This window comes from Uloborus diversus, chromosome 1, assembly GCF_026930045.1.
Source record: "Uloborus diversus isolate 005 chromosome 1, Udiv.v.3.1, whole genome shotgun sequence".
In the NCBI taxonomy this organism is placed as follows: domain Eukaryota; kingdom Metazoa; phylum Arthropoda; class Arachnida; order Araneae; family Uloboridae; genus Uloborus; species Uloborus diversus.
Window position 1 is genome coordinate 26,424,090 of NC_072731.1, and position 116,479 is coordinate 26,540,568.

Consider the following 116,479-nt stretch of genomic DNA (forward strand, 5'->3'; position numbering starts at 1 on the left):
TTTTGGTTTCTAAGCTATTTTTTCAAAAAGTATTTTGGGGCCAGCACCTGAAACCTGAACTTTCTCGGTACATCATCAAAAATAGACAAAATGCGTTTTTAGTTTCCTAATTTTCAAAAATTGCTCGGCAATAAAAATTTTGAAACATTTTCAAGGCAGATTCCTAAATGCGCCCCATCACCCAATGTCCCTATACCCCGAAAATTGAGTTTTTAAAACTTCATTTTAATAAAATTTCTGGGGAGTTCGGAGTTTGTTCAAAAATTTCAGATGGCCCCTCCCAAAACAATCGGCTGGATCCGCCACTGCTAACTTGAGATTTCTGTGTATAGGGGGTGGGGGCGCCAGGAAACTTTTGCCCCAGGCGCCGTCAGCTCTTCGGACGGCCCTGTACATTAAGAAAGGCTAGAGCTATTTTTTTTTTTGTTTTTCGGTAACATATATATTTTTTAATGAAGTTTCTGCTTAGGTGGGGCGAGATTGCCGGACTTATTCTATGCAACGACTTCAGATTGGCAACCGTTGAAAACTTTTATCTGTATAATGTTAGATTTGAGTTGGAATATTTTCGTAAAACTATTACATAAGTAATCCAACTCAACTCAGAGCCAATTATCCTTCCCTGTTACCCCTTAACCCCTTCATACCTGGTGTCCGGTATACCGGACATGAGCTTTAAACAGTTGCTAATCGTTTAATAATTGATTAAATTATTATTTATTTATTTAAATTTTTGCAGTTGACTCTTTACATTCTGAATATTTTTATCTGTGAAAGAATTTTTCGTTTTGGGATTAATACCAACATATAAGGATTGAGAGGAATGAAAACTTAGACTCGAGAAGTGACAAGAAAATAATAATGACACATTAGATTTAAGACAAAGTTTTATTTTTCGTTTGCAAATTTTGTTGACAACGTTCTGAGATGAACTTTTGCTCCTTATACCCTTTGTACTTTTTTTTTGATGAGTTTTGTGCTTGAAATATAAATTCTGCGTGTTGATTGGAAAATTTCTTTGTTCCTAATTTTTGCACAAAAGTCTCTCCTTTGTTCAAGCGTTTTGTTTTATTTTTACATTACCAACAAGCTCCTTATTCATTTTCTGGTTTTGGTAGTCTTTGAACAACTCCTCTGTTGCCATCCAGGAGAATATAATCTCCTGAAATAAACATAAAAATGTCATCATGAACAAAACAGAAAAAATAATAATTCAAATAAATTTGTTAAAAAAGAAAAGAATTAATTAATTTCTGAAAATGTTCTTTTCAATACTTAATTTCAGGAAATGAAGAAAAATAGGGTACCCCAACCACATCAAAAAGGCAACTTTAACCCTAGCGGGTAACATAGGCCCAACAACGAAAAGAGATTGTCGTATTAGACACAGGGGAGTGATCATAACTTATTAATTTCAAGGTCCTTAGAGGGGGCAGCACAATACTGGTAGTACTGGTTGACTTTCCGTTTGCAGGATTGATGTTACCGTCAAAAGCAAAAGTTCCCCAGTTGACAGTAACATATTACAAATTTAAGTGAGAGTTGTATGCAGTAGTATTTAGTTAAGAAAGTCTTTGTGCGGATAATTACTATTGTCTCACAAAAGCTACGAAATTAAATAAAAAAAAGTCATCATCTTAGGAACAGTTGCAGATTCTTTATCTTTACTAAAGCTGAATGTCTGGATCTCTGATTCGATATCTGAATGTCTGTGATGCGCATAGCGCTAAGATGGTTCTGCCGATTTTCATGAAATTTGGCACAGAATTAATTTGTAGCAGGGAGGTGTGCACCTCAAAGCAATTTGATGAGAATTCGATGTTATTCTTTTTCTGTTCCAATTTTAAGAACATTTTACCGAGCAAAGTACCATAACGTGGTCGAGCAAAATACCATAACGTGGACGAGCAAAGTACCATAACGTGGACGAGCAAATTACTATGACGTGGGCGAGCAAATTAACATAGCGAATTGGCGAGATATTCATCATCCACTATTTGAAAATATACAAGCTAACCAAATGACCTTTTTATTTTTCTACTACGGGCAAAGCCGTGCTGGTACCGCTAGTAGAAAATAAAGGTTTTATTAAAGCATAGGAACAGCCTATGATAAAGAAATGAAATATTGATGTCTAGAGTTAGAAAAGTTGAAACCAAAATCGCATACATAAATGCAAAATTTTGGACAGAAACGATATATAGATAAATCACACAAAGTGTACATCAGGCATGTTTTTAAAAATTTAGAGCGGGTTTCCAAAAGGAAAGTGTATTGCAGATGAGTGTTTTTGTACAAATTTAACAAACACTTAGTATGTGGAAACTATATAAGGGAAAATATTACTATGATATCACAGATTTGGCAAAATACATTGCACATGCGTGTTTTGGAATACAAAAAACATATTTATCAAAGAAAAAAAATTGAAATCTGCGGTAGTAACTCCATTCAAATTACGAATATCTGGAAGATCAAAACAGTTCGCATTGATAAAGGAGTTCTTGAAATCTTAAAACGTGTGAATGCTTTATATTTTTCCAACTTAACGCTATTGTGTCAAATTTAATTCCTGTGTTACTTTTTACCTTAATTAAAATCAAATATTTTTTTTAAAAAAAGGGGCCCATGTAAACATTTTTTTTTTCATTTCAGTATTTTTCAAAAATATTATCAATTTTTCAACTCAAAAGTGTTTTCATGATTGAATAAACTTTTCTTTGTGTTATGGAGTTTTTGGGGATTTTTTAAAAAATTGTTTCTATACTTTATGGTATTTTTAAAAAACGTCTTCAGTTGTTCACATGTGCCCCTATAGGGGGGGGGGAGCACATGCGAACAGACCTGGCGTAACATATGAACACGAGTACAGAATGCAGGAGAAGCATTATATTTTAAAGGAAAATTCTTAAATCTGAAACATATAACTAAATAACCTATACTGCTTCAGTTTCAATTGTACAGTAATTGTTCTACTAAGAAAATATTTTTTTCGAATCTATAACTGCTCACTGTGAAATTATAAAGCCTCGTAGCCTGTTCTGTTCACTGACTGAATAGACTAGAAAAAAACTTATACCACTACATAATACAAAGAATTTTTATTATGTAAGGATTATTCTATACATATTTTGTTTTTAAGTTTCATACATCGTTTGATAATGTATTTTAAAATGGGTTTTGAACTTCAGTTTTTAATTACATGAAAATATTTCGTGTCATTTTATTGCCTCTAAATATTATGTAACACTAAATTCTTAATCAACTATTTAGTAACCAAAAAATGTTTTAAATAAAAATAATAAACAAAAATAAGTAAATTATAAATAATATTAATAACAATTAGCGATAAATTTACAAACTAATTATAGGAAAATAATAATGATAAATATTTACACACTAGAAAGTCTCCCGTCAAGGTATGACGGGTGAAAATTGCTTCTACATTTGAACGAAGATATTGCCTGTTTGGTGATATTTTGATAATTGAAATTTTCCTAACTCCAGTGGATGAACCCTAAACTCCAGTAGGTAACGTTTATTGTTGACCATTTTTGCGTTTCTTCATTCCCCTGAAATGACAGTCTTACCAGTAAAACAGTTAAGTTACCGAGTTCAGCCTTGTCACGATAAAGCCTTTCCCTGCATGCTAAACCAAAACATACTATCATGCCGTGGCGTGAGTTTCATTTTGGAAACACGCGGGTTACTCGATCATTGGCTATTATATATAAGAGGATTTTTCTTTAACACTTACAATGTCCTACACTAATAACAATATTACAGAGAACGGCAATGAGAACTGTTCACTTTTGCCCTTTGATGTTGTGTTCACAAGTGCCCCATCGTCTACTTTAGAGCTAATTCATAAAAATAAGGATTTTTTAATTTAATAAAAAAATTTAAACATTGTTATAAATTCACTTGAATGTTCATACAATGTTTCGTAATACTTAGGCTTAGCATAGCAGCCGCGAAGAAGACAGTAATAAAAATTTTTCAACACCTGCTAAAACAAAGAAGTTGCCACCACCGAAACATAAAATAGCTCATTGCTCTATACTAAATGTTTGTCCAAGAAGTACAACTGGTACTGTTCTCATTTAAGAAATTTTCTAGATATTTTGCTTAATGTTATCTTAGTAAAACATACCATGTTCACAGGTACCCCGTGTTCACATGAGCCACCTTTTCCCCTATAGCTAAAACTTTGACAGAGTCGAGGTCGCCCGGTTTCTTACATATGTAACTGTTACTATTGTGCCTAGCTGTTACGTATCTTGACGTGTAATTACTGCACTTGTTTAAATTGACTTACTTCGAAAAGTACACATCAGCAACTAATAAGTTTCAATAAGATGGTGAGTTTGACCCTTTCTAGTAATCCTTGCTTCAAAAAATGCAATTAAAAGTGAAAAGCTCCAAATAAAATAGAAAATGAGAAAATATCTATTCTTCAGTAACCAAAACCATTTCAAAGACAGTTCTGAATATAAGTCTCCGAATAGATTCTCTATAAAACCCAATGAAATTAAATTATTTTTATATCTCCAACTCCTAGCGTGTTCAGAATTTTTTTTCTTACCTCGAACTTCTAGCGTATTAGCAACTTATTAGCTGATGTTTCTCTCATTACCTGTTTGAAATTGACGAGTTGCCCCTTGTACTCCTACAACACATGGTAAACCATATTCTCTGCTTATAACAGCTCCTGCAACAACAACAAAAATATTGACTATACTATATTCAAAATAAAGAGGTTCATTTTATTTATTATTTTACACTTACATTAAGAAACCTTATTTATCCTTAACTAGAAACATACCGTGTGATATGAGGCCTCCCAGCTCCGTTACTACTCCTGTTATTATCGGGAAATACGGACTCCAGCCAATATCTGTACCGTAGGTAATGAGAATTTCACCAGGCTGAAGATTAAAGAGAACAGCAATAAATAATATGAGACTTGCTATAGATAGAACCACCATCAACCCTATATATATGTAACACATCGGCTAAATGACCAAAACTTGATGGTATGGATTTAATGTTTATTGCTTTTCTAAAATGCAAACATTTCTTCGTGTTTCCCTTTTGATACGACTTTTTTTTAGAATAGAATTTCGTTTAGAGAAGGTGCAGGTATTTTAGAATGATAGGGTGAAGTGGAATCCGTAGCTTCTCTTCCATTAAGCGCTGCTGCTCAGTGGAGAATATATTCACGGCTTCTTAATTTATCCACGGTTTCCTATCATTTTAGTTTCGTTCAGTTGCTTGGTTCTTCAATGTTTACTGTGGAAGGATCTGTTATTTTTACGTTCAGAAAATGTCAGTATGTAAGCGTTTTCAAGATTGGGGTCGTTACCAAAATTTTAAAAATATTTTTTTCTGAAAGAGCATGCTTAAAAATATAGGATCTGACCATTTTTTAAATAATTTGTTCAAGTTTAATATTTTCAAAAAAAAAAAAAAAACTTAAATCGATGCGCTTTCATTGTTTCCGTTTCTGTCGTGTGACATCTCGTCAGTGTTGACATTCACGGAGAAAAATATTTAATTCGCATCTTTACTCACGTGTATTGGCAACGATGTGGTTGCGTAGAGCGCAATTTTAATTCGCTTCATGATTATCATAACGTGGAAACGTGGTAGAAAGATGCTCCAAATTGCATCATTTGTGACGTCATCAAGACCATGCCTTGTTTTCAAAATCGGACATTTTAAAAAATTAATTAAAAAATAACTGTTGGGAAAATAAAAGTATTTTCTGGATCCATGTTATTTTTTTTACTCATTCTATCAATTTCAGTGACTAAAAGTAGTACTTTTGACTGAAGGAAACAACCCCATTGCAACAGTCCTTTGTAAAAGCAGACTAGTCATAATCTTTACAGAAAAAGAAAATAGAAGGTTTCTAAGGAACTGGACTTTAGCTGTGAGAATTATTCGAGAGATTATGAAAGAAGAGTCATTTAATTTTGATGTATAGTGTAGCTCAAAAGAAAAAAAAAAAAAGGAAGGTATTCAAGAAACTAGACTTAAGGGGTCAGGATTGTTCGAGAATTGATGTAGGGAGTATCATTTGATTTTGATGTACAGTGTGATCCACGAAAAACTATCGCTTAAATTGATTTAGAAGCAGGGATTTGTCTTTACTTCAGTCAGGTTTAACGAGGATAGTTTTTTGTAACCCACCTTGCATCATCAAAATTTAATTTCATACGTTTATTGTACCGACGGATGATACAATATGTCTGTACTGTGATTGGTAACTTTCGGAGAGCAGAATGAAAGAAACTTGCGTTAAAATTACATCTTGTACTAAGTGGGCTGACTTTTATTATGCAAAAGCAGATAAAGAAGATTATGTTGGTGTTTTATGAAAATAACACTTTTTTTCGTATTTCTTAATTTTACTATATAATTTAGAAACGCTGTGTATTGTTGTGGCTACATCCCTACTGGTAATAATTCGTTTGCATGCCTCATGAAAACTTGGTTCATTGTAAATCGGCTATTCCATATCATCCTCCAAACGATTTTTTTTTTCAAATTTTTTAATAGGATTAAACATTATTTTTTTTTATCAAACAGAAATATTCACAACCGGTATAAAAAATTTCAACCGTACTGAGTTTCTAGAATCAATTATGTGTTCAGAATAATTCCCAAGTAATAAATGGTACTCCATAATGACCTGCATTTTTCTTAATGTTTTAGTGTTTTTAGTTATCGTTAAACCTCTGAGGTACTTACAACTTTAAGCATAACACTTTTTTTACAAAGCAATTTTTTGCAGCTTTTATTCTTCTGATTTTACTTTGTCTTACATTTTAAAGAGCTGTTCTTTACAAAATCTAAAATAAGTTTTAAAATACTTACAATTTCTTATTTAGAGCTTTTAGTGCTTGTGATTTTGTTATTCATAATTGTAGTCATTGTACTTCTACAGAGTGATTCAAAATTCACGTAACTCATAATATTTTATTTAAGAAAACTATTAGTTTTAAAATGCAAATTATCTAACTCGTTGGCAATAGGGAATAGTTTTATTCAACTTTTCCATGCACACAGACACTTTCAGCAGTTCTTAGTTTGTAACGTGGTCAAGATGGATTTTTCAAAGGATTGGGATTTTTTGCCGAATGCAAAACCTTTTTAATATTAATGTGTGTTCTTTTTGATCAAATTCTTGTATTCTGGCTACCAACATAGTCTGTGAGATAAAATAACCAGCCTTCGTCTGTAAGAAACACAGAATTAACGTTTTCCATTCCATTTCCGTCACTGAATGTCCTCAGCCATCGACGATAACTAAATAGCCCAATTTGGGCAGGAGCTTTCAATTTTTGAATAATACGAACACTATAAACGTGATACTATAATTTTTTAGAGCTCTGTGAGAAGTTCCATGTAACAAATACAGATGTAACACCAGTTTTCTGAGACCTTTTGAATACAAGTTCAACATTTTGCTTTTTTACAATGCCTATTTTGTGCTGGCCCTGTAAAGATGGGGGTCAACTTCTCCGGTCTCATTATTTCCAGTTTCCGGAAAACTAGATATTTATCGAAAATTTCTTGTCCTGTGTTGTGCAAAAATAAAGACTCAACAACGGTTTCAAACGAATGAACTGAAAAAATGTTGTCAGCATTAAAATTATTGTTAAGAAGAAAAATTCTAAAACACGACAAAGTAAAAGTCACTAAACGTGCGCAGCGCATGGAACATGAAAATTAAAATGGCGTGTCATACTGAAAAGTACCGTGTTGCCAGCAAACAAAATAATCTGTGTTTAAAATTTGTAGAATATTTTAGATAAAATATTTTATATAAAGGGTTGGAAGAATAATTACCTTTACATACGTAGCTTCTTCCAATGTGACAGCAACTCGTGCAAAACCTTTGGTAACACCTTGGCTCACAGGAATACCTGTAAAAGATTATTCGCTTGAGACTCAGTTACAGTTGCACATAAAAGTAATCAAATTGGTTTTATTTTTTCTCATGCAAAATAGTACTTCGCATCCAGTGCTTCTTGAAGAAATGTTAAGGGTGGCACAATACAGTATCTTTAAATCTCGTTCCATTTACGAGAATCAGCTCACTTTTTAAGGGGAAATAGTGGAAATAAATATTATTTTGAGAAGCTCGAAAATACCATTTAGGAACAAAACAATTTCTGTTGCTGAAAGCAATCTAAGACACATCGAATGCGAGAATGCGTTAATTCGGAACTCCAGCGCTCGAATACGCTACCTTGCGGTGATTTACAAAACTGCCGATGGAACTAAAACATTGCCACGTTGCGTTCCACGTGTGTCTGTTGACGTAAACACAGGCAGTTTGTTCTGAGTATTTATTAACGCAATCGATGTGTCTTAGTTTGCTTTCAGCTACAGAAATTAATTCGTCCCTTAGTAGTATTCTCGAGCTTCTCAAAATAATGTTAGTTTTCCTTATTTCTTTCAAAAAAGTATTAAATGGTGGAAGCGTAAACAAGAAAACTCTGGATTAACAAAATTGGATAACGTTATACCAGGTAAAATTTTTTATTGTTTTGTATGAATTTGTAAGAATATGAGTTTTTTTTTTAAATCTTAAATCAATTTAACTAATCATATTTTACAGCAGCATTTAGTTGGAATGGACAGTATGCAAAATATTTTCTTGAATTTATTATCGTAGAACAAAATGAAAAATGTTTAACCGAGAAAGAATTTACTTTATTCCTTTTATTCTCAGCTGAAAGGTTTCGCCAAATTTGTTTAGGGTTATAGTTTTAGTATTGTGCGAGCAAAGTAGCCTTGGCGAGATTTCGCGTTTTTAGTTAAACCATTTTTAATTTTTATCATGAGTGGAATAAAATGACAGTAAGATTACAGAATTCGATAAGTAAAAAGAAATAATGGTCAATCAACTGAAAAGAAAACTACCACCATATATAAACTGTGAGTACACATTTTATTTATTTTGTTCTGAGTGAATTTGAATAAATATCAGCTTTTCAATTCGATGAAAAAAAAAAACGAACTTAACAACATTGACTGGACACTTTTCCTTAACCTAATTCCACATAAATGATTTAAATAACCTTTGTTACTACAGTATCCTACTGAAATAGACAGTATGCAAATAAATTTTCTTGAAAATATTTATCGCAGAATAGCTTGAAAAATCCAGAAAGAACGTTAAGAATTTGAACAATAAAAAATAAAAGTTCGCCAAAAATCTGTTTATAGGGTTATGGTTTTAAAATTGTGTGAAAGAATAATGTATCTTGACAAGATTTCGCATATCAGGTAAATCATTTCCATGACGAATGAATTAAATGCATGATTTCTTAGGATATCCAATCATATAGTCATAGAAATAAATTATCTAGTGTTAAACGTTACTCTTAACAGTCTGCCACGTATGTGCACTATGTGACAAAAATGTCAACAAATGCCGGAAATGTCACGAAACTGAACTTAATATGTACTAATGTATAGAAAAAACGGTACAAAATGAAAATGCCGTTCGAAGCGAACCAAAAATTTATGAATTCCGAATTCAACATCGTGAAAATGGCTGCTTCAGAACAACTTACTGTGTGCTCTGCATTAATTGTTTACTTTCGCAATACTTTTTGGTTTCTAATCTCTTTCTATATGGGTCAGAATAACCAAAAGACTTTCAAAAATCTTTTCAAATGAATAAAGCGAAAAAATCATACATACGAACAAAAATCACAACACTTTTAGCATTTTCTTCGTTACCACATGCGTTTGTTTTAGTTTTTAAGTCGGCCATTAGACAGTGACTGCAGTGCCCCCTATAGTTCGTTGGAGTTGCGAATAAATACTAATAACAAACTGCCTATGTTTACCTCAACAGACACACGTGGAACGCAATGTTTTACTTTTTCTTTAATTTTGTAAATCACCGCAAGGTAGCTTATTCGAGCGCTGGAGTTGCAAATTCCAAAATATCGAGGAAAATAAAAGCAGACGACTTTTTTTTTAACAGGCAAAATATTTCAACCTTTTTCAATTCGCAACTCCAATAAACTATAAGGGGCGCTATAGCCACTGTCTAATGGCGGATGCAAAAGGTAAAACAAACAAATGCCTTAACTTATAACTTGCTTTGACGCTTAGTGAATGACATTAATTTTTCATCGTATTTGTGGAAAGCTTTCTTTTCTGTTCTTCTGAAATTACATTACATCTTAAACTGTCTAACGCCTGTAATTTACATCAAAGAAAACACGTGGAAGCGTATTCGAGCGCTGGAGTTGCGAATATCAAAAAAAAAAAAAAAATTGTAGCAAAAAAAAAAAAAAAATGTTTTTAGAAATGTTTAAAATAAAATACAAAGAAAAAAAGTAATTAAACAATCAAAGCGAGCAAAAGACGTACCCATGGTACAAAAGTTAATTTCCATTTCGAAAATAATTTCCATCTTATATAATTAAAAACTAATATCTATGTATGTACCTATGTATGTACCTATGTATCTATGTAGTCGTCTATGTCCAAGTTTCTTCTCCCGAACGACAGTGAACTAACTGACCATCGAACCAGGTATCGATGGATTCGTAATCTTCCCGTCTTATGTTTGGCTATTTAACATAATCCTCCGATAATAATTAGCGGAGATATCAATTAAAAACTATTAATTATGACACTTAGATTTCTACACAAAACTCCTATTGTTCGAAGGCTTTCCTCCATTCAAATTATTATTCAGTGCTTCACCTCAACTTTCCGCAACAATGCTTTATTAAAATTTATAGCGTGAAGAAAATCATTGAGACGAAAGATCTGTTGTTGTCTCGAATATGAGCAAATAAAATTCTAGATTTTGTTTTTAAGGCTTCTCCTGTAATCGGGGGATTTAAAATGTTTCCTTTTTGGTTATTTTTCCGAAATCTGCCACAAAATTTTACCGATTTTTTTTTTTTTTTTTTTTTTTTTTTTCAAGCCTGATTGTTGAACCCGCGTCACTTGACATAACTTTTATTCTCAAGGTGGACCGTGCAAAGCCGGACGACGTGACCAGTTTATTTTTAATTTTTGATTTTTTTCTCGAGCTCAATCATTTAGAACCGTTTGGCTTGCTGAAGGTAAGCCTTTGACTTTGGTTTTCTTTAAACGATTTCTAAAGCTCTCGTAATGCTCGTAGAAACTTCGAACAAACTTCTTACGCAGAAAATTCCTAGTTTTCGAATGATCTAAAACTTAAAAATGTGAATTACATGCCTCCCCCCCCCCCCATATTATCAAATTTATGTGAAAAATGGGTTTAAAATTGAAATAGAAAAAGAACATAATCGAATTTTTGAAAAATCGCTTCGTGGTGCACACCCCTATTACCCATCCTTACAAAAACTAATTTTGTGCCAAATTTCATGAAAATCTGCCAAACAGTCTAGGCACTGTGCGCGTACACAGATCCAGGCATCCCTACATCCCGACCAATTTTCAGCTTCATTATTATTAAAGAAGATAAAGATGAATTTTTCGGCGAAACGTGGCATACGCAGAGTTTATTATTTTTCTTGGTGTGTTCTTCTTTGCACTTAACATTTTGTTTTAACTATAAAAACCTTAAATTTGAATTTTATGCAGTAAGCGAGGGTTATTCTTCTGTTTTCGCCACGTTTTTACAGATAACGGCCACCTCTCATAGAGCAGCATTCCAGTTAGTAATACAGCTTGTTATCACCCATAAACTAATTTTTAGAGACAGAGAATGAGTCTCAAAGTTTTAACACTGTACCTTCAAAATGATTTCACAATTTATATAAAAATATTATGTTATTCGATACGCGGATTATTCTTATACTTTTCATACGTATTTGACAATTGGATCATTCCTATACCACATAACATTTGCATACCTTTCATAGTCAGATCAGCCGCAGAACTCAAGGCGTGCTCAAAACCAGATTCATCATTGATCTAAAAAATAAAATCACCATGTTCATCACAGTTAAGTCAAACCATACACACTCGACGAATGGGTGCGATCGACTATTTTTATTCATTTATTTATTAATTTTTTGAAACTCATATCCATAAAAGTCGCATATGAAAGATGTTCAAAACCACTTTATTTTTTCTCTAATCTGGACCTTTGATTTTTTAGAAGTCATCAAAAGTCGTTTTCTTAGTCAAAAATATGACTTTTGGACCTTCGCATTTTGGCCAAAATCTATTTGAATTACATTTATGGCAGCTAATTTTACACTTTGATGTTGAAGTACATAAGATGATAGTCTTACATACTGAGTTACGTGGTTGTAACTTAATAATTAAAATAATGGCAACAGATTCAAGGTCAAATGTAAAAAATTTTCTCATTTCCAAATGGGATAACTCGTTTAGGGGACGAAAACACAAAAGGAAATATGGCAAAAACTAATCACTGGAATCACGCTAATAAGAAAATGTAACAATAGTTATGTGTTTGTATACCCTTTAACGATTACAGCCCGTCAAAAATCAGAAAAATGACAAAAATAACATCTTTAAACCCCTGTAAACCGAAAGGGGATGGAATTAAAAATAAAACTTCTTAGACAATTGAATATTCCATTCAAGTGCTATGCATGTTATGTATATTATTTTGTGTATTTGTTTTGTAAAAACGATATAGATCTTTGAAATTGAGTAATTTTGCTTTGATTCACACACTAGAACAGAAATAAAAAGTGTGAAAAGTTCGTTGCACCTTCTTAAATTATATATTGTGTTCTATATAATAAATTATACTGAAAAATCATATTGTAAGTATAAAAATAATTATTTTTACTTGATGACTTAGAAATATGGGGACATGAATGAGTAGTTCATACTTGTTTGAAAAGTCAAGTAACTAATTTATAAACTATACTGATAATAGACAGACAAAAATGTTCAATACATACAAACATACTCTGTAGATTAACTTATTTAACTTACCTTAAACATATGCAAAAGCATCTTCTACATAACTGAAAAAAAATGTGCGTTTTTCATATCTTGCTTGAATGTAGTTTTGAGAAAATGAACCCACCTAGTAGCACTAAAGTTCTAATGGTGATGCAGTATATGGCGTATTTTGGAATGCTTTACCGAGGCATATTCATAATTTGATACTTTGAAACTGTACCAGGACCAAGACAATGAATGACAGGGGTTCCAAATTTAGCGATCAACAAAAGTTATCTAGTAACATTTTTGACAATAATGGGCATTATTTTTTTCATAATCTTTTTTGTAACACACTTTTCTTCTTACTTATTGCTAGTGAACAGTAATTTTACTGTAAGAATATTTAAACAAGGTGGCATAAAGCAGTGATTAGCTCTTGTATTAGGAATTTTATTTGCTGAGTCAAACCTTACTAGCAGCATTTTTTTCAGCTAGTTTAATATACTGAATGCTCACATGGATACATGCAATGTTTAACAGCAAAACTGCAGAAGGTATATTTTTCTGTAGAAGTTACAATATGCCTTCTAGTAGTTCTTTGCAAGCTAGTCTTAGTATCAATTCTTTTTACGGTTCCTCTGTTCACATTGTCCATTACCATGTGATATTGCATAGAAATGCCATTCAGCTCTCAAGTTGACATCCGTTTCGCGATTACATACATTAACAAAGTTATTTCTATTTTTGCAGTGTACTTCAGTAAAGTATTTCAGTACGCCACATACTGTGTCACCACGAGAATAGTACTACTGTGTGAGTTCATTTTCTCAAAACTACACTCAAGCAAGAAATGAAAAGCGCACTTTTTTTTCAGTTATGCAAATGTTTTCGTATATGTTTAAGGTAAGTTACATAGGTTAATGTACAGAGAGTATGTTTGTATGTATTGAAAAAGTTTTTGTGTATATTATATGTATAGGCTATAAATTAACTACTTGAGCTGTCAATCAAGTATGAACTACTCATTCATTTTCCAATATTTCTAAGTTATCAAATTAAAAGAATTATTTTTACACTTACAATATGTTTTTCCAGAATAATTTATTATATAAAGCACAATATTTGTAATTTAAGAAGGTGCAATGAACTTTTCACACTTTATTTCTGTTTTAGTGTGTGAATCAACAAGCAAAATTACTCAATTTCAAAGACCTGTATCTTTTTTACAAACCAAATACACAAAACATTATACTTAACATGCATAGTACTTGAATGGAATATTCAATTGGCTAAAAATTATTTTTAATTTCATCCCCTTTTGGTTTACAAGGGTCTAAAAATGTCGTTTCTGTCATTTTTTCTGATTTTTGAGGAGCTGTAATCGTTAAAGGGTAAATAAACACATAACAATTGTTACATTTTCTCATTGGCGTGATTCCAGTGATTAGTTTTTGCTGCCATATTGCATTTTGTGTTTTCGTCCCCTCAGCGAGTTATCCCCCTTTGAAATGAGTAAAAATTTTACATTTGACCTTGAACTTGAACTTGTTGCCATTATTTTAATTATTAAGTTACGTAACTCAGCATGCACTACGTAACTCAGCATGTAAGACTATAATCTTATGCACTTCAACATCAAATTGTAAAATTAACTGTAATTCAAATAGATTTTGACCAAAATGCAAAGGTCTAAAAGTCCCGTTTTTAACTACGAAAACGACTTTTCATGACCTCTAAAAAATCAAAGGTTCAGATTAGAGAAAAAATAAAAGTGGTTTTAAACATCTTTTAAATGCAGCTTTTATGGATATGAGTTTAAAAAAAAATTTAAAATGATCGAGCACACCCATTCGTTGAGTCTGTATGGAATAACCCAATTATAAGACGTTCTAAACTGTTATAAATTTCATAGGTATTTGTTATTGGACATGTTTTGACGAATTTGTATCTGAAGCACGATTTCAAGCTGCAGTGGTGGTAAAAAAATTGCATCACCCGCGAAATCCAAATATTTTTAGCATTTATAAGTAATTATGAAATATTTAACGGTTCTTGCATCATATAACACGAATTGGCATCGGTATACGACGCAAGCTATTGCGTAAGATTGCATCATCCTTCTAACTGTATAAAAAAACCAGTTGAACGTTCGACGCATTCATGTACGATCTGGACGTATGAGTTGCAGTATGTCGAAATACGTTCAACTGACACCACAAAGGAAGAGTGTCATCGTTCCATTGGACAAAGAAGGATTGTCGTCACGTTCCATAGCAAAAAGAATAAACTGTTCGCAATCGACTGTTGTTCGACTACTGAATAAGCTAAAGAGCACCGGAAGCACATTAAGAAAGAGTGGCAGTGGTCGTCCACGAATGTCCAATGCAGCGCAGGACAGGTTTTTGATACGACTCAGTCTTCGGAACAGACAATCATCTTCCACAGACCTTAGAACAGCATGGGAAAACGAATCGAGTGTTCACGCATCCACGTCTACTCTACGAAAACGACTGTGTGGTGCGGGTTTGGTGGTACGTTGACCACGAAAAAAGCCATTGTTGACCAAAAAAAATGAGAAAACAGCGTCTAGACTGGGCAAAAGCTCACCAAGGCAGGACTGTCGATCAATGCAAATCTGTTGTGTTTTCGGATGAGTTCAAATTAAATCTCCATGGGCCCGACGGACAGCACACAGACGCCGCAAAGGAGAGGAATATCATCCCGACAGCATTCAACACACAGTCAAGCATCCCGTATCCCAGATGATTTGGGGATGTATTTCTGATCAAGGAGTTGGCGGGCTTCACTTTGTGCAAGGAACAGTAAACGCTCAGGTGTATATTGGCATTTTGGAGGAGAAATCGCTTCCTACTATCCGGGATCACTTTACTTCAGTTCCAAACGTCATTTTCCAGGATGATTCTGCTCCGTGCCATAGGGCAAAACTGGTAAATAACAATTTAAAAACCTTTATCCTGCCATTAGACTTAAATTGACATGGGGTTAAGTATTTTTTTTTTTAATCTAAACTCACACGCAGGTTCAGAAATGGAAAAATGAGCATGGGGTCAGCAGTTTGCCTTGGCCCGGAAACAGCCCCGATCTAAATCCGATCGAAAATTGTTGGAATAGAATGGGTGTAAAAGTGATGAAACATAAGCCATCATCACTTGCAAAACTCCGGGAATCAATAATTTGTGTCTGGCACCATGAACTCAGTAAATAATACATTCAATCACTCATCCAATCAATGCCCCGTAGATGTCAAGCTGTCATTAAAGCTAGAGGCGGACCAACAAAATATAAGGTTATATTTTATGATGTTTAAACATTTCCTTGTTACTTTTTTTCATTTTTGAACCCAAAGAGTGTTACAACTAAAACCTCTACTTACTTTTTCGTCGTCCACTTGGCAACGTGGATGCACTTCACTTTGTACTTGTTACAGTTTTGGCCATGTATTTTCATAAATAAAGTAAACAATTATCGGATTCCTGCTGTTAAATGTTTATTTCATAAGTTTTGCAGAATTTCACATACATTCATCGTAAATCGGTCGACCAAAACTTCTCACATATCGCATCGTTGTAAAAATGCGAGGGTGATGCAATTTTTTTTACCAGCACTGTAAAACAGATTGTTGTTTGTCCCAGAAAAAGTCTTTAGTTTTACATTTTTCTAAAAGAAATCAAAAAAGAAAAATTTTTCTTATTTCAAACATGGAGTTAATCACACACATTTGATAGACTCACAGCATAATAGCAGTACCAAAACTTTTGTTTGCTATTATACCAGAAGAGGAGGGGGGGGGAGAGGGTCTTTCATTGAGGCAGTCTCAATCAAAATAAATCATCTGCGCTTCAGTCTAGCACCTTGCTGAAACTGGTACCTTGATAAAGAAACTACACTAAGCAAGCCTCTTTCTTTATTATGAGTCTAATGCTGAAATCGATCAGCCGAGGGTGTGTACGAATAGAATAACGACAGCGTCTTTTCACCCCCATTCTGCCCTTAGAAGCAGCCCAAAGGAAACAAGAAGCGGTATAAAAAGCAAAATCACAAAAATGCAAAGGACTTGATATCCCGACAAGAAAGGAAGGAAATGTGATTGTTTTAATCTAATTCCTCATAATTACAATTCACGCCTGGACACACTATAGCCCCTTCAGTTTCTTTACGTATGCGGCAATTTTTAGTCTTTCTAGTACTAATCTGCACTTGTTTCTTGTCAAGTGTGGTTCAGCCATATGTTCTAAGTACCATGAGGCCGATGTCTCTATATCAGAGCACATAAAACATTTCGAAATATTCAAAAAAAATTCTAAATATGAGAAAATATGGAAAAGGAAAGAAAATTAAAAATCAGTTGTTGTTGTTATCATTATTTGACGCTTCTTTTATTAAATGCACCTGTTTTTTTTTTCTTGTTTTTTTTTTAACTAACTTCGGAATGTTTGGCTTAGACTTTGTAACACTGTCATTAATCGTGCTTTTCAATATGTAAGTAACAAAAAAAAAAAAAAAAAACTGGCTAAATGGAACAATTTCGCGAGTCGGATGTGACCCGCGAGCATTGGTTGGGCACTAGTTTTGTATATTATCTGATCATTCAGTGTTAACCAGAAAATAACCTTCTTTTGAAGTTAAAAGCTTAAGCAAAAAAAAAAAATTTTTTTTCAATAAAAATTGCATACATACTTAGTCTAAGTAAAACTTTCTTTCAGATGAATGCTAAGCAGAAATAATATGGTATTCCATTCTACTCAAAGGCGCTCTATGTTCCCTACATATCCCATTTTACATTATATCAGAATAAAGAGCACTTACTGGTCTAGGAAGGCCTCTCATAATTTCTGGGAAAATATACCGGTCCAATGCCGGAAACAGTTTTCTGCGGTGAATGGCTCTAAAGACAAAAATTTTCATGAAAAGTATTATAAAAATTACGATTTGAATTATAGTTTTTGCATAAGTTATGCAAAAAATAAGTTCTAGTTCATTTGAAATTCTAATTTTTTTAGCGAAGAATGAAAAACTATCGCTTTTTATTCCATCTTTCAAACGATGATTCAAAAAATTTCAGCAGCGAAAAAGCGTTTTTTCAAAGATAGATAATAGAATAGATGTATACAATTATAATTAACGAAATATAGGGTTGACCGGGGCACATTTACGCGGATTTTTTAATGAATTTTCTAATTTTTATGTTTTAATTTAGGAAATTTTAGACATGGCGATTTTATGAAGCAATTAATGGAGTCAAAATTGGTATATTCAGTTGTTGCTCAGTTTGTGTTTTTAACCGTAAAAAAATTATTTTTGAGTTCAATTCGGTTGCGTAAACTTGCCCGTTTATGCATATTATTCATAAACGGCACGTTTATGCATATTTATTTTGACACTTAACGTGGTTCTGTTAGTGTTTTGAACACAACATCTTACCATCGTTAAAATAAAGCTAATTTATTGGGAGTGAATAGTGTATAAAATAAAAGTTGAATGCACATGAAGACAAGCACTACTTGATTGTAATCTATAAGATATGAATTTGTAACTCAATAAAAAAAAATGGTGATTTTCAAAACTAAATAGCCTGAAAATACTAAAAAGGTTTGAGATAGCTCGGAGCAAAAGAAGCGTCATTGCGCGTTTAGAAGTAAGACACCGTAAGAACGTACGTAAAGGTGCTCCGACCTCAACGCGTAAACTTGCCCCGTCGCCAAGTTTGAATTTATTTTTAACGTAAAAAAAATAATATTTCAATTAATGCAAGTACAATTCTCAAAAATGGATAAAAATCTGTTAATTTTTATATATTTGTTCTTTCTTAGCTAAGTATTATTTATTCACAATAAGCTTCAAAACGTTCAACACAAAACTTACTCAACTTGGTAGATATTTCTGCATACATGCTAGACCGAAGCTCGACTGATGCTCAGAAACGTGTGAGAATATGTGCAGCATCAATCTGTTATAACTGTTGGCTCTCCATTTATAATTCGTTTTGAAAAAAGGGCACTGCGCAAACGTGTCCCGGTCTACCTTAATGATTCGTTTCTTAACGTTAATTTGGTATTGAAGATGATAACAATAGGCAACAAAGGCTTTAAGTTGATAGATTCGTTAAAGTTGTATCTATCGCATTGCTGATGACTGACACTTCATAGCTATCAGCTTACAAAAAATATTTTACTTTTCTGCAGTAACTTTTTAGATGGACTGATAAGTGTTATCGTAAGGTACGTAGAAAAAAAAATATTTTTTCAGAAAAACTATTCATCTTTCAAACTGTGTTTCGATTAATTTCAGCTACGATAAAACGTGTTTTCAAAGACAATAACACCATGGATGTTCACCAAAGACAGATTAATTTCGTATCACTCATTTCTCAAAGGCTTTAGACAGAGTCGTGAAAGTTGTAACTATCGCGTTGCCGGTGACTGACACTTAACTTTACAGCTTAAAAAAAAAAAAACTGTTTTACTATTATCACAAAACTTAATAGATAGATTGATAGATGTTATCGTAAGACACGTAGAAAAAAATACAGTCAAACTGAATTAGATTTTTTTTAAAAAAGGCGTATATTAAAATATAAAAAATCTCAAATTGACGAGTAAATACAATTACATAAATATATAACTAAGAATGGTTAATCAGTTGGTGGTTTAGAGATTCTGAAAAGAATTTAATCGAGTAGAGCTTGAAACGAACTCAATCATAATCGCAGTGAAGTTAATTTTTTTACTTCTTGTTAAAAGATAATATTCAGAGATATTATATTTTAGCATGCAGTAAGAAAATTTTAACGGCAGTTTTGGAATTAGAACTAGATTGCTTAAAATGAACTGAATTTTTAATTGTTTTTTTTAAATCCTGAACTCTGTTTTATTTTGCCATCTAAACTTCATACTGTAAAATTATTCAGTTTTTTTAATTATATACATATATACATTTTATACATACTTGCATACATACATTTCATTCGAAATCTATAAGAATTTTCCACATTAGTTAAATGAGAGACAAACTATTTACTTTGAAATGAGCTTGGGAGATCTGGTTTCTAGCAACTCCTGAATTTCAGGAAGGGTGAAGAAGAAGATGAGTTCTGCATCTGGAATACGACCTTCGGAAACCATCAGTTTGCTTAAGGTTAGGAATCCTTTCCTCCAGATATTCATGGATTTGATGAGCAATGACTAGATGACAAAGACAATAAGAATACACAATTTCAAAAAAAAAAAAAAATGCACAAAAAAAATAATTTTTACCAAAAAGAACGAAATATCCGTTTCAACGAAATAAATTTTCAGCCCTGATTTAATTCCTATTACATTATTTGAATTCCATTGCAACAAAATTCGTTACAACGAACAAAATTTGAGGTCCCTGGAAGTTTGTTGTGACGTGATTTTACTGTTTTTTTTTTTAAATTCTTTGTATTTTAATGACTATGATGCAATCTTCCATGCACTTTCCAAAGGCCGAGAACCAAATGTTTGTGAGAGATACATGAACACAATTGAGGACCTCGACGTAAGAAGGGGTCAGCACCATTTTTTGCTGATTTTGTGTTTCACATTGAAATACAGTGAAATTCCGTTACAATGAACTTCAAGGAACCACAAATTTTGTCCGTTGTAACGAAAATTTCGTTGTAATGGAATTCAACCAATGTAATGTAAATTTAATTGGGACTGAAACTTTATTTCCTTGTATGGGGTTCGTGTAATGGGATTTCACTATAAATGAAGTGAAATATTATTTTTCAACGTGTACAAGCACGAGGCACATCCAAATAATACTCCACCAGATATTAAAGGAAGGAAATTTAATAATCTGCGTTTCCAAAAAAGAACAAAACAGCTCCTCAAAAACACAATGTATGTATTTTTAAACTAAAGTGTTTTTAATCACAAGATTCGCATTGCTTTCTCGTAACAAAATATAAAATGGTAGGTGAATCTCTCTTCTGCTTTGGTTCAAGAGATAGAAAAAATCCTTTCAAGGAAAGCCTACCTAGGACAGGAATTTTAAACGGGTTTTACTGAAAACTTAAGCATTTCCACTTACATGGCTTTGCTTCTCACTGTTTCAAATGATACGTGAATCTCTCCTATGTTTTGGTTCAAGAGATAGTACTAGTAACTCTGGTAGGTGCTACTATACGGAATGATTTGAAAAAAAAAAAAAACCTTTTAAGGAAAGCCTACCTAGGACAGGAACTTTTAAACGGGTTTTACTGAAAACTTAAGCATTTCCACTTACATCCCTTTGCTTCTCACTGCCTCATTTCTATTGTTATTAAAAATTCAAATTGCATTTGGACTATGATGTGTATTTCGAGCAAGAACGGGATCACTCAATGAGCAACAATTAGATTACACATAGATAACATTATATTTTGTTATAAATGTCATTGAAACTGTCTGCACAGAGGGAAATTCTGACATAATGTTAGAGAAATGAAAAGTTAAAATATTGATTTTTTTTTTTATTTAGGGGGCTCCGCCCCTTACTCATTGCCGTTCACCAACCCCTGAAGATTGCTTCGCGAAGATTTGAACCCATTAGGATGAAGCAGATTAAACACGTGTTACGATTAGAACGAAATGAAATTCTTACTCCCTCACCCGTTAGAAAATATAATTTCAGTAAAGAGCTCATTATAGTTAGAAAAATGTAAGGACGAGGTATTTTATAATAAAACTTGCTTTAAAACATTACTTTTTATTTTTGGCAGTAAATTTGTACCTTTAAAAAATCTGGTAAATATTCTCTTTTATTTTTCGTGGGGTAAAGTAAAAAAATAAAATATTTTTTAATGAAATATTCTGTGCTTGATTATTAAAAATATGTTTGACGAAATGAATGAGTATAGGAAAGAAATAATGAATAAATGAACAGATAATGAAACAATAAACGAATAAATGACTAAATTAATTATATGAGGAAAAAAATGAATGAATACAATGGTGAATGAATAAGAAAAATGATTGAATAAGTAAATCAAATGAACTATTTAACTTTGCCGGGGATGCACTTTACTAGTTGTACAAAACATTTAAAATTTAAAAAAGGTCAATATTAAGTAAATAAGTACCGTACCGAACAAAAAAAAATAATCATTTTGCAGTAGCAAAAATAATTTTTGACATACAACCAAAGATTACAATGTAAGTATCACTTATTGCTTGCATTATCGCATGCTTTGATCTGTAGAGGTAATTTTTTCTGATTGGAATAGACTAAGTGTGTTACTGAACACTTAAAATATTACCAAATAGGGGGCACTGCAAACATAATAAATATTTCACCATTTCACTATGCCCCATATTTACCTACTAAAATGTACTTACTTTACATTGTTCTCTTTCTCCCACAGCTCTACGACAATTTGGTAACAAGAAACGTATAAGCCATCTGTAAGAAGCGACAGTTTTACCAATAGGTAAGTAATTCTTAAAATTTTGAAAACTGCAAATGGTTTTTCTCAAATGTAAAAATATCTTTTGATTATTTTACCTTGTTTTGAAATCCAGAGGAGTTTTTAGTTCTGAAAATATTTTTCCATAATCTTGATCGGATTTTCCTACAGCTTTATCACAAGTTCCAGCGAGATTCTGTTTGTAAGAAAATATTTTACATACAGGGTGTTCCAAAAATGATTGATACATTTGAAAAATCAATAAAACTATACAGGGATCGATAGAAATATACCGTTTGTTGCGTTATGCTTGGGAGAACAATAAATTTCCACACGGACAAATTTTCAAAATTAGTTACGATGTTATTCAACAGATGGCGCTATAGGTAGTTTGAAAGGTATTTAAGAAAACAGTCTGTAAGATCGCAAAAATGACCGATATATTTGAAAAATCAATAAAGACTAAACGGGCAGCGACAGAAATACACTGTTTATTTGCAATATGCTTGAAAAAACAGTAAATTTTCAGACAGACACACCTGAAGCCTCCTCTAAATACATGCAGCGCCATCTGTTGAGGAACATTGTAACTAATTTTGAAAGTCTGTGTCTGAATCTTTACTGTTGTTCCAAGCATAATACAACAAACGGTATATTTCTATCACTGTCCGTTTAGCTTTTATTGATTTTTCAAATGTTTCAGTCATTTTTCGAACACCCTGTATTATGCATATGGAAATTCAATCATATAAAAAATAAACAAGAAATCGTTCACTCATTGATTCCACACTAAGTGTTTTGCTTCTTCTAAATGTTTTAACTTACCACAGAAGAAGACTGTAATAACGCTTTTGCGTTACACAGGTTTTTGCGTTATATAGGTCATTTCACAAGTTTTGAAACTAATATTCAGAATATATCTATATGTGTTTGCACTTTAGAATAAGTTTTAACTACAGTGAGAATTAAAGCACTAATTATACAATACAATATATGCTTTGTCATTCACAAATAAATATGTTTTACAATCAAAAGAAAGTGAATTATCCTGCACTTCTGCTAGCTTCATGGTTTGCATAACAGATGTATCTTCAAGAGCTAGCTGATGTTTTTTTTTTCTTTTCTTTCTGTGGATACTGATTTTCATTTAAAAGCTTTGAATTAAAATGAAAAGATAAAAAATGGTTTCATAATTTAATTTGCTTAACAAATTTTATTTTTGCAAAGCAAAACAGAGGGGTTTTTTTAAACTGCAAAATTTATTGTTTACTTCTGAAAAGTTGTGCGGTTTATAGAGAATCGCGTTGTATAGGTTGGAGTTATGACGGTATTCTACTATATTATGATTATAATATATCTCGAATAAAATACCTCTACGTAATACATCGATGGTTCTCTAACATTTTAAAATTCTCCCCCTTTTAAGTTTTGGGAGGGAATTTTCCTTTTTTTTCTTTTACCTACAGAAGGAGTCATTTATTAATTATATTTCTATCATTTGAATTTTATTCTTGATTGTTAAGACTTAGGATCTTTCTGTTAATTATGAGGGTTTTCCATTTGATCTTTAGCTCAAGTTACTCAGACAGCATATTTTTTTCATTCTTTTCTATCATTAGTTCTTTCTTCCTTTCCCTTTTTGTTGTTGTTTTCACGAAAACAAAATTATTTTTAAACTCTAAAAAGCATTACGTTTAAAAAAGTTCATTTCTAACATATCGCAAGAGAGTATGCCTCCGTACATTTTCTCCATAGTTCTGAGAGCAAAGTGTTTTAAGAATATTTAGAATGACTTTCATAATGAAACAAAGACAGCATCTAAACATCATGATGCACATAATGTGTGCAGTGTTAAAATTACTATGTTCAAGAAATTGATGGCACTTTGAAAAATCTCTTAGAAAGGAATACGGTTATCCTATCGTAATAGTCACTCAAAAATATGGCAATGTTAGCTGGAATATCGTTGGTATAAAACGGTGTTATTTGAATCATTTTACCATACCTGTAAGAGCTTGACCAGAGCTTTTGTATCCATCTCCCATGGCACGGAATGCACGTCAAACTGAAAAATGGCAAAAAAAAAAAGTCAACAGTTCAATAGAATTGTGAATACTCCAGCAGATATTGCAATTCTACTCACCTCTTTTACACATCTGTGACCGTGAATTTTCAGAAATTCCCGAAACTTTACCCCAGCACTTGTTTGAGTAGTCTCCAGCCATTTGGTAGCATCCTGCAGTAACAAGTTTTTAAATGGTGTAAATTGTTAGAAACGAATAGACTTTGAAAAAAATGAAGCAGTAAGTTGATTGTCATTAGAAAATTAACTTATAAAATTTCGATACTATAAACGCTACTCTACTCGAACAAAAGAATGATAAACATAAAATTATGATTAATTGCAGAATCATAACAATAAAAATCAACGCTTTTGCAATTGCCTCTTACAGTCAGCCCACGGATTGAATGGAATTAGCAAATATCCAGTTAAGACGAGTCTACCTGAAGGAGGGGAAAAAGTGCAAGTTTGACGCTTGTGTTCTACTCATTTGAATGCGACTCTGCTTTATTTAGTGGCTAACATGTATCTACAATAGCTGGCAATCCTACAAACTAATAAATGCGTATAAATGCGTCTATTTCCGCTTGTAAACAGGATATTTGCCTTTCCATCTAATTGGTGATCATACTGCACAAGCTACTGAGATTTGCAATCAAAATCATCGCTTCCAGGGGTGAATTTCTTGCAAAATTTCATTTACTGATTAGCGTTCACATGAGTTGCTGACTAAAGAGTCAAGAAAAAAAGCTGCTCATCAGGCATAAATGTACCCAGACAGATACATGGCCGAGTTATATTCAAATATGCAAGTATAACATGTGAAGATCGTATGACTGATACTCAGTAAGCTGAATATTAGCCACAATAATTAAAAACCATTAAGCTTAGGAGCAAGATTTTCAAACTCGGGGATATAATTTGCCTACACCTGTGGCTGTTTGTAACATATCCCTTGTTACAAACAGCCACATTTTGTGTTGTTGTTTCGCGTAGTGGCCGTCTGTGATCTACAATATGTGTGTAAACATCAGCACATGAAGTTATTCATAACCCTCTCATAATTTCTGAATTAAATAGAACAGAAACACGACCGCCTATGAAAAGCAGATGTACCTGATTACAGCCATTCACATCATTTCTGGATACAGTAACCGCCGCTTATTAAAATCAAATTCGTTCTTAGGATATTTGATTTTATAAAGCGGCTGATTTTATAAACCGGCATACCTACATTTTAAAAAATGAAAGGTTTTGAAGTTAAAATACTATAAAAAACGAAATGAATTAAGTCATTTATTTTTGTTTTATAGTATTTCAAAATACAGTTGTCATTTTAAGTAAACATCAGGGTTTTTTTTATTTTATTTTTTTTATACAAGGGTCTTAAAATATTGGCGTATCGCAGTTTGGTTAACAGAATTGGAGAGTACAGTTTCAATACCGTTTGAGAGTATACTAAATGTTTTGTAACGTTCAACATTATATTTTCTTCCTTGTTCTAAAGTGCATCGATATCATCAAGCGATTTTCTGACATCCACTAAAGAAACAAATTTGGCGCTGAGATTTCCTCTTCTTCTAAAACTAATTCCTTCACTTCTTGGTGCTTCTTTATCAATCTTTTACGTATGACATCCAAAATTTTGATTTTATAAAACGGCGATAGTGATTTTATTAAAAGATGGTTTTAACATGTTTTGGTATTGAAATGATTCTGTTCTTCCAGATTTGATTTTAAAAAGCGGCTGATTTTATAGTCCAGTGATTTTATTAGTGGTGGGTACTACTTCCAAGTAGTGGTCTACACTTAGGACGTTTACAAAAGGTATTAGTGGGGCTTTGAGACTTGTCCAGTTCATTGAAGCTTGATAATGTTTGCTCCTTTTTATAAAGTTCGTTGAAAAGGGCGCATTGATTTCATTTGAAATACTTTGTGAAACTACCACAAAAGTAACCATAATCAACTCAGTGCCAATCACTCTTTCCTATTATCCCAAAAGGAGGTAAACATTGTCAGAACCAGGGCTCTACTTGTCAAAGTCACACTGTACTAATGCTGATAAACCATCTTTGGTTGATCACAGACGGTAGAAACAAAGCCTCAATTGGAATATGGGTGTTTGGGTTCAGTTTGATACTAAAATTAACAGCTATTATACTCAACATGAAGGAATACGCATTACTTTTATCGTGTAGGAAAACTGACAAGATTTTAAAATGCTACAGGGAAAAAGCCCCTCCTTGAAAATCCGTTTGAGACATGATCCTATATTAAAAAAGCAGAGAAACAAATGGTTTTGCAGTGTAGTGACCACAAATACGTAGAAAACGTGCTTCAGGAGCTTAACTAATTTTTTCTAGAAAGGTAACATAGTTTTTACTAATAATTTTTAATTATTTAAAAAATGGAGAGATAAAAAAAAAACACGAAGAAACAAATTTTAAAATAGTACCGTCAGAGTATAATGTTCCCTTAATGCTTCCTCCCTTGAAAATTTGAAAAGTCAACGCGTCGTTATTGTCCGTTTTTCAGGCGAAGGCACTTCGCTACGCCTCCTCGAACGTCGAGTTCCATTTTACACGGAGGTGATCGGTAAGCAATCCATGCGCTTCTAAAGGAGACAAAACCAGACATCCTTAACTTGGGCATGCATTTTAATGCGCAAAAAAGTCTTAGTGTCTTTTACATTGCTTGCTTCACTTGTTTGTTGTCATTTTAGTTATTCTTACATTTTAAAAACTACTGCTTTTGCAAAAAATGGTATGATCCGAATATACCTTCTGCCGAAAACAGTGAAATAGAATCATCGGATACCACACAACGAGGGAGGAGTCAAGGGCCTTCTCGTAGAAAAAAAAAATACACTTCTAAAATGAAATAGAATACATTTCCTTATCTTACCTCAATAGTCATAGACCTGAAATCTTCAACTTTCATCTCTTGCACTATGGCATACGCTAGATTCTGTAAAAACAACAAAAATTTAATAATAAACAGAAACGGGAGAAAAATTATTTTCAATTTATTTCTTTTTGATATTGTCCAATTTTCAAATTACGCTTCCTATATTTCTCACCATACATGAATCGTTTATTTCAAAAACCCGTCAATGACATTATTTTCAAAAAGGACATTATTATATCTTATGAATGTCCAACTTTAGGCGCACCGCCTGATGCAAAAACATGTCAAGGATTAAGTCTTTTGGGGGCTTTAATAGGTTTTATTTTGTCTTGAAATCTGTTTATTGCAGAAACCCGTCAAATAAAATCACATGGCGGCTTTCTGCAGCAAATTTTGCGTTCGTCATGTTTCTTGTTTTGTTTTTATAACGATGAAACTTCTGGGAGAGGAATTCGAAAGAAAAATAGGATTCCCTTTTAAAGTATCCACTTTCTAAAGAGTTTTATTACAACAGCACTGACCAAGGAAAAGTGGTTGTTAAGCAATTTATTGGCGGTTCAACCTCCTCAACATTCACACTCAAAAAATATTCTTCAGTTCCGGAGGAAAAAAAAAGAAAGAAAGAAAGAAAGAAAAATCAATGACCTGAAGAAGTTGGCGAAATATACTACAGGCTATGAATATTTATTTATTTTTTTGATGAAATCCTCCAGTGGCCTACGACCCAAGCCGCCTGCAACATCAACGAAGTGTATGAAGATGAATAGAATAAAAACTCTTAACTTGAGGCTTGGCCTATATGCATAGATGATATGTTTTATGTCGTCTCGTTTGTCTCTCACTACTTCTTTATTTTGCGTATCTTATTTAACTAATATTTCAACCTTTTCTTTAATGTTTAACAAATTTAGACATAAAGTTAATGTGCTTTTTTATTTACAACCTACAACAGCTTTTCAAAATCAATATTCACATCCCCTGCTACAAACAAATTTTATGCCAAATTTCATGAAAATCGGCCGAACGGTCTAGGCGCTATGCGCGTCACAGAGGTCCAGACAGAAAGACATTCAGCTTTATTATCAGTAAAGATCACAATTTTACTAAACTGAATGAGTGCGAAAAAAGTGTTAACTAATTCCTGGTGTAATTGTTTTTCAAAGGTGTATTTAAAATTCCGGGGCTCATTTTTTAAAAATGACCTATTTGTGAAAAATTCAACTTCTAAAAATAATTATAAACATAAATTTACCAGGACAAATGAAAATACTTCCTTTGAAGATATTCAAGAGCTTGAGTTGCGTCGTATGGGAAAAGTAAAACAGAATTTGTTTTCTTTTTCATTTAAAAGAGAAGAAATAATTTTTGGCACAGCAGAGCTAGACAAAATTGCGTCCTTAGAAAATATCATATATTTTTAAAATAGCTCCACAACAAATGTGTTCTCCTCCAAATTCAAATGTAATTTTAGATCAAATCTTTGCAAGTTTTTACTATTATTATATATACTTGGAGAATTGTTTAAACGGTGAAAAGATATCATAGATGGAAGTTTTCGTTTATTAAAATATCGTTATAGAGATGTTGTGATTTCTTTTGCCAGAACTTTGAAGTTAATTAACTTTTCAAAGGAAGGTTTTGAGAGATTTTTTTAAAACCTATGTCAGAAGCCAGGATGAACTATCATTGATTATTTTTGCAAAAGTTTCTCAGTGAAATTAAAGATGAGCAAAATGTGGAATTCGATTTTTAAAATCGGTGTAGCCATTGCTCAAATTTTTTACATCCTTAGCTGGATTAATTATACGTGATTTCTAGGAATAAAGGACGGTGTAAAAGAAATTATTACCTGCATTGCTGCCGGTACGTCTGCACTAAGCACATTTGAAGAAGACGATAAGAGGCGGGCAAAATCACTGTAAACATCAGTGTCAAAGTCTGTCAAGAAAAGTTCAGAAAGAAGGTTCGAAAATTATTATTTATTAATAATTTAGCAGTTATTATTTATTATATTTTGCACCAAATGCAGAATTGGTTAAATCGAACATAGTAAGAGTCAGTTGGGGGGGGGGGATGGATTGAACTATACGAAAAACATAACTACCCATATTATGTCTACACATATTGTAAATTTCAAGTATGAATATTTTGTCTCGGTTTCATTATACACTTCATGTTACAAAAATAATGTCACAAATTATATATTATTGACTAAATAAATTTTACTCACTTTCTTTATTTTTGGCAAGAGTGAAGAATAAAAGGATATTCCACAGCATAGAACCTTCACTGCAAAACATATGTTGTACTATTGACTGAAAAAGATAAGAACGCAAGTTTTAAAGATTAAAACGTAAAAAATGTCAACCCTCTGAGGCGTACGGTTTTGATTTATGTGAGATACGTACATACATACATAATGTCACTCACGGTTATTCTCGGGGATGATCAAAATGGATATTTTGACTTCCCATGCATTCTTAAGTACATATGCATGTGCGGACCGGGACCAAAAACCAATTCAACATTTATTCAGGAGTGAGTACAAAGTGACAAGAAGTACACTGTTAAAAGCAGGGGTTCCAGACGAGTGAAAATATTCCCTCTAAGGTGAAAGCATAGTGCCTGAAGGTGCATCACAGGCTAGAAAATAGAGCAGAGGAGCCAGAACATCATGCAATCGCAGAAAGACTCATTGCGCATGCGCTTTTTGCCTTAGACATACATTCAACCACCTCAATATGGCGGACAAATGATGATTGCGTTTGTGTGTCTTTCACATTGAATGAAGTACACTATTGGATTAAAACCCAACTTTTCTAGGATTAATTATCCGAAATTACAAGTAAGTACAGCTTTTGATCACTTTGTAGCTTTTAGGGCTTTCAAACATAGTTAAGTGTTTAAAAGTGCATTTATTGCTTTTCACAGTAACCGTTAGTCTTCTAGTTCTCGTTTACTGTTACTATCGTGAAATTTCCATCATTCAAAACGCTACTAAAAATATCTGTCATTATTTTCTTGAATACTCGATAAGCAGCTTTTATTAGTCACCAAAAGAACCTTAATAAAAATGTTTCTTGTGTTTCGTAGATTATAACATAAAGATAGCGAAAAAAAAAATCTCTCTCAGTCTAGCTCTTTTTTTCTTTTTTTTGCTTTTTCATTCAAGTGTTAGAATCATTTCCTGTTAGCAGTCCTCGAAAGCGTTAGAACTTTCTTTTGGTTTTTTATTTAACTGTTGAAAAACTTTATGTGCAGTTTCTTTTGTTACTCTTGATTAACGTTTATGAAACGATTTTGTTTTTCCGTAATTGTAATATCCCTGAATATTTTTGGCTCATCATTTAAAAAATCCATAAGTACAGCTATGCTTCATTTTCGGAATACGTCAAGTTTTAGTAAATGTATAATTTCTCACATGTTTTAAATAATTACTCGTTTTTAAATTATAACGTATTTGTGACAGATCTTTGATACAAGTGAAGGGGTAGATATTTATTGTTTTATTAATTTTTAACATTACTTTTTGTTTAAAAAAAAAAAAAACATCAGAACCCTGAATTTTTTCACATGTTTTTTAACGACCCCAGAGTTATTATTCATATTATTTATTTTATGATTCTTTAAGAAAACGATAAAGATTTCACCGGTCCGCAAAGTTTTTCATTTGCTTTTACCGCGCCCGTGGGTCAAAAGAAGTTGAGAAACACTGAGTTAGAGCACGATCAGATGAATTAACGCTATGAGCACTTCTTAACTATGTTGAAAACTCTGAAATATGATCAAATGCTGTAATTACATGTTTTAATCATTTCCAATACCGAGTTCAATGTGAAAAATGTCCAAAACGTAGAATATCATAAATCAAAACAAAACTAAAAAAAAAAAAAAAAAGGTACACAACTGTATTTAAAAACGCACACAATACGGGGGAGGGGGGAGGAGGATCTATAGTAAGGGTGCCATTTCTCTCTCCGAAGGATCCTTTTTTTCACTCCGGCTGTCTAGTTTTTAAAAGGTGCCTGTTTTTCACCCTATTTAGAGGTGCGATTTCGGCTCCGTATTGGGTGCCGCTGGTGAACAAGCGTTTCTCCCCTGAAAGGTGCCGAATGCATCCTGTAGTTTTAACAGTGTAACTTGGACACACGTGATACATTATAATTTTAATACTGATGGAAATATTACGACCAAAGATCGAAATTAATACGAATATATTATTTCGTCTAATATATTTCAAATTTTCAAAGTGGCTACCTTTAGTCTTAATGCAGAGCTTTAAACGTGTCACAAAATCTTTGGCTATGGGGCACAAATTACTTACTGATATTTGAAGACTAAAATTGGAAAACGCATTAAGTGCCAAAAAAATATACATGGTCCGATCCAAAAGTAATGATCCTCCGTTTAAAAAGACAGATTTATTGAGCTGATCGGTACAACTAACTAACAGATTTAAACATAGGCACCTCCTGCAACAATGTACTGCTGCAGGCGGCTTTTCCATGACTCAAAGGCATTCCGGAAGTCCTGTTCCGGGATATCTGCAAGGGCTACCTTTTACATGGGCTTGGATGTCCTCGATGGAGTCGAAGCGTTTCCTTTCCAGGGCTGCTTTTAATAGTGGAAACAAGAAGAAGTCAGGAGGCCACAAACCCGGACTGTAGAAAGGCTAGGGTAACTCGGGACGTTGACTCGGACCTTCTGCAGTCAGAACTCTCGGCACAAGTTTCACGCAGAGTTTCCGCATGTGCAACTTCTCCGTAACAATGCGTTTCACCGTTGTTTCCGATTAGTCCAGGGCGTTTGCTACTTGGTAGAGATTCAAACACCAATCCCTGTTCAAAAATTCACACACTCGTTGCAAATTCACGTCAGTACGAGCCGAGGACTGGCGCCCAGACTGGGGTTCGTCAGTCACCACTTCCCAGGCTTACGAAAGGCCTCGTGCACTTTTCTACTTGCGAATGGGACAGACACTCAGTCTCTAACGCCTGTTGAAGCAATGCAAACGTTTGGGGAGGAAACTAGAAGCAAAATCTGAACTCTTTGCTTTGCCCTGACGAACTTTTCATACCGCCGTGTCACGCACGACCGTATAGGGGTTACTGTTAAAGCTGATGGTACCGCTCCGAAAGATGGGAAGCAACTGTCCTGCGTTGCGCTGTAAAGCCAACCCCCCTTCCACTACCATCGCTGTCAAGCGGAGCGAGCTGAAAGGTGTGAATGCGTTAGTATGACGTGAGACTCATAACTTTTGGATCGGACCATGTATATATATTTTTTTTTCGTCAAAATTTAGTAAATGCCAAGCATTTCGCTGCCGCAAACGATTTATGTGCCTATCCCCCCAAAAGTAGTTAAAATAACGTTGTTTGTGTCCGCCAGTGAAGTAAGAGTAGCATCCGTGCGGTGGAGCGCGCAGTAAGTGCCATTGAAGGGTTATTGAAGGTTACTTATCTTGGTTGGTCCAAGTCCATAATGCATAAAAGTGGAAAACGCAGTAAGTGCCACAATCCGCCTTGAATCTTATTTTTGATGCCCTGTAAATTTTATGTTTGGCAGTATTTTGTCCCATGCTAAAGGGTTTCTTTAGGAATGCCAAAGTTTCTTGAGGTTAAGCACGCATCTTCAATACCTTCTTGCATTGTCGACCCCGTAATGGTTTGGTAATATGTAATGGTTTGAAGCGGGATATGTGCTAGGGGGGAAACATCACTTGTTTTATTGATCAAGGAATAAAGATCAATCAAGAAAAGCATTGGCAAACTTATTTTGGACAATGCTGTCTTACTTGGTCGTGAAAGTTCTTCATAAACAAAAGATGGACCTTACAATAGGACTCCGTACTTGTACGCCGAGCTAAAGGCACTCAAGATTGGTGCAAGACACATTATCTGGACTTCATTGGAGCTCAAGAATGGCCACCGTATTCCACAGATTTGAACACAATGGAATATTCTGTTTGATCCATCGTGGAGACAAGGGTGTGTGCTAAAACTCATAAAACTTTAGCATCCCTAAAGAAATCCTTATGCAAGGGATGGGGAAAAAATATCCGTAAAAGAGTTGCGGCTCATAGCCGAAATTTTTTTGCCACGTTAGCTCAATGGGGCTAAAGGTAACCCCATTGAAAATTTAAATATATTAGACAAAATAATGCATTCAATTAATTTTGAATTTTGGTCCTAATAGTTTTATTAACATTAAAATTATAATATATCATTTGTGTTCGAGTTATTTCTTGTCACCCTGTAAAGGTGAATTTAGACCGAAATTTAAATGAAATGTTTTTTGTAATTACAATACTTTCTTTAATATGTAAAAGGAACTAAAAAAGAGTTAACTTGAAAACAAAAAAATTCTAAAATTTACCTCATCATATTCAGAGCAATTCTTCAGTATAGCTGAGAATGCTTCCTGCGAGGATTTATATTTTCTATCAGAAGAATCGAAACGGTGCAGATGCTTTTCCAGTGCTTTATGCCCAGATCTTCCGTAGAAAAGCGACTAAAAAAGGAACAAGGGAAGAACTATTCAATTGATTAAAAATTACAAATTTCTTCTCGATATAAGGTATTTCCCATGACAGATTTTGAACGAAAAAACTCAACTACATTTTCAAAATTACAGCAGTAAATCATGACTAGTGTTAATTAGCAGTAGAATTAGTGAACACCTAAGTGTTTATAAATTAAACTCTGCATTTTTAAAACTCAGAATCTGTAGGGTAACGGCACCAGTAAAACCATGCTTAAACCAGTTAAGCACATGCTTAAGACATCACTCTCAGGTTAACTCCATTTTCTGAGCCTTTTAATGTATTTAGATTTTTTTTAACGATTTTTTTCTCATGCTACTGCATCTCATCTAACGTTCGGCTGCTTCTGGATCCTCTGAATCAGTTAATTCTATTTTTATTTACTAAATTTTGAAAAAAGAATTCAACCCCCAGTAACAGATACTGACAACTCACTCTGATGATACCCAGTAACAGTAGAATGAGGAATAATGGACAGAATTCCGCTTTTATCTTCAAAATGTGCAAAAGTTCTTCATTTTTAGATCTAAAACAATATTAAATTCAAATGAACATGAAACACCGGGCAGACCTCGTGGTGGCTGTTCATAACCTTCCACTTCTGCCTTGTAAATACCAACTGGGTTAAAAATTCACTTTGATAACACTAGAAAACATCAGTTTTAATCACGTAAAATTCTTATTATTTAAATCCAAATTTACAACTGTATGTTACTGAACCCTTGTCTGTTACTGGTGCCGTTAACCTATGTATATGTATACCTACAATGTATATGTATCCCTATGTATTTATATAAAATATATTTGCAAATGTAAATAAAATATACAATTATTTTTGTTGTAAAATGGCTGCTGCCATTGGGTGTTCACTGTACAGGTTGAGTTCAATGCAAAGTACATAAACATTTAACGATGCCAATTGGCTAACTTATATGAAAGCAAAGTATCACAGAGATTAGTTGAAGTATTGGCTTTTATTTTTAGCAATTAAGTGTTGTACTAAATGTTGGAAATGCGGTCGTTTTTCAAGAATACGAAAGCGTGTTCATAAAAATATGATTTATATGAGTAGTCCAGGGTTAAAGTAAACGCACCAATAGTGGCTAGTGCTTCAATAGTGGCCACTTCAAGGTTACTTATGTACTTTGAAGAAAGGAATTAACAATGATAATGTGATTAATATGTTGGTACTTAATGTAACTATCATATTGAACCAATTTTGTTCATCAGTTATTTGAATTTAAAGTAAGTAATATAAATTCTTCGGATGGGAGAATGTTAGTAGGCCACTACTGAAAATTTCAGATTTTGGAGTGACCATTAATGGACCAAATCTCTGAACTTGCAGTACTGCCCTTTAAAGACCTTGTAAAACCGGTAAAAATTACCTTTAAGTAAAGGGACATCTACACCTTGGAGTAAGACAAAGCCTCCAACGACTTGCTCGTCTTAACCCCGGCCTCAATATGAGCAGCTGGAGGGCAAGAGACAAAACGGTCGTCGAAGACAACTATGTCGCGTGGATCTTCGAGGTGGACTCTGCCTCAGCCGAGTTCATTAAGAAGTCCAACCCGGAATTGTTTGTTGGGGGTTTTGTCAAGGGTCTGTGTAAGATCCTGCACGATCCCAACACACAAAATTCTCCTGGTGTAGAAACTGCCTCATCCAAAGACTCCGATGTTTCATTGGAGCTCAAGGATAATGTGAAGGCTGTTGAAACTCCTGCTGGGAGCAATGTCCCAGATCCTGCAATGATGGAAGGAGTGGAAAGTTCGGTGGTTGGGACACCATCTGGATCCGCTCCTACTGTAAGTATTGAGAGCAAAGATAATGGTTCTAACTCTCCTAAATCCACTACCAGTTTAATTTCGAAAGTTATGGAAAATCTTGACGTTTCAGATGCAGATTCCGACGTTACGCTAACGGATGAGACCCTCTTACAGGACTCTCATCCTAACAAAAAAGCTGCCCCTTAGCGGGTCCCCGCTCTCTGCAATGCCTGGCATCATTACTGCGCAGCTTAACCTTCATCATTGCCAGTCTGCTACTGCTCTTCTTAGTAAAGACTTGGCTGAAGGAAGGATTGACATTGCCTAGTACTGGAACCCTGGGTTAACCATGGGAAAATCCTTGGTCTGGGTAGCTGTGGTAATCTCTTCTATGATCTGACTTGTAGTAGACCGAGAGCCTGCGTAGTAGTTAACAAGCGCCTGAATGCTCTCTGCCTACCGAAGTTCCTTGACGGTGATAACGTCGTCATCCGAGTATTTAATGAAGATGGTTGCTTCGGCATGTTTCATGTCGGCTTATCTAACCTATGAGGGTGAGATTCCTTTAGCGACCTCAGCCAGGAATTTTTTTAAATTCTGTGTGCATGCTAGGCTGTAGTTCATTATTGGCTGCAACGCTAACGCTCACCACATTGTGTGGGGAAGCAGTGATTGCAACAAGAGAGGTGATGAACTTTTGGAGTACCTGTTAGGTAACAAGGTAACAACCTAAATGTCCTCAACAGAGGTAATAAACCTGCCTTTATTACCCGAAACACATGTGAAGTCATTGATCTAACGATATGTAATGACAGGACACTGAACTGCGTAAGTGATTGACAGGTGTCAGACCGGATTACCCTATCTGAACATAGACTAATCCTTATGACTTTTTATGGTCCTGCACTAAGCGTACTGCAGGAGGAATGGAATCCCAAACGAACATCTTGGGAATCCTATCGGGAAGATCTGAGGGTCTCCCTATCAGGTAAAAATTTTAAACTTACTTCGTTGATAGACTTGGAACTAGCTGTTGATTCACTTCAACAATCTATACTCCAATCTTATCAACATAATTGCAATGCAATCTCCACTAGTTTACCAAGACGAGTTTCTTGGTGGTGTAAAAATCTTAGTGGATTAAGAAAGATTTGCAGAAGACTTTTTAATAAGGCCAAGAAAACGGGCGATTGGTCTTCGTACCATGAAGCCCGCAATAATTACAATAAGGCAATAAGAACCAATAAACAGGATAACTGGAGACAGTTCTGTAGCCATTTGGACAGCGTTTCTCGTGTTGCTAAACTCACGAAAATACTCTCTAGAGACAAATTTTGTCAACTGGGTTCCATTGAAAAGGAAGATGGTTCCTTTACTGAAGACAGAGAAAGCACTTTAACATAAATGTTTAGGGTGCACTTTCCTGGCTCCATAATTAAAGATGACGAAAGTCATCCTGATATTCCGCTACACTCCTTACGTGGTAGTAAGGAAAGGTGGAAACTAGCTGGTGAAATTGTGACCCCTGGTAAGATTGTGAGTGGGCCAATAATTCATTCAAGCCATTTAAATCTGCTGGACCAGATGATATTATACCTGCTCTCCTGCAGAAAGGTGTGGATATTATCACACCACATCTTTGTAGGATCTACAGGTCCTGTCTTGTTTTTTTGCTATGTGCCTTATGCTTGGAGAACTTGCAAGGTAATTTTCATACCCAAGCCAGGTAAGCCAAACTACAATGAGGCGAAAGCATTTAGACCCATCAGTCTTACCTCTTTTCTCCTAAAAACTCTGGAGAAACTAATTGATAGGCACATTAGGGATAGTGTTTTGCAAACCAATCCGCTTTCTAAGTGCCAGCATGCTTATCAGCCTGGAAGGTTCACTGAGACTGCACTCTATGAGCTGACAACAGCTCTGGATAGTGCAGTAAATGGACAAGATATAGCTCTCGCTTCTTTCCTTGACATAGAGGGAGCTTTTGGTAAAGTGCCCACTGAGACTATTAATAACTCTCACGCACACAAGGGTATTGATCGCATGATATGTACCTGGGTTAATAGTCTGCTAACAGCCCGTATGGCAAAAGCTTGCATGCTGGGCAACACTATGATGGTGGATAACTGCCGTGGCGACTCACAAGGGGGTGTTCTCTCCCCTCTGCTTTGGTGGGGACACAAGGGCAAACTATTTATGCGTAAAAACACGTTTTACTATTCTCTCTCGAGTGCTACTGATTTGTATTCCTTTTAATTATTACACTATCGTATATGGTTTCCTGATGAGTAGCATTTCCTGAAGTTTGGCTCATATTTCTTCATGCATTGCACACACTATTTGGCGAATTAACTGAAATTTATCTTCATCTAAATAATAGCGAATAACCGAGCAACGCTTCTGACGTCATCAACAACGAAACTCGTGCCATGCCATGATAATTTAATAATAATTTTTAGCAATGTTTGACATGCAGGGAAGTGCTTTATTTTGACAAGTTTGAACTGGATCCGGTACCTTAACTGTTTTACTGGTAAGACTGTCATTTTAGGAGAGTGAAGAAACGAAACAGTGGTTAACTATTAACGCTATCTACTGGAGTTTAAATTTAATCCACTGAAGTTAGGGTTAAAATTTTAACTAGCAAAGACTGGTCATCAAACAGGCAATTGCATCGTTAAAATGTAGAACGGTAGAAGCACTTTTCACCCTTAATACCTTAACGGGCGACTTTCTAGTAATTAAAATAATGTTCTCACTTTAAGCATCAGCAGGTGAGCTCTGATCGGTTTCCTCTTTTTTTCTTGAGCCCTCTCCTTGGCTATGAGAAATATCTCCTCGTCATCAATAATCCGCCCGAAGACTCCAATCATCGTTGCTTTGGCGGCCATTGTATCGTGGCCGTCCATTCGAGAAATTAGCTGAAAAGGAATTAAAAGAAAATAAATATAATGATTTATAGAAAATAAAATGAAATCGTCCACTAAATAATATGTCTTCATTGTTTTTTTTTTTTTAAGTTTTTTTTTCCAATAATGTAATCAAAAGTCTTACGTCCACGACAGACATCATCAAGTGGTTGTTGAAAGCAGCCATCCCGCTGGTGTAGTAGTAGCTGCGAAGAAATTCATTACTAACTTGTTTAACTTTTGCATCCCTCTGAAAGAAAAAATAAAGAACTGGTTCATTGAGAAGAGAAATTCTGAGTTATTTCAAAACTCTTCGAAGTATTCAGCTTTTTTGGATACTAAAATAAATGGAATAATCCCATGACAATCCAATAAAGGGAGTACTTTTATAGTCTCGGAAGTTTTTGAACTCCGCATAAGGTGAAATTATTTTTTGTTTTTCCAAAAATATTTCTGCCGCAAGGTACAGATTGAGGAACATAACTTTTTTGTGACTTAAATCCGACAATGTCTTTTGCAACTCAACACAGTTATTGTAGAAAACGTATTTAGTTAATGTGACTCTCCTTCGTAATTAGGAAGAAATCAATTTGAAGATTAAACAAATTATTTTTCTAAATTTGTGAATTACCTTTCATTGATATTGTCAGTTCGGTATTATCTACACACTCAACTAACTTCGTTTCCAACGTGTTTGAACTGCCGCACCAGTCACTTGTCTTATGTAAATTATGAGCGAGACATACTACTATTGGTGTCTCTCCAGTTTAGTCAACCCGAAATACTTTCCTCCCCTGTTTTTCAGTTTCGATCATACCTTTTGATATATTAAAGGGATGGGGGGGGGGGGATTTGAAATGATTTCCAATCCGGACTTTCATTGATACTGCCCGTTCCGTATTATCTACACACTCAACTTCGTTTCCAACGTGTGAACTGCCGCACCAGTCACTTGTCTTATGTAAATTATGAGCGAGACATACTGCTGTTGGTGTCCCTCCAGTTTCGCCGACCCGAAATATTTTTCTTCCCTGTTTTTCAGTTTTCAATCATACCTTTTGATATATTAAAGAGATGGAAGGGGGGATTTGACCCCCCCCCCCTCCAATTGATGGCGAAACTGGGGATAAAACTTATTATTGATTACGTTACAAGAAGTTAGAGCAAACAATTATTGGAAATCATACAAAAATTATTGCCCTCATTATTACACATTTTTTGAAAAACGACCTACTTCATTAAAGAAATTAAGAAAATTGTTGAAATATTAAAGAGTTTCGCCACCTGCTCGCTGATGCTCACCAATCCCGAAGATTGCTTCGCAATCTTATTCGATTCGCAAAGATTTAAATGGTCTATTATAGAGAATCACATTAAAAAAAAACGCGTTACGAGTTCCATTTCGAGCAAGACGAATATCCCTCTTTTCCTCCCTTAGAAGATGGAATTTAAGTAAAGGTCTCATTATTGGAACACAATACCGCTAGTGGTCTCTAGTAATAAATTTTGCTCTTTAGCTGCAGGCTTGGATTAAGGAGAACCTAGGGCTTTTTTGCTAAATTTGAAACCCTTATATCTGTTGTTCTAACTACTTGAGAAAATTGGAACAAGCTTTGTTTGGTATCGAAAAAAATATCTTTCGAACTACATCAAATGTTCTGGGATGTTGAATATCTTTCACCCCTTTAATAGGCAATTTATGTGAAACTTTCGCTGAAACAATTACAAAAAAATTTGTTCACTTTGTTTCTTAAATAAAAAAAACCCCAGGTGAAAATCCCCGAGGCTCGAAGTACTTTTGTACAAAATGTCAAGCTGTAGGTGCTATGGGGTCTCCTTAAGGCAGATCGGCCACAGACATCCTTTCAGAATTTCTTTGATGCTACTTTATTTTAATGTATAGAGAAACGTGGTAAAATTTTGAGGCGTAGACGAAATGTTGATCTCACTGTGCGGTTGTAATCCGTTGAGAAATGAGAGATAGATACTTACTCTAAAGTGAGGACCGAAGACTTTCATGGTTAGATCTAAACCCAGAGGAGATTCTGCACCAGGCATGACTTCCCTGAAAAGAGAAATTTCTTAAATTAAATATTAAGAGCTAGATGTATAGGCTATTATACCTGTTTTTTCGAGCTTGCAGATAGTGGTTCAGGCAAGATATTTTTCGGATTACGTGTTGCCCTTAGAAGAAGATTTGAATTGGAACTTCGAAACATACCGAGTGATGATAGAAATTTTTGAATTCCCATAAATTAATAAGCTGACGTATACACTTTGAGACAATGCATAGGGCATTGGGAAGATAAATTCGTAAAGAAGTAGGGGAGACCGGGGTTGATTTGTACACGGGGTAAGTTGTTACATTCGAATTTAAAAGTAACCGCCAGGAGAAACTGACTTTCCTTGCAGTAGATGATAGCACTCACCCATCTGCATTCCCTGACAATCACTGGAGTACTTGCAGACAGTAGCATGGAGAGTGCTCAAGAAAAACGGTTTTTAGAGTCTGGAAGTAATTTTTCTTTCCGCTGTTATTTTTCTATCAAGCCGTTGCTGATAACGAATTTATTTCTACACCACGTGAAAGCCTACTTTTTTAGGTAAGTGCTAACATATTTAAAAGTTTTGTACAAAGATATAATTCCAGTAATATGTGCCAATAACTAAAGTGGCGACGTATGGGGCAAGTTGTAACAATTTTGATGGGGTTAGTTGTTACAAGTAACAACTTGCCCCATGCAAGTTTTAATTTAATTTTATGTTTTCTTTTTAAATGTGATATGGCGGGGGACTATAAAAACAAGGCGGACAGGGGCAAAACACCTAAGGAAACATACCTGGATGTGGCTAAAGAAGTAATTGCAAGTAGTTCATTACGAAAGGCAACCGATGAATTTCATGACACTAGAGGGATTCTGCAGTAAGATGAAAAATGCTAGTGGTGGTGAATAGTATTTCTGATCTGTGTTATTGCATTATTTAATTCATATGAAGTATTGTAGTTGGATGACGATAGTAATAATAGTAATAATTCTGATCTCTTTCATTCTATGATTAATTTATTGTTAATATGTACGGTTTAATACATGATAATAATAATTACAACAATGATAATAATAATAAATAATGTATTATTCGAATGTAGGTCTTTCTCCAACGCTGCAGGCAGTGCAGAAGTGAAGACGGTTCGTAAGCGGAAATCATAAGTCAGCGTCACTTTAACAGATACACCAGTAAAACATGTTTTGCAAGCCGAAGCTGGGAAACAAAAATCTGTAAAATGGAAACTGTCTAACAGAGAAGAAATCAACAGACACAAAGCCAAAAAGAAAATGCAAAAAGGTGAGTCCAAACAGTCCATCCTTCGGATGAAGATGATGAAGACTGGTTCTGCATAGAGTGCTCTAATCCGTACTCAGAATCTAAAAAACCAACTAAACGGCTTCAATGTCGTAATTGTGACAAATGGGCACATGACCGATGTGCTAAGTTTGATAAATTATATGCTTGTGAAAATTGTAATTCTTGGACAATGATAATAGTGATGATAGTTTATTAGAACAAGTCATTAATGAAGTAAATTTGTAAAGACAAAAAGTTTTTGATTTTTCACGTGGCTAAGAATTTTTAAAATTTAACAGAATAAACCAGAAAATGTGTAAAATTCATTTCATTACTAAAATATATCTCATGTAACAACTAACCCCATATACTGTAACAACATGCCCCGTGGTAGGGTAAGTTGTTACGATCTACATCTATTAAAAAAACTTGAAATATTTTGGATTAGTGGCTTCTAATCATTTTTTAAAAAATATGTTATGAATGTTCAACAGTCTAGATGCATTTTAAAGTTTTACGCGTGTAAGTAATTGAAATAGTTTAGCGTAAAAAAATATTGAAAAAATTGTAACAACTAACCCCGGTCTCCCCTATTCATACTATACGGCTGGAGTTTAGGAGCATAATAAGTATGTGTTCCAATTTGTGGCTTAAGAAGCTAGAGTTGTCAATATAAAATTAATGGCCTAGAGGTAGAAAGAAAAAAAAATGCCTTGAAAGGTTAATGACGTTTTAAAATTGTCTGCGAAAATGAATCTTGCTCCAAAACACTACAAATGCAAAATAAGAGAGTTGGCAAAAATGCAAACATTGCACAAGAATGAGTGCTTTCTTTAAAATGAACGATTAACTTTCCGACAACTGTGCAAAGTAATTCCTTCTGAAGAAAGAAACTGGGAAATACTTCCCTCTGACCCTTAAAGCCTCCATTTTAGTAGTTCGCATTGGACTATTGTACGTGAGTATGTGTAACAGTGAGATATAAATAACTAAACGGGAAGAAGAAAGTAAAAAATAAATCATTTTGTATTTCTACTGTTTTAAAGAATAACACTTACCCAGTGTTGCACACGGTAAAATAGTCGTTTTCACATCGAAGGGGTGCATCGAACTCGTGCTTTATTTCATAATCGCTTTCACCGGCGCCGCTGGTTACTGGACGAGACTAAATAGAAAAATTCCTTCATCAAAATAGACAGAAATAGAAATATACGAATAAAAGTGTCAATGCAAACTCAGAGAAGTTTTGCCTTAATTAGAATCTGCGCTACGTTTTACAAATGAGCTATTTTCAAATTGCCACTACTTTCAAACCTCAGACAGCTCAAAAAAGTGTCACATAATAATCGTCACAGGTGTTTAGCTAAATTTTAGTTGCCCTAACTAATGGTACATTGTGTTTATAAAGTCTTGCACACAAAGAAATTTTATTCAAAAAAAAAAACTATTTCAAGATTTATACAATTTTTTTTTCTTTCATCAATTTCCTTGTCTCATCATATTTTTTCCCTCATTGGCACAATTGACTAAATTCATGTAGATGGCACTAACATTAAAAACTGAAAGTGGAGTAATTAAAAGAAAAAACTCCCAGGGTATTCTGAAGTGGTTTGGAGGGTCAAACCACTTCACCCCTCACACTTCCCCAAAGCTTTGATTTTATCACATATTGTCAATTCTATTCTCTAATTAGGTTCTAGTTAATCTATTCTTCTAATTAGTTCACGTTTAAATTTTGTAGCTGTCTTTAAAATATTTTGCTCATAAAATCTTACAGGGCGTGATTGCTAAACTGAGCAATGTTTCAGAGACGATGTAAAGAACAAGTAAGAAAATCTGTCTTGTCTGAGCAGGAAAAAAAAATGACTTTTGAACTGAAAGAATTGTTAGTGCTCTTCAAATATACAGCAATCACATCAGTATTATGTTGAAAAAAGTTTCACCAATTGTAAAAAATAATCTTTCTGACAGTTGTCTATTTTTATGCTTGAAAACATCAAAAAGCTTTTAATACTCTAATGTAATTTTTGCCTTTTGTACGTAGTTACCAAAAAGAGGCTTTGAAGTAAAATTTATGAGAGTAAAAAAAGATCACGTTCTTGTATCTCTCCTACTCCGTTCAGTTTTTTTTTTTTTTGTTATTTTGAATTTTAAAATTTGTCTCGAACTTTAACGAAAACGTTTTGTGTCGGGTATTCTTTTGCCGCGCTGTAGCGATAGTGCAGATACTAGTTCTACATTATACATTACAGTAAAACAATTCACATTCAATACTAGTTCTACATTATACATTACAGTAAAACAATACACATTCAAACTTTTTTTTTTCTCTGAACACTAAAAAGGTAAAAACTTCGTAAATAACATAAAAAGGTGGAACCCCCCCCCCCCCCCCCCCCCGATACAAGTCGCTCACACATCCATCACCAAAGTTAAAAGTGAGGATCTCACTGTCCTTTTTACATTGACTTCCAGTGGAAACCTACTCGCTTCACTTGATTTCGCAATCCACAGGTTTGCTCATTTGCTTTCGCCACATATTGCATCAATGCTTCTTAATATAGTTTAGTACAACTGAAACTTTAAGATAGAACTAGTTTTGGATTGATATTTTTTGTTCAATCATTGGATTTTTTTTTTTTTTTAATTTTAAAGGTTTTTTTTTCCTATTTTCTCGGACACGTCTTTGTATTTTTAAAGTCAGCTTTAGGGAATTCAGGGAACATCAGTTTTTTTTTAATCAAAATCTAGCGCAGTATCTGTAAATTTCTCAACTCTTTTTTTTTTTCGTTTTTGCCATTTTTGGTACTTTAGGTTTATTGTAAAATCTTGCCAGTTTAGTTTCCGCAGAAAGTAAAGCACGAAAAAAAAAAGGGACTGGGAGTCAAATTCCAACAATCCTTATCATTGGTATGGAGTTCAAAAGGTGTTTCACCAAACATTTCAGAAGCCCATTTTTGCAGATACTGCGCTTTACCTTCTCACGGCAAAATAGGTATTGTGCATCGCATTTGGCGGGCTATGATTCAATAATCCAATTTATATTGCCAATTTCTTCTTACCATTATTTTTCTAATATCAAAGTAGGCTCTGTATCATTACAAAACAATGCTTTTGTATAAAATTTAACTGATTATACCGTGTGACATGATTTTTCTAACATGAATACTATCACGTGAATTGAGTGCACTTTTTTAATTGCAACCAAAATTGACAAACGATATGGGTGTCTAACACGTCACGTTTCTTAGTTATAGCCTATAACATTTTCATGCACCCTCGCTAATAATGTGATAAAAATAAGTTAATTCCATATACATTTAAATAATTAGAAAGATAAAACAGCATATTAGTATATACTGGGAAAATATCATTTGACCCAGTTATTGTATAATAGAATATTTTATTTCAAATGGAACTTCTGTAAGTTTCTGAAGTGGCAAACAATTATTTTCTTAATTTACCTCTTATTCCGCAAGAAACTGATTCTTCCACTCTTACATATGAAACTCGGTTTGAGGAAAAGTTTTGTCAAACCTATGAATAGAAATGGCAAAGGACTTTTGTATTTGAAAAGTATTTTTCCCGAATTCAGAGATGCTAAATTAAAAGAAGGCATAGTTGTCGGCCGACAAATAAGAACGCTTATGAAGAACAATGACCTTGATGAAAATCTCACCCAAAAAGAATTAGCTTGGTTGTCTCTAAAGGAGGTAGCTCTCTAGATTTTTAGTCAGTAAAAACAAAACAAAATATTCCAAATTTTTAATGAAAAACTTGTTGCAAAAATTTGAAACGATGGGCTGCAAAATGTCATTAAAGATGGGTACATTTCTTGCATCCTCACTTCGATTTTTTCCCTCCTAATCTTGCAATGGTGAGTGATGAGCAAGGTGAATCATCAAGATATTAAACGGAAAGAAGAACGTTACCAAGGAAAATGGAATACAAAAATGCTGGGAGATTACTGTTGGTTTCTAACTTAAGAGGAAAAGTTAATATTTCATCATTTTCTTTCATAACATGTGCCTTATTTTTCTACTCATTGATAAAACCTGCATTATTTCTCCTCACAATGTATGTATAAGTGTATATTATTCCTGTTTGCACTAAGATTCAAAATATAAGTAGATAAATATGTTTAGATTAGATTCAAAAATTTCAGTTTTTAGCCCTTTGTGGAAATTAAATTTGTCATAACTTTAAAATGGTACGTGTTACAATAATTTAGTTTTTTATATTTATGTTTAGCAGACCCAACTTGACGTAAATCGGCTATTTTTCTCAATGTTATAGAAAAAATGTAAAATTTTGTCACACAGTGATATTAAGATGAACAAATAACTAACCTGTAGAACATAAATAGTGTTGTTACTAATTCCCCACTCTATATCTCTTGGTGATTTGCAGTGGGTTTCAATCTGAAAGAAAAGAAAGCAGATTATTAGGGGAGTGTGGGGATTGACTTGACCATCAGGTTGACTGAAATTGAATCATTAGGGGAGTGTGAGGACTGACTTGACCATCAGGAACTTTTGTCGGATGTCTTTTCATCCATAAACTCATTTTTTTGCATTGAAAAAAGGCGTTCCCTGTAACGCCGAAACACATGTCTGCTGTAATTAGCAAATTTGTGCTTTTTCTAACGTTGTTTGTCTTACTTTACTGTTCAGCACAAAGATATTTATTTATCTCATCAGGAACTTGTTCCCCTATCGAATCTCGACACTGCTAAAGCGTACAATTTTAATACTGACAATATTACTGTGATGTCGTTTAAGGTTTACATCCCTTAGTGTCACGTGGCCCGTTTTGCACATGACTCTGAGGTTATGTGTAATTGTCAGTTTTCAGCGGAATGATTATTTTTTCGCATTTTTGATTAAAATGACAACTTGCTTTTTTCAAGAAGCTAAGCAGATGTAAAAAGTGCGAAAGTACTAATGTGTAATTTTTTTTTTGGTGTAATTTTGAAATATGTTTGGAAGGTATACTTGGAGATACTTGATCCTTTCCAACCAAGAAGACTTGATCCGGGATCAAGTGGTTTATTATACTTGGTTTTAAACATAAATAGATGTTATTTATTTTACATAGAAATTCCATCACGCTATAAAAGATAGTCTACAGCTAAAGTAAATCCCTTATTAATACCGAAAACTTAAAACGGACGTGAAAGAACTGTTACGTTACCACATTATCAACATTATCAAGAAATACCCACACCAACTTTGAAATCTGCTATTAAGCCTATTGATCCTTTACTTATCCAAATCGTTGCTTAAATTTGAAAATTGATGTTTTTCATTTATATTTTTCTTTCTTTCTTTTCTAGAGCACCACTAATTTCAGCTTAACTTTTGGTTGGTGTTAATTTTGATGTATTCATTTTTTCAGTTGATGTTCAAAGCACTAATTTTGCTCGTCACTTATAGTGTATCTGTTAAATTTTTAATGTCACTTGAATGTTCATTTCTTAATTTTCACGGAACACTTGATCAAAACCGAGAAAAATTTATTATAAGTTTCTGTAGCAATGTAAATTATTTCCCATTACAGAGTAAATTTATTTTGGTAAATATTAAGAGTAATTTTAATCACTATTATTTCTGTTTTGTTTCGTCTTTACTTTTTTCTAAATCTAATGCATAGGCGAAATATTTTAAATTGCAGTAAAAACCACTTCACTCGCTAAATAGAGTTTTAAAGCATCTGTAAATCTAATTTAATAATTTGACGAAAAGTTTTAAATTCCAAAGATACTTAAATATTTCTTTTTTTTTTTTTTTGAAAAGGCGTGTATGCATTTTATACAAAAAAAAATGATCATTTCACATTAAAGGGGGGAGAGGGCGTCAATTTTTTTTTATTCAACGGACTTCCATTAAATTTTTTGCACGGGCAAAAAAATCCGCATAAACGTGCCCCGGTCTACCCTACTTCTATCTTCCCATCTGGCAACTGGTGCCCATTAGTTTTTGACGCGAATTCCTCTAAGGGAAGTGGAGCAATTGAATGTTTCTTTCGATATGCATGCCTGCTAAATCTCAGAAATTAACTGGCTTTATGAAACAAGATTTGGTCCATAAGTCGACCCCGAAAAGGTTCAGATGCTGATTCAGTTTTGGTGCCAATAACTCAAAAAGGGGCTGATCAAAGAAATGTTTTTTTCTCAATTCTTGTGACTGCTATATCTCAAGCGGTAATGAAAGGAATCAGACAAAAATTTATCGACTAGTAGACTTTAAAGGATACAAAAGTGGATTCTATTTTCGCGCCAATAAGTCAAAAGGGGGTGGTGCTATCGAGCGTTTTTTCTTATTCATTGCGAAAACAAAAACTCAGGAAGTAATGCTACGTTTAAGATAAAATTTGGAATAAATTAGTGTAAAACTGAAATCACAGAAGGTTAACCGTAAAAAAATGCGCCAATTCGGAATTTTCTTACGGTCTAACACTTTAAAATTAAAAAAAAAATTGCCTTTGTTGTGCCACTTATCAGCAAATAAAGCTTAATTTTAAATCCAAGTTATCTGTTTCACATTCTCTTGGTATGCCCTACTTTTGACTTGAAATATTTTTCTATACCTTGATAGAAATTTTTCCAAGTTTCTCAGCCATTTCGTTTGACACGCAGCATTCTCCTCTTTCATGATCTGGAACATCTTCTGTCCTCACTCCTCCATCACCTAAAATTTAGATTGAAAAGAATTTATTTTTATGTTTAAAGAAAAGATGGATAATTCTGCAATAGGTAGGCTGTGAAATGTTCCGTACAAAACACTAAATCTCGAAATATTTGTACTTTTTTCACTGTAAAAGTACAAATGAGAGTTTAAAATAAGAGAAAACTTACTCGTAGTTGTCTGTTTTTCAACAGCAGAAAGGTAATTATTTCGCAATATAGCGTTACATGCGGGATAATTCACATATAATTACTGTGGACTGACTTAGATACGCTTAGTTTTATACAATGCAAATTGCCATGCGACTTTTTGTGTTGTTTTGTGTCTTCAGTTTTAGCCTACTTTCCCGTAAAAGTTTTTAAAAAAAGAGAAAAAAAGCATGAAAGAAGACTTAATGCATCTTTAAAATATTGCTTGAAACACCAAAAAAAAATTCAAATAAGGATTTTTAAAACATTGAAAAATTAAAAATTGAAAAGTGGGTTTTTGAAATGTGGAAAATGTGTTGGTAAGTCTGTCGGTCTGTCTGTCCCCCTAATAACTTTTGAGTGAACATACCGATTAAACAAACTTCGGATTTATATTCTTCATATAAAGTTGATATCAAAATTGTCGAATTTGAGCCATTATTTCTCAAACTACTTTAACTTTTAACAATAATGCCAAACTCAAGATGGCTGAAATACGGCAAAAATTACCGTTTTTCAAGTGTCCATATCTTAGCGAATAATGGACAAAATATCTCACAAACTGATAAATATAAAGGTTTCATCAAATTTAGTTTGATTTTCTTTTCTTTTCTTTTTTTTTATTCGGTTACTACGGAGAAACAAATATTTCCAACATTGGTTATTTCATAGGGAATAACTCAATTCTTTACGAGCATTTCTTTCATTTAACAGTAATTCTGTTGCGGCTCCCAACCCTAGGTTCGCTAAATCGAAGCAAAATACCTACCTTCCATAACAATTCTGTGTTGTTTTGCTCCCAGAGTAACAGACTTCAAACTAACTTGATCGTTGTCTTCCCGCTGAAGAAAGACTGTGTCTGGTTCTTCTGATCCTGAGACTACGCTCTGTAGAAGAAAAAGACATATCTTCACTATATCTTCGATAGACCCGGAAACTTCAGAACCATTTCTAGTAAGAGTCATAAAAAAAAAGGCAGTCGCGTGACTGGTCGACAGAAGCTATGCTTTTACTAACGGTTATTGTAAACTCTTCGGAAGTTTATATGTTAAATAAGTTTATAATGTACTTAAGTTAATAATGTTAAAAAGCCATTGAAATAACCTATCTAATTAAGTTTCCGTTAATACAGTTAGATTTATCAAACTTATTAAAATATCCAACACAATCATACAATATACCTGAACAAAACAGACATACGTTATAAAATAACAACTTATTGATAAGAATTTGTATAAATGAATGAAGAAGAAACTTTTTTTAAAAATATGATTAAAGCTTTAAAAAAATTTTGAGTTTAACTCAAATTCAATTTTTTTGAAACGGTAAGTCCTATTGAGTTGAAACTGGTTTCATTTGATCCAGCGCACTAAAATCATATTGAATGCGGTTTTTTCTTTCTTTTTTTTTTCAGTTTACTCCGGCCGCTACAACGTCCCACTACGAACACTGCTTCAAATATCTTTATTTATGTACAGCTAAAAAAACGAAAGAAAGAAAATACTGCTGTGACGCAGAGAGATGACGGATGAACTGAAAGCGAAAACAAAACATTTTATTTTGTAGTTTATTATTACGATTGGCGAGATTGTGAGAGGAGAAAAAAACTTAACTTCTTGCGTGTTCTCGCTGATCCTACCTACTGCAAAATAAAGTGCACTGTTTCCGCTTCCAGTTCATCTGTCATCTCTCCGGTGCACAGCTTTAGTCAGCAAGGTAAGTTCAGTGGGCGATCAATGCTAATTCTCTCTTCTTCAGATTGCAATACTTGTGAAATTACTCACAAAAAAAAATCTTACGGATGCATCATATATCGTGAAAAATGTTTAAAGCTTCAAAAATATATCAAAAATGTTTTAAAATAGAGATTGTCTGCAATTACATTCTAGAATATCATTTCCTAATATCATTGGTTCATATGTTTATTTTTCAAAGTATAATTCGTCTGGAAAGAAAAGGTTTATAAGTTATGTAGCAACAGCATTACATGTCGTTCTGAGTCATCGATTCTTTCATTAAAGTTTTGGTACATTATACCACCCTACTTTTGAAGTATTTTTACATAGACATTAACGAGCTGATGTGTGCATCACATGACTTCCGTTTACGCTAATTTAATGATAATAGTGCCTTAGAGTAAGCAAAGAAACTTTAAATATTTTTACCCCAAGTTAGTTGCGAACTGAAGCAAAAAAAACGTTTTACATAGATGAATTTTCCCAATATTGGACATTTTAATGTGATTCAATGGTTAACTCTCTAAATATCGCCAATGATGGACAAAATAAAACCAGATTCAAAAAGAAAAAAAAAAACGCCAAATTTGTCACCAAGTTTGAGAAAACATTTGGCGACCAAATACTTGGAGATATATCGCCAAATGTTTGCCAAGTTATAACACCACTTGAGTTTGCATTGAAATTAACATTATTCCCCCTCCAAAAAAAAGTGTAAAAGTGCCCCTTTAGAGCATCCGAATGCAACCAAAAGGGGAGGTGCACAACAAGACCCCACTAGGAATCTACTTTCTAGGACATACCGTTTTCGAGTTATGCGAGATACATACGCACATACACACATACGCATGTACACTGTAAAAAAAATCCGTAAAATTTACGGAAAAAAACTGTCAGCCAGGACGCCAGTTTTCTTCCGTTTATTTTACAGAAATCTTCCGTATTTTTATTATTTATTCAAGCTGATTTATTATTTTATGAAGATTAAAAAATGAAACTATACTTTCATAAATACATTTCAATATTTACTATACTACTACGAAATACATGTATACAAAGGTAAATTTCCGAATATGCGTCTGTAACAGATGACAAAAAACCATAATAATAAAATATTGATTAGGATGCAATGAAATGGAAGTTGCAAACGATTTAAGACTAACTCGCTTTAAATAAATATAAGATCAAAAATTCGAGCACGAGAACCAAAATCCAAACACGCGGGCGAAATTTCGAAGATTCGAAGAAGAACAAAGTACGCGGTGAGGCGATGATAACAACGCTTATAACCGGTTACAGATTCAAAAAAACAGAGAAATCCTGTATTTTATTACGAAGAGTTTTTTTCTGTAAAAAATACGGATAACTTCTTCAAAATTTACAGTTTTTTTTTACAGTGTACGTACATACGGACGTCAAAATGGATATTTCGGGTGTCTATACGTTCTTAGGCATAAATCCACATGTGGTCGGCTTGAAAATAAAACTCAATATTCATTCGGGGTGAGCAAAATTAAGGCCGATTTTTGGGTGAAATCTTTTTCGCGAATACAATACTTCCTTTACTTTGTAAAAGGAAGCAATAATTGGTGTAAAAAGAACTATCTTGTGGTTTTTGGGTGTTGTGTATGCGTATGTCAAAATAATTGGTACAACTGGTGTACAGTTGAAAAATAGTCTTACATTCTCATAAAACAGCCACTAAGCTGGGCTGCGGAGCGGAATCGGAGTCAGACAGATTTTAGGGTAAAGGCTGCCAACTGCTCCGCATTTTGCAGAGATGCTCCGCAAAAGTAGCGAAACTGCGCAGCTCCGTAAAGAAGTTATTTCAGTCCGCATTTCCCCCTTCGGTCTTTATTCTGGCCAAGCTTACCAAAGATTTCAATAAAATTAAATTTATTTTGGTTGTATTTTGCTAGTTTATAAGGCATGTAAATATGATAATTAAACCATTATACTCAAAGCATGACATAGTGTTTAAAGTTATAAGGTTAAAGTCTTATTAACTTAAAAATAATTATTCTTAAAACAGTTTTAGATAAGAGATTCTTTTTTTTAGTTTGATTTTTATACAAAATACCGAGCTGTTCCGCAAAATTTCAAAATGCTCCTCAAAATCACCATACATGCTCCTCATATTGTTTCTCCTAGGTTGGCAGGTAAAGGAGTCGGAAGTCGAAGGTTTAAATTTTCAAGAGTCGCAGTCGGTCATTTTCTCATGAAGTCCAGAGCTCTGCCGGAGCTTGAGGAGTAGGATTCAAACAGATTTTGAGGTAAAAGAGACCAAGTCGAAGGCTCTAAAATTGTCGAAGTTGGTGGATGGAGTCAGCGATGGAGTCAGCCATTTTTCCTCCGACTCTGCAACCCTGCCACTAAGAAATAAAACGGGGCAGGGAGTACGGTGGATCTAAATCCGAAAATAATCGAGGTGGATCTAAATCCAAAAATAATCGAGTTCGATCACATGAAATAAAGAAAATGCCCTTTTCTTTTGACTACAGTTCTGCTTAAATGTTTATAAGGAGTTTAAAAAATGGAACCCAGATATAATGGGTATCCAAAAAAAAATTAACGCATTTCACACGAAAAGGAGGAGGAAATTTGAAGAACCATACCTCTCCTAAGCCATAATTGGCCGTTATTGTGATGACAGACGGGTTGCTCGTGACAGGATCACATGTAAAAAGGACACCGGCTACTTCGCAAGCTACCATCTCCTGTACAACTACTGCCATTGGAGAATTCAGCACTTGGCCGTAGCGCCTATAAGCAGAGAATATTGATTCTGAGAAAACTTAATAAATCACTTCACACAGCAATTGCTCTATGAACTGGTGAAGCTCAGTTTTAGTATTACCAGTTTTAGATTTAACGCGGTAAGGCTACATTTTATTTCGTTTTTGTGTTTCTGGAAGTTGCTTGCTTTACGTAAGTTAAACGCAAACCATACGTATGCTCGTTACATTGGAATTTTTAGAGCGGGACTATGAATGGATCAGTTGTTACAGCAAGTAATATGGGAAAATTTTTACAATTTTTGCTAAAGTTTTTCTTTCAAATTTATAACTCAAGTTATATGGGAGATATAGATTTGTATAACAGCTCATTTCAAAGTGAATTGCATGCTCTTTTATTTGATTTAAAATCTTTGAGATAAATGTCCTTTAAAAATGTTGGTAAAAAATATTATTTTTAATGTATTTTAAGGAAAACATTCAAACATTTTCAGTGTTGGACCGTGAAGAGATCGGCATTTGCAGCAATGACTAAAATACGTTGCGAAAATTGCAAAAACATTTCAAATTATACAGGGTACGATTAAAAAGTAACCGAAATGTACTGGAACAACAATTTTATTGAACTTTTTGACAAATGCACTTAATATTGTTCGAAATATATCCCTTGGGCTTCGATGCACCGGCGACATTGGTCCTTCCACTGTTCAAAGCATTTATTAAATGCGTCTTCCGGGATGGCATTTCGATTGTTGGTTACACTTTTTGAATCTCCGCTATCGACGGAACACACCTTCCCTTCAGGTTCCTATTGATGAGCGGTAACAAAAAGAAGTCCGGGGGAAATATGTCTGGGCTGTAGGGGATTTGGGGGAAGCACTGCAATACCATGCTTGGTCTAAACCTTAGGAGCAAGTTTCGCACACACCTTGCGCAAGCTCAATGCTTCCGTCAGAATTTTTTGAACGCTGTAGTAAGTTAGATTTAACTCTTCACTCATCTCCCGGATGCTTGCCTGACGGTCGATGTTCAAGAATTCACGAGCCCCGCCCACGTTTTTGTCAGTTTTTGAAGTCGAAGGCCCCCCTTCCTGCAGTTGAATATATACTTTCAAAATGTATGCAGGCGCTGGTACTCTTAAAAATGCGCGTCACATCTCTTGTAGTTGCTTGAAGGTCCTTCATCTTCAAATAATTCAGTCTTTAACTTGTTGGTTTTGAAAAAAATCACTTTTGTGAATGTGTGAGTGTTTCTTTTGTATTAAGGTTAGCTTTTTTTTTTTAATCGTAGCTATTATTTATAGCTAATTGTAACTGTTTGTCGAGCGACAATTTTTTATTTATTTATTTATTTATTTATTTTATTTATTTATTTATTTTTTCAGTATTAACTTCATCTTCGGTGAGGTGATTTCCTCTTGGTCAGAATAGATTTGTGTTTGCTTTTTATTGACCTTTTGATATAAAATTTACAATGAATTTGATCTTGTTAATTTCTTTTTTTTTTTTTTTTTTTTTTCGTTTTCTTTTCGAACTTTTTACAATTAAGTAAATATTTGAAAATATATTCCAACTGATTATGCCTTTTTTTCTTTTCAAATGTTTTAAGATATTATAAATATTATCTCGCTTAGTGTAAAACTGAATAGCAAGACAGAACAGCACACTAATGCCGATGACAACACGTTACTGTTTCTTATTCTAACAAGAAAAAGGTTATCTCTAAATTCAGTACAGTCGAGACAAATATTGTTTTGAATATCATAAAGAATAGTTGCAAAGATTGTTGGAATAAACTTCTCACAGCGCAACGCTTAAATTCCAATACTTTTATACATTTAAAATTAATTTGACTAAGAGGGCAAGTCTAAAAGACGGAGATTTAAAAAACGTGGTTCACATCAACTCACGTAAGTACGATTCATCACACCATCTAGTGATGAAAATATCTTTATACAATCTTTCTGCTACTTATTCATCGATGTTCTATAAATTCATGCTTTTGAAGCCAAATTTTTACTTCAATAGATTGGTTTTGGTACTGTGCCTCATCGAAATTTTATTTTATTTTATTTTATTTATTTATTATTATTTTATTTTGAAATAAAGGTAGATATTCAATTATTCAAATTGATAACTTTATAATTGCAAACTATTTATTATTTTTAGCTAATACCGAAAATACCGGAATTCTACCCAGCAAATAACGGTATTACGAAATTGCAAAATGACTCCAAACACCGATATTCGGTATTCCGGTATACCGGTACTGCAATCACTAGGTATAACTAATGTCCAAAGCATTTTTAGAACAAAATGCAATTATAAATTAGTAATAATAATAATAACTATAACAATAACAAGAATGAGAAAAAATAATGACGATGGTGATCTTTGCATAATTTTATTAGTTGATAACTTTTTTGCGTTGAAAAGCTCATTGTTTAAAAAAAATCTTGTGTTTCAAAAGATTTTTTTTCAACTACATTTTTAATACTTAAACCGAAACTTCAGTTGCAACATTATCTATAAAGTCAAGAACTTCAAGATAAATTTGATGGAAGTTAATGTATTACCTTTTGTATTCTACTGCAATGTGACCAAACTGTGAAGCCCAACACTTTTTAATCGCTTCAAAAATCTGAAAAAAAAGTTTAAAAATACAAAAAAATAAATTAATAAAAATAAATGTTAATTTATTTTTTGAAGCTTTAACAAAATGGAAGTAGAAAGCTGACACTTGTACTGTAGTGTTCGTAAGAAAGTAAACAGAAGAAAGCAGTCTAGGAAGGAGGGGGATAACGAAAACTGACAGCTAGACAAAATTACTATGACACCAGTCCTTAAAGTTTTTCTGCCTGGTGACTCCAGCTTTAAATATTTTAACCAGTTCAAAATATATTTCAAGACTAATTATGCCTTAAATAAAACTGAAAATTATTATTCTTACATCTTCTTCGCCTCGAACACCTAAGAAGGTATCCATCTGTCCTGCAGCTGACATCTGTTCAGTGTCTTCTCCTATAATAATCATTGATATCAATAAATGAAGTTTGCTATTAATTATTCCTTTGGTCATGAGAAAATAGATCTTTATTTTTTAATTCACCTATTTACTGTGTAGGGGAAGGTAGGGTAAAATGAAATAGCGGGGCAAAGTGAAAAGGTGAAATATTTACTCTGCGTTTAGTGCCACCTATCTGGTGATATTTTAACAATGTAGTCGCACATGTAGTCTATTCCAGTCAGGAAGAAAAACGAAGATTAAAGCATATGATGATTGGGATGATTTAAAAAAACTTTTTTTCAGCTAGAGTCCAGGACAAAGGTGAAATATTTACTCTGCGTTTAGTGCCACCTATCTGGTAACATTTTAACAATGTAGTCGCACATGTAGTCTATTCCAGTCAGGAAGAAAAACGAAGATTAAAGCATATGATGATTGGGATGATTTCAAAAAACTTTTTTTCAACTAGAGTCCAGGACACCCTTTATTTTAATTTACTTTATTTTTTTTTATTTATTTTTTTTTTACACTTACTAATAGTATTATGTGTAAAAGTTTTAGCTTCTTACTCAAATTTTAAGAGGGTGCTCAATGACTCGTTATTTTAACATTAACCGTAGCACAGAAAATGTCACAAATTTAGAAACATTTAATTTCCCCAACTGTTTTTTTTTTTCGTAAATAATTATTTTTTTTTGCAATGTATATGCATATTGCTCCTGCATATTATAACATGTAGCATTGTTTTTTCAGTTCAATGAATTTTTTAACCTCCCCTCCTCATACTTATGATGTTTGAGGGGCCGACGCATCCGCCATTTTGGAGCAAGCGTATGACAGGGAAAGCTGACGCAAAAAAGGGAACGAGAGAGTCAGAGAGCGAAGGTGAACATTGGCGAATTTTTGGAAACAGTTGGCGTTGTTTCCAGGTTACCAGTCATTTCGCGGGCTGTTAATTATCCATTTCTTTTTTCTTTCTGCATCAGCTGGATATCTGAAAAGCTGAAATCCTTTTGTGGAGCTGTTTGCACAATTAACAGCCGAACAACCACCCATTTGACTCAATATAACGCATGCTAAAGAAATGTAAACATCAGCAGTAATGCTATCGCTACGAAGCACTGGATCAAGTTTGCTCCAAAATGGCGGATGCGTCGGGAATATAGGGACCTTAAGTTGAAGTAGGAAGCTAAAATTCTTCCAGTACATTACTATCCACAACTATAATATTGAGAGAAATAAATAAATAAGAATATATGCCCTCAAAAATATTGAGAGATGTCCTGTTATCTCGGAGAAACTTTTTTTTACATGTATTTTTGAACCACCCTAATGATAATACAGGCAATTTTCAAACATTGATACTCTTATTGTAATATTTTGCTGTAAATCAAAAATTATTTTTGTTGCTCTAAAGTGACGAAATACTTGTTATTAACATTTTAAATATTAATTGAGACCTCCAAATATTCAATGTAGCAAAAATTTAGTTAATATTGAGCTTATTTGTATTTTAAATAAATTGTACTAGTTATAGTACTTGCGGGGCAAAGTGGGTGGGGCAAAATGAAATAGCTTACTTCGTTTACTCACTCAATCATTTACTAAAATAATTTCGTATTCATTTATTAATTAATTCATTTACATTCCTTCATTTATTAATTCACTTATTGATTCTTTCATTCACTTATTTTCTTATTCATTCACTCTTTTTTTCATTTATTTATTTTTCCTTTTATATTAATTAATTAACTAATTGAATTATTCGTTTATTGTTCCATTGTTTTTCGATTTATTCATTCAAAATTTTATTCGCGGATTCATTTGATAAAAAATACTTTTTGTAAATCAAATAGAAAATATTTCATCAGAAAACTTTCATTTTTCACTTTGCACCATAAAAAAAGTGAACATCCCCCCCCCCTTTTTTTAAAGCTCAAAATTATTGCCAAAACTTTTAAAATAATGTTTTATTATAAAATATAATGTTGTTTCATTTTGTACTGCAATTTTCAGAACAAATTTCCAATTTGGTCATTTTGAAAAAACTCAGTCATCTGAGCCATTTCACTTTACCCCACATTACCCTACTATACTGATACTAATAAATACTGCAAATTTATGTGAGAAATTTTAATAGTAAGCAAGAATGCACAGTTGAAAATATATTGAATGCTTTGCAATCAATATATTTTCAACTATATTTTCAAAATCCAAAAAAAGATGCATTTTAAATGAAAATATGGAACAATGTACGAGGCGTGTTTTTTAAGTAAGGTCCGTTTTGTTTTAGACAGCAGTAGTTTGCGCACATACCGCAACGATCGCCTGCATCGTTTATCGGCATGCCTCGGGAACAACTGCGCTCCTTTTCAGCTCTGTAGCTAACCTGTACGGTTCCATTACTTTCAAAATGTTTAAGACTATCAACTCGCCCGCCGCATGTGAGGTTCGCTCAGTAATACGCTTTTTGTCAGAGCAAGGAATAACTTGTCTGCTGCAGAAATTCATGAAGTCAAAGATGGGAGTGACAACCTCTATGATGAAGAGCTCTCCGGTCGCCCTTCTTTGATCGCACACGATTTGATGGCTTCAGTGGAAGCGAAATCTTCACAAATCTGTCGTTGAGTTTCTGCTGCAGACAGGATCTTTGCTGACAAAAAGCGTATCACTGAGCGAACCTCACATGCGGCAGGCGAGTTGACAGTCTTAAACATTATGAAAGCAATAGAACCGTACAGGTTAGCTACAGAGCTGAAAACAGTTGTTCCCGAGGCATGCCAATACACATTGCGCGTGTTCGTTGCGGTATGCGCGCGAACTACTGCAGTCTAAAACAAAACGGACCTTACTTAAAAAACACGCCTCGTATCACAATTACAAGGAAAAATTGTATAGTGTAACCTAAAACCACGCATAAAAGCATGTTTCATAGTTTTGGAGACCTTCTATTTAATGTTGTGTTTAGACAGCTGGAAAACGAAACAAGCAAACGGAAATAGATGGATAAGTATTTAATAAAAGTGGATTCTAATCCATTCAGTAAGTAAAATAAACATCGCTTGCGTAAATGAATCTTCCACTGAAACATAATTGCGTGGAGAATTTACTTGTCGCGTGAGAATAATACTAAAGGATGTCAGGTTATGCAAAGAGAAGAGTGAATTCAAGAAAAACAACTTGAGGAATCACAAATTTAAGATTTGAGCTCATCTGTACAGAAAAATGAGCTTATTGCCCCTTCCTGTAAGCTTTTTGAGATCATAGTTATATAGATTTTTTTTTTTTTCAATGTCGAAACTTTTGTATTATGAATATCAGCGATTCAAACTACTATATCATTAAATTACAGATAACTTAAAATGCAGGGTGTTGCAAAAAAAAAGAAAGGAAGAAAGAAAGAAAAAGTATACACATTTTACACCGTTATGGAAAAGTTATTTTCCAGCTTGAAAGATTCAGTTTGTGATATAAGTGAGACTGCTAACACAATTTGAAGAACCATTGGTGATAAGCGAATAGAACCCAGAAAAGAAAATGAGTTTCCACCAAGTTCTCAAAACATCTCGGTCATTTGGGTTTTATTCTTGGGACACGTAAGACCTTTTTTGGACATGTAGTAACTATTATTTCGTTTTGACACTACACTCCTAATAGCACTGAATAACGTCTAAACATAAGGTGAAAAGAGCACGTAATTTTAACTAAGTCTTTTCCATAAAGTCGTTTGAGACTGCACGTGAAGTATAAATGTTCCAGTGCATTGTTAAAAATTCAGGAAGATTTTCTGGTAATTGTTACTGTAAAATGGCGGGCTAACGCATTGCCGATTTTTACGGTAATTTTTACCGGAGAAATAAGCGATCCCAGCGCCAATTGGTTGCTGCGGTCTACCAAGGAAACCGTAAAATTTTACAGTAACATTTGATTTTTACGGTAATAGTTACTGGCAACATGGATGCCAGTAACAATTACCGTAAATTTTCCGGAAATTTTTTAACAGTGTGGTGGTGAGAGGATTGAGCTTCTGTGAATCTGGGTACAGTCGCATAATCTGGATTTGCTTTGGGTTGATATTAAAGGCACGTTATTCCGAAATTTCAATGGATACTCGGCTGAAAAATGGAATACGTCATGACTCTTACTTAACTCACTTATTCAATTATTTGATGCTGAAGGCTAACCAGCTTCTGTAACAACCATTTGAAACATTCAGTTAGATCAGAAAAACGTTTCAACTCAGATTCTGTTTTTCTTTTAGAAAACTTATCTTGCAAATTATAAACTCAATTTTTATAATGGTTTAGGGAAATTTTCTTTTCTTTTCTGCGTTACCCTAAATACCTAAATCGGGCGAAAAGCATTTGTAACAAATGTATTAATACCAGTGGCAGATGACCGAACGGCAAACTTCAGATCCTGTATCTCATGTCCAAACAATTTACTGAGATTCTTTCTGATATCCTCGCGCACAACTTGAGGAAGAGGCGTCGCCACAATAACTGAACGAACTCTGAAACGAACAAAAAGACAGTCAATTACTGGATTTTAAAAAAAAAGTGAGAAATTGTATTATAGATAAATTTAAGAACCTATTTTGTTCTTTCCTTTTACGTAAAGCCAAAAACTGTACTTGCGATTTTTTTATGTAGTTCAAATTGTTATTAAGAATAAAACTTTTATATTTTTGGCTTAAAATTAAAACGATAGAAACGTCTACTTATTTGGTTGTCAGGAACAAAATATTTAAAAACAATTTACAAAGAGAGGTTTGTCTGAAATTGTCGGGTAATGTGGAATAGATGTCCGAAAATCTTTGAAAAACTGGAATAAATAGTTTCTTCTGCTGTTTTAAAACTTATTATTCTTTCTTTTTGGCATTTTCTTTCAGTTAATCTTCTAAGCTAATATTCTAACTAGCTATTCTTTTAACTTAGTGTTGGCTTCTGAACTGAAAGGCCGCAGGACGAGAAGTATTATGAAGAGGGCACTCCTCTTCAAAAGAGCATAACATTGTACATACATAAAATACACCGCCAGCTCAGTCATTCCTTCCGAGGATTGCAGTTTCGTGCTTATTAGCACTCGTCAGCCCGGGATAGGAAGTGACTGAGCTAGGGGTGGAAAACCTCTTAAGGGAGCCAAGATAGCCAAACAAACTGGTAGCTAATATAAAATTAGCACAGACCAGACGAGTGACCGAAACAATGGTTCAGTTCGACTAGAAGCACGAAACTGCAGTCCTTGGATGGAATGACTGAGTTGACGGTGCATTTTATATATTTCTGCCTTAGCCCTGGCTATAGGGTGGTAACTTACTGAAAGTACAATGCTTTGCTTTCAATTCTCGAGCTTAAACAAACCATTGTTTCGGTCACTTGTCTGGTCTCTGCTAATTTTATAGTAACTACCAGTTTGTTTGACTATCTTGACTCCCTTAAGAGGTTTTCCACCTCCAGCTCAGTCACTTCCAATTCCGAGCTGACGAGTGCTAATAAGCACGAAACTGCATTCCTCGGATGGAATGACTGAGCTGGCGGTGTATTTTATGTATTTCTGCCTTAGCCCTGGCTATAGGGCGGTAACTTACGGAACGTACATTGTACAGTTTAGGCTCCACTGTGATCTCGAGTTTTGTGAAGGGTGCATATTTGCAATTTTAAATTTTGTAGACGATGCGCGGTTTTTAGCTGAAAAAATACTTTTAATAGATCACAGGTCGGAATCAAAGTAGAGCAAAATATACGCCAATTTCTTCATCATCAAGATTTTTTTCAAAACAAATTAACATAGTTTCATCAGAAATGGGTTTTGTGTAGATTATAAAATTGTTTTTCTAGGAAAAGAAACGCCATTGAGGCGATAATTTGTATACTGCGCATTAGGAGATGAACAGAAGTGAATTACTTTAAACGTTTGTTTAAAAAAGGTAATCGGGGTTGCATAGCAAATAAGCCAAGCATTATAACTTTTTTAACGACACTTGTATCAATCAAAGGAAAGTATGAACCCTATTCATTAACGAAAAGCTTAAAAAAAGATTTAAATAAAAATTAGAGATAGTCATTATTATTTAGTAATTGTACAATTAAGTGATTCGCACTCACTTTTCGCATGCTGTCTTTACGTCCCCATCCGAGTTTCCACTAAATAAGCAAAAAAATGAAAGAATGTATAATAATGTCAAGAAATGACAATCATAAAATTTTAAGTATCTAGGTACTTTTTTTACACAACTTAAAACTAAAACTTTAAACAAAGTAGTTTCTCGCTTAGCAACTGTTCACATACTGAATCATTTTTCTTTTATCATATTAAATTTAAACAAAATCTGTATCTGCCAATTTAGAAAAAAAGTCTCTCTTCCACCAGAAATCAAATTGGTTATTCATTAATCTTGCGAATGAATAAATATTGAGTAGAGACTCCCTTAAGATGCCTTTTCAGTTAATATTTATAAAGAATGCGGATAGAAGTTCTTCAAAGAATATTACCATTCTAAACTATGATGCCTTCGGAAATGATGTTCTGTCCCGGACACAAATTTATGCTTTCAAAGACGGCCGGGAGGACGCCGAAGATAGACAACACGTAGCGTTTTCTTTAAGCGTCAAAAACTGACGAAAAACTCGACAGGGCTCGTGAATTCATAAACAGGGACAATAGGGAAGTTTTCGATTTTTCAATTTTATTTTTATATGATAGAACAGCAGGTATGAACATCATCGGTGAAAAAAGTTTTGAGATACGATAGTTATTTTTTTTTTTTTTTAAATTTTTAAAGTTCACAAGAATGACGTCAAGTGGCTCAGGAACTGACGTCATCCGCTCTTCCGCCGCGCCGCGCTTCAGCGACAAGGAGAAGCCGACGAAAGTGCCGCTGGCTTCATTTGAGACGTACTTGGCATTAAATCTCTCATACTCTCGGAAATATTCAAACACCGTCATTGATGTTACTTGAGGAAGATTATTAGACTATTCTTTAACGAATCCGACCTCCATATGTGTTTGAAAAGGATTATTACATTTCTTAAAAATAAAAATATCGGCGCTCTAAAAATTTCCGTAGAGACCACGGGGGCTCTTCCGCAGAAGGCTGCCTCCTAGAGCCCTGTGACGTAAGCTCATGACGTTTCAGAAACGCGCACTTTTGCGCGTGGGTTTTTAAAAATTCATTAAAAATCAATCATGGTGTTTTAAAATTCGGCGATGGTGAATTTTTGAGTTTTGAGGGTCAATTAACAATATCCAATTGTCAAAATAGGAATATTTAATAGGTTGCACCTTCCTTATTGTGACGGAAGAATTGATCATGCGCAAGGTGTGGGCGAAACCGATTCCAAGGGTTCCTATAAGAACCACCGAGCGAAATCAGCCGCTTACACAGCGTTGTCTGCACCACCTATCTGGCCACGCATAGCATCACAGTGCTCCCCCCACCCCCACAGCCAAGACATGTCTTCTCCGGACATCTTTTTGCTCCCGCTCATCAAAAAGAACCTGAAGTTAAGCTTAAGGCATTTCCTGTCAATAGCGAACATCAAAAAAGTGTAAACAACAAACTAAATGCCCTGTCTGAAGACGTGTTTAAAAAATGCTTTGAGCAGGGAAAGTATCGCTACCGCCGTTGTATCGAAGCCCAAGGGATGTATTTCGAAGAATATTAAGTGCTTTTGTATAAAAGTTCAATAAATTTGTTGTTCCAGCAAAAGTTCGGTTACTTATCAATCGCACCCTGTGTTACATTCTTTTATAATTAATGGAAATTCATTCTTCTAAATAATGAAATAAACTTCAAGATGCAATATACCGACAGCGTCATTATGACATCCAAAGAATGTGGTTTTGTCCGTTTTATGGACGAAACTTCAGTCTCTGGATGTATCCGAAATCGATGGTATCCGAAACAGCCCGGAATAGTCAATAACCGAGCTGGAGGTCATTAACTATTCCAAACTGATGAGTCTATAGCAAAGACGAAGCTGCAGTCTCTGAATGTCATAAGAGTGCTGGCGGTACATTACATGTTGTTCTGCTATAACGCCTGGTTTAAGGGCGATGCACTGTGGGGCAAACACACCGCTTCTAATCTACTTGGGCAACATGCAGTTTCCCCCCTTTACGGGGTCCGTGAACGCCACAACTATCTCCATGGAACAGTTCAATCCAATTACGACTCTAGGCACCATATTAAGCTATAAGATCTAGTCCCATGGCGTCATCTCCTGCTTAATTTACCACACCGAAGCAGCTGACCAGGTACATATCTGACCTGGTCCCCATGGAACAGTTCAATCCAATTACGACTCTAGGCGCCCTATTAAGCTATAAGATCTAGTCCCATGGCGGCATCTCCTGCTTAATTTACCACACCTAAGCAGCTGACCAGGTACATATCTGATCAAACAATCCGTCCAAAGCTCATTCCCTAACAAAGTATTTAAACGTGGCATTTGGATGACTTGCATTGTAAACCATCTAACTCCATGTTAAGTAACTTTTCAGGAAGCAATTAAAATATGTTATGTTTATAGCATGTTGGTGTAGTTAGCGTGTTTCAATGCAACTATTTTCTCTATTTGTATGCAGAATTTGGCTATACCACTCTTTTATATTATTGCAGGGGTTCCACCAATAGACCATGCGATTCAGTCAAAAGTTTTTTTGCCTAAACTTCTTTCTAGGAAGTACATACATATTTCTTGACACAATTTTAGCACCATCGTCATAGAAAGAAAATTCAACAAGTGGAATGGCCACCCCAGCACCCCTCAGTGTACCTTTTCCATCATCTCTCTACAAGGAAATGTTCTCATTAACTACACACAGATGTCTCCAAAACTAAGTCTGACTTAGGATTGGGTTTTGTAGAGCTAACAACTTAGTTTGCATTGACGGATGGTCAGCAAGACTCAAGCTTTCAAATTCTGTACTTCAGGCATTTCATATTTAGATTTAATTTTTCAAATCTCTCTTCTTCCACCGTTATCTTGTTCTCCATCAGTCTCACCTTCACAGATATTTCTGGATTTGGGTACATTGGAACTCTTCTGCCATTTAAATCTAGTAAAAAGTAAAGCAACGAGGAAATACGACTTTGAGCTGATACGAGGTCATCCAAGACCCTTGGAAACGGCGTGACAGATTTCTTAGTCAACCAATGCAGCAATCAATCTTTCTGCGGCAATATATCTGAAAATACTGCTCCCAAAATCAACTACAAAACAAAATTGCTGTAATCTCTGAAAGATAACTGGTATATACGATGGCGAATTGAAACAACAGACACAAAAAAGCATTCAGTCTTTCTTCTTTAAAGGCTGCGATTGAAAGCAGGTCTGTCACTCCCAATAACTGGGCCATGGGTTTTTTCCGGCTTGCTTCACTTGTTTCAAGGTAACTGTACTTCCCAACTATGTCTGTTGTTTCAGAGGAAATGCAGGTAATAATCACTGTTACTCTTTCCCTTTGATGTGTCAATGCCAATTAAACTGAACAATAGCCTCCTCCGAGCTCTTTCGCGCCCGTTCAGCAGAAAAGCTATTTCTGATTTAGTTAAGAGCTGGCTACACCAAACCACCATTTCTAGATAATTCTTCTATTTAAGCCTTGGATAAATCTTGGAAGAAATAGACACATGTTGTTGCACAAATGGAACGCACATGTTTTTTTTTTTCTTCCTTTAAAAAAAAAATCATTTGGTGCTTGGGTGCGTTTAAAGTATGCCTACTTATTTCCATTTCTACTAGTTGATGTTACAATCAGTAGTTTTGGATCTTTAATTTGAATGTTTTTGAATTCTGGTATACATCAGTAAATGCATTTTCATTGCTTTACTTCCAATACAGTCAAACCCGCTTATTGGAATATCGGTTAAAAGAATATGCCGCTTAATGTAATAAATTTTCAATGTACCAAGTCGTTGTAATGTGCTTTTGCGTGTCCCGGATAATAGAATACCCCACTTATTAGAATAATTTAATTTTTCTTGGAAAATTTGCTATTTCACTAAGTGGAATCGATTGTATTAATATCAAACAGAATCTCAACCTCCACTCCCTCCCCACAGCTAGCCACTGGTATCCTTCGTCGGATTAAGCAAGTAATGCCAGGCACGGAGGGTGTCAAGAGCTAAAACAAGAACAAATAAATAAAACCGTAGAAAATAATACCTTATTTCCAAGAAATTTGGACAAAATATTTTAGTTTCTTTGGAAACTAACAGAAAAGATAGTGCTACTTACTAAAGAATATCCTCTAGCAATTTGATCTCTTTCTTTATCTGGAGAGTCAAAAAAGCGAAATAGGCTGACGTAGTCACAGTTATCCCTTTTGGAACGACAAACTACAAAAAATCAACACTAAGTTAATTACGCACCTGAATCATCTTAGTAATACTCTAATGAACAAAGATTTCAAAATCGTTTTAAATAAAAGTTTTTTGAACTTAAAGAAACTAATTTCAAAATTTACTTCAAACGAATTCCCATTATAGTATTGTCATGCTTATGCAGTTTATGATTTGACAAAAATGTACTTTTTCTGTTTTGTACATATTATAAATGTTTTTGTACTTCCAAATTATACAACTTGTGCATATTTTAGAAATTTTAGAGTTCTGAATATTAAAGTTAATGCTTGATATTAAAGCCCTTGGCTCCAATCTCATTTAACACAGAAATTAATCGAGATCGTTTGTACTATAGTTTTAATTTTAAAAATTTATTTAATAACTGCCGAACTTTTATTCTCATTTTTAGCGAAAAAATAAATTAGCCGTAGTAACACAGATATGAAAAAGCCTTAAAAATTCTTAATACTTTTCTTGCGTGATTCCAGAAATATAATGCATAATATCCACTCATTTTAACAAATTATGTACACAAAAAGGAGCATGCATTTTTTATTAGGAGCATGCATTTGAAACACTGTACAAATAAAATGCATTCTTTGGGGGGGGGGGATTTGAAACATTTGAAATATTTTGAGAGTTTTACATTTACTGCCATCAAAGTAAAATAAAATTCTTACTGATTTTTCTATGTTGCTTAGATGCGTTAACTTTCCTAAAGATCCCCCTTTGCCTCCTGTTACCTCTGTAAGTTGAGATATTTCTTCAGTAAAATTTACAGTGAAAGGGATTTCTATAGGAAGAAACATATAAAGCAAAATTACAATCATTCGTTGCATTTTCCCAAAATGCTTATTACATCCAATTTTGGAATTAATAAAATCTTTAAAAAATATTTATATACTAATGAATCCACTTTAAGAACTGCTTGTTTTCCAAATTACTTTCTGGATTATTGAATTAAAAATGCTGATTGTATCAAATATTATTGAGTATCGTAAATCTAAAACAGATATTTGGTGAAACGTTTGTAGCACAAGTTCACATAGCTTAATTAATTTGGAATTTTCATAGAAACTTCTTTATTATTTATCACTCCTTTTTTTGCTCTCTAAGTTAGAAAATGCTATCCTAATCATATCTCTTGAACTAAATCTTCAAAGGTTTATAAAATGGCACTTACTTTCTGGAAGTTTTAATATCGGAGCCTCCTTCTGCTTTCGTTTTGGTTCTTCCAGTACTTCCCTGAAATAAATATTTTATGTTCAAGTATTTGCAAGCTACGGTACAAAAACGCGACTCTGTACCACTAAAACACAGGGTGGAATGTTGGGATTTCCACCCCCTCCGAACCTATGGTGTTGGTAGTTATCGTGTATCATGATAGCCCCCTCTAACACTACACCAGGTGTAGGTGTGGGGTACCGCTGAAACACAAAGACAGAATTAGGGCACTCACAAGATTGCGTCGCCATCGTTTGGACTAGGGTTGCATTCAATAGGATTGGACAACAACCTAATGGAACCAGGTCGTCTTCAGCGACGAATCCAGGTTCAATATGGACAGCGCCGACAATCGTGCACTTATATAGAAGCATTGAGAAATATATAGGGAGATTTGAAGAGAAGAAATATACAGGGTTTACATTGAGAAATATACAGGGTGTCCCAAAACGACCGCATAAACTCTGCACAGTTAGATTCCCCGTTGGGAGTACATAAAATTTGCCCGAAGAAGCATTCCTGTACGATGCATATTTTTTTTTCGAGAAAATACGAAAAACAAAGTCTGACGTCACTGCCGGTGCAAGAAAAAACACTTTAAACAACAAATACGTGTAATGATGCATTAAATTTGCAAATACTGTGTTGATATGTCCAATAAAGTGTTTTTGTTGCACCGGATGTGACGTCATACTTTGTTTTTCGTATTTTCTCGAAAAAAAAATATGCATCGTACAGGAATGCTTCTTCGGGCAAATTTTATGTACTCCCAACGGGGAATCTAACTGTGCAGAGTTTATGCGGTCGTTTTGGGACACCCTATATGCTCTAAGTGCAGAAGCCTTGATTGATGACACTATTTTGACGTTTAACATTTGAACTGCTGTATATTTTTATTTTATTTATTTATTTATTTATTTTTTCGAAAATAATGAAATAGAATATGTCAAAAATTCTAATTGCTTCCTCCCCCTCCCCTAATTTTCTGTCAAATTTTTATTTAAAATATGAAGCGTAAAAATACGTTTGACTAAATTTTTGAGGTGTAGTTTCGATTTTCAATCAGTGAATATTTTTGTAAGTGTTTTAAAAATGCATCTGAACACTACTTACCCAGAGAGGAGAAACCCGCTCCCTTTGTAATTCCGATGAGTGAATTCCACATATCTAAGTTCCATGTAACCTTTCCAGCCTTTTTTGCTTTTAAACTCTATTGGTTCTCCACTTATTTGACCATCCAAGCAGTAATCTTTACCTAAAATTTAAGGTAAAATGAAACAATATTGAAAAATAATAACAATCACCAAGTTTTAACCACAAAGTTTTAAAGGAACGCTCACAATTATGGCAGAATTGTCATACAGCTTATATTTAGCTATTTAGAGATTTGTCTTTTTTTTTTTCTTAATGATAATTTATCACCGAACGTATTTAACTCTTGAACCCTTGCGGACATGGCATTAAAATTGTCTGCTTGAAAGAAAAATTCAAAATACAATGTAAATAAAATTTAACTACAATGTAACCTGAAAAAAATTAATACTTTTCATAGTTTAACTTACATAATTGTTTTAAGAACATAACACTCTAAAGAGTTTGTTTATTTTTTACTTAATTTTCGCTATTCAACTATTTACTTCAATAAGTTATGAAACAAAATCAGAAAAACAGTATATTTTTCTGTTTTACCCCCGGTTTCGCTGAAATTTAAAATTTCCTCCCTACGTAATCCAAAGGTAAGATTGAAACTAAACAAGCTGTTGTGTGCATCACATGACTTCCTTTTACTCGAATTAAATGTCATTTTCCCATTTTTGGCAATTTTAATGTGATTCAATAGTTTACCCTCTAAATATCACCAATAGTGGTCAAAGGCCAAATCGAAACCAGATCTAAAAAAAAAAAAAAAAAATTGGCAAAGTTGGCGACAAAACTCGGCGACCAAAAGACTGGCGATATATCGCCAAGTGTCCGCCAAATTATAACACCACTTGAGTTTACATCAAAATTGACAATGATTTCCCCCCAAAAAGGGGCAAAAGATCCCTTAGAAACATCCGAATGCAACCAAAAGGGAAGGTGCACAACTAGACCCCACTAGGAGTCTACGTACCAAATTTTAACTTTCTAGAACATACCGTTTTTGAGTTATGCGAGATACATACACACATACGCACATACGCACATACATACGTACATACAGACGTCACGAGAAAACTCGTTGTAATTAACTTGGGGATCGCCGAAATGGATATGTCGGGTGTCTGTACGTTCCTAGGCATATATCCACGTGTGGTCGAGTCGAAAAAAAAACTCAACATTCATTAGGGGGTGAGCAAAATAGAATTTAAGGCCGATTTTTGAGTGAAATTTTTTTCGTGAATACTATACTTCCTTTTTTGTAAAAGGAAGTAAAAAGAGGAGGGCAGGAAATTTCGTATCGACGAAACTAAGGGGACACCATTTTTCTTTCAGCCTAGGATGACTCCGTTTTTTGCTTTCTTCTATATCTAATATTTAGAAAAAAGTATTGGATTCGTGCAAATTTTCGAATTTCGAATTTTGACCAGATTCCCGTTTTGAGGTGTGCTGAGTCCATTTCGACCATTTTTGGAAAATGTCTGTCTGTGTGTGTGTCAGGTATGTGTGTGACCAGTGCATTGTGGTCGCTCTACACCAAAAACTACAGCATGAAATCGAACGAAATTTGGTACATATATGTGCCCCTATGTGGATTTGTGCCCATTGGTTTTTGGCGCGAATTCCTTTAAGGGGTTGGAGCAATGGGACGTTTCTTGAGTTATGCGTGCCTGCTATTTCCCACGAAGTAACTGGCGGAATAAAATAAAATTTGATCCATATGTTGCCCGTAACAGGTACAGGTGCTGATTCAATTTTGGTATCTATAGTTCAAATGGGGGTTGAGCTATAGAACGTTTTTTGTCGTCAGTTGTGACTGCTGTACCTCAAGAAATAATGAACGAAATCAAACAAAAATTTATCGACAAGTAGCCCTTAGAAGATGATTCTATTTTGGTTTCAACAGCTGAAAAGAGGGTGGCGCAGTCGAACGTTTTTTTTTTTTTTTTTTCTCACTGTGAGTGCCATATCTCAAAAAGTAATGCTACATTCTGAATGAAATTTGGAATAAATGTGAATCCATATGTAAATAGGCGTTGGTTCAGTTTTGGCGCCAATTGCTCCATGGCGGAGGGGAGGCTGATTTTTTTTAATTATTATTATTTTTATTTATTTATTTATTATTATTATTTTTTTTTTTGTGAAAAAAAAGTTTTATAATTGCAACAGTAAGAAAGATTTCGTATTTCGCTTGATTTTAACTGTTTTAAAATGACCAGAAAATCGCGATGATTTAACTTTTTAACTGTTGCCATCTTGTGTTTGTTAACAAATAAATGTTTGCAATTATTTTAAGCAAGGCTTTTAAAATAATTTTCATACTTTGCTCTGCTTTTGAGATAAATCAAGCATATCGCAACTCCAGCGCTCAAATACGCTACCTTGCGGTAATTCACATAACTGCCGAAAAAACTAAAACATTGCGTTCCACGTATGTCAGTTGAGTAAACATAGGCAGTTTGTTATGAGTATTTATTAACGCATTCGATGTTTTTTTTTATTGTTTTGTGTGAATTTGTAAGAATATGTTTTTTTTTTTATATCTTAAGCTGAAAAGAAGGATTGTATGCAGTATTATCGTAGAACGGAATGAAAAATGTTTAACGCTGAGAATTTTCTTTGCCAAAATAGTGCGATTATATTTAAGGATTATAGTTTTAGTATTGTGCGAGCAAAGAACACTTGCTTGGCGAGATTTTGCATGTCAATTGTAAACCATTTTTATTTTTTATTATGTGTGGATTAAAATGGTAGAAAAATAACAGAATTTGATAAGTTTAAAGAAATAATTTAAGATCAATTAAAAAGAAAACTACCGCCATGTATCCGTGAGAATTCTATTGATGATGCATGACAGAATTAAATCATAATTCAGAAATTAAAACATACGAAACCGAATGTAAAACAATTAGCGCTAGCCAAACAAGACAAAGATCTTTCAACTTCCTCTTTTGAAAACACTGATAAACAAAGGTTTATTTACATGAAATATTTATAGTGTTCTTATGGCTGCAATAAAAATGTAGTTTCATCAAGAATTGATAAATTTCGAATTCGACATCGTGGAAATGGCTGCTTACAACTACGAACTACGAAATTTGTATTAATTTCTATTGTTTAGTAATGCTTCTTGAATTCTAATTTCTTTTTACATGGGCCAGAATATCCATAAGACTTTGAAAATTGATTTAAAAAGAATAAAACTTAAAAGTCATGCATACAAACAAAAATTACATTTTCTACGCTACGGCGTGCGTTTGTTTTAGTTTTTTCATCCGCCATTAGACGGTAGTAGGAGATAAAGGCCGGTTCTGCGCCAGCCGGTGGCTCTCCGGCTCATAGCCGCCGTCCATTGCGCCTCCACCGCCTCCCACTCTCCCACCACCGTCCCCCATGACTGCGCCTCTGACCTTGGGTTGCGCCTGTGACCTCCGCCTGGCGATCCCTCCCCACCGCCGTCCCTCCCCAACATTGCGCCGTCCCTCCGCCGTCCATTGCGCCTGCGCCTGGAACTTGAAGAAGATACCGGAGGGTTTTCGCGCGCCCGCGTTTTTGCATCGTGAAAGGTTAAAAGGGTTTAGTTTCGGTTTCGGAATAAGTTTTTTGGACTTTGTCGTTTTTACTTTTAGGAATGGCAACACTTGTTGTCAGGACAACCAAAGTTTTCGGGTGGTAACACTTGTTGCTATGGTAACCAATGTTTTTACTTTTCGATTTTTACTTTTAAGAACGTTCGTGGCGCTATCTATCGGGACTTTGAATATTTTTTTACGGACTTAGAATATTTCCATGAATTTAATTATTTTTTTTTTTAAGATTGTCGGGAATCGAACACCCCAAACTTTGAGTTAGCAAAAACGTATGCTAACCACTATGCTATATTTCCCATTACTCTTTCAGTCTTAATGTGAATCTGTAATATGACAACGAATATTACAATTAAATTAATTTTAAAACCATCAATTAATTTACTCTTAACTTTGATTCTTTGCATGAACTTGCAATCTCTCAATCTGTTAATTATGCCACTCTTAGCATTAATTAACACTAATCATTAACAAATTTTCACATACACAAACTCGTACGTATCAATACACTTACATTAAAGAGAAATATTAAAGACTTATAAATTCTCATATGAGATAAGAACGCTCTTTCTTAACTTAGTTGGTCACATGATCGATAAAAGACCCTCACCTATTTGTGATTTGTCATGAAATAATATCGATAGATATGTTGCTAACTGTGTAATAGTTTTTATTTTTCTTAAATTCAAAGTTAAAACCAATTTGTTAATTGTAGGATTATATTAAGTGCTAAAAATGTGATATTTTCGCTTATAATTTCGGCTGATGAGTAAAGTTTTATTACAAGTTCCCTCACACGAATGAATAATAACATGCTAGATGGATATTTGAAAGCTTGAGTGGATGATTTGTATCTTAAACATTATTATTATTATTTGTAATGCGTGTGCGTTAATTAATACTTAGAGTGCAAAGAGTAAATGGTTAAGTGCTATTGGTTATTAATACTAAGAGTAAAGTGTTATTGAGTTTTAAATTTAATTAAATCATTGCGTTTGAAGATTCAGTTAAAAAAAATTTTATTTTGTAAGTTTGAAAATTTTTGAAAAAAAAAAAAAAAAGTTTTGCAAAAAAAAAAAAAAGATTGAAAAGAAAAAAAAAATAATATGTTACAAAAATATTATTATTATTTTTTTTGTTTTGAAAAAAATATTTTTGCGGAAAAATTTATTTTTGTAAGATTAAAAATTTATTTTTATATGATTGAAAACAAAAAAAAATTGATTTTTTTTTAATTAGTGGAAAAATATTACAAGTTTGAGAAATTATTTCTTAAAAACATTTTATATGATTGAAGAAAAAAAAATATTTGATTTCATTTTTTAAGTAGAAAAATATTACAAGTTTGAAAACATACTGTTTTGAATCAAAAATCTGTTTTTGAAAGAAATATTCTTACAAGTTGGAATTTTTTTTTATAAGTTTGAAATGAAAAAGAAATTAATTCGAAACTACGAATTAAAATCTAAAATTTTGTTTGGAAAACCTGGCATCAGGCTATTGACGATCTATGATTGAGATTTGCTGTGACGTTTGAGAAACGTGAACTAATTTTAATTGGTCAGAAACAGTGACGTCACTTGAAAGATGTAGGCTAGGGGGTGAATAATACTCGCACGTGGGGTTTGTTATCTGTTATCGGAAAAGGGGTAGATAGCAATATTGATAAAGTCATTTCCTCAATTCGCATCGGTGTGTGTGGACGATCCGAAGTGCTGTAGGATGAGGGTAGCTTTTTTCAACAGCCGCGTTGATTTGCCGATATCACGGTATGCCTTCTGCAAATCGACGATGGGCAACCAGCCGTATGCAGCGATTTCAAATAAAACATGCGTGTAATTGTAATTTTGTGAGATTGAGTTATGATTAACAATCCACTTATTACAATTTCATTCATTGTTTTTAAATAACTTCGCGATAGCTGGTACTTGAGGGATTTCACCCCAAAAAGGTTAGTCTTTTGTACTTAATTTTACTCAGTATTTAGCTATAACTTAATTTGTCAAATTTTAGATAAAGTTTCTTAATTTAACGTATAGCTGACCATTTGAATGTATCGTTCGAAAAGGATAAAGACTAAAATAAATGATATCGATTTTGTTAAAGAAATTAGTTGTTAAAGTAAAATAAAATAATATTGGGAAAATGAAATAGTCAAAGTGATTCTAATTCATGAAAGTTGAAAATTTTGTTTTATTCTAACAAGAGTGCTTGTATGAAAAAAAATAATACTAAAGTAAAATAATATGCGATAAAATGACTAAGTTAAATACTAATCAAAAAATAATTATTAGAGTTGATTAAATAAAATGTGATAAATTAAATGAAACTCTTGAAAAGCATATAAAGTGATGAAATGTAACTTGAGTGCGAAATTTGCTTACTGGAAAAAAAATAAATAAGTTGATTTTTTAAAATTCGTGAAAATTTGTTAATGATAAGTGTTAATTACTACTAAGAGTAAATTGATTGCAAGTTTTTTAATTAAATTATTTGGATGAAAATTGTAGACCTGATAATGTTTCGAAAAATTTGTGGGTTCGATTCCTGTCACTAATTGTGAAAAATTTCTAAGTTTAAAAATATCGGGGGGAAAAAACGATAAAGTAAAAACAAGCAAGAAAATGATTTAGTTAAATACTAAGCGATAAAATGACTAAGTTAAATACTAATCAAAAAATAATTAAAAAAAGGTGATAAATTCAATAAAACTCTTGAAAAGCATATGTAGTGATAAAATGTAATTTGAGCGCGAAATTTGCTTTCATGAAAAAAATTATTTAAGATGATTTTTAAAATCCATGAAAATTTCTTAATGAAAAAGTGTTTATTAATGCTAAGAGTAAATTGATTGTAAGTTTTGAAATTAATTTCAGTAAAAGTTTTTTTTCGGTGAGTCTATTTTTAAAATTTGTAGGATTGTAGACATGAAGTTTTGATACTCGACTTATAATTTTAACATTTCTTGGGTTCTTCATTGATGTTTAACATTTTTTTTGTGATGTGTTTTATTTTACCGTAGGTAAAAATAATTAAATAAAACTGAAATTTATAAATTGTAATGAAAATTCTGTTAATGAAATTAGTTGGTTGTAAAGTAATATTTTGGAAAAGCTGTAATGAATGATAAATAATAAAACGCAGTAAGTAAAATAGTAAAGTATGGTAAAGTAAAATAAAATATTATTGGGAAAATGAAATAGTCAAAGTGGTTCTAATTCATGAAAGTTGAAATTTTTCTTTTATTCTAACAAGAGTGCTTGTATGAAAAAAAAAAAGTAAAATACTATGCGATGAAATGACTAAGTTAAATACTAATCAAAAAATAATTATTAGAGTTGATTAAATAAAATGTGATAAATAAAATGAAACTCTTGAAAAACATATGTAGTGATGAAATGTAACTTGAGTGCGAAATTAGCTTGCATGAAAAAATTAATTAAATTGATTTTTTTAAAATCGTGAAAATTTGTTAATGATAAGTGTTAGTTACTACTAAGAGTAAATTGATTGCAAGTTTTTAAATTAAATTAGTTGGATGAAAATTGCAAACCTGATAATGTTTCGAAAAATTTGAATGTTCGATTCCTGTCACTAATTGCGAAAATTTTCTAAGTTTAAAAATATCGGAAAAAAAAAACAAAAACGATAAAGTAAAAACAAGCGAGAAAATGATCAAACTCTAAAATATACTAAAAAAAATCGAAATCACGAAAAAATAATCTAAATCTGAAATTAGTTAAAGATTAAAAAGTAAGAAAATAGTTAAAGACTGAAAATAATTGAAAAACGCTAAAATAGTAAAAAAAATAATCAAAGTGCTAAATGACAGGAAAAAACGTTAAAGTTCAAAATGTATGAAAGAATATTTAAGTTAATTATTTCTTCGAAAATTTAACAAGTAAGAAAAAATATTTTGTTGTATGAAAGTAAAAAAAAAATTGATTTCATTTTTGTTCGTAATTAAAAAAAAAATTACGAGTAAAAAAAAATAGTTAAGAAAATTATTTCTTCGAAATTTTAACAAGTTAGAAAAAATATTTTGTTGTATGAAAGTTAAAAAAAAAAAAAAAATAGTTAAGAAAATTATTTCTTCGAAATTTTTACAAGTTAGAAAAATTATTTTGTAAATTTGACAAAGAGAAAAAAATAGTTAAGAAAATTTAACAAGTTAGAAAAAATATTTTGTTGTATAAAAGTAAAAAAAAAAAAAAAACATTTAAGATGATTTTTAAAAATTCCGTGAAAATTTGTTAATGATAAGTGTTAATTAATGCTAAGAGTAAATTGATTGCAAGTTTGGAAATTCATGCAATGAATTTATGTTGTAAAAAAAAAAAAAAGATAAAGTTTGAAATGCATGAAAAAGAAAATCAAAGTTTAAAATGTATTTCAAGTCCACAAAATATTGAAATAAATCAAAAATCTCGAATGGGTTGTATTTAAATAAATCTTAACTTAAATGAAAAACTGTGTTATTATGAAAAATAATAATAATGAGGATAGTTTCAATTATGAGCTGAAATTTAGTTAATGATGTGCCATGATTAGTACTAAAGAGTAAATAAATTGATGGTTTTAAAATTCATTTAAATTGTAATATTCGTTGTCATGGTACAGATTCACATTAAGACTGAAAGAGTAATGGGAAATATAGCATAGTGGTTAGCATACGTTTTTGCTAACTCAAAGTTTGGGGTGTTCGATTCCCGACACTCTGAAAAATAAAAATAATTAAATTCATGGAAATATTCTAAGTCCGGAAAAAAATATTCAAAGTCCCGATAGATAGCGCCACGAATGTTCTTAAAAGTAAAAATCGAAATGTAAAAATCGAAATGTCCATAGCAACAAGTGTTACCACCCGAAAACTTTGGTTGTCATGACAACAAGTGTTGCCATTCCCTAAAAGTAAAAACGACAAAGTCCAAAAAACTTATTCCGAAACCGAAACTAAACCCTCTTAACCTTTCACGATGCGAAAACACGGGCGCGCGAAAACCCTCCGGTATCTTCTTCAAGTTCCAGGCGCAGGCGCAATGGACGGCGCAATGGTGGGGAGGGACGGCGGTGGGGAGGGATCGCCAGGCGGAGGTCACAGGCGCAACCCAAGGTCAGAGGCGCAGCAAAGGGGGACGGTGGTGGGAGAGTGGGAGGCGGTGAAGGCGCAATGGACGGCGGCTATGAGTCGGAGAGCCGCCGGCTGGCGCAGAACCGGCCTTTATCCCCTACTGACGGTGGCTGCTGTGCCCCCTATAGTTTGTTGGAGTTGCGAATAGAAGAAAGTTTCCTGATGGTCACAACATAGAAATTTCACTTATGATTGTGGCGATGTATTGGCAGCCAAAACTCCGATTTTTTTTCTGAAATTCGTGCAAAATCCTCAGTATCCTGGTATTTTTGAGCAATAAATAATCACAGTATTGAGAATAAAAGCGTCGTTGACATACATTCTCTGGTTAGATAAAATTGATTCGGGGATTACTAATGTGTGACTATTTATGAATGAACGTAACTACGTTTTAAGAATGAAAATAAAAAAATAATTTAATGAATAATCATTCCAAAATGACAATGATACTAATGAAGCTGTTTACATACCTGCAGTGAACTTAGCGCTCAAACTGTTTTCTAGAGATTTCGTCTTTGTAATCAAATTCATATCTGTGACAGCCTTCATAGTCCCAGTTGGCTCCACGGTGAAACCGAAAGGTAAACTGAAAATAAACCACCATTTTCAGAAGAAAACAAAATTAGTGGCAAAAAGTCTACATGTGTATTTTGTCTCAGTGAGTGATCAAGCATTTAAAAATTTAGATTAAATCTCTTAATCCGAAAGTAATAGGTGCCAAAAACTTAATCATTAAGCCACGGCGTTATCAAGCAAGCGTCATATTTTAAAGTACCGTTACAATGTATGATTTTTTTTGAAAATACATAATGCGGATATATGAACTAATATTTAGAAATTAAAAAATGAAAGCAAATGTATTAGAAATAAAAAAATTAATTCATAGATAATACGAGCAAGATGGTACTGTATTCAGGTAACTGTATAATTGTAAAGACAAACAATTGTAGCTATAAAAATAGTATGCAAACAAAGGTAGAAAAATTGAATGACCAGATAATACATAGATATAAGCATTGATTGTTGAGTTGTAAAGAAATATAAACAAAACTAAATACAGTCAAACTTGCTAATAACGAGCCCTGTTTTAACGAGAACTCGGTTTTAGCGAGAAAATCAGAAAGACTTGGTTGGTGCAATGATAAATCTATGGAAACAAAATCAGCTTTTGACGGGAAAACTCCGCTTAAAGCGAGCAATATTTTTGTAATTCATAAAATGCCTTTTGATTTCTTTCTCAGAAAAAAATACTCTATTTTTGAAAAAAATTCCATTAACATTTTGAATCCAACCGAAAGTTAGACATAAGACATAAATCATGAGAACAAAGGATGACACGGCCCTTTTAAAAAAAATCACGTAGTAGTGCATGTAGTTCATTTAAAAATTTTCTATGTTGAAATTTTCTATGTTGAAGAGAATGTTATCATTTTCAAGATATACTTCCAAGAGTATTGTAGCTGAAAATCAAGAGAGAAGGGGGGAAAAGGGAAAGCGACCACTATAACGACAAATGTGAAGAATTTGAAGTTCAATAGTCCTCGACATATTTGGCTTCTAAAGTGCAGAAAAGCTTCAAACTGTTTTGAAGCCACGGATGCAAATGACTATGTTTTTCGGGCAACATGTTCCTCGAAAACAATAACAAGAAAGAGGCAATAGGACAGTTTAAAATTAATAACCAACTTCTTTGGTACAGTAACAGAAATATAAAATTAACAAAGCAAGCATGCATACATCTTTATGATTTTATTTTCACGAACCCGTTTTTTACGAGCATTCGGCTATACCGAGCAGATATCACGGTCTCTTCGCGCTCGTTATAAGCAAGTTCGACAATGCTAATAATGTAAGTAAAGATAAATGTATGAAGATAACAATATGCTAATGAATACACCTAATGAAGCACATAAGAAACATGTAAGCATGTGAATGAATTAAAAACCTGTTGAATGTAAAATAATAACAAAAATGGTGGCTATTTAGATAACTATAATATGTAGCATATCTGTGAGAATAATTTGTATAATGACAGTGATTAAAAATAGATGAACAACTTAGGTTCAAGGATGGAAAAGTAATAGACATAAAAACTTTATAAAATTGTATTTGTAAATCATGAATAGACAGCTAAATAGGAATTCAGATTGGTAAAGAACTACTATCAACTATGGACAAATAGATATTTCTTCCTTATTTTGATCATATGAGGTAGTGAGAAGCAAAGGGATGCAAGTGGACATTTTCAAGTTTTGAGTAAAACGCGTATAAAGATTTCGTCCTAGGTAGGCTTTCATTGATTTTTTTTATAAATCATACTATACAGCAGCACCTACCAGGGGTACTAGTGCTAACTCTTGCCCCATGACAGAGGAGGGGTTCACCTATCATTTGCACTGGTTATCTCCAAATTTTTAATTTTGCCACTTGCATTCCTTTGCTTCTCACTACATCAGATAATGTAAAACCATATTGCCGTAGAAGGTAAAGGACAGTATGTGCAGAAATGAGTTTTTGAAACATTTGAAGAAACTCATTTTGGATTCCATTCTAACAATAGTGAAATGTTGGAATTTGCCTTTTTTTTCCCCGAGCTTAATTTTTAGTAGAAAAGGAATAACCTAGCTTGACCGATAAAGCTCAAGTGCAATATATGACAAAAATAGAAGAAGAAAAAGAGAGAGAGAAAAGAAAAAATAATCTTTACTAATAATAAAGCTGAAAGTCTCTCTGTCCGGAGGATTTCTGGATGTCTGGATCTCTGTGACGCGCATAGCGCCTAGACCGTTTGGCCGATTTTCATGAAATTTGGCACAAAGTTAGTTTGTAGCATGGGGGTGTGCACCTCGAAGCGATTTTTCGAAAATTCAATGGGGTTCTTTTTCTATTCTAATTTTAAGAACAAAACTATCAAAAGATGGACGAGTAAATTACGAAATTATCATAACGTGGAACCGTAACATGGGAACAAGCAATTGGCGAGAAAATTCACCATTCATTATTTGTAAATATACAGGCGAACCAAAAGACCTTTTAATTTTTCTATTACGGGCAAAGCCGTGCGAGTACCACTAGTAAATAAATAAAATAAAAATGAAAAAAGAAATTCAGATTTACCCATTACCTTCTCATTCCCAGTATGGCTCACCGGCACCACACCATGCGGTATGGCGCCCGCCATAATTAGATTTTCCATGTGTTAGAATCAGCGTTAGACTTGAAAATTTTAATTAATGCAGATTATTTTTAAGCTATATTTCTCCCCGTTTCAATTACATCATCTACAGCAATTCTTTCTGCTCTTAATAATTGTGTAGTTTTCATTGCTAACCAGGGGTGATTGTGACTCCATGAAAAAATACCTGAACTTTTTTCCAAGAAGAAAAAGTGTTTTGATGGGCATACATATACACATTACGTGTATGCACACATTATTTATATACATAATTATTTGTTGGGGCTAAAACTCGAAGTTTTAATTGGACTTAATCTGTCCATGTGCATGGAGAGAATAAAATTCTTTTAATTTTTCTCATTTCTAAAAATTTTTCAAAGAATGTTTTATTTTTCTCCATTGTATCTTAATCCTTAACCATTTATTACATTCATTTTCTAAAAGTGCATAAATATTTCAGAATTAAATAAGTTTGGGGCAAAAGGGGCAGAATGCATTATGATCACTGTGCAATAGGGCTAGGCGATATCCGAATTTTAATGCCACGATATATCGCTCTCCAAATATCGATATTTTCGATATATATAAGTCGTTAAATTCAACATTTAATGGGGGGGGGGACTGTAAAGCCTATTACAAAAGCATCTACAACAGAGAAAAGCCATAGGCCATCTTGGTGATTAAATATTTTAGCAATTTAAACTAATAATATAGTTATAGCAAGGATTTTCATGTGTTTGTGTCGGAAGGGGAGGGGGGGGGGGTCATGAAGCAGATTATACCACAGAAACTTTTGGAGAAATTAACTTAGAAGAATTTAAGTCTTTTTATTAGTGGGTGGAAATTCTTGAGGGAAAAGGGGGCTTGATAAAATTGAGGGGTGCCATCGCAGTCGGGGGGAATGGCCAACCCTAGTTACATCATCTGCATATTAAGATATGCAACAGAGAAACGATATTAGACATCTTGAAAAGAAAATATTAAGGGGGAAAATATCAAGTAACGCTCATTTCTCTTCTTATCTAGCCCTTATTCCATCTCTCACCTCAGCTGTTCTTCAATAATTACCATAGAGATTGCAAAACATGACGTTAGCTTACGCTTTATACCAAACGAAACGTCTTCAATTTGGACTTTCGGCGTTTCATTAAACATCGACCTAAATTTTACAAAAGTGGGTTTTTCTGAAAATATAGGATGGTTTCGGTATTTTCGAAGATGAAGATACCGGAAATCAAGATGTAAATACCGGAAATCCGGTAAAATACCGGAACACAATCACCCCTGTTAAATTGCTAACAATCTATTCTGAATTCTAACTGCTGAGAGAGAAACGTTGAGATTTAGTTCAATAAATTTCTGTCGCATTCCTTAACTATTAGATACTTTGAGGCTGTGAGAAGCAAAGGGATGTAAGTGGACATTTTTAAGTTTTGAGTAAAACGTGTTTAAAGATAACATCCTAGGTAGGCTTTCATTGAAATTTTTTTCTAAATCATGTTGTATAGCAGCAACTACCAGGGCTACTAGTACTGTCTCTTGCCCCAAGACAGAGGACAGGTTCACCTACCATCCCTTTGCTTATCACTGCCTCCTTTCTATAGTTAAAAAAAAAACTGCACAATTATTCCACAGGATTCAGTTTAGAAAATGGGTACATGGTTGCATATTTACTTTTCGAACAAAAGCGGAATGGATATTTCACCAAGATGGAAAGCAAATCCAGTCTAAAATAAAAGAAAAGAAAAATGTATCAGAGAGCAAAAACTCATTAAAATCAAGCCCCAGTCATTCATTTGTAAAAATGGACAACAATGGGGTGGTTTCCTTCAGTCAAAAGTACTACTAGTACTACTTTTAGTCATTGAAATAGACAGAATGGGCAAAAAATTACATGGACCCAGAAAATACTTTCATTTTCCCAACAGTTTTTTTTAATTATTTTTTTAAAATGTCCGATTTTTCAAACAAGGCGTGGTCTTGATGACGTCACAAATGATGCAATTTGGCGCATCTTTCTACTACGTTTCCACGTTATGATAATCAAGCAGCGAATTAAAATTGCGCTCTACGCTTGCTACCAACCATATCGTTGCCAATACACGTGAGTAAAGATGTGAATTAAATATTTTATTCTGTGAATGGCAACATTGAACGTCATTTCATCATTTGTGATGTCACACGACAGAAGTGTAAACATTGAAAGCGCACCGATTTAAGTAATTTTTTAAAAATATTAAACTTAAATAAATTATTTAAAAAAATGGTCAGATTCTATGTTTTCAAACATGCCCTTTCAGAAAAAAATACTTTTAAAATTTTGGAAACGACCCCATTAGTAGTGGTTATATAAGTATGAAAGTATGTCTTCGGAGATCAGTAAAAAATATTTTGTGTCTATTAAACATCAAAACTAGCGTTCGTCGTGAACAGGTAATTAGAATCCACAGATATCACAGTACTTTAACCATTATATCTACTGTATTTTATCTAGTTATGTATTAAATGAGTTTTTGATCCATATCAAACTAATCTATCCCAGTCTTCTATCACGTTTTTTAGACATCAAAGATTAAGAATGAAATCAAATGAAAAGCAGTCCAGTTCACGGGGTTGATTGTACCTAGTCCTCAGTCATCTTAAAATAACTTTTAATTTTCTTCGCTCAGAAGATGAAATTTGTTATTTGTCATTGGTTCTTGTATGTGCGTATAGGTGCATCTGCATAGTTTCTTTCTTCTTTTTTCTTTTTTTTTATTATTATTTTTTATTTTTTTACTGTTTTTTATTTTTTTCCCATTTTCCCTCCACTTTGTCCTAATAATGTTTTTATTCTTTCTAGTTTTAAAGTCAAAAAGATTTTCATTCATCAACAAGTGTCCTTAAGATTACCAAAATTTAACTAAAAAAGTATATCTGACGTAACTTCATGTGAAGATAATTGATAGTTCATACATGCTAAAACAAAGGCTGCGAAACTTGTCAATTAATCGTTGATTTTATGTTGACTACTACAATAAATTTATAAACTTTATGACGATACAGGAAGACTTTCAATGCACTCAAGATAACCTTATATAAACTGGTATCTGAACTACAAGATATTTTCATTTACATATAGCTTCTTGGATTTCGGAACAGATTATTCTTACCTCTGGAGTAACGCCAAGAATCTGCTTGAACTTTGATCCTACGCAATTCGAGCTTTTTCCTGTAAAACAAATTGAAATGTTTTAATAAAAAGACATTAAAATACGGAGTGATTATACTTGCTATCGTCAGGAATCAATTCAGAAGAGCTGGCAAGCTAAAAAATCTCAGACGACATAAAATTTACTACTGAGCGAACAGGAAATGCTCGCTTCGATATTTAGATTGTACAGCAGTAGTAACATGATGCAAATTATTTCTCTTTTGTTATAGCATTTTTAGTTTGTAAATGAAATTATCATTAGCTTCTTCTTGTTCATGTAATTTATTTTTATTAATCTTCTCAAACACGAATACGAATTAAAATTTATACGACTTGTATTGAATGTAAATAAAACTTACGTTATTTGCACTTTATTATTTTAATACGTTATTTTACTGTCAAAAAATAGAGATCACATTAGTTTGAAACCCTCAATCAACTCATTTATTTTGTAATGTTTTTTTCATCTTTAGAAAGCAACAAGATTAAAAAATAAAAAATTCAAAATCTAGTTTTTTTTTCAAACAAAAAGTAATTTACCATTGAAATACTAGTAAAGCTTGATCCCGGAGAAATGGTGGGTGAAATGGAAGCGAAAACGGACCTCTTCCTTTTGTTATGGGGCAATTCCATGCCAGATCAATCACCTTCTTGACCTCACCATCCCCGATTTTAACGAAAATTGAGGGACACATATGACATCATGAGGGACACATATGACAAGATAAGTTATCATGCCAATTTTTAGAATTCTATTTTAAAAATTTTATAAAATACAGGGCTGCTAAAAAACTGAAAAAGTACGAAAAAAAAAACGAAAAGTTGTGACATTCAAATGACTTTAACTTCTCTCCTAGTTATAGTAGAATAAAAATTCAAAAACATTGCAAAGCTAAAGAATAAAGCTATCTATTGATATAAAACATGACTTTCTTACGACAGGTTTTAGTTCCAAGGTCATTCACCGTGACTTTTGCCCTTGAATGTCTCAAAACATGCCCCCTTAGAATTTCTTCCAAAAAAATATATTTTATAGCTTTAACACTATTCTTCCACTGCACAAAAACTTAGACTGGAATCGCAAAGGCAAAGTAGTGAAAAAAAATCAAGATGGTTCACATGTTTTACATTGTTGAATTCCATACGTCAGATCAGTCACCTTCTTGAATTCCTCACCATTTCCGATTTTAATGAACTTTAGAGTGAAAGACACATGCGACAACATAAGTAATCTTGCCAATTTTCAGAATACTATTTCAAAAATGTTACGAAAAACAGGGCTGTTAAGAACTTTAGAAGTGCAAAAGTGCAAAATAAACGGAAAGTTGTGCCATGCAAATGACTGTAACTGCTATCCTAATTATAGTAGAATAAAAACTTAAAAACTATTGTAAAGTTAAATAACAGAGCTTTCTATTGGTAAAGAACATGGCTTTCTCACGACAATTTTAAGTTTCAAGGTTCACCGTGCGTCAACGGTGTGAACGTTTTCAAGTTTTCACTATGGTTCAATTCAACGTGAATTTTGACCTTGAATGTCTAAAAACACGCCACCTTAGAATTTCTTTAAAAATATACATATTATTAACGTAATTAAAACAATAAAATTAAAACTATAATATTAGGGCAGAATTAATGTAAAACATAAAACAAAAATACGTAAACATTTCTGATTTTTTCGCTGTCCCTTGCCATTGAGATCCCAGCCTAAGTTTTGGTGTAATAGAAGAACAGTGTTGGAGCTCTAAAATATATTTTTTTGGAAAATTCTAAGGGGGCGTATTTTGAGATATTCAAGGTCAAAAGTTAAAGTGATTTCCTTTGAATCAGAAACCTGTCGTGAGAAAGCCATGTTTTATACCAATAGAGAGCTCTAAAGCTCTTTAACTTTACAACGGTTTTCAAATTTTTATTCTACTGTAATTAGGATAGAAGGTACAGTCATTTGCATGTCACAACTTTCCGTTTATTTTGCACTTCAAAAGTTTTTAACATCCCTGTATTTCGTAACATTTTTGAAGTAGATTTCAAAAATTTGGCATGATAACTTATCATGTCATATGTGTCCCTCACACCAATTTTCGTTAAAATCGGAAAGGGTGAGATCAAAAATTTATTTATTTTTATTTTATTTTTATTTTTATTTATTTATTTATTTATTTATTTATTTTGATTGATTGATATGACGTGGAATTACCCTATAGATAGAATAGGCGAGAACGTGCAAGAAGATTCTACCTATTACAAAATGAAGTGATTCGTTTCGTCTTCGAGATCAAGCACCATCTCTACGTGATCAATTTTTACCACAAATGATAATAATAATACGTAACGGTCGGTAATCAGTTGTGGATCTTGTAACTAGAGACTTTTAAATATCGGGACTCAATATGTTTAAATATAGTATTTCAGACCGTTTAAATGTAGACTATCAGGATGTTTGAATATAGCTAAAGTAGATATAATAATTGACCGGTATGAAAGTTTTGAAAGAATAGCTCCATTTTTTTTAGTGTGGCAATAGTCTAAAGTAAAAGAAAACTTTTTATAAATAACGAAACACTCGATCAACTAACAAAGTAGTTAGCTGAGAAACATATTACGTAGTTGCAAAAAAAAAAATACTCATAAGGGGAACTCCCCTTAGGGTTCAGGGGGACTCAACAAAAGGAAGGGTGAATTAAAACCAATTTACATTAAAACTCCGTTATTTTACTGTAAAAATCAAATATTTCTGAGGGGGGTGCCCCAATCCCCTCCTCCCAATTAAATCCCTGCTACTATTATAGCTAGGAAGGCAACTTTTGTACTTCTAAATAAATTCATGGCAACATAATTTAAACATTAACATTCAAAGTAGAAAAGAAAGAGCATTTGTCGTATTATGATACTGCAAAGGGTTGACATTTTAAAAATATCTTTTTTAATCCGTTTTGTTATGTCACATGCATACATTTTCTTTTTAATAAAAATTCGCTATCTTACATTTCTGAAGCTCTCATTCTTTAACGTAATTAAAATTATATTCACTTTACTATGAAAACCTATAACTATTGTACTTGCAATTATTTTTTACTTGCAAATAATCGAAAATGTTTCATTGACGTGTAAAAAATATTTGAGTGAAATTCATTTTTAAAAGCCTGTAGTTTTATTTTTTTAATTTATGTATGCAATTCCTTGCCGTAAATTTCGATTTCAAGTCATTAAAATACTTCACTGAGTTATAAATCAAAAAATTCTAATTCCAACCTAAATAATAAAATTTTTCTTACTGTTTTAAATCTTACCTCTGCTAGAAAGTCATACGTTTAGAGTTTTAATTATCGCTTTCACTCCATTATTCCTAGGTCAAGTGATTACTTTTTTTAAAGAAAAATTAATATACAAGATAATCTTACCAAGGAATCTCACTTTTTCTCCAAAGAGATATATTTCATATTCGGGATTATCCTCTATTGAGACAGTTCCATTAATAATTCCAGTTTGACTGTAAAAATCCATTGTGTCAGCAATCCTATACAAAAGAAATTCTCTTCGTTAAAATTTAAATGGCGAGTATATACCACAAATCAGCCTTTCTTGGCCTTTTTTAAACCGCGGACTGGCAAAGGTAAAAAAAAAAAAAAACCTCGTGTTTTTATCTGTGGACCATTACAAACATGCGATTTTCATGAACCGGTCGGAAAAACTTGCTTTTTTTCACTTTTTTGTTTTTGCAATTTCTCTCAAATGGGATATTTTTAAGCTGTTATTTCGTTTTAAACGCTTAGATACGATCATCATGAAGAAAAATTCTCCATGTCATTTTTATTTCTTTTTTCCTCTTCTTTGGTGATTTCTTTCGTGTTCAATGTTCTGTAAATGAACGGAAACTATGTGCAATTATTCTTTGACTTAACAGCTTTCTAAACTAAATGCAACTTATGCGGAACATATAAACATACAAAATAAACCCTCTCTCATTATAATATTAGTATAGATAAGAAACCTTAAAGTCTTTAAGCATAGCCCGAAATGCATGCAAAATTACAACTTTTAGACACAAAGATTAAAATCGTCTATCTGCACTACTTAAATAGAAATACCAATTTGCTCAATGCGAATCTCAGTTATAATTCGTTTATACAAATTGTTATGCATAAAAATTCTGCAATTCTTCTGCAATTTTCAAAGCTAATAGACTGTATCCTCTGCAGTCTAAATTACATGTAAAATTGTAGGCCGTTCTTATGCCGACATCGTGATTTTATTTCTTTCACGTGTTTCATCCCACAGCAATTAGTTCAGGGAGAACCTTCGACTCTTTTGTCAGTGCAGGTGTGTGAGAATCGGTGATTATTTTTAAGTTTATAGCAATAAAACGGTACGAAACATAAAATGGTAGAGAAGACAAAGTATTGGTTTAAAAAATTAGTGTAAAGAACATAGGGGAGATGCGGGCAAGATGGGATATCTAACGTTTAAAGGGCAATAAAACTGAAACCATTGCATTTAAACAATCATATTTATTTCAAAATCTTCCTTTGGTAATCAGTTTTTAATTTTTTTATAATTTTAGGAACAATCATAGCGTAGTTATTATTCTAGAGATATAAAAGTAAAAAAAGCCCCACCACCCCGTCTTACCCTCTGGTTCGGGTAAGATGGGGTACCCCTAGGGGCAAGATGGGGTACAGCATTTCACCTACTTTTAATGACAGAATTCGCAGGAGAATGTTGCTTCATCGTCCTCATCATCCACTCCAGCACAAGAGCAATGTGCCCACGTACCACAGAGAGAACATTTGATCCAGCCTTCATTGGAATCTAAATAAAGACCGCTGCAGTACAAACAAGGGGTATTTTCAATATCTGCATCACTATTGTTATCCGATGATTTGCGATTATCTATCGTTTTTTTCTTTTTTTATGACTCCTCTTTTATTGGGTCTTCCTTTTTTATCCTTCGTTTTCGTCTTCTCCAATTTTAATTGTCTAATTTCTTTTCGTTTTAGTTTATTCTCTTCCGTGACCTGCTTTCTTTTAATCGTTTCTTCCAGTTCTTTTTTATACGGTGACTCAGTAATAATGGCTGTTCTTCCTCGTTTACGAGTCACGCGTGAAGATCTACGACTTGCTGGAAGGGGTAATATTTGCTGTGGACTAACAACAGAAAATGTTGACTGTTGTGGAGTAGTTGGTCTTCTGTCTATTTCAGTATCATCAACCCACGTGGAACATCCAGGTTGAGGACTCGACGAAGTAGCAGAAGTCACCGTAAGTGTCTCGTGAAAAGTAGCTGATACAGGAACATTATTAATGGTTTTGCGAATTGCCTCTGTTTCAACCCCGGTAGATAGAAGTGAGGCACGAGATGTAGTTGCATTAGTAATAGCAGCTTCACTGGTATCCAGCATAGGTAATACGTCAACTTGCTGCGTTTCTAACTCAGCAGGTGCTGTGACTGCTACATTTGTGGTCGCTGAAGTCAGTGTTTGAGTGAGCGGAATATCAGTCACCAACGAAGGAGCAAAGTCGGTTTCAGAGAAGACCGTCGGATCGTAAGGCCAAATTCCGCACTTTTTGAAGCCATTTACAGCTGTTGCCATGGTAGATGTTTCTATGAATGCCTTTCCAAAAATTTCTGCAACTTGCCGCATTGTTACAACCATCCCTGGATTGCTGCGAAGCCAGGTCGTAATTTGCCGATCGTAATAATTGCTCAACGGTCTCATATAAACAACATCGGCGACCTGAAGACGATGAGTTGTATGTGGGGGGAAACATAAAATAATTACCCCATTGGCTCGAGCTTCATCTATTAAATCGATGTTTTTTGTATGGGTGCTATGGCCATCCAATAATAGCAAAACAGGTCGATCTACTGTGACCCCACTAAATTTCACAAACTGTTTAAACCATCCAAGAAACAACTCCGTGGTCATCCAGCCTGAGTCACTAACAACTCCCCATGCTCCAGGGGCAGCATTAAGCATTAACTGTGGATCCATCCTCTTCCTGGGAAACACCATCATAGGGGGCATGTATTGTCCACTGGCGCTGAAGCATATCTCTACTGTGATTGTAGTACCTCTTTCTGCAGAAGTTAATGCCCCTACTTGTTTTCGGCCTCGTTTTGCTATAATTTTGGATTTAGTCTTTGGTACAACTGAAACACCAGTTTCGTCGCAGTTATAAATGCGGTCTGGTGTAAGATGGTGTTCGTCATAGATATTGCCCAAAAAATTAAAAAAATTGATCAACAACTATTCTGTTGAACCCGGCAGCACGTGCAGCAGAAGTGCTTTCGGGTTTTCTTATTGACAAGTCTGGGTGTCTGTTCAAAAACCCTTGAAACCAATCTTTGCCGGCTTCTTGTTTTTGAACGTTAAAAGGATGGACTTTATTATTTTTTACTGCTAAATTGTACGCTAATGCTCTTAAGTCTTTGGCTGTAAGTCCGTAAAGTCTAGTCTCCATGTCCAATATATAGCCACAAAGCTCGTCCTCTTCTTTTTCTGTGAAAACAGGTTGCTTAGGTCCTAATGAAACCTTTACTTTAATACTTTTAGATGGAGATAGGGCCAAGTTCTCCCGAGCTTTTTTTACTTTTCTTTCTAGAGTAGTCTGAGGAACTGAAAATGTCTTTGCTGCTAGCATATACCCCATTTTCTCTTCTAAAACAGCTTAAACAGCTTTTTCCATGCTCTCTTCCGGCCACTCGCCTCTATTTGTCTTTCTCTTGTATGTTTTCACCATGCTAAAACAAACAAGTCCGCCTATGCATTACACAGCCAAGCCACATGCATATATACAATCACAAACATACATATAGAGCGAGAGATACATTAACATTAATCAACACAAAAGCTCGAACCGTAATAAAAACTTAGAGCGGGCAAGACGGGGAACACATTCCCCATCTTGCCCTCATGGGTCTTGATGTATTTAAAAAAGAAAACAAAATAAACAACACACAAGTCAGAAATAAACCAGTTTTTACCTGTTAGCGTAATATTCGGCGCATGCGGATAAACTCTTATCTCATTTACACTACTATTACTTGTATATTAAACACGTACTAAACGAATTGAGAAAATAAGAAGAAAACTTGGCGAAATCACTTTTGTTTCGATAACCTAAAAAATACGTGTCGCACGATCACATACGAGAGTGCACTGGAAGCCGTCGTGGTGCCACATCGTCTGTGCGAGTTTGAACGTGTTCGCGCGACTAGAAGGTTATAATAGACCGGGTGCCCCGTCTTGCCCGCCACCCCATCTTGCCCGTATCTCCCCTATATGCATAATTTATAGTCTATGTCACTCTGTAAGAATGCTACTTTCATACAGTGAAAGAATTTTTCAAATAGTTGCAATGGTTCCAGATTACCTCGAACATATAAACACACAAAAATCCGCCCTCTCTCTTTATAATATGAGAAAAAATTATTATTTTTCTTTTAATGATGGAATTCATTACCCTTAAGCCAATTTTGCTTTTATATGTGCTTAAAACTTTTATATGTGCTTTCAGTTTTTTATATGTGTAGTTTTCTGTATTAACCTTTTCCATGCGAATTTAATCCACGCAAGTCATTCAGCGAGAAAGCAACTTACTGGTCAATGGGGGGTGCAAAGAAAGGCTTAAATCTGGTCTTCGCCATGCTTTTAGCAACACTGCCAGAATCCATATCAGTCTTAAAATCGAATATGTCCGATGATGTCTTCCACCTGGAAAAATATTCATCATAGATAAAAATATTGATTTCACTTTGTTAATTTTAGTACAGCTTTGGCAAAGAACAGCTTCGTAGATAACTTTTTTACTTTACTTATATCACTGAATCATTTTAATTAATTGTAACTGAGACAATTATCTAAAATAAGATTTTCACCACTTTTTCTAAGATCTCATCTAAGCCATGGGCTACGACACGAAATACAGCTTACAACTCATTTTCAGGGCCACCAAGAGCCAAAACTAGTCCCACGTCAGTTTAATGCCCCCCCCCCCCCCCCCCCACCTCCTTGCCATAACCTTACTTTTGCAGTTTAGATCATTCCAATACCGGGGTTCCTTGTTTCTTTCGTTGCGGACATACCTTCGCGGTGGCCCTGATGCTGCTTTTCATGGCAGTTACTTTAACAATCAATATTATTTTCACCCAATACTATCCCGTACTACACAAAATTAAGAAGTGCTGGTTGGATTCGCCAGTACGGTTTTGCCCCACTTTCCCCTAGCTATCACAGATAAACGCATTTGACCATGGATTTATTTCTGTACTTATTTATTCTTTCGTTTAATGCGCTATTTTTTAGTACATGTCTGCATTTGTATGCATTTATTCTTTCGCTTCCCTATGTTTGATTTTATTGATGAAAATTCTAATGTTTCATGGCAGGGCGCATTACTAGGGTTTCCAATCTCGAAATCCCGATCCCGAATCCAGCGGGATTTTGCTCTCAATCCCGCGGGATTCCCAAATCCCGCAATTTTTTTTTCCATTCAAGCGTTTTCAACCTTTTACAGCTCATAAAACGATTATTTTCACAAGCATCATCTGAAGTTTGAACCTCCTTCCTCGTATATCTGCAGGAAGAGCAAGTAAACATATTCTAAAATCCGCTGAGTAGCCTGAATGCAGTGTTGGAGCACTTTTATAAGCTTTAATACTACACTCCAAACCTTTAAATTACAAAAAGTTAAGTTATCAAAGAAGAAAGTATTTAATTCTGACATTATTTATATATTCAGCACGACTTTAAAAGGGGTGACAGAAACTAGAATGAAACACGGGATGACTCTCATGACAGTGCATAAGTTAAGCTGCTTATGTTTTTGAATTCCTCTTTGAAGTGAGAGGTAAAATTAACGAAGTTATCCTAACACTTTTGCTGAGGTTGCGACTCGATGAAATATTGAAATCAAACAGTATTAACACCTTGCTGTGATGAATCAAGTTAACTTTGGATACAGCAAAACACATAGCCAACAGAAATCGTTTTGGTCCGAAATTTGCAGTTCTTGAGCAAAAACCCAGCATAAAAAAATAAAAAAAATCTATTTCAGAAGGTGATGAAGTTGATGCGGATCTTTTTCTAAATGTCCACAATTATTTAATTTTAGTAAAACCAATTGCGGTGGAGCACCGGCACGTGTTTTTGTCAAGCGCATTATTTTTAGAGCAAAAATCCTTTACCGTCCCATACGAATGGCACAATTTTGCTTACCAAAGGATAATTTCTAATTAGGATCTAACTTTGTAGTGCTTTACAATTGCTGTACGGAATTTAAGACTATTAATTCAAGTAATAAAAGCAGTCCTTACTAAAAAGCACAACTTTTTCTCTTTGCCATAAAAATTTAATTTTTAGAAAAATGAAATCAATCCCACGGGATCCCGGGGGATTGACTCTTTACAATCCCGAAATCCCGTGGGACAGAATTCGGTGCGGGATTGGAAACCCTACGCATTACCCTATTTGCCTCTCGGTGCGACATATTGTTCTTTTTAGAGTGCGGTATCAAACTTTCGATAGGCCCTTTTGCTCTTTCAGTGCGTCATGATGCCCTTTCATAGGCGTCCTGTAGCCTTTTTTTTCAACACCCACTCTCCATTTTAAAAACTTGAACACTTTTCTACTATTTCCATCTTTCTAGTTATCTCCATTGATTACACTTAGTTTTAAAAAGTAACCAAAAGCAAAAAAGAAAAAGTCAGTAGTTGCCATTTAAGTTGAAAATTCTTGGAATGGTGTGACCAGGGCTTGATTAACGCACGGTCCTGTGGGTCCATAGGCTTGGGCACTGCAATTTTAAGGGCACCAAATTTTTTTTTTTTTTTTTTTTTTTTTTTTTTTTTTTTTTTTTTTTTTTTTTTTTTAATGTGCGAAAATAACTGTGAGAAGGGCATGAAATTTTACCGGGCATCACTTTGGGATAGTTGGGCCCTGTACTGCCTTTCTGAAAATATGCCTGACATTATCTACTTTCGTGCACTGGGGTTTTTAACTATTTTCTCTTTCATAAATTAATCTATTTATATTTGTTTCATGTGTTAGTAAGAATATTTTTCTGTTTTTTCGTGTATTTTGCTATCTTTCCAGCAATTTACAATTTCTGCCGATATGTGCCACTAACCAATGCTTTCAACTCAATCAGTTTGGAAATTTCAAAAGTGTTTTTTTCCTCCCCCCTTTTTTTTGTTAATTAATATGAAGCAATACTTTTAATCCGAGCTCAATTCGTTTCAATGCCAAAAAATTTACTGCAATTAATCTGGAGCACATAGATTGCCACCTTCATGGTTATATTTATTCTTGGTTGATTACATAATTTATCTTTCTTATCCAAAAGCATAATAGCGGATGAAGTATGGTATCAAAATTGTTAAAACTTTTTTCATAGATGACATAACAAGAAATGTGAACTTAATGCATATGATAAAAACCTGCCCAAAAGATAATATCGACAGTGTTATTGTTTTGCTGAATGAATGAGATAATATTTTGAAGACTCGGATAAACTTTTTATGTAATTAAATTCCTTGATAAGATTTAAACTATTGTGTGGGTTAAGATTTAAACTATTAAGTGGGTTAAAAATTTTCGCAAAATTGCTTCCAAGGTCAGTTTTCTGCACTCCATTACCAGTTATGCTTTTGTTATATTTGTGATTGTTATTTTTTACGTTATATTTACTGAGATCGTTGAAGTTGACAAAGTATTGTAGCACTGCATGAATTTACTAGGCGTCCACTGGAATGTTACTTCCTCCAGAAATTAACAATAGGAAATTTTACCCATGGTGACGTCATAATTTGATATCAAGTTACTGGTTCAAACAAAAAATACGATTGGCAGAGGAAGGAGCAAGATGGGAGGGTAGGAAGTAGTGATATTTCTCGCTCTCCAAGATTACATATATCCAGTTTTAGCTGTCATTAGGCAGACAGCAGAATTGCAAGAAGTTGTGAAGAAGCGTCTTTGGAACTACATAAAAGTTTATTCAAAACCAGTAACAATTTTAATTAAGTTCAAGGAAAAGGCAAAGAACACTTACATTAAAGCAAACTTGACAAACACGTTCTTCCCCGGTGTTTCTTCATCTTTTCTTGTTTCTCTGAAAAATATTAGCGAGGCAGTTAATAGATGGCTGAATAATGTCTGCCCAGTCCCGACGTTTGGGCTAAGGTAGAAAAATAGGGGTTAAGTAATTATTTCGTGTGCAAAATTAGTTTTCGCAACCAGTGGGATAGTAATATGTTTCAGTGAGAGAAGATTCAGCTTACTTATAATTAATTCAGATCGATGAGCCGTAAACAAGGGTGAAACTGCAGTCTCTGGATGTCGTAATCGGGCTGTCGGTATTTGCTTGTCACTTACGGATTGCAAGTAGTTGTTACATCCAATCGATTCTCTTAACTCAATCCACGATTGTGTAGCCACGCGCAGAATCAACACAAAGTAAATTCCACTTCGTCTACAACACCGTCCACTTCGTCCGACAAGTTGAGCTATGGCCTTGAACAAGTCAGGAGTTTACTTTCAAAACGGATTATATCCAGCTTAATATATATATATATATATATATATATATATATATATATATATATATATATATATATATATTGTCAGAACGAAAAAAACGTTTTACGCACAATCACTAACTGTTAGAATTTCGAATGTTTCACAATGTTTTGGTAAAATAACAAGTCACTGTTGGCATAAGTCTAGGAATTTTTCTTCAATTTTATCAGACCTAAATTACCACTTTTATTTTGGATACATTCCTTTTTGGTGTAAAACAATGGATAGCATCGCTTTTGCAGAAAAACACGCATTTTCTTCAGAAATAAACTTTAAAACTGAAACAAAATATTCAACCTTTTTCAATATATTTTTTTTTTTACTTTACTTTATTCCTTCCTACTTACTTTATTGTTTTCATTAAACATTTCGAAAAAGAAAAAAAATGGACCTTCGATCCAATTAAGTATGAAAAAAGAGTTGAACCACCCAAAGCCGATTCAAATAACAACGTTGTAGGTATTAATAGATCATAATTTTTATCACAATTAATCACAATTTAATCATTAATTAATCATAATTTAACCGTAATATCAATTATTCAATATTAATTTAGTAATCACAATTTGAGGTTGCGCTTGCTTAACTGATAACAGGCTTGCACAAGGCGCAAGGTGCTGCGATCTCTTAATACAGACGGGTATCATGCTTGATTGCAAATATTCAGCCAGTGCCTCGCCCCACTACTTTATTTAAGAACTACTTTTGAATAAGAAGTGACAAATTCAAATTTGGATATGTGCCCTTTTGATATGAAAGTGAATGAGTGGATACCGGCAAGTAAGGGATAAGTTCCACTTTGCGGTAAAAGACCTGGCGAGAAATAAGGGGATTGATATACACCGTTTAGGTGGTAAAACCAATGTTAACGCATTTTTTGACAGTTGCTATAAACCATTTCGAGAAGAAACAAATTCATGGGTCGATAGGGCTTATATTAGAAATTCTGAAAACGAAAAAAAAACCCGTTTTGTTCCAAAAGTGGATATAACCCGTTTTGAAAGTTAACTCCTGAACTCCATTTCTTTCAAGGGAGAGCAATCAGTAAGAAGAGGCATTGTTAGGCGTGGTGGGGCTACCATTGCAACCCTTTTATTACGAGAAAATCCTGTACCGCTTGCTAATAGTTAGGTATAGTAATATTGTTCGCCAATTGCGCAATACACTGCCAGCTAAATCCGCAAAAGTTTCTTAAGCCGTTTTTCCTCACCTCTATTTCAACTAATGGAATCTTTGAATCGGTCGGGCAGCGGAGCTCAACTTACCAGAGGTGGACAGTACGTCTGTCCGCTTAACGTGGCGAACGTGACGTGCAGACGATGTCTGAGTTACACTTAAAGGGTTATTATAGTATGTTAGCTTTATTCTACCAACCTGAGGATTCCGCTGAAGAAGATCCTCCACCTCCTCATGGGTTCGACGTAATGCAACCGCAGACCCCCACAGCTGAATGTCCTTCCATCGTAACTCTGCTCATAGCCCAGTGTCTCCATCAAGTGGTAGGTTCGACCGTCTTTCAGCTTCAAGTAGATCCAAGCTTCTGCCTCCCCATTGCCTCCTCTCGATATTCTCGATACGAAGCATTCGTGGCTGGAATTCACTCCGTAGATGAAAACTTCGTCTGCTGCCTGAAATGGAACAAAAAGCTTAACCACAGATTATTAAAATATGCAAACATTCATCACTGATTTTAGGGGGTGAAAATTTGCTGTGATAGCTCTAATGGAATGTAGGTTACATTCATGAAGTGCAAACTTTTTAAAATGTCATGGGGGGGGGGGGGACATGCTTTCATTTCGAAGTATTTATTAGGTAAAAGCACCTAGAGTTTGACAATGGTAATAAGGTTAGTGTTATTATGTAACTATTCAAGACGGAAATTATTTATCATCTGTAATATCCATTTTACAGTGATCAGGGGAAAACCCTAGCCAAAATAGTTATGAAATCTTTTGAAATGTTAAAAAATATATTGCTTAAATAACAAGTTTTCGAAGTCTTTTCATTTCTTTTATTGATAGATATATGGCGCAAAAGCCGCTCACATGTACATAATGTGTAGGCAGAACCAACAGTTAACAACCAACTAACTCAATGCAACGCGTCTCTTGCAGAGGCGCATTTCTTCGCATAATGCAACAGTTGGAGGATGCAACATTGGTTCCTCTTGTGATGCAACAATAGTGAAACACAAATGGCTGACTATCTTCTCCACTTATGCTTAGCTAAATAGACTCAGACCAAAGTGACTCACGAATCAATCACTTACCTATAGCTTGAAATGTATTACGATCAAACAAAATATTTTTTTAAAAAAGTACATATTTACAAGACCTGAGTATGTATGAGATAATGAGTGCGGCTTTAAAACTTCATGAAAAGTTTATCAGGTTGCCGCACAGTGAGAGATAGGCCTCATTTGTTCCGAGTCCACGGTGCGCTAAAGACGTAAGATGATTTTCTGCAGTACGTACTTAAAGAGAATAAAAATTAATTGATCTTGATATCATCCCAGAATCTTTGCTTCCACCGACTCATCCCTTATATTTTAAAGATATTCTGTATCATCTGGATTGGACCTATCGCAGTCTTTCCTGAAACCGGAGTGCTGTCCTGAGACGGTTTAGTACTTTCAATAGTTTCAAAAATAATTCATTCTCACTCCCCAAGTAACCTGCCGGATGATTCGATTGCAATGTTTCCGGAGATTACCTCGAACATATAAACACACATAAATCCGTCCTCTCTCTTTATAATATTAGTATAGATGTAAAATTCTACTTCAATCAAATGCTCCCTTCTTGGGGCGCTATTTTCAATATACCTGAGTGTAGGTGGCAGCCAACTACGTAGTACAGTGAAACCTGTGTAAGTTGACCACTCGCGGTGCAGTACTTTGGCGGTCAACTTAGACAGGTGGTCAACTTATAAACGGCGGTAATGTTTTGTTTTGTTTTTAATTTTTTGTCATTTCTTGCACCATGTATTCATTTTTTTGAGGAATTCACCCTTATTCTTTCTGTTCAACTCCACTTTCATTGTTTAATATTATTGAAAGTGAAACAATAATTAAAAATACTATTCAAATACTTTTTTTATTTTTCCTTTGTTTTTAACTATATTAGACACTGTAGTTTTAGAAATTCTAAATATGCCAGTTAATTTTCTCTGGCTTTCTCCATTTTCAATTACTTTAAATATTTCATACTTTTTATTAATCTCAAGTTCCACAAACCTTCTTTTTGAAGCCTTTTTATGCAAAACTTATAGAACAAACAGCAACAAGCTCGACTCTCCCAGTTCATAAAAGCAAAATTAAAATGTCCTATCTCTTAATCCCTTGCATCAGAAACATGTAATTTTACTCATTACTCATTGGCAGGCCCAGATCTGCGTACCCGCAGTGCGAGGGGCCCGCGTCCTTAAAGAGGCTAACGGCACTAGAAATTAAAAAAAAAAAAATAGAAAAAAAAACCTAGCACGAAGGCTTAGTCGCTTTACAAATAGACACTGCTGGCCGCTAGGGAGGAGCCCTATATATTTTGTTGCAGGGGGCCCAAAATGTATAGATCCGGGCCTGCTCTTTTTAGCAGAATTCCTGTGTTGCCACAACACATTGCAGATGAAAGAAAAGACTTTGAACTTTTCTACTGATACCTATTTTCATTGAACAGAGTACAAAAAGCTATCGCATGTAGAACAACAAATGAAAAACAAGTTTGAAGAATAAAGAGCAACATAAGCTTTATGCTGCTGGTTTAGTTAGTAAAATGCCAGTATGTCATCAAAGCATTAAAAAATTCTTTGAAAGCTATTAAAAGTAATTATAATTATAAATAAATAACTAATAAAATAAAATAAAATGCTGAAGAAAGTTTAAAAAAGTAAACCAAGTGGTCAACTTACAAAGGGATTTTAACAGTACTCCACACCAAATTTGGCGTACATTAGTGGTCAAGATAGACAGGTGGTCAACATAGAGAGGTGGTCAAGTTACAGAGGTTTTCCTTCATTATATGAGATAGGGCTAATTCCGTTCCTGACAAAAGCGGTCAACATAGACAGGTGGTCAACTTACAAGGGTGGTCAACTTACAGGTTTTACTGTAACATAAACTGCACTGAGAATTGGAGTTAAAAATGGTTACTGACTTTTCGTTTAAACTAACAACCTTGCTTCAAACCCACAAAGATTTTGTAGTAAGTTGTGACTTGTGTGTTTGTGATACTTAAAAGACATACTAGAACGTTTTCTTCATATTATTTTTATGTTTTGAATTCGCTTGTGAAGGAAATTACTCTCGTCTAGACTTCTCTAGCCATGATTATATGAAGGGATTCCCACCACTGCAAAGGAAGTATATATAACTTCTGATCAAATTCCAGAGCAGTATTAACTAGTAAAATTGGTAAAAACCACATATTAAATGACTGAACACAAAAAATCAAAGATTTCTTTTCGGGTTGTCACTTAAGTAATTATTATTACTACTATTCGAAAAAACTTGATGATTGTTCAACAAGCAACTAAGCAAAGTTTGTACACTATGCTTGCATTTCACTCAATCGGTTAGTACTTACGTGTTCCAAATGAGATTCAGAATAGGGAGATTCCACTTCCTGTTCGAGCTTCGGAAATAAAAATCCCAATTTCACAGGATCATTAAGTGCGTAGATATCATATAAATCGAATCTCCTGGGAGTGCGAGCTTTGTGTACGTGCAAAAGGATTCGTGTTATCAACCACTTCACAGAAAAAAATATATCTGAAATGAAAATATTTTTCAGTTTCAAGGAAAAATCACCAGTAGAGTTGACACGGCAGTAGTAATTAACTCTCATTAAGAAAACAAACAAACAAAAAAAAAAACATTAATTTACGAAGCGAAACGCAGACGCCAAAATATCAAACTTTGTCTGTCTGTGTGGGTGACGGCAATTACGAACTATCGTGCCGTCAAGTATAGCTCCAAGTCACTGCGGTACGTTTTCCAATTGTTTAGTGCAGTATTCAGTAAGTTACCGCCCTATAGCCAGGGCTAAGGCAGAAATAGATGAAATACGCCGCTAGCTCAGTCAATTCCAGCCGAGGACTGCAGTTTCGTGCTTATTAGCACTCATCAGCCAGGCATAGGACTAACTGAGAGTATACCTGCCTTGCCTGCAATATTCGAGCTGAACCGAACCATTGCTTCGGTCACTCGTCTGGTCAAAGCTAATTCTGTATTAGCTACCAGTTTGTTTGGCACTCTTGGCTTCCTTAAGAGGTTTTCCACCTCCAGCTCAGTTAGTCCTATGCCGGGCTGATGAGTGCTAATAAGCACGAAACTGCAGTCCTCGGCTGGGATTGACTGAGCTGGCGGTGTATTTCATGTATTTCTGCGTTAGCCCTGGCTATAGGGCGGCAACTCACTGAATATACCTGCCTTGTCTGCAATATTCGAGTTGAACCGAACCATTGTTTCGGTCACTCGTCTGGTCAGTGCTCATTCTATATTAGCTACCAGTTTGTTTGGCACTCTTGACTTCCTTAAGAGGTTTTTCCACCTCCAGCTCAGTTAGTCCATAAGCACGAAACTGCAGTCCTCGGCTGGAATTGACTGAGCTGGCGGTGTATTTCATGTGTTTAGTGCAGTGCTTCTTAAATTGTGTTCCTTGGAACCCCAGGGTTTCACGGAGCTCTCTCAGGGGTTCCATGAGACTTGCATGTTTTCTTTTCACAACTTTCAAATTTGTTCTTTAAAAATTCCATAAAACTAACGCTTTTTCAAAATTAAAAATAAATTTACTTTCACTTTCGTATACTAATCTGATTGTTATTACCCAACAGGGTCAGTCACTATAGGAATAATTTTATTTGTTGCCTTAGACTGTCAAAAGTAGCTTGTAATTGCGCCTTTCAAGATTTCAACTTCACAATTTTTCCAATATCAATCCCAAAATACCTCCTTCTCACCTAATATCTCCAATGATAGCTTAAAATTGCGTTTTAAAAACTTCTATCTCGAAAAATTTCCGGAAGATACTTCTGATCCCCTAATAGCACCAAAGATATTTTTAAAGTGATTTCAATATTTAAAAAAAAAATTGGAAGTGCACACCAAAGATTGCGATTTTTGCCGTCAACTTCATATACAGTATAACCTCGATTTAACAATACCCGATTGAACGATTTCCTCAATATAAATGATACATTTCACTGGTCCGGATCTGAATGCAGCGAATGTCCATGCTCCTCGCTTTAACAATATCCTTGATTTAAATATAACGTTTTCCAGTCCCTCGACAATTGTTAAATCTAGGTTATACTGTATTCTGCTTTTGATACCAGCTACGCTTCCTGTATTTTTAACAGCATTTGAGAGGAAAATTTCAACATTCAATGAATAACGACCAACTTAAGGAACAGTACTGGTCAAAGGCATTTAAATGCTCTAACTCTGTCTGACGTCAACACATAGTATTGTGATTTATAAATTGTTGTTAAAAAATTGTTGAAAATTAAAGACATTTTTATTTTTAAGGTTTAAAAACTTTTTCCTGTGTAAATTTAAGTGAATTATTAATACTATTGCTTGCAGGTAAAAACATGAGCATTTCTTTTCCTAATTAAAAATGTTTTAAATCAAAAACTCAGTCATAAATTCTGAGGTTATTTGTTCCGTTTAAAAATAATAAATAGTAAATAGGAATGTATGTATTGGCATTTTCCAATAACAAATAATAACTAGCAGTTGTCAATAATTAGGATGATCGTTAATGAAATAGATTTAATTAGCTATGTAATGACAAATGCAAATAGCTAATGTGATCATTTGTTTGAGGTTTGAACCTGGGTTCCCTCCAAGACAGAATCCTGGCTACGCCACGGCAAACGGCTGACAGAAAACCAGGGGTTCCCCGAAAAAGTGAGCATCAAAAAAAGATTCCACTAATAAAAGAAATTAAGAAACGCTCTTTTAGTGTATATTTCTTGAGGAAATTTCTAAGAATAAACAGAAAGGTAAGATTTCAAACTTAAACGTCATTTTATAAATTTGGTTAAAAAGGCATTTCATTCTTTTGTGAAACTCTATTAAGTACATATATTTGTTTAAAATAAGAAAAAAAAGTTAAAAAATGGTTCTGTTATGTACCATGTCAGCTATTGAAACTTTAAATGACATAATAGTGAGAGAAAAAAATAATGAATTTCCAACGTTTTAATGCACAAAAATTGTAAATTACTGCAGACACATGTTTCGGGGTACAAGGAACTCCTTTTTTTTTCAGTGCAGAGAAGTGTGAGCTTTTAGTTGAAAAGTCATCCAAGGACAGAAACATAACATCCGAGTCTTTCCTTGGATGACTTTTCATCCGAAAACTCACACTTCTTTGCGTTGAAAAAAGGTGTTCCTTGTACCCTGAAACATGTGTCTGCAGTAATTTGCAATTTTCGTGCATTAAAATGTTGGAAAATTTATTCATTTAATTTTCAAGCACGAAGGCATTTATTCGTTATAATATTGAGTATTTGACGTGGGGATTTAACTTCTCGGTAGTAATATAGTTTGATATACTGTTTTACATTAGTGTTGTTTAGCTGTTTACAGAATGAAGCCTTCTATTATGACCCTAAAACCATTTTAGAACCATCGTGTCCGATAAGTGGCAGAGGGTGGCAACTACTGGAGTTACAGTACGTTAACTACCGAATTAGTCCTTCTTTCATTTTTACATGGCTCTAACAAACGGACATTTTAGAACAATGCCCGAAAATAACGCATCATTTGCAACCAATGGATTTTTTAGTTTTCAGGACTCTTTAAGAACATTGAAAGAAATAGGTACAAGCAAGGATAATATCCAATTTGGCAAATCCGCCTTTCAGTTTGTGATTTATCTTTGCTCCAAATTCCGCCGTACGCGCTATTAGTCCGGCAGCCAGGAACAAATTTGGTCAATCATTTCCTCTCGAACGATAATTATTGCGAGGCATCAGGGAGTGGTATCAAAACGCCTCGTGAAAGTCAGCTGCGTTGTCGGTGGGATGGGCGGCGGTAGCCTCCCAATCATGTAAAAAAAATCAAAATGTTAATCACTTCCACCCGGCTGAAACTTTGTCAAATTATAGTTAAGACAGTATCTCGAAGGAAAATAAAAAGTCAGCTGGCGTAGCGCGGTGGGTTATGAGTCAGTTGGTAAGTTGAACTTGTAAAAAAAAATCAATGATTTCCTCTCAGCTAAGAATTTGCCTGATGACAGCGTTTTTGCAACTACGAATAAATACACAAGTCAGCTGGCTTTACCCCGGTGGAAAAATGGTCAGCTGGTACATTGAAAGTAGTTATGACGCAGGAGTTAAACAGGAGCATCTGTCGCCTACTAGAATTCACCAGCTGACGAGTTTTCCCTCGACTTACTGCCAGCTGACTTTATTTATTATTTAGAGAAGAAAATTAACAATTAACTTACAAATTTTTGTCTGGGAGGAAGTAACATGTGTTGAATTATTTTCGTTATTTTTATAGATATTGAAGTAACACACGTTAGCATAGCATGCAATAGTGTTATACAACCTACTGCCTGCGGGCCACATTCGTCCCGTGAATGAATTTGGTCCGGCCAGCGGTAAGCTTACAAACCAAATGACCGACCTTTATTTGATAATATATTTTCTTTTTGCATTCTTTAGAGAAAACTAGGCCCGAAAAATCTCAAAAACTGCACTATTGATCGTTTAAATAAGAAAATTTCGTGGGCGTACGGCGAGGACCAGGGGTACCACTGATTAGACCAGGGGGTCCCAACCTTTCAGGCTACGCGCACTCCTCTGAACACTGATGTGAATTCACGCACCCCCCCCCCCCCTCCCTCCATAACTAACCCCAAACTACTATATTCGGAATAAGAAACTAACGTTGATTATTAAACGAACATGCGGATAAGTTTGTGCACAGAATTTAATATTACAGCACAAAATTTAATTTTGTGCATATTACTATAATAGCAGCAATTAAAGATTAAAAAAAAAATTAAACAAATTAATTTGAGGTAATTTAGAGTCCGGTGTGGTTAGCATTTACAGTCACTTTCCTAATATTTAATGGGAGAGCTGCCACTGTTTGTCCTGGGAAAGTTTTAGATTGCAACATCTGAGGTGACTTTCAATGCCTTGCTCTATTATGACTTAATGTATGCTAATACTGTAAATATAGATTCATATACTGTAGTATTAAATTTGTGCCCGTCTGTCTGTGTGTGTGTTGCAACCCTATCTCCTCCGGACTGGAAATGTCTACCAGGTCAATACTGGTAGTGTTGGATACAGAACATCCAGGGGAAGGCGGTTTTTCCCTGTCTCAACCCTCTAAACCTTAAGAGGCTAGAAACCTAGTCCTGAAGATGTCCTGACACACTGGGAAGTATTAAGATATCAAATGTCACCCGCCGCAGGCGTCATTGAGCCACCGCAAGTGTCAGACGGGAGCTGGCTAGCGAAGCGAGCAAGGGGTGGAGCCCCTTAGTGTAATAAAACTGTTCTGAAAATCTCAAAAACAGGTGATAGTGTCAAAAATATTTTCAGTTATGAGCAAAGTGATTTCCTTTTTTAGTTTGCTTTTTCAAACATTCACGCCTGCCTTCAAATTCTACTACGCTCCCATGTTCATAACCGCTGAACTATAGTTGGAACTAAAGAGTTCTATAATAGGGTAGAGGGTAGAGGAACGGCTCGTATATTGCTTCCATTGGCCGCCATGACCAAGCACGGAGACCGGTTTGAGAAGGATTGAAGTAGTATTTATAATAAAGATTAGAGTGGTAAATAGGTTGTATAACAGTATTGCATGCTATGCTAGCGTGTGTTACTTTCAATCTATAGAAATAACGAAAATAATTTAACATATGTCACTTCCTCCCAGATGAAAATTTGTAAGCTAATTGTTAATATACTTCTCTAAATAATAAATAAAGTCAGCTGTCAGTAAGTAGAGGGAAAACTCGTCAGCTGGTGCATTCTAGTAGGCGATGCGCTTAACTCCTGCGTCATAACTGAATTGATTATTTCAGACAGGGCGTGAGGTCTGCGGGAATCCATTGGACTTACGCCTTTTCTGAAGTAATCGATTCAACTTTCAATGTACCAGCTGACCATTTTTCCACGGGGGTACAGCTGACTTTTGTATTTATTCATAGTTGCATATAAACTGTCATCAGGCAAATTCTTAACTGAGAAGAAATCATTGATTTTTTTTTTTTTTTTTCATGTTCGACCTACCAGCTGACTCATAACCCACCGCGTTACGCCAGCTGACTTTTTATTTTCCTTCGAGATATTATCTTAACTATAACTTGACAAAGTTTCAGCCTGGAGGAAATGACTGACTTTTTATTTTATTTTATTTTATTTTTTTATTTATTTATTTTATTTTTTACATAATTTGGCTGATACCGCCGCCCATCCCACCCACGAACACGCAGCTGACTTTCACGAGGCGTTTTGATACCACTCCCTGATGCCTCTTAGCAATTATTGTTCGAGAGGAGCTGATTGACCAAATTTGTACCTGGCTGCCGGACTATATATCTTTCAGTTTTTTTTTTTTTTTTTTTTTTTTTTTTTGGCACTGTTCAAAACTGAACAAAAAATTGTTCAAATATAAAAGATCGCTTCTTTCTGTACATTCGTCATCAAAAACTTTTTTAATTCGGGATTCATATTTGCTGTAAATTACCTCTAGGCACTAATGTTATAATTTTTAACTGTTCAAAATTTAACCAAAAATTGTTTAATTCAAAAAGTGAAACATGAAAATGAGGATTCTTCACTGAGATCTTTCGAATTAAAAAAAAACGTTTTTTCGAATCGAATTATTTACTCAAAAGTTATTTCAGCTTACATTGGACAGAGAGATTGACCGACCGACCGACAGACCGACAAACAGATTTTCCCCATCTCAAAACTCTACTTTCTAATTCTTAATTTTTCGCTACTGATTCAATTATTTTGTTTATTTTTGACTTTTTTAGCGATATTTTTAAGATGCATCAAGCCTTCTTTCATGCTGTTCACTCAATTAAAAATCACAGACACATGCAAGTAAATGTATAATTTCCTAATGCCAGGGGGCAGCACTTGCCCCCTCCTTAACCCATAATTAACTGGTCTGCAATAAATTCACAATCGTACTACACACATCATGACCATCAACACACATAAAACTTCGAAATGTAAATAATATAATCAATAGGTTTTACTTACTTGTTAATCCAGTTAAGATAATTAGTATAGTTTCAAAAATCATTTTCGATACAAACCACGGAAATTAACTTTTAGAAGAATGAAATGATCAGCATTAGAATTGAAGCGATTTGCAGTGAAATCGCAAAGTGATGAAAAGGAGTGATCAGTGCAACGATGAAGGTTATCTTTTTTTCATTTTTGATTTCAGGAGATAACACTTTTCGCGCCGACCTTGAATGTGACGCAGCAAAAGAGGATATTCGCTGTTGACAATTGAAATGGGCAGCACTCTCAGCTGCCTTTCCTTTTCACACCGGAGTCAATCAATCAGCTTATGCTCCTACTAAAAATACCGTAAACTGATAATCATCACGTAATCATCAGTCGCAAAGTTCAGAAATCACCTTCCGGGAAATTTTTACGCCCACACTCACAGCCCAAACTTATGTCTGAACTGAAAAGCAAGGCTGCGAAGTGAAACTGATCAGTGTTTCTTTCAGATTTTTTGCTCCGGGGGGGGGGGGGTGCTTTGAAAGTTTGGGGGGGGGGGCAAGGACGTATTTAAGGGGCGGGGCACCTTAAGAGTTAGGAGGGGTCAAGGGCTTATTTAAGGAATGGGACATGACCCGCCCTCCCCCGCCCCCCAAAAAATTCAAAATTGCCAGCTCTGAATAATTTTATAACTTCAATTTGCGAAGTTACCTTCAAGTTTGGCACGATGTCGGGCGGGACGATATGAGTTTTAAAGAACGCTCCTGGTTCATTATATCGCTCCAATAAAAATGTAAAAGATAAAAAGACTGACAATAATACAATATTATGACAAACAAAATTTGTATTGGAAAATACTAAAAAAAATGTAATGAAAACATTTCTTAATCATTAAAATATGCACAAAATCACTCTAAGCGAGAAAAATATTATCAAGTTTCATATTGACGATCTTCCGTCGAGCTGTAAATGCAGAAGAAACTTTTAAATTTATAAAACACGCAACTAAGCATGAATATCATGAAATAAAAATTATTTAAAATTAAGCACAGTTACAGAAACAAATATTCGTAGAATTGCTCCTTCTGAAGTCGAAATTTGTTTCATTAGATTGTCTTACAATTCCTAAAACTGACAATAACATGTAATAAAAAAAAAATTGCAAATAATGAAGAAAAATCTCTCACCAAGTTTCAAAGGAAAAAAAAACAAGGAAAATGATTAGAGCCCGAATTACGTGCACTAAAAATCATGAAGAAATGCATTCATATTGCATTGAAAATACTTAAAATATTCCCAAAAAGCTATAAAAAATATGCGCTAAAAACGAAAACAATATTTGCTCTTTTTTTTTTAACTTACTTGAAGAAAGAATGGAAGAAAAAATCTTATTAAAAACGCAGTAATATGCATTTAAAAGAAAAAACGTTTTTATGCATTTATATGCACTAAACGTCAAAAGAGCCAAAATTAGGGATTACATATGCTCATGTGCAAAAGACGGTTTCGTAATATATGCAAAAATAATAACTAATTAATTAAATAAATAAAACTAAGTAAAGAAACTAAGTCACGATAAAACTAAGTTTAAAAAAACAACTTAAAGGTTTTTAAAAATTTAAATATTTTCAATTTTTTGAATTGAAAAAATGTTTAATATTACTAAATTTGAACATGAGTTATTAATGGTCAAATAAGCATGCACGAGAAAATTTAAAAAAGTTATTTCTTTCACTTAAAATTCAAAAAAATGTTATGAGGGTAATATAATGGGGGACCCCAAATTAGTTTCAATTTAGGATTTCGATTGCATCATAAACAGAGGCGTACGTTTGGCTAAGCTATTTATTATGGCAGAGGCTATTTTTTATTAAGCAGATTGAGATTTCTATTTAAAAAAAAACATATCAGGTATGGAAGTTTATTATTTTTTTAAACAACTTCATTAAAATTAGTTTTGATAAAACTGCCAAGCTAAGAAAACTTGGAGAATGACTTCTGGACAGCCTTGTAAATTAAATATTGGAGTTCATTTTTTCATACAATTTTTAAAACGAACAATACATTATTATCACGAGTGACTATTGTAAATTAATTCTTTCAAAATATTTTATTTTTGACTCTGATTCTAAAGATGATCGCTAAAGACAGTAAAAACTTCTGTAAAGGAACTTAAACAAGGTCATACGTTAGAGGGCATCAAGTTCTAGAATGATTACGAAATAAATCTGCTCTACAGAGAAAATCTGCGTAGATTTTCAAAAGTTTTCTAATTGACTAAAAGTGCAGTCTCTCTAAAAACTGGGGGATAACATAGGGGGGGGGTAGTAAAATATGCCGAATTTTCAGACATTTCTTTCGAGAAAAAACGTTAATGACACCATGTTATTTGTCATATAAAAGAGGAACGAACATAGGCATTTCCATCACCCCGCCAAAGATAACTCACAGCCCAATATCCCATCCTCTCCAAAAAATAATCCTTATCCAGGAAACTTTTGATTTCCAACGAGATGTATCATGACTCCATGAGTGCCCACAGAGTGAGTGTACATATCCTAAGGTTTCGATACGTACTTCACCAATGCATTGTGTGAGTTATCAACTAGATAGATAATAGATAACATAGTTCCAACCATCTCATACCTACAACAACATAAATAAGCGAACATCAAATGAAAGAAGGTAATAAAAAGGGGGAAACAATATCTTGTTCGTTAATTAATTGCACGTATTCCAGGGGGAAAAAAGTGTGCTTTTAGCGAATCGTTGACAGCAAGAGACTTTTCATCGACAGTGATAACTTGGAAGCCACAGGGACAGATCCCCCCCCCCCCGATGATAAATTTCCGAGTTTTTTACAATTTCCATTTTTTTTTTTAATTTACATAGTAAAACAAGTGTAATCGAAATTTTTTCTCCTCCAGAGGCAGCACTATCCCCCCCCCCGGCCCGGAAAGATGCCTAAAAGAAACATTGGAACTAATTTTGCGGGAAAGGAGTCGAAGTCGGAGGCTTTAAAATGGAGTTGTTTCCATCAGTCAAAAGTGCTATTTTTTAGTCATTGAAGTTGATAGAATGAGCAAAAAAAAATTCATGGACCCATAGAATGCTTTCGTTTTCCCAACATTTAATTTTCAATTATTTTTTTAAATAGCCGACTTTTTATACAATGCGTGGTCTTAATGACGTACAAGAGATGAACTTAGCCACGCTAATCCACTGGTCCACTGAATCCTTACAGTTGCTGTCTACTGCGTTTCCAACTTATGATAATTCAGAAGCGAATTAAATATTGCGCTCTACGCTTGCTATCAACTTTGTCAAATTATTTTAAAAATGGGCAGATCCTATGTTTTTAAGCATGCTCTTTCAGGAAAAAAAATCACTTTGAAAGTTTCGAAAACGACCCTATTCTCCAAAGCCGGTCCTTTTCCCTCCGAGTCCGCATTCTGGAACCCCGGTCAAAACATTTTTCCGCGAAGAAAAATAAATTAACAAATAGAACAGGAAATTCTTTAAGGGATTGTCCACAAATTGACGGGGGAGAGGGCTTGGTGATATTGTGACAAAGGGGAGAGGGAATTGTAAAAAGAAGTGTGACAGATCACGTTATAGTTGCATAAATACAAAATTTTCAGACTAAATCTCGGTGTCCCGGCCGGTTTACTTCATGTCCTGATAAAATATAAATTTAATTACAGATGACAAAAAGTGTCTGAAAAAAATTATTTGAGAAGGATTATCTAGGAAAATAACTTTGTCAATTGTAACAATGACTTAAAAAATTAATATCGGATTAGCTTGTGAAGTTTTTTACAAAAAGATTTAAACCAAAATAGACTTTTTAATAAAGTCCTTGCCAATGAAAAGTATATGTAAATATTGTTCAATTTTTTATTTCTCATTCAATTCTTCGTGTTTCTTTCTACTCAAATAACTTGTAAATAAAAATATGCAAGAAGTAAAATTTTTAAATTTATCTGCTTGCGTCCTTTCCTATTACTCTTGTTTCAAGTTCATAAGGGGGGGCCACCTAGGGGGGGTCCGGGTGCAGATTGCTCCAGTGAAGTTTTAGAAGATTTAGGGGTATTTTTCTCCCTTTTGGGGGACTCTTGATCTGGGGGGTCTTCACGGGGGGCACCTCTGGGTTCATAATTAGCAACCATTTACTCATAGCATTGAGAATGAGCTGCCTTGCAAAATACTCTAAAAGCCAGCCAGAGGTGTGTACCTTTTTGAATACTCGCGACCCTGGGGGGGGGTTCTATTGTTCCAGTTGAACATTTCAGCAATTCGGCAAGCTTATGTAAGTAGAGATTTTCGAGTTTTGTGCAAAACGCGTTTAAAGATAAGATCCTAGGCTTTCGTTGAAAAGATTTTCCAAATCATGATGTATAACAAAACCTACCAGGGGCCACTAGTACTATCTCTTGCTTCAAGGAGAGGTTCACCCACCATTATTACTGGTTATCTCAAAATTTTTAATTTTGCCGTTTACACCCCTTTGCTTCTCACTGCCTCATTTGAAAAATAAATTGTTCCCAAACATCTACTTACATCAGGATTATGAATTAATATTAAAGAATTACTTGAACAAAAATCTCATTGAATTCGTAGATGAGAATTACCTTTTTTTTTTTTTTTTTTTTTTTTTTGTCGTGTCCATGGACAATTAAATGGCTCCGTGTGTCTTCAAGACTGCGTCCGCTAGCTGCAACGCATCTGTGCTGTAAAGAACCTCTCGAAGTTCTGAAGCCAGTGGCACCATACCCGGCTGCAGAACATGTGGGATAAGGGCCGGGCACTCAAGAATGTGATCCGGTGTCAGTTGGACATCGGTGCAGTTCTTGCAGGGAATATAAGTTCTCGTTTTATCGGGAAGAATTTTCATCCCTTTATAGTGGTTTGTTCTTAATCTTGCAATTGTAGATATTAGGATTCTGGGGCAAACAAAGTCGGTGATGAGGGGCTTCTTAAAGGTATGTGGCAGAAGTCTATGTTTTGCGACAGTATTTGAGTCTGCTAGCGTGATGGTGGTGCAAGGTTTGCCAATGTTTCCGCCTTCTTTTGCTAGGGAATCCGCACACTCATTCCCTTCAATATTCACGTGTGCCGGTATCCATTGCAGCATGCAGGATTTTCCATTGCCGTGCAAGACTTCGAGTAGGGCATTTATGGCAGAGGTGATGTTAGTTGCTCCGTTTTTTATTGCTTCTAAGGCCGCTTTTGAGTCAGAGAAGATTGCCAATCCATCAGTTGGGACTGATGGATTGGCAATTGAGAATTACCTTAATACTGTTAATCTAGTATTTTATTTACCCCATAGAGGGTTTTTTTTTCGAGAAGGGAAATAAATCAACCGGCAGATAAAAATAGTTTTCGGCGCATCGATGTATGCCCTTAGAGGGATTTCTCTTCTAAACGATTGTTAAGAATCTGGATCGAATTAAAACCCAAAGTTTTGATTCGTTTCCGAAACTTTACCATTGGGTTTATCAGTGACATAAAGCAATCATTTTTGTGAATTCAAATCTGTCAGGGAGACAGAGGTGTTTGTAGGTTTTTTTGGTCAGATGAAGAGAAGAATATTTTAAAGACGCTAAAATTTATGACAGTACTCTTCGGTCTCAACTCCCCCCCCCCTTTTTTTGGCAGGGACTATCAAATACCATATTTCAAAATAGGAACAGACACACCCTAAAGCTTCCAAGTCGTTTAATGACTTCCTGAATGTAAATGTTCTCATAAAGGTCACGAAGACGTTGGAGGAGCGTTTCGAATCAGTATGGAATGCATTACCATTTTCTTGAATGCAGGTATGGATCTTCGAAAATTACAAACGAGCTCCACAGAACTTGGAGACCTTTGGAGTTAATTGAGATCATTCATGGAAGAATCAAGTGAAATTGTCTTGGAAACTGATTCCTTAAAGGTGCAGGGAATATCTTGGAACACCGACAGCTTTTGTTTTGATTCCAAACATTTGGAAAATTTTTGGGAGAAACAAACAAACACCAAGCGTTTCTTACTTTAAATAACCGGTGGGATTTTCGATCATGTAAGGTTTCTTTCCCCTTTCACGATAACCATTAAGTTTCTAATTCAAGAACTATGGACTTCCGGTTTGGATTGGGATGAGCATATACGCGAAGACATTAATATGTCAAAGATGGATTAAATGGTGCGACAGCACAAAGAATATTCCAAAATATTCCAATAATCAAAATGCCAAAGCATTACTTTGTGACAGATCCTTCAAGAATTGTTGAAACTGTTGAACTGCTTTCCTTTTCGACGCAAGTTTGAGTGCTTATTCCACATTTGGGTATTTAAGAGTAATATATGAAGATGGATCTATATACATACGAGCCTAGTGGCAGCTAAAAGTCGTGTTTCCCAGCTCAAAAGACTTTCATTGCCAAGATTAGAGCTACTTGGGGGCACTATTAGCTTCTACATTGTGTGGTCAAATGTCTGCGAGTCTAAAGATTCCATCAGAGAATTATTGATGGACAGACTCTACCTTAACTTATTTTTGGATGAAAAAGTTCCCTAAATACTTTAAGCCCTTTGTGAGAAACAGAATTGAGGAGATACAGAAGCTCACAGAACCTCCCGATCCGATGTGCACACTGCCCTGGGAGATATAATTCCGCAGATATACCCTCCGGAGGAGTTTCCGTTTCCCTGCTGAATCACAGTGATTTCTGGTGGCACGGACCCACATGGTTACAACAGTTGAACGAATTATGGCCCAAAACTGAAAGACTAACTGTCGAATATGATAATTTAGAATGTCGCTCACGCCACAGTCACACGCAGCAGTTTGAAGTAATAATCCAATCCGAAGAGTTAATAGATCTCTCTAAATACAGCAAGATGCCCAATTTTCTAAGAATTACTGTCCGGATCAAACGTTCGGTTTGTAAGTGAAGAAACTCCTCAAAGAAAAGTGACCCCCTCACTGGAGAGGAATTGGCCGAGGCACAAGAATTTTGGATAAATAACACTCTAAGTCTAAGTTATGCATATTGTTCTCAAATAAAGACCTTAAAAAGGGTTCAGTCATTGTTAAAGAACCGAAAACCTTGTTCCCTCCTTGCTGGGACGGATCCAGAATTTATTCAACGACACATCTTACACTTACATCTACAACGACTTTGAAGAGCCTCAACCTCTAACTTCATCGCATTCTTCACATTTTGAAAAAGAAAATAATACTTATCCGATACACATCTTAGATCTTGCCGCCAAATCCTTTTCCGGTTCAAATTTAAAGAAGCTGAAATTCTACCAGGTAAAATTACTGAAAAATCTGTGGACAAGATAGAAATCGCAATACCTAATGAATTTAAGAACTTCTCACAATTTTAAGAACTCTCAGACAGGTACAGTTTTGAGGGTAGGTGATGATAATTTTAGGAGGAACTTCAAATTATAAATTTTTTATGTCTACTGACCACAGAAAGCAAACTAAATATTGAATTTTTTCGTCTAGTTAACAGAATATATTTTTTTTTAACAAAAACAAGAAAATTTTCTCACAGAATTTGAATAAAATTTTGAAATAGAGAAAATAAATAATCGCTCACGGAAGTAAACTATTTATTATTATTTAGTATTATACTATATTATTTATTATTCTGAATATTCAAAGCAGTAAAAAGAAATATTTTGGCTATCAATCGGTAATTTTCTTATTGGTGCACCCTTAGTTTGAAGATTCGTTTTTTTCCCCTTAAAACAACTGCTGTTATTTCTTCTTCAGGTTCCCATCGACTCTTACATAGTTTTAAAAAAATTATTTTCATTCAGAAGCCCTTGGTTTTCACCTTCAATAATTACATCAAATACAGACTCCTTTAGCTACAGACTCGGTGACATTCGATGTAGCAATTGTACTGAATCCATCATATACGTATATGTAACAGTTATTGATTATGTTTTCAGCAAAAATTTTAGTACCGCAAAATGAATTATCTCTATTCACTCCTTATCTATGTTTGATGTGAGCTTCACATACCCAGTTTCCTTTCACGTTGAGCGAGAAGTAGCTGAAATTTTCAAGTTAAGTGCGTGAAATACAATATTAATTGAGCATTAACTCTATCAAACATACACTGGTGTCCAAAAGTTAAGCATAATTGTTATTTATGTGAGTAATGAATGAAATATGCATCGGAATAGGGGGAAACGTAACATACGAGTGCAACACGGTAACAAAACAAGGTAACTACTCGAAAAACGGTAATATTTACTTTTATTATCCAAAAAAAATTGTTTGAAAAGAAACATTAGGCATATGAAGAGTTTACTCTTTACACAATTCAAAATGAAAAAAAAAGATGATGCTGAAGTTTAATAATGTGTATGACCACCTCTGACAGCAAAGCAGGCTGCACAACGACTACTCATACTTTCTATGCGATGGTGGACAAGGACGCCCATATGCAAAATTTTAAGGGGGGCTCAGATATTTTCCCCATGGTTAAGAAGTATTTTTACATTTTTGCAAAGAAAACAGTACTAAAAGCTAGGAAGTTCTAATTTCAAAGGGGGGGGGGGCTTGAGGCCCCACTTGCACCTCCATATAGGCGCCTTTCATGGTGGATGAATTGTGGCTCAAATAGTTCCAAGCATGCTGGAGAGCTCTTTTTTGCTCCTGAAAGGAGCTTGGTGGAGGCGAACGGGCTCCAAGTTGTCTTCTGAGCATATCCCAGACATGCTCGATAGGGTTCAAACCAGGGGAATTCGCAGGCCACATCGTTCGCTGGATATTTTCTGATTCAAGGAAATCATCGACCACAGATGTGTGGTGACATGGCACGTTGTCATCGATGAATTTGAAGTCAGGACCGACAGCATCTCAAAACAAGCGAACATAAAAAAGGCTCAATAACTTCGTCTCTGTATCTTTTACCAGTAACTAAGCCTGTCTCAAAAATATGGAGGTCGGTGTGGCCGTCTAACACTATTCCTGCCACATCATTACTCCGCTGACGTAAAAGGATGACTTTCTCTTATGTTTCGCGGTTGTAAACGAGTTCCCTTTTCTCTCCATGTTGTTACCTGATGAGAATCATTCTCTATAGTAAAGCGGGACGCATCACTGAACATTGGCCCACTGTAACACATTCCAATGCCCATGTTGCAGGCTCCAAATTAAACGAGCGCGTTTATGCGCTGACGTGAGAGGAATGCATACTGCTGGTCTTCTGGCATACAGACCAACATGACCGAGTCTCTTGTAAGCAGTTTGCCTCGAAATTGTTGTTCCTGCGGCGGCACTTAGTGCCGAACCCAGTTCTCTGGCACAGCTGTCCCTATGACGTCGCGCAAAAATGACCAGAAATCGATCTTGGCGAGTGGCTCTTGTAGCGTTCCAACGATTCTTTCCTTCGCAAACATTTCCAATTAGTGCCTTTGTGCCATTATTATTCCTGTTTCACCAAAACCAATGTTCCTTGGAACAGCATTTGCATGAAATGCGGTTGAACTCTTAAAAGCGTGTGAGCCGTTTTATCCACATTCCGACACGCACACCTGTTTCGCGCATGACGCCAGAGACCATAATATTTTGCATAAACATATAATGTCTCTTCTTTAACCAATGCATCTCCATAAGTGATTTTATATAATTTTACGAACATTTACAAGACGTTTCTCGC

The 116,479-nt window shown here is 34.3% G+C and overlaps 1 protein-coding gene across 1 annotated transcript; it reads right to left on the reverse strand.

Annotated features, from left to right (window-relative positions):
- Positions 1 to 872: 872 nt before the first annotated feature.
- LOC129234498 (putative phosphoenolpyruvate synthase) lies at positions 873 to 107,126 on the reverse strand. The gene is made up of 40 exons (XM_054868498.1): positions 106,836 to 107,126; positions 100,175 to 100,359; positions 96,969 to 97,222; positions 95,068 to 95,127; positions 91,620 to 91,733; positions 87,420 to 87,535; positions 83,978 to 84,036; positions 82,500 to 82,552; positions 78,121 to 78,236; positions 68,906 to 69,047; positions 67,752 to 67,813; positions 67,249 to 67,361; positions 66,462 to 66,562; positions 62,325 to 62,363; positions 60,603 to 60,730; positions 56,161 to 56,231; positions 55,787 to 55,851; positions 53,092 to 53,239; positions 49,510 to 49,627; positions 48,455 to 48,555; positions 46,216 to 46,287; positions 42,925 to 43,031; positions 40,514 to 40,586; positions 38,667 to 38,771; positions 38,372 to 38,533; positions 33,678 to 33,812; positions 29,533 to 29,617; positions 29,152 to 29,240; positions 27,300 to 27,362; positions 24,477 to 24,569; positions 24,339 to 24,398; positions 22,432 to 22,529; positions 22,266 to 22,329; positions 19,942 to 20,105; positions 17,731 to 17,809; positions 11,889 to 11,949; positions 7,858 to 7,934; positions 4,826 to 4,928; positions 4,637 to 4,711; positions 873 to 1,162 (listed from the first exon to the last, which is right to left on the reverse strand). Exons 1-40 carry the CDS (start codon positions 106,876 to 106,878, stop codon positions 1,095 to 1,097), a joined length of 3,921 nt encoding a protein of 1,306 aa, XP_054724473.1. The 5' UTR covers positions 106,879 to 107,126; the 3' UTR covers positions 873 to 1,094.
- Between the last annotated feature and the right edge of the window lie 9,353 nt (positions 107,127 to 116,479).

What these genes read in the sequence shown, in the direction of transcription:
- LOC129234498 (XM_054868498.1), bottom strand. Translation starts at nt 106,878, where the DNA reads ATGATTTTTGAAACTATACTAATTATCTTAACTGGATTAACAA. An exon ending in GATATTAAAACTTCCAGAAA is followed by an intron (nt 67,362 to 67,751) that starts GTAAGTGCCATT and finishes TTCTTCCTATAG; the next exon opens with AAATCCCTTTCACTGTAAAT. An exon ending in CGTTCGGTCATCTGCCACTG is followed by an intron (nt 56,232 to 60,602) that starts GTATTAATACAT and finishes TGATTATTATAG; the next exon opens with GAGAAGACACTGAACAGATG.